General features: G+C 41.1%; 5 protein-coding genes, 1 long non-coding RNA gene and 1 other non-coding gene across 23 annotated transcripts in view; 3 read left to right on the top strand and 4 right to left on the bottom strand.

Annotated features, from left to right (window-relative positions):
* CLTRN (collectrin, amino acid transport regulator) overlaps nt 1–22,213 on the bottom strand; it is a 50,241-nt gene extending 28,028 nt beyond the window's left edge. For 3 of the 13 annotated variants that reach the window (XR_003430597.1, XM_027095782.1, XM_027095783.1), the window contains exons 1-3: nt 17,517–17,911; nt 9,180–9,238; nt 4,472–4,557 (exon numbers count right to left, since the gene is read on the bottom strand). Coding sequence is in view for 12 of the 13 variants with exons in the window: in XM_027095782.1 (XP_026951583.1) it covers nt 4,472–4,557; nt 9,180–9,238; nt 17,517–17,649 (278 nt within the window). In the remaining variant the exon portion in view is untranslated. The other 10 variants (XM_027095788.1, XM_027095784.1, XM_027095789.1 and 7 more) reach the window with 10 other exon arrangements.
* CA5B (carbonic anhydrase 5B) lies at nt 21,987–44,639 on the top strand. Its single transcript, XM_027095766.1, is given in 8 exon segments — nt 21,987–22,090; nt 23,475–23,661; nt 31,493–31,843; nt 34,830–34,954; nt 34,956–34,995; nt 37,421–37,485; nt 38,545–38,700; nt 43,813–44,639. Coding segments are annotated over 8 exon segments (1,149 nt in total). The 5' UTR covers nt 21,987–22,060; the 3' UTR covers nt 44,008–44,639.
* Nucleotides 44,640–50,715: 6,076 nt separating this feature from the next.
* On the top strand, nt 50,716–76,900 carry ZRSR2 (zinc finger CCCH-type, RNA binding motif and serine/arginine rich 2). 2 transcript variants are annotated; one of them, XM_027095777.1, is made up of 12 exons: nt 50,716–51,034; nt 51,436–51,515; nt 53,428–53,616; nt 54,999–55,089; nt 59,135–59,243; nt 59,437–59,523; nt 62,344–62,382; nt 62,990–63,108; nt 69,463–69,676; nt 73,385–73,440; nt 74,218–74,327; nt 76,404–76,900. In XM_027095777.1, the coding sequence occupies exons 1-12, from the start codon at nt 50,994–50,996 to the stop codon at nt 76,850–76,852; spliced, it is 1,584 nt and encodes a 527-aa protein (XP_026951578.1). In that variant the 5' UTR covers nt 50,716–50,993; the 3' UTR covers nt 76,853–76,900. The 2 variants fall into 2 exon arrangements, with proteins under 2 accessions (XP_026951578.1, XP_026951579.1); XM_027095778.1 differs by lacking the exon at nt 53,428–53,616 and having other exon boundaries at nt 50,720–51,034.
* LOC113614356 (uncharacterized) lies at nt 63,045–76,230 on the bottom strand. Of its 2 annotated transcripts, XR_003430596.1 has the most exons (4): nt 75,992–76,230; nt 66,929–66,987; nt 66,726–66,804; nt 63,045–63,396 (listed from the first exon to the last, which is right to left on the bottom strand). It is a non-coding gene; the product is annotated as an uncharacterized LOC113614356 (long non-coding RNA). The 2 variants fall into 2 exon arrangements; XR_003430595.1 differs by having other exon boundaries at nt 63,049–63,396; nt 66,726–66,987.
* A 2,718-nt stretch (nt 76,901–79,618) lies between the features above and the next one.
* On the bottom strand, nt 79,619–108,520 carry AP1S2 (adaptor related protein complex 1 subunit sigma 2). 2 transcript variants are annotated; one of them, XM_027095779.1, is made up of 5 exons: nt 108,397–108,517; nt 106,075–106,253; nt 99,219–99,327; nt 98,539–98,676; nt 79,619–81,237 (listed from the first exon to the last, which is right to left on the bottom strand). In XM_027095779.1, exons 2-5 carry the CDS (start codon nt 106,251–106,253, stop codon nt 81,190–81,192), a joined length of 474 nt encoding a protein of 157 aa, XP_026951580.1. In that variant the 5' UTR covers nt 108,397–108,517; the 3' UTR covers nt 79,619–81,189. The 2 variants fall into 2 exon arrangements, with proteins under 2 accessions (XP_026951580.1, XP_026951581.1); XM_027095780.1 differs by lacking the exon at nt 79,619–81,237 and adding an exon at nt 83,950–85,421 and having other exon boundaries at nt 108,397–108,520.
* Nucleotides 108,521–110,598: 2,078 nt separating this feature from the next.
* Nucleotides 110,599–144,179, top strand: part of GRPR (gastrin releasing peptide receptor) — a 273,527-nt gene continuing 239,946 nt past the window's right edge. The window contains exons 1-2 of one of the 2 annotated variants that reach the window (XR_003430586.1): nt 110,599–111,309; nt 111,877–112,542. The gene's annotated coding sequence lies outside the window, so the exon portion shown is untranslated. Of the gene's footprint in view, nt 111,310–111,876; nt 112,543–144,179 lie in introns of those variants that run through there. The other variant, XR_003430585.1, reaches the window with a different exon arrangement.
* Nucleotides 135,507–135,579, bottom strand: TRNASTOP-UCA (transfer RNA opal suppressor (anticodon UCA)). Its single transcript has one exon. It is a non-coding gene; the product is annotated as a tRNA-Sec (tRNA).

The raw sequence follows: 144,179 nt of genomic DNA, 5'->3' as shown, positions 1-144,179 counted from the left end.
TCTGCCGCCTTTCCTTTGCCCTGCACTTGGATCTCGGGCCCCACAGGCAGCGACTCGTGCAGCTCCCTCCGGAGGCCTCTGCTTGGCCCCGGGCGGGCAGCCGTCCGAGTGCAGGCTGTTGGCAAAGCCGCCCTCTCTCACCCAGCCATGGAGGCTCAAGCCAGCCTTTGCCTTCAGACTTCTCCAGTTAAGAGGCAGGCACCATTTCTGTTCCACCCACGGGACAGTGGCAGTGGCTGGGGACACCATCACGGTGGCTCGCGCTCCAGGTGCTGCTACTCTGGTGGCAGCTGGAAGTGGCCCTGGGAACGTCTGCAAGCTGGGGAGTGATGTGCCCTTCTCTCCTCTCGCAGACGACTCCTCTCTCTGCTAGCAGCTCTGCCTGACCTGAGGTGGGCAGGGGAACATGCAAGGGGCCACTAGTGTGGCCTGGGCGCTAGTGGACGCCCATCACATGGACCCAGCTGTCAGCTCCCAGCGGGCTGCGTGGTGCACCCGCACCGGGACCCATCCCCGCCCCTGTCCTGCGGGGAAGGCCGTGGACACGCCGCACCCGCTCTGCAGGGCCTCGCCCTCTGCCTCTCAGAACCTCGACCTTCTCTTCCACTGCCCGCTTGGGGTCATGGTGACTGGACCCGTTCAGCTCTCCTGCAAGTCCTTCATGGATGTGGCCAGGACCTCGCTTTAGGAAGAACACCCTCTGGCAGAGTCAATCCAGCTTATACTGGGTCAAGGGTAGGCTGGCGGTACGTTCCCAGATATGCAGAGGAGACACTGAGCCCTGTGTCACTGGAGGTGATCGCGCTTGATATGAGATACCGTAGTTAGGACTGAGTGAAAGGTGGGACGAAGAGTCTTCATTACTCTGTCCATTATTTGACTATCTGTAATGAGTTACTCTTTACATCTTCCACCCAGTGCATCTCAGTAGCTCTAAGTTTTCTGCAGTATCCATAGAATAAGCAGTGACAGGATAGGAAAAAAACGATTTAAAAAATCGGCCAATGTTCAAGATTTGAATCCCTAAAGCCATCCTAACAGGCATACTTCCCACCCTCTAGAATCCACTCTGCCTCACACTGGCACCAAAAGACCTTGGAAAAGCACATTTAAAATCGGATCCATTTGCCAAGCTAGTGGTGCCTTTCTATTACCCACCACACTCTGGAGAGGCAGCCTGTCTGGGAAGTTGTTTTCAATTCATCGTGCATTGTGTGGTGCCCTTTCCCATAGAGGAAACCTGCTCATGTAAAGAAGCAGCCACCGTTAGGGGGCAGCACTTGTACTGCATCTTAAGCCCATCCTGATTCATGAGGCAGCCCTCATCCCTCAGCCCCCTGAGAGCAGTACTGCTTGCTGGGACTCAAGCTGCCTGAGCATTTACAGGAAAACAATTTGTTAACCCCAATCTAGGTGTGCGCTTTTCAATTTTTCAACTGACATTGGCAACAAAAGCCTCTATAGAGCCTATGCACCCAGTTCCAATTAAAACACCTTTGCAAATAAACCAGATTACATATTCACAGACTCCTACAATGTCCGGGTTCCGAAAAATCAAATTCCCAAAGTGAATTCCTCAAAACTAATCTGAAATGTTACATATTTAAATTAACTTTTCCTAAGAATGGAAATGTGATATAACATAGTCACTTACAAGGTGAAATTTAGGTACTAAGAGGATGTAATAATACAATGAACACAGCGATGTATAAAATCTGTTGATCAAAAATGACAATAAGATAAAAAGAGACTAGTTGAGGGGCTAGCATTGTGAGACGACCAGCGGCTGTTTTCCTTATATTTTTCTCTTTTCTTTCGTTTTTGAAAATTGAGGTATAGTTTTATGTACAATATTATATGTTTCAGGTGTACAACACAGTGATTCACAATTTTAAAGGCTATAACTCCATTTATAGCTATTATAAAATACTGGCTATATTCTCTGTGCTGTATAATATATCCTTGTAGCTTATTTATTTTATATATAGTAGTTTGTACCTCTTAATCCCCTACCCCTATCTTGCCCCTCCCCCTTCCCTCTCCCCAGTGGGAACCACTAGCTTGTTCTCTATATCTGTGTGTTTCTTTTCATTATACTCACTACTTTATTTTTTAGATTCCACATATAAGTGATAACATACAGTACTCGTCTTATTATTTCACTAAGCATAATAGCCTCCCAAGTCCATCCGCGTTGTTGCAAATTTTCATTCATTTTTTCGGTTGAGTAGTATTCCATTGTATGTATATGTATATACATGGATGTGTCTGTGTGTGTGTGTGTGTCTGTGTGTGTGTGTGTGTACACCACATCTTCTTTATCCATCCTTCTGTTGATGGACACTTAGGTGGCTTCCATGTCTTGGCTATTGTAAATAACACTGCTGTGTACATTGGGGTGCATGTATCTTTTTGAGTTAGGGTTTTCCTTTTTCTCTGATATATACCCAGGAATGGAATTGTGGGGTCATATGGTAGTTCTATGTTTAGTTTTTTGAGAAACCTCCATACTGTTTTCCACAGTGGCTGTACAATTTACGTCCCCACCAATGGTGTACGTGGGTTCCCTCTTCTCCTTATATTTTTCCTTTTTTATTTTTTGGAAGGCAATCTTCTCATTTTAATTTTTTTTTTTTTTTTTTTGTGGTACGTGGGCCTCTAACTGTTGTGGCCTCTCCTGTTGCGGAGCACAGGCTCTGGACGCGCAGGCTCAGCAGCCATGGCTCATGGGCCCAGCCGCTCCGCGGCACGTGGGATCTTCCCAGACCGGGGCATGAACCCGTGTCCCCTGCATTGGCAGGCGGACTCTCAACCACTGCGCCACCAGGGAAGCCCTCATTTTAATTTTTAAAAGGTTATTATAAATTGTTTTGGAAAGAATGCTTCCATTTAAAGGCATAAGATAAAGGCAAATATATCTTTTCTAAAAATCTATAAAACAAGAGTAAAGTTCACGTAGGGCATCATTTTGTTTTACCTTACACCTCCTTCTTTTAATTTTTTGAATCATGTGAATATGTTACGTATCTTAAAGTACATATGTGTGAAAAAATACATATGTGTGTTGTGTATATATGTGTGTGTTTGTGTACACGCAAATCCACATATCATATGTTTATTTTGCTCCCCAAATTTTACTCTTCTGTTTTATCCCTTATATTCACAGCCCATGCATAATACATTGTGGGTCTGAGGAAGACAAAAATAGAAACCCTCTCTGCCAAGTTCTCAATAAAATTAAGACAAAAGAATGAAGCAGACAGGAGACCAAAATAAAAGGCAAATTTCCTTCCTAATTTTAAAAATATCCTGCGATGAGATAAATTCATCTATAGTGACCCAGGCAGAGCTGAACCGAGGCAGGTATCGCCATATTCTGGTGTACTATGCAAGATATTTAACACCTTAGGATCTGGCACCTACCAATCTAAACAGTCTACAGCTACAGACAGCACGGACAGCTGTGTGGGTGTGTAAGCTTGCCCAGGCAGGGCCTGATTCTGTACTTAGTGTGAGGGGCAGCACAGAAAAATGCATGCTGAGGGCAGGCCGGCTCCTCAAGAGAAGGGAACCCATGCCCAGTTTATCCCTCCAGCCCACCAATCAAATCAGTCATTTCACCTCTCAAGGGAAGAGTGAAGTAAGGGAGTAGAGAGAAACCAGGAGTGTTACCCTAATCACAAATGGAGATGGAAGGAAACATCACAAATAGGGAAGATTCCTTTGGAAGAACAGATTCAAATGTAAAACTATTAAAAGTTGTACTAAGGCTTTGAAGAAAATAAACAAGGTGCTATGATAGATACCAACAGTGCAATGAACCTATACATATGTAAGTTATTTTCAAAATGAGTGCTATGCACTTATCCCCTTGCCCCCCAAGTTCATATATTGAAGTCCTAACCCCAAATGTGAATGTATTAATATTTGGAGATAGGGCCTATAAGGAGATAATTACAGTTAAATGAGGTCATAATGGTGGAGCCCTGATAGAGAGGATTAGCACCCTCATCCAAAAAGGCACCAGAATGCTCACTCTCTCCCCTGCCACTTCCCCCTCAACAAAGAAGAGGTCGTGTGAGCATACAAAGATCTGGTGTTGCCTACAAGCTGAAAGAAGAGGCCTCAGAATGAAATCTACCTTGTCAGCATCTTAATCTTCAACTTATATAACTTCAACTTATATAATATATATATGCAGAGAGAGAGAGAAATGTAGAAAGCTTATGACATGTAACTACAAATTTTTATATTTATCTTCATAGTGCCTATTGAATGAAGAGCATTGTTAGAACATGATATAAACTGTAAGCTGAGCTAGATTATAAAGGTTCTTTTTAATGTTGAATTAAAATGTGGGTCCCTTAAAAATTAGATGTATACCTTATTTTCAAGATTGAGTTTTGAATTAATGTCCTGTCTCAAATAATACTTGCAAACAATCAATTTAGACTTTTCATTGCTTACTTACTCAGTTCCTTCTCTGTTGGGAACTCTTCTCATGGAGAAAGCCACCATCGCTTTGAAGAGATATTCTTCATTTGTATCCCAGGCGTACTGAAAGAGAAGTAAAACCGAAGGTAAAGTGAAGAGGCATGGGGTAAAAATTGGTCCACTGGGTTCTAACTGTGGCCACACTGGTGTTGGTGTGTGTCTGTCTGTGTCTCTCTCTCATCTTCCTCATACAATAAAGACTGGAGACCATGATAAATCATGTCACCATAATGTTCAGGATAGAGTTTCCCGGCTATTCTATCATTGTAAGTGTGGTGTGTTTCCCATTGCATTATCTTCTTCCAAATCTGCAGTATTAGTAGCCAGTCAACAAACAGGTCACTTGGACATCTCATCCTGGACATAAACAGTTGATTCCCTTCTTCCCTTTCACCTTTCCCTCATAAACTGACTCCCCTTCTCAGCTTCCTTCCCTTTATTAACACTGGTACAATTTTACTTTTTATACTCTTAGCTGAAAACTTGAGTGTATGTGTGTATTATGGGCTGAATTGTACCCCCCTACAAAGAAATTCATATGTTAAAATCCTAACTCCCCAGTACCTCAGAATAGAACCATATATGGAGATAGTGTCTTTACAGAGGTGATCAGGTTACAATTAGATCACTAGGGTGGGCCCTAATCCAATAGGACGGGTGTCCTTGGAAGAACAGGAGATTTGTCACAGACACATACAGAGGGAAGACGTGTAGACACAGGGAGAAGACAGCCATCTAGAAGCCAAGGGGAGAGCCCTGGAACACATCCCTCCCTCACAGAACTCAGAAGGAACCGACCCCGCTGACACCTTGATCTTGGACTTCCAGCCTCCAGAATGAGAGAAAAACAAATTTCTGTTGTTTAAGCCACTCAATCTGTGGTACTGTGTTACAGCAGCCCTAGCAAACTGAAGTGGCTGACCCCACATTTTAGGTGGTAATCAAGTGTAACTGGAGAAAATCACAAAACAGGTTCTGTGGCTTAACTCTAAACTCATGATGACCTACTCCCAAATTGCCCAGGATCCCCTTAGGATTCTCCATCAGTTTTCTCTCTCTCAAACTTCACAATGACTATTTCAAAGCTCCTTCAGGCCTCCCCAAATCTCAGTGCTTCCCTCAAACCTCACTCTCACTAGGAGCTCTTGTTTCCTAAGTTACTGATACATCTTGAGTCATCCACTCACACTCCCCCGCCCTCCTGACACCAAGTACAAAACTTCCTCCATAGGCACATGTCTTATCCACATCCTCCCCCGAAGGGCCAGATGTGGTGTTTCTCCTCCTGTCAACGGCTGTTCTGTCCACCTCTATTAGGAACGCTTCCATTCGGCCCTTCCCAGGATCTAAACAATACAGTTTTCCCCTCTCTTCTGTGCATTCAGTGCTGACTGGAGGCTGTCCATTGACTCTGAACCACGCTCAACTCTTTCCCATTAAAACAACAGCAAAACTAAATCACTTTATTCAGTCCTCCTTCTTCTACCCATTGCTGTCTCTCTCCTGCCCTTCAGAGCCAAAATTCCCAAAGGAGTTGTCCATCCTTCTGTCTTTACATGGTCACTGCCCACTTACTCTTTTTTTTTATATATAAATTTATTTATTTTATTTATTTTTGGCTGTGTTGGGTCTTCGTTGTTGTGCGTGGGCTTTTCTCTAGTTGCGGCGAGCAGGGGCTACTCTTCATTGCGGTGAGCGGGCCTCATTGTGGTGGCTTCTCTTGTTGCGGAGCACGGGCTCTAGGCACGCGGGCTCAGCAGTTGTGGCACATGGGCTTCAGCAATTGTGGCTTGCAGGCTCTAGAGCGGAGGCTCAGTAGTTGTGGCACACGGGCTTAGCTGCTCCGCAGCATGTGGGATCTTCCCGGACCTAGGGCTCAAACCCGTGTGCCCTGCATTGGCAGGCAGATTCTTAACCACTGCGCCACCAGGGAAGCCCCATTGCCCACTTATTCTTAACCTCCTCCACCATCTGCCTTCCAATCACTCCACTCCACAAAGCGGCTCTCTCACGTTACCAATGACCTTCACGTTGCTCAACACAATGAGCAGTTTTCAGTCACGCCTCGCTTGGCCTCTCAACAGCATTTGATGCTCTTGAACAGTCCCTTCATCTGAAGGCACTCTCTTCCCTTTCGTGATACAGCATCGTCCTGTTGTCCTCCTGCCCCTCTGCCTCCTTTGCAGGTTCACCCTCCTCTACAAGGGCTTTAAGCTTTCGAGAATCGCTAAACTCAAGGCTAGCCCCTCTCCTCTTGCCACCCTCCGCTTTCTCCCTCAGCACTGTCATTACCACCTCAGTGCAGGTGACGCAGGAATGTGTATCTCAAGCCAGCTCTGTCCTTGCCTGTTTGTCAATAATACCTCAAACTCAGTAAGTCCAAAATTAAAGCCATGGTTTTCTTGTTGGTTCTTGGTTCCCTGACTCATAAATGGGCCATCAGGCATCCAGTTGCATAATTAGAAACAAAAGCTTATGCTTCACCCGTCGTCCTCTCTTCCTTGTCATCCCATCCCCGTGACTCTCAAATCCCTTCACTGCCCCCCCCCTCCACCAACACACCATACTCCAAATAGCCATCATCTCCCACCTGCACTACTCCACCTGCCTCCCAACTGGCTCCTCCTCTCTACTCCAGGCGCCTGGACTCTGTCTTCCACACTGTAGCCAAAGTGTCTTGTAAACACAAATTTTGTCATGACGCCCCTTCCACGAAACTCCTCGTCGCTTTAAAGATAATATCAAGGACTTCCCTGATGGTGCAGTGGTTAGCAGTCTGCCTGGCAATGCAGGGGACACAGGTTCGAGCCCTGGTCCGGGAAGACCCCACATGCCATGGAGCAACTAAGCCCGTGCGCCACAACTACTGAGGCTGCGCTCTAGAGCCCGTGAGCCGCAACTACTGAGCTCGTGCGCCACAACTACTGAGGCTGCGCTCTAGAGCCTGTGAGCCACAACTACTGAGCCCGCATGCCACAACTACTGAGCCTGCGTTCTAGAGCCCATGTGCCACAACTACGGAAGCCAGCATGCCTAGAGCCCGTGTTCTGCAACAAGAGAAGCCACCGCAACGAGAAGCCCGTGCACGGCAACAGAGAGTAGCCCCCGTTCACTGCAACTAGAGAAAAGCCCGTGCACAGCAACAAAGACCCAACGCAGCCAAAAATAAATAAATAGATACATTAATTAAAAATATATATATATATACATATATATATATAACATCAAAACTCCTTAACACAGTCCACACATTCTTTGGCCTGACCCTTCCTTCCACCCGAAGTTCATCATGCGCCATGGTCCTCCCCACTGCTCCACTTCCAGGCACCTTGCCCTCCTTCCACCCTTCACTCTCCCCAAGTTCCTTCCTATAATAAGCCTTTGCATGTGCTGGTCCCTCCACCCTCTTTCCTTTCATCCCCTGGTTCACTTTTACTCCTGCCTTAGACCTCACAGCAAATGCCAGTCCCTGCGGCCCCTCATGAGGCCAAAGCCCCTACGTACTTCTCCTCCCTGTAACGCTTGCCAAGATTACACACTTGCATTTGGTTCATTAATATGCAACCAATTCCACTACTATAAGCTCCCCTAGGGCAAGGATAAGCCTGGTTTTAGCTGCACTGCATCCCCAGCATCCAGCACGGTGCCTGCCCTCAGAGGATCCTGGGATAAGCAACCCTACGCACTGGCAGAGATGGTGGATTCTGCAGTCAGACTGCCTGGGTTCAAACCTGACCCCTGCGCCTTGCTGACTTGACATCTTGAGTAGGCCACGTAATGTCTCTGCACCTCAGTTTTCTTATCCACCTAATGAGAATGGGAATACCCATGCCACCTTCCTCAAAGGGTTGTTGTGAGGGCTAAATGAGCTGATGTGAGCAAAGTGATTAGAAGGGTCCCAGCTAGAAAGTAAACTAAGTTCTCAAGGAATGGTGGCGGTTAGAATGATTATTACTCACGGAGTGAGCAAACAAAACGGTGGATTGCCCTGCCAACTGAATACTTCCAAGTATCTTTAGCACTCTTTTATCATCTCTAGCCTGAGGCGTCTTACTATCACCTTCTATTCGGGAAAATGGTCACAGACCATGCCGGAAAACCAAAACTAGAATGACACAACTCCATCTTATTAATTCAACAGTCTTTACTGTTCCTATAGCTACCGGAGCCCCATGAGTATTTTTTTAACTTTAATTTCATAAGCATATATTTCATGCTATTACTTTGACATCTGAGAAGAATTGAAGAAACCTCACCTGAGAATTGGAACGTTTTGTGCCATGAAAGATCTCATGCGGGTGAAATGTGCCCTCCTTTCAATGATGAGAAAAGTCACTGACAAAGTTCAAATGACCACAACGGTGAGGAGCAGAGCCCAGCCCACACCTGAGAGCCTGACTCAGGCCCCTCTGCTCTACTCTGCTAGGCTGAAACGTGCAGGCTTGCAAAATTGTTTGGGGCAGCACAGAACTTCACATATTTTCCAGCACACACTGCAGATTAAATACTTCAGGCAAAATCACTTTACTAACAATTTCTATTTCACTACAATCTTTTTTGCTTTAAGAAAATATCAGATTTCAGGTCTTTAGAAGCAATCTATACAAGTTTAAGATAACTATGAAGAGAAAGCAGTGTTATCAGCAAACAAAATTTTAAAGGAACATACAAGTTTCTTCACTTACTGCTTTATCTCCCAGAGCTGTTCTGAGACTAAGTCTCACTTTAAAAGCATTTTCTGCATCTGCCAGAGAGAGAAAAGACAGAGAGCACTATATGATGATAAAATCTGCCAAAATGGAACCTGATAGATGCTAATATTTAATGCAACTCGAATCAAAAGAATTGCAAGTAAACTGCCCCAGATACTTCCGGAAGTTTAACTGCAATCATCTTAAATGGCTGAAATTTTAATTTCAAACTCATAAAACATTCACAGGCTCAACTTTCAAGCCATGACACGACGGCAGATTTAGAAAAATAAAGAAGTCTTTCAGGCAGAGACTTGTCAATCATTTAGAAAACTGTTCATCTATTTTGAAGTTTCAAGGCTTACGTACCTGGCTGACAGAGTTCGGCATGAATAGCACTCACTAGAAAAAAGAGCAGCCACAACATTCTTTCAAAGTGGAAAACACAAGACAAACGGAGGGGAAAAAAATCCACCCTTCGCTTAAAGCTGCCTTAGCCATTCTGTGACCCGGATTAGAATATCAGACAAACAAGCAAGCCACCAACTAAAAGGTTTAATGATTAACCCCCATCATCTGGGTTAATACTTTTGAGAGAAGCAGCCCATCTCCTGTCAGTTATTTACGAAAATCTGTTTGGAAAACAGATTAGCTGTCCTTTCCAAATTCTACCTCTAAAGAATGTTTTCTCTGCTGACCCAAAAGTCGGAATCCTCCCCCCACCTTTCTTCTGTTGTTGTCTGGTTAAATGCACAGTGGAAAGCATTAGTCCTTTCTGGAGGTTTACCTTGGCATGAACGTCCCATCTTTTCAGGGCTGAAATATCTCTGGCGTATAGATAGACTCTCTTAATTTAGGAAACAAACATCACTCCTTTCTATCTCTGGTGAACAAAGGACACCCTTCCAAGACTGGCCTCATTAGACTCTCACCTCCACAGGTAAACATTCAGGAGAGTTTCCACCTCAAAGAGAATGGTTTTGCTCAGCGCTAAGCTCTGGTAGCTGTGTAAAATCAAAAGTTAATGATGTACAGCAGTGCGATCCAATGGAACATTCTGTGATGATGGAAATGTTCTATATCTGCACTATACACTATGTATACAATACGGACGCCACTAGGCATCGGTGGCTGTTGAGCACTTGAAATGGGGCCAGTGCTGCTGAGAAAATGAACTTTTACTAAGTTAATTTAATTTAAGTAGAAACATGTGGCTAAGCAACTACATTGCTCAGTGCAGCTACACGACAGTAATTAGGAGCTACCGACCATGAACTAGCTTTGCTGAATTATTCCTCTAATCCTCAAAACAGCAGCCCACAGTTGCTGTGGTATAATCATCTTACACATGAGGAAACCGAGGATCCAGTATTTAAGGCATTGCTGGCAACAGGGAGTGGAATGGGTGTCACTTTACCAGCCTGGATGACTTACACTTGAACCCTATCTCCACCACACTGAACCCGACTGTGTCTCAGGGTCATCACTGATCAAAACTGAAATAGTAACGAAACCTCAGAGATGCTCTGAGGACTACGGCAGTGAGTGGAGAAGAACCTTTCCCCTAGTGGGCATTCTACAGGTGCCGATCAAGCCCCCCAGCGGGTCAGTGTCAGGACTTTCCTCTCTACCATGCTGCCTCTGCATGTGTTCAGTCCCCACATTCCACCTCGTTGCTTGAAAACCATGAATGGAAAAATTAGATCGGGTGACCCGGCTGTTAAACGGACAATCTGGATTTTTAAAGCAGCAACAAGAAAAATATCAACAGCTACACTTCTCATTTCCCCTTCCTGGTTAGGGTGACAGCTTATCGTAGATGACCCACTGCTGTTGGCTAACTCCACTTAAGAGCTTTTCCTCATCTCCTTCACCTTGGTTGCCGGGGCACAGAGTCAGGAAAAGTTGTACTAGAGAGAGAAGTGGCCAAAAGTTAGCCTAGTAGTCATTCCAGAAATTTCACTATTAGATGAAATGGAAATTTCCTAGAAGGAAGGGCCCGCATAACTGACCCCTGAAAATAGTCAGACTAGATGAAGTTATCTTAGGAAATGTTAGACTAGATAAACGCATCCTGGGGGCGGGGAGGGAATAGACAGAGACATAACAAAGCTGATTATTTGCATCAAGGAACAAAGCTGTGTTAGCGAGATAGAAATCTGATTCAGCCTTCTTTTCGCCTTAAAACTTCATAAATATATCAAATGTCTCTCTTCTGCTTTTACTTAGTCACTTATGTGACGAGGCTTGAAGACAGTAAAATGCCGAGTTTTTGTCAGTGTAAGCCACTCATTTGAAAAAAGAAGAAAATCTCTTCTCTCCTGAATTATGATTTCTCAATGTTCGTTGTCTCATTTTTAAAAACAATAGAAAAAAGAATAGAAGTTCTGTACAGAAAATACAGAGAGGCAAAAAGAGAAAAGTACTAAATACCCATACTACTACCCGCATGGACGACCAATGTGAATATATTTTAATAGTTGAAACACACCTTCCGTAGCCTTGGATCTTCTTGTATGTTCTCGTGTGATGTTATTGTTGTTTTGTCTCACTGTAGTGGCCCTATGGGAACAGGGAAACATCACGGTGGCAATCACATGGGCCCTCCACGGGATCTGATGAGTCGCTTTATTTTCATTTATTTATTTATGCATACATGCATGCATGCATGCCGCGCTGTCTGGCTTGCGGAATCTTACTTCCCCGACCAGGGATCGAACCCGTGCCCTTGGCAATGAAAGCGCGGAGTCCTAACCACTGGATGGTCAGGGAATTCCCTGGTGAGTCACTTTAAAATTGATAGATCATGAGATATATCAAATTTATTTTATTCCTAGTTTACTGAAAATTCCCTTTATTGAATTGTATTCAATAACCTATATTGAATTGTATCACCTGCCTTTTCAGTATCTATTATGATCCAAGAATTTTTACCACTTGGTACATTATAGTTTAAAATTTCTTTACACTGATCCAACCCTTAGATAAGCTCAGTTTGATGATTTCTAACATGCTTCTGGACTTAGTTGCTGTGTTTTTCTTTCTTTAGGTTTTTAAATCCATTTTTGTAGAAGAATATTTAGGTTCCTTTTCAAGCGCTGATTCTTTTCTCCAGCCCTCGTATTATTACCATGTTGAAAATGGTACAGATAGATTTCTAACATTGTCTATGTTTACAAATACTTGAAAATGTAGAAGAAATAAAATATTCAGAGTTGAAGATTCTGGACCATACATATTTCGGAGGAAGAGTTCTTTTAAATTTTTCTTATATTGCCAGTAATTTCAGGTTTCGTATTTCTTTCTGAGTCCCTTTTCGCTGTTTACAGTATCCAAGAAATGCATTCATTTCATTAAGATGTTCCAGTTTTCTCATGGACTTTATACAATATTTCCCATAAAATACTCCATTCACTGTTACATTCCCTTTATATTTTCTAGTTATATATTAATTTTTTCTCATTCTCCCTTTGTTCTTTCCAGAAATTTACCTATTTTTGTTGTTGTTTAATCAAACAACAAGATCTTGCATTTAATTTTTAATTCCTTTCTTTCTGCTTTCTGATTCATCCATCTTTACATTTATTAAGTCTTTACTCTTTCTGTCATACTGGTTTTCTTGTTCTTTTTATAACTCTTGAGTTGGCTACTAGGCTTATTTATTTTTAATCTTTCTCAGTTAATGTGAAAATATCTGTGGCTATGAATTTTCCTTGGACTACTGTTCTGGCCACATGACATAAGAAGTACAGATGTACAGTGATCTCATTCTATTTTCTAAATAGTCTATAGTTACAGTTTTATTTTTCTATACCCCAGTATTTGCTTAGAAGAGTACTTGTCATTAGCTAAAGAAACAGCAGCCAAAAATGAAATGATTTAAAATATTGACTTTTATAGGTCCTGTCAGATGAATAGAGAGAGAAAATGTATAATGATAAAATAAGACACCGTCAATAACTTGACGTAAAATATGAAGACTCTTACAAGGTCTGGATCACTTGGAACATGCTAAAAATGATTTAACAACTAAAGAGCTTGAGAGTTCAATAAAAGACGTGGAACTAGATGCTATTGTTCTTGCCTCTCAACATATCGGGTTTTTTTCTTCCACTTTTCAAAATCCTGTACATACTTAGCCTTTATTTTCATGCACAATTTTAAGTATTAAACCTCCAGAGAATTCATATCAAACTTGCTTCATACAATGCTCATTTCAGCAATTTCACAAATAGGAGCTTAATAATTTATCAGTAACAGTGGTAATGATGGCAAATAAAGCATTTTCAATCATTCTGAATATGGTCCTATTTACTGCCAATATTTAGAGTTTAGAGAACGCAGATAAAAAATTGAGACTACTGTAGCCGTGAGCAATATGAAAGGCACTGAGTCTCCTGAGACAGGAAAGAGAAATTGATTTCTCTGTGCTTTTTTGTACTCCACAACACTACTGGAAAGCAGTTTCTTGGCACATAACTATTGATCTACTGCTCTGGAGGGTGAATTAAATATGAGACCACACGAAAAGAAAACACGTGAGTTGTTCTTTTGATTCACACAAGATGCCTTTTAAAGTACATCAGAGCTGTAAACGCATGTGGGGGATTATGTATGCTCCATTTACCTGCAATAAAACAAGATGTAGCAGGGAGAACCAATGTAGCTTTTAAATTTTGAAGCTGATTGTTCTGTTTCACTGTCACAAACAGGTATTTTGTAAACCTATACAACCTTGAACACTGTGAGCTTTCATTTTTTAATCTTTAAACATCTTAACCACTATTACAGGTCTATCTCAATGATCACCTCCTTCGAGGAATCTTTCTTTTCTTTTCTTTTTGTTATAGATTTTTAGCTGTTACTATTTGCTGTGGACTTGTCTAATCTACTAACTTTTTATTCTCTCTTTGTCCTATGTTCCCATAGCATTTTGTTCACATTTGTACATGGATCTATTGCCAACATGATTTGCTTTTGGGTCCTACAAATTTTAAGCTCCTGGAGGGCAGGGACTATATTTGGTTCCATTTGCATTTCTCACGGCCCATGAATATTGGGTAATTTAATAACACTGAATTGACTTATTTGAATCATAAATGGGCAGTTTAAGGAGCTCAAGACTGTGGAAATGAAGTATCACGAGGTACATTGCAATTTTTTTGACATTCCCAGCCAGAGAAAAACAACTCCCAGTATCTTTCATAAACAAGGAACCCTGGGCTTTGGAAAATTTTTGTCTCCACTCCCGTACCTTATGCCCTTTTCAAGATGAGAAAAAAAATCTGAAGCTACGATATTCGAAGGCTCATCAAATTTTGTAGGTTAATCAACAACTGTAACCATTATGAACCTTGCCTTTTTTTCACACAGGGTAACAATTTTCTAGTTCAGAGAAAGTTAATCACTAATGTTTGGAAATGAAGATTAATTCAGACAAACTGAGTGAGTGTAATTCTGCCAACTTTATATTCCTAAGGTAGCAATTTAAAGGACGGTTTCATAAACAGGATGCATATGCGCCTGTCTGAGTGTCTCATCTGCATGAAGACCAATACATTAAAATAAGTCCTATGTAGAATGTAAATTGCTGCAGCTACTATGGAAAACAGTACGCAGGCTCCTTAAAAAACTAAAAATAGAGCTACCATAGGATCCAGCAATCCTACTCCTGGGCATATATCCGGAAAAGATGAAAACTCTAATTTGAAAAGATACATGCACCCCAATGTTCACAGCAGCGCTATTTACAATAGCCAAGACATGGAAGCAACCCAAGTGCCCATCAACAGACGATAGGCTTAAGAAGATGTGGTATAGATACACAATGGAATATTACTCAGTGATAAAAAAGAATGAAATATTGCCATTTGCAGCAATGTGCACGGACCTAGAAAATATCATACAAAGTGAAGCAAGGCAGACAGAGGAAGAAAAATGTTATAGGATATCACTTATATGTGGAATCTAAAAAATAATACAAATGAATCTTTATACAAAACAGAGACTCACAGACATAGAAAAGAAACTTATGGTTACCAAAGGGGAAAGGTGGGGGATAAATGAGGAGTATGTGATTAACAGATACACACCACTATACATAAAATGGATAAGCAACAAGGATTTACTGTATACCACAGGGAACTATATCCAATATTTTATAATAAACTATAATGGAAAATAATCTGAAAAAATATATATAACTGAATCACTTTGCTGTACACCGGAAACTAACACAACATTATAAACCAACTATACTTCAATGAAAATAAATAAATAAAAATTTTAAAAATAAAAATGAAAAAAATAAGTCCCATGTAGTAAAAACAAGACTTTACTGACATTTCTTCCTGAATGTTTAACTCTTTCCAACTTTGCTTGGGTGTTGTATTAAGAGTTTTCTCAGGACTTCCCTGGTGGCGCAGTGGTTAAGAATCCACCTGCCAATGCAGGGGACACAGGTTTGAGCCCTGGTCCGGGAAGATCCCACATGCCACGGAGCAACTAAGCCCGTGCGCCACAACTACTGAGCCTGCTCTCTAGAGCCTGCGAGCCACAACTACTGAGCCTGCGTGCCACAACTACTGAAGCCCATGTGCAGAGAAGCCACCACAATGAGAAGCCCACGCACCATAACGAAGAGTAGCCCCAGCTCACCGCAACAAGAGAAAGCCCGTGCCCAGCAATGAAAACCCAATGCAGCCAAAATAAATTAATTTTTAAAAAAAAAAGAGTTTTCTCACAGTTTTGACAAGTCATGATATTCTTTCTAGGCTAAAGATTATTGTAACCATGCTCTATGGAGTAGTATTTTCCATTCTTAATCTTATATCTGGCTGCCAGTTAGTGTCACCCAGTCACATTTAGTCCTGCCAATAGGTACCACCTTTACCAACCTCTACAAAGAGGTAGAGGGGCCATGTATCTTTCAGGTTAGATGCTCTCATTTTCATAACAGAATTTTAAGCTACCCTCATTCTGCTTGATATACAAAGCATATGAAGTAATCAACACATCAAAGTTTCTGCCCTTAAGTTTTGCCCAGTGACGGTGACCTTGATCTTTCTACTGTCTGAAAACATCAAAAACTTACAGTACGAAATGTTTTTGAAGACCACCTAAAAGACGTGCATGCAAGACCTCTATTACTACAAATCAGAGATGCCAGATAGGTTGTTGCAACCACTCATCCATCCTGGACTCACAACAGACATTGTTAATCTATTACAGAACATTTTCCTTCGGAGCCTGGACTCAGCCACAAAACTTCCCAATGCAGTTATTCAGTCAGTCGACATGTGAGCTAAAACTTACTTGCCATCGTGGGGAATGATGATCTAAATGCTGCCCTAGCTAAGTCATATCACTGAGGGCCTGTGATCTCAAATAAACAGGAAAGTTTGGGTGGTTCATAAAATTGATTTAGTTGTGCTTTGTGATTGTGGCAACAGTTTACATTGAGGGGATCTGTATGAAACTCTTTATGACACTTACACTTTATGACACTTGTTTCCTGCTTAGTTCATAGCATCATTATGATGAGGAATCAGGATTTCCGTTGGGACTAAAAATCAAGAAAAACTGTACTTCTCAAAAACAAACAAATGGGGCTTCCCTGGTGGCGCAGTGGTTGAGAGCCCGCCTGCCGATGCAGGGGACACGGGTTCGTGCCCTGGTCTGGGAAGATCCCACATGCCGCGGAGCGGCTGGGTCCCTGAGCCGTGGCCGCTGGGCCTGCGCGTCCGAAGCCTGTGCTCCGCAACGGGAGAGGCCACAGCACTGAGAGGCCCGCGTACCGCAAAAAACAAAAAAACAAAAAAAACAAAAAAACCCAAATGAACATGCAGGGCATTATGCTAAGTGAAATAAGCCAGACAGAGAAAACAAATACCATATGATCTCACTTATATGTGGAATCTAAAAAACACACATACAAACAAAAAACAAAACACCTAACTCACAGATACAGAGGACAGGCTGGTGGTTGCCAGAGGCAGGGTGTGGGGGTGGGTAAAATGGGTGAAAGTGGCGAAAAGCTACAAACTTCCAGTTATATTGATACAATAAATAAGCCATGGGGATGCAATGTACAGAAAAGTGACTACAGTTAATAATACTGTGTTGCATATTTCAAAGTTGCAAAGAGAGTAAACCTTAAAAGGTCTCATCACAAGAAAAAAAGCTTGTAGCTATGTGTGGATGTTAACTAGACTTATTGTGGTGATCATTTCACAATTATATAAATATTGAATCATTATGTGTACCCCTGAAACCAATAAAATGTAACATGTCAATTATCCCTCAATTTAAAAGAAAGAGACCAGCACTTACCAAGTCCTTTTCCACCTATAACCGACCCCCTTACCACATCTTCCCTAACTTTCTCATCAATTCTTGTCCCATCCAAACCCAAGCTGGGGAACAGGCTATAAGCTCCTTGAAGTTTGTCTTGTAACTGGAACATAGTACTCCATAAATATGACTTCAATGAATGAATAACTGAATGGCTAATGGAAAGTGCCCTTCCCCTAGGAGCGCCCACTCAGAGGTTTCTGGACAAGAAAAAAATAAATAAATAAAGCTGGTAATAACCTCTTCACTTTTCTCCTGTGGACCCAGAATTGTAAATGGAGAGAGTAAAGAAAATTAATCTCAAAGTAGGGGGCCAGAAGCAGAAATCTAAGTGTGGTGTTGTCTCCACAGGTCCTAGACAGCAGGAGGGCACAAGGTACCTAAAAAAGTCGTCTGAAGGAGACATCCATCAGGAAGTAGAGGAGTGTGCTTACTCCATGCAGCCCGCTAGCATTTAAAGGCGGCTGGGAAGCTGGTAGGAACACAGTTCCAGTTGGTCCTCAGTTACGTTTCCTATCCGGTTTCTGCTCTTGGACTTCTGGTGTTTGGAACTGGGAGAAATATGAAGAAAATCCATTTTTAGGCGTGGAGCAGAGATCCGCAGGCTCGTCTCACCCTATACACGCCACTAACATCTAGCTCCGAGACCCGGGCGACTTTCTCCTAAAATTCGTGAGCCCCGCCCGCTTCTCTGCGGCTTCCCAGGACCAGGCTCGGCCAGCAGAGGGAGAGCAGGAGGCGTGGACCAGGCCAGAGTCCAACCAGAAGGGGATGGCCTGGGAACCCAGGGCGTGGCCATGGCGGAATGCGGAATGCAGGGAATCGCGCATGCGCGGAGTTACCGTGATCAATGGGGACCTCAGGGTTGTACAGTGCGGCATAGGCGGAGCGCCGGGATTGGCCAGGACAGAGGGGAGTGGAATATAACCCGGGCTTGAGGGGCGGGGTTTGGACAACCGTGGGAAGGAGCGGCAGCGACGGCCACTTCGGGAGGGGCGTGGCCTCGGCGTAGCACAGAGGCTTGACCTGAAAATGTGGGACTCAGTCGGTGCGTAGCCGCTCGTAAAGGCAAGACAGGATTGGTCGAGACTGCGGGAGAGGTGGGCAGAGGAATTACCAGAGTGGAAAGCAGAGAAATGGTCACAAGAGAGCGGCATGGGGTCAGCGAAACGAGCGTGGCCCAGAGGATAAGAGGAATGTGAAAGGACTCGGATCAGGGGCGTGGACGCCGATGAAGAGGCGGGGCCACGGAGTAGCGTATGGGACGCAAGTGACGTAACAGAAAGGAGGGCCCTGGTGTAGGCGCAGTGTAAGGATTTACCGTGAACGTGGGCGCGGCATGTCCGTGGGGGCGCGGCTTTACAGTTCTAAGGTGTGCAACAAAGATGGTCCGGCTCCAAGGAGGGGTGGGGCTACGGCGAGGCCAGAGGTGGGCCCAAGTTAGCGCGCCGGCGCGTCACCGCGGCCGGAGGCCCGGAGCGATGGCAGCAGGGGCAGTCAGGCAGTCAGGCAGTCAGGACAGAGAACAGGTGCAGAGCTGGGTGGAAAACAGGTTCGGGCTCCGACACGGGGAGCGTAGCCAGGGCGGGACTTTAAGCTTCTTCGGGACGTGGGCCGGGCGCGCGGGGAAGTGACGTGAATAGGCGAAATGACGTGTCCCGGCGTGAGGGGCGCGGCTAGGCACAAGGGGGCGTGGCCAATATGGCCGCGCGCCTGAGCCTCTCATCCCGGTAGCGAACAGAGTGGTTCCCGCTCTGGGGAACGTTCGGGTAAAGTCCGGCGGCGATGTGGAGCGTGGGCAGCAGGGGAGCGTAGGCTAGCAGAGAGAACAGGGATCCTCTCATACACACGATCCGGCGCTGCAGTGGGCCCCGGAGGCGGGACAGCTGTTGGCCCCGCTAGGATGGCCACAGTCCCGGCGGGGCTTCTCTGTACGATGGGGGTCGGGGAGACAGGGAGTCGCTCCATCTCTACTCTAGTCCTGTTCCTCCGCTCTGAGGGTCACCAGAAAACTACACCCCCTTACGGTTTTGTGCATTTAAAGGTAGAACAGCTGTCCCAGAGAGTCTGGGAAGTAAGGGGGTTGCAGTTTCAGAAACCGAGGCCCAGCAAACTGGATTCACTCATATCTGCGTTGTTGATTTTCTTCCTGACTATACCAAGGGCTACGGACGGATTCACAACCACCCCCGGGGCAGGGGATCAGCAGCTATATCATGTGGACAAGTCTGAGTCTTCTCTACTCCTCAATTCTTTCTTCTATCCTTTTTCTTTAGTGCCCCGTCCTGGAGCTAGAGGGGAAGAACCTACCAACTACAGACGCTGTTGGTGGCTGTAATTCTTTGTGGCGTGAGTTGAAAGCTACTGCTCAGAAGATGCTGGAAAGTCGTTGTTATTAGTGTAATTCCCTCTTGTTTATTTTTTGCTGAGAAAGCTTGAGAAATATGGGGAGATAATGAAGATGTGTACACCTTATGTTGAGTAGAGTTCATTCTCTGTCAACCACTGAAAACCACATTGCTTTCTGCTTCCCCTTTTTCCTTTGCTGACAGTCTGGTCATCTCCACTCTGCTGCTTAAAAGTCTTGCTGGAGTATGGAGAGAAGTTGGAAGTCTCTGGTGAAGGAAGCTTGTCCACACGCTACCCATAAGCTGCCCCTGCACATCCCTCAGAACGGTCTCTGTTCTCAGCCTGCACTGAAGTCCACAGTGAACCAATGTTCCCCAGCCCCATGCCCCCACTCTCCCTTCTGGGTCCTGATAAAGAGCTACACTGTTCTTGAGTATTTTGGAAATGAAAACCTTTCAACTTTCTAGGGCTTTCCTACTTCACTCAGAAATTGTAAACTCAGTGCCAGGTCTGAAATGCACCTAAAGGCTGAAAGCAGCAAGGGCACCATTTCTGTGCCTGTGCACGCCTGCCCCGTTGTCCCTGGAGCCAGGCAAAAGGCTGCCACCACTCGTAGTTGGAATACAATGAGTTGCGTTCCTTTTGACTGAATATGAATATTGAGGAAATCTGATGGAAGGAGGGAAATGCATTTCATATCATTCCACTGGAGCAATTAGTGCGCTGGAGCAATTGCAGTGCGCTAAGCAATTATAGAAATGTAACCTTTGGCAACCCTATATTGGGATCATAGAGAAGAAGTGGGTGAGAGGAGCAAGCTGAACTTTCTCAGTCAAGATAAGGAAACATAACTTCTAATTTAAATTTCAGAGAATTGCAAAAACGCTGTCTTCCTTTCTAAGTCAGAAGGCAAGAAAGTGAAGGGTCCATCTGATAAGAATCAAGGAATTTTTCTTCAACGCAACTGTAACCTTTAGTAGGTTTTTGTGCTTTGTTTTTTGGGGTTTTTTTGGTGTTTTGCATAAGTACAAATGGCTTAACCAGGCAGAGTTGAAGAGCCAAGGCATTTAATAAATACACAATCTACAAGTGATTCTAAAAGGCTGTTAGAATCTGTTCATTCACACATTTCTGTCTGCAAAACAGCAGATAAGGACGGTGTAAGTAAAACCCAAGAGCATATATAATCAGTGATAGCAAAGGGCATGTAGCATAGAAAGCTTACCTTCCCTAGGGCCCATCCAGCTCATGGTCACACCTTTCCTGTGCCTGTACAACAAAATATAACTTATTGAGAAAATGTGTTCTACATTTATACGTTCCAGGGTTCACCTGGGGCCTATTTAATAATGAGTATTAGTTTATTTGTAATGCTAAATTTTGCAGTTTATAGTCTAGGTGCAAATTCATAAACGTTTTTCTGATAAGCATCTTTCTTTCCGAAGCACATACCTGGACATTAATAATCTCACATATTGTTACACGTATTGTAGCCTAGCATTAGCTAAATTAAGTTTCTTTCTATTAGGATTTCCCTGGAACCCTCCTTGCCCCTGACCTTCCATGCATCCATTCCTTCCTTGGTTGCCTTTGACCATTCCTTCTCCATCTCTTGGCCTCCTTAATCACTCCATTTTGTTGGTCTCTATACACCTGTTACCCCTGGGGGGAGGGGATGTTCCTTCTCTCTCTAGCCTCACAACCTCTCTTGAGCACCAGAGCTGCACTGCCAACTCTCCCTAGACCTTTCCTCTCGCCTGCCCCCTTGGCACCTCAAACCCAATAGAATTAGTAGTAAGAGTGCCATCTTTCCCTCCCCGCCAGCTCCTGTGCCGGGTTCTGTTTCTTTGTTCAGGGGTTCATCCTCGTTCTACCATGAGGTAGAATATTCTACCATATTTCCTCACTTGAATTACTGGAATTTCATTTCAAACTCCACATGCCCAAATCTGAGCTGCTGATTTCCCACCCAAAACGTTTTCCATACACAGTCTTCCCATCTCAGTTCGTGGCAAGTCCATCCTTGCAGTTGTTTAGGCCAAGCATCTGCCAGTCATCTCTGACTGCTTTCTTTCACATCTTACGGGCTGCATCCCCAAGATACATCCAGTACCCAGCCACTTCTCACCACGTCCACTGTGACATCCTTAGTTCCAGCCCCTGGATTATCCTGAATGGGCTCCCTGCTTCTTTCTTTCATCCTGGTCAGTTTCCAGTAGGGCACTGTGAATGAGCTTTTTAAAATGTAAATCAATTCACATTCCCACCAGCAGTGCAAGAGTGTTCCCTTTTCTCCACACCCTCTCCAGCATTTATTGTTTCTAGATTTTTTGATGATACAGCCACTATGGAGAACAGTATGGAGGTTCCTTAAAAAACTACAAATAGAACTACCATATGACCCAGCAATCCCACTACTGGGCATATACCCCGAGAAAACCATAATTCAAAAGAGTCATGTACCAAAATGTTCATTGCAGCTCTATTTACAATAGCCCGGAGATGGAAACAACCTAAGTGTCCATCATCGGATGAATGGATAAAGAAGATGTGGCACATATATACAATGGAATATTACTCAGCCATAAAAAGAGACGAAATTGAGCTATTTGTCATGAGGTGGGTAGACCTAGAGTCTGTCATACAGAGTGAAGTAAGTCAGAAAGAGAGAGACAAATACCGTATGCTAACACATATATATGGAATTTAAGAGGAAAAAAAATGTCATGAAGAACCTAGGGATAAGACAGGAATAAAGACACAGACCTACTAGAGAACGGACTTGAGGATATGGGGAGGGGGAAGGGTAAGCTGTGACAAAGCGAGAGAGAGGCATGGACATATATACACTACCAAACGTAAGGTAGATAGCTAGTGGGAAGCAGCCGCATAGCACAGGGAGATCAGCTCGGTGCTTTGTGACCGCCTAGAGGGGTGGGATTGGGAGGGTGGGAGGGAGGGAGACGCAAGAGGGAAGAGATATGGGAACATATGTATATGTATAACTGATTCACTTTGTTATAAAGCAGAAACTAACACACCATTGTAAAGCAATTATACTCCAATAAAGATGTAAAAAAAAAAATGTAAATCAGAGTATGTCCTTCCTCTACTCCGAAAACTCCATTGTGTTCCCACTTCTCTTAGAACAGTGGTTCCCAATCAGAGGTGATTCCCGTTCTCCAAGGGACATCTGCAATGCCTGGAGACGTTTTTGGTTGTCACAAATGGAAGGAAGGTGCCACTGGTATCCAGTGGGTAGAGACCAAGGGCACCGCTAAACAAGCTACAGTGCAAAGACTAGTCCTTTACAACAGAGTTATCTGGTCAAAATGTCAACAATGCCGAAGCTGAGAAACCCTGAGTTAGAGAAAGAGCCTTTACAATGGCCTACATGTCTCCTTGATATGGCATCCAGTACCTCTGGACCTCACCTCCTACCACCCTCTGCCTGGTTCACTCCACTCCTGCTGTATTTACCTACCCCTCCCGCATACTAATAATCTGAATGATGTTTTCCACGTGATCGGCCACCTCTGTTGTTTGCGACTTTTCTTCCTCTGTCCTCCTTTTGCTCTGGGTTATTAGGTTCCTTCAAGTTACTTGGGAGCTGATCAAGACTTCAAGCTAAAGATGGTGATGATGAGTCGCCTGAGGGTCATTCTTCAAGCCTCTCCATGCAAGGCACAGTGGAGAAGGTTCCAGATTCCGAGGTCCATGCTAGCAAGGCCCTGCAGCCTCTACACCTGTACTTACAAAACCCGGAACCGAGCCTGTGAGTACATGGCTGCCTGGAGAGAGCAGAAGCCTGGTTGTTTCCTAACAGTCACATGTGTTGAGTGTCTGCAGCTCTGATGTCAGTGGCATTCCAGACTGGGATTAGATGCCTTGAGAACTGAGAGTAATAACCCATTATTTCTCTGTTTGTTCAAATATGGAAAGCCTTTTTCTCCCCTAGCTTTATTGAGATATAACTGACCTAAGTCTAAGGTATACATCATGATGATTTGATACACGTACATACTGTGAAATGATTACCACGGTGCCGTGTGGAAAGGTGTTTTCTTCACCAATTTTAACTTGTTAAAATGATGTCATGCAGAAATAAGTCAAAGAAGTCCTAAGTTTCAAATACTTTGAACCTGTTCTTTATTGTTTTTTGTTAGCAACCGTCTTTTTACTAAAATTGATCCACGGACTGCGAATTATTTCTGTGAGTCTGAACATTCTGGAATTTGCATATTCATGTTTGCAAGCAGTTCAGTAGCTTCATACTCTGGAATATTCCGTCCCTCGTTACAAATTGCAGAAGAGGTGCTTCTAGGTGACCAGCTCGCCAGTGTGAGCTCCGCTGTGAACCCAGCAGATCAAGTGAGGCAGCAGATGGTCCTCCCTGACACCACGGCGCTACTGCCATGGGCGTGGGTCATCCTGTGCTGTCGGGGTGGACTGTGCACTGCAGATGCTGCATGGCATCCCTAAGTGTCCCCTGGGGGGCCAAGTAACCCTGGTACAGAACCCCTGAGATGATCGGAGAGGATAATGTGTGTGTTAGTGGAGACATGAGTTTAATGAAATGGTTAAGCATATCTGCTAAGAAGTTATGTATTTTCCACCATTCACAGTGAATTCACACAGTTTTCCAGTGTTGGTTTGCTTCCAGATTCTAGCTTTCTCAACTTTTCCTCCTTGGGTTTACTCTCTTTGACCCTGTTTTGCACATTACAAGAGGGATTTATTAGTAATGCTAATCTAGCTAAATCTATTGCCTTGAAACTGCTTCATAAATATATTTTTACTGTAAGTTTATTTTGTTTCCTCCGATGTTGCCTGTGTTCTCATTAAACTGAGCTGGTCTGAGTCATAATAAATTTCTGGTTGCTGGGTGCGGCTTCCTACCATCAGGCCCCCATCCTACCCGGACTGGCTTATTCTCAACACTGGCACTTTGCGGTCTAAGGCTTAAAATGGAAAAAAGTAGTCATATTTATCTAGTTACTAAATTTTGTGTGAGTGCTTTCCTTATTTTCTTGTTTGTTTATATTTACAGAAAGTATTTGTTTTTATTTACAGAAAGATGGAAGTAAATCCAATATGCTCGTGTCTTTAGGATAGTTTGCTCCTTTTAGTGCTGACAGAACCCAGAAAGTATTGGCTTAGGGAGGTAGGGGCTTCTCTTGATTAATTTCCCACATCAGATGAAATGTTCTTGTTTGTAACTTACTAGAAGAGACAGGTCACAGTCACCGTTTGATTTTGGTTTTCGAATATTACTCTGTCCCTCCTTGTTTCCCCCAGGAGAATATTTGGTCTTTGCTGCCCTGGGCCACTGCGCATGTCCTATTTGTATATCCTGGTCCCTCATCTGTGTAGTTGTAAAGACGATACTCATTGATTCTGGAAGCTCAGTACCCCAGCGGAAGGCCCAATACACTTGGGACCCAGAGTGATGCAAGACCACTGAGGGTTAATTAATGTGGAAAGTCCTTAGCTAGCGCCTGCCACACACTGAGAACTCGGCCTTGGCAGCGACCTCTAGTACCACAGTCGTTATCATCATCACTACCTTCATCACTGTCATATGCTCAGCACCTCCCTCAGATGTCTGACCATTGTTAGGATCCGGGAGCCGAGTAGGGAGTGACTGAAGGAGGCTGCGGCGAATTTAGAAACAGCATTTCACTGGGGCCTGTGCCCTGTGCTCTGCCTTCACTCCGCACCATCCCTCTCCCCGAGGAATCACTGGCATCAACTCAAACTGCTGTTGGCTGTGATCTCAAGTGGCAGACAGTAAATGTTGACAGTCCTAACCCTGCAGACTGGTGATATGATAAAATAAAGATGAAAGCCTGCATCTATTACCCACGATGAAAATAAAATCACTTTCATTTCTTGTATCATCTAGTGAAATTTAGCCTAAATTTCTGTCACATAAAAAAGATTTAGGGTTTCCGGGCGGCGGGGACGGAGGTGGGCTTGGCGGGCCGCACGGCCTCGGGGCCGGAGCTCGGGTCCCCCGCCCGCCCCAGCGCCCGCCGCAGGCCGAGCCCCGCGCCCCGCGCCTCCATCCTGGGTCGCGGTGGTCGGAGGTGCGCCCGGGTCCGCGGGACAGGCGGGCGCAGAGGTCGTTTGTGTTTGGGGGGGGGGCGGGGCTGCGGCGAGGTTCCGGCGCCTCCGCGGAGCACCTCGGGTCTGGGGCTGGGGGCGCCTGCGGCTTGCTATGCTCTCCGCACCCTCCCGGCTCTGCAGCCTCGAGAACACGGCTAGGCAGCAGTAGTTTAATGGGGAGTTGGCCTGCTGGGAACTAGGGGCCTGCTGGGGTCTCAGTTCTTGGCTGGCCCCGGAACACGAGGTTGCCAGGCGTGTGACGGCAGCAGGTAGCAGTGAGCCGCTGGTGCGGTGATGAGCAGGAAAGGAAGGACACTGGCTCTTGGCCTGTGAACCTAGGCAAGAACGACCAGCCAACACAATCCAGACCAAGGTCCGTGGGCCCAGCTCGGTCCTGTGCGGCTGGTCGGTGGAACAGACCTGCAGGTGTGGCTCTTGTCACTCTAGGGCTGGCTTCGGGACAGATCCTGCTGATGAGCCCAGAGCACCGCCCTCAGCTCTCCAAGAGAGTGCGCCTGAGTGGAGCCAGGGCGGTGTGCACCACTCAGCACGGCCGCCCTGCGTGTCCAGTCTGCTGGCAAGGGCAGTGGGGAGCCGGGGGAAGTCATGGCCTTGCGAATGTCCTCTGATGAAAAAGAACCTGCAGGCTTATAGAGTAACATTTGTGTGGAACGTTGGTGTGCTGAAAAGCAGTTCTGTGTGCCTTTCCCCCTTGGTGTGGATCAGCAGTGCTGAGGCAGCAGGCGTGATGCAGAAGTGTGAGCAGAGACCGTCTAGAATCCCCAAACTCCAGGGAAACTAGAGGTGACAGCCAGCCTAGTGAAGAGGCAGGAGGCGGGGGCGGGGGCGGGGGCGGCAGCCCAGCAGGCGCCCCTCGTCTCAGGGCCCTAATCCTGGCTCCAGCTGGGTGGTCAGGGGAGCTGCAAGGTCTTCTGCACGAGCAGAGCCCACAGTCCTGAGCTGTTCTTCTCTGTGTTTGGGTCATCTCCCCCCATCCAAGGGGAGAAATCTAGATGAGGTTTAAGAACTAGTGCTTTAAGAATGTGGATCTCATAGTTGAAACCTCGGAACACGTGTCTTCAGCACAAGGTGTTAAAGTGAACGGAAGGATTCAACGCCTTTTCGAGGAGGGTGTCTCCATGTGGGCAGAACTAGAGAATAAATGGGTCTTGAATAAAAAAAAACAACAAAAAAAGATTTAGGCATGAGATCTTAGACCATAGGGAAATAAGTTTAATAATATTAATTTTTAATTTAATGAAATATAAAGAATGTCATCTAGAATGGAAATGGTACAGATTTGTTATTATTCTATTGATTCTTAACGTTCATGATCTCCCTAGTTTTAGAAGTAAGAGGAACATTTATTTTTAGGACAAATCTCAGTAGAATAGCACTGTATAAAATGTAGCTACTAGCCCCATGTGTGTATTTACATGTAAATATATTCAAATTGTATGGCCACCTGTGGCTAGCACTTACTATATTAGAAATTTCCATCATCAGAGAAACTTCTATTTGACAGGACAAGTCTATATTATAACTTACCTGTGTTAGAAAACTGTTCTATTATTTCTCCAATTCATTTTGAAGGACACTAATAAAGCCTGGAGAACGAGAGTATTCAAAAGCTTGTTTTGCAACGTCTTCACAGAGAATTCCGTTAATCCCCAGATAATATAGGCTGGGATACCCAGACTGTGTTGTCTTCCATTAATTTTCAAATAATCTTGAGAAACAGTGGACCTATTAGCCCTGTGGAATTACAGTAACGGCCTCAGGGGTATCTGCAGCTACAGTGAACTAACAAACAGCCCTGAACTGACCACCAGGAAACGTGGGCCTTAGTCTCCTGCACTGGTAACTGCATGTGACGCTGTGGTTACCTGGGCTCAGCATGAAAGTGCCTTTTACAACCCTGATGCTCTAACAAGGCACTCTGTGATTCTGTGACCATCCCCAGCAAAGTCACATGGAGGGTCCCTGTGTATCCCATCACTGCAATAAGCCCTAGGCCTGCTAGGATGGTGTTCAATTTGACGAGGAAATAGCCCATCTCAAGAAAAAGGACAGTACAGGGCAAGGCACTGGAGAGAAAGCCAGTGATGGTATAGAGCAATAATGTCCAAAAGATATATAATGCGAGCCACATAGACACTTCTAAATTTTCTAACAGTCACACTAAGAAAGGGATAAAGAAACAGGTGAAATTAAGTTTAGTTATATACTTTAACTCACTATATCCAAAATATTATCACTGTAACATGTAATCAATATAAAGATTATTAGTGAGGTAGTTTACAGGATTTTCTCCTAAGTCTTCAAAGCCCAGTGAGGTATCCTACAGTTTCAGCACATCTCACTGACTGACCAAGGGGAGTAGCCTGGCAAGGTTCTGGAATAGCGTGGCAAGAGCAGAGCTTGGGAAGAATGAGGAGAAATAAAATTAGATGGGCGAGATGGGTTCCTACTAGGAAAACCTCGATGCTTGGATGCAGAAGCTTGGACTTCACATAGTCTTTAACATGGGAACAACATGATGAAGGTGGTAATTTAGGAAAACTGATGGATGGCAAAACACAGTAGAGGGGAGTAAGAGAGGAGAAAAAGTGAGCAAGAGGACCTTTCCTTGAGGAAAAGTCTGTGGTACAGGGGCCTGAATGAGGCTGGTGGTCAAGGGCTGGACAAAGAAGAGATAAACCTCAAAGATCCTTAAGGAGAAAACAATGCGGCGCTCAGTAGAGTAAAAGGAAATAAAGATAAAACGGGAATGACCCCTTCCCAGTAATGCTCTTTATCTTATACATTCAATCCACAAGCAGGGACTGAAAGCCAGCTCAGTTCTTCATGGGGCTTGCAGAGGGTGCAGATAACTAAGCATATATGCATATACTTATCATCATACCCATGTAATAAACGATTTGAAGGAAAAGATCAGAATGCTATGATTAATAAAAAACAAGAGGGGATCGCATAAGAGGATAGGGAGGTGCGGAAGTGACACTTTTGCTGAAGAGGTGACAAGCCAAGAAGAGGAGCCAGCCCTGAGCTGAATGAGGGGAGATTGATTTCTGAGAAGGAGCAGGAACTGAGGGGCTGAGACAGGAATGATCCCGAAAGACGGACACCCCCGAGGCTGGAGCTGAAGGTGGTACAAGTACAAAGTAAATCGAAGACAGGACCAGTCATGTAAACAGGAACCAAAGCTGAGCACATCCTCACTGTGGAATCTAAAGGGACTGTGTTGCTCTCAGTGTTACATTAGTGACACCTTCCTAACGACAGTGTGACGTCGTGCCCTTAAACCATGGCTGACAGAATCACTCTCTCTGTTCATTTCATTCTCCCCACATGAGAAGAAGCTGGAAACGCAGGCTCCGTTAGTCAGAAGACGAAATCACCTTCTGACTTTGAGGGGAAGTCTGAGTAACCACCAAGAAATCATTTTAATCTGTATTTTGTTAAAATGCAGGAAGAGGAAGGGAAGAGAGAACAAAAATGTGAATTTATCATTAGCAAAACGAGCCCTGGGCAAAAGCTGGCTTCACGAAGGGGACAGTGACCAAGGGCTCCCTGGTTGGGGGGATGCTCTGGGTTCCTAAAGGAGGAGGTGGGTGGGGGAAAGAAAACCTGGAAGCTCAACTTGTGAATAGAGGGGCATACAAATTGACGGGAGCGTTATGACCATACAAGAGCAGCTGAAGGAACAGGCCCAGTTTCCTTGGGCTGGTGTTTGTGTGGGTGAGAGAGTAGACTCTAGGCCATTTCCTGAATGAAGTGGGGGACGATTTGGGTGGAAGAGGGCATCGTCTTAGGGATCTGCTCTGTATTCCCTTCTCCCCTAGTCTCCTTACGAGACCCACACGAGCTGGTTTTGAAGGGTGTGAATGCTCAAACCCTCAGCCTCAGTCTGAGCATCTCAGAGCGGACAGTGTTGTCAGGTTTCTTTGTGCCGGCGGGCAGCTTTAAGACTGAATCATGGCTGTTCTCGGGGTTTCTGGAAGTTTTAAAATATCAAATTAAAAATTAATCAGTATGGCTGATTCATTTTGTTGTGCAGTGGAGGCTAACACAACATTGTAAAGCAACCATACGCCAATAAAAATTAATAAAAAATAATTAAAAAATTAATCAAATACAGCTTTTTATCCCAACAATAGCATTTGGATAATCAATACTCAAAGGGCATATACCCAGTAGGGCGCTACAGGGCACGGAAGAAAGGGAGGGAGGTATGGCTCCTCCCTGCAAGGAACTTGCATTCTAATCTGATACCAATATGACTATTGTACCAATTCATATGCATTTTTCATTTTAGATTTCTGAAACAGAAAGTCCTCCTTCTCTAAAGTAAGTTCTTGTTGTTCAGAAGTTATTTTACACTAAGGGAGAAAACCCAAAACGTTGGGTTCAGACCTCTCTAGAGACGAGATTACCGCATTATATGAAAAAATTGAGCGGGGGGTGGGGAAAGGGAATGCCCTGAGTTTGCCTATTGCTTTCTGCTCTAGACCAAGATTTCTCAACCTTGGCATTAATGATATTTGGGGCCACGTAATTCTTTCCTGTGAAAGCCCAGCCTATATACGTAGGATGTTTAGCTGCATCCCCAGCCTCTACCCACTAGATGTCAGTAGCACCCTCCTCCAGTTTTGACCACCGAGAGTGTCTCCAGACATTGTCCAATGTCCCCCGGGGTCAGAATCGCTCCCTCCTTTGAGAACCACTGGTCCAGAAACTGCCTTGGAGCGCTCTGTGTCTATGCCGCTGGGGCACTTGTACCAAAAAATCGAAGGTTAAGATCCTGCTTTGGGCAGCTATCTCAGGAAGAGAACCGTCTCCTCTGTAAGAGGAAACCAGAGGCAAGCTTGTTTTTTACCACAAGTGGAGTGCCAGTGACCCTGCCATGCACAGGGGGGTTTGACTGGGCAGCAGCTGCCTTGTCACTTTCGTCAATCCTCAGACTCATTCTCAGTGGTGGGGTGAGGTGCAGAGGGTCGTTGGTAATGATTTATCTTGATTCGTATTTTGTCCAGCTTTCCTGTTGGTCTCGGTTCTGCCCATCCGTGCTGATTCTAAAGGGCAGAGAGCTGGACCACCCGAATTATACATGTGGGTTCTATCCATCATGTGTGGATAGCTCTTTCTTTGTTGTAAGAAGTTTCCTGAGATTTATCAGGGACTTGCCACAAAGACCTGGCGCTCGACTCTTTGGTAGAAAAATCACCGTCAGTGATGTCATCATCACCCGTGTGGGACAGAGTGTGCGTGTACACCTTAATATATACAGTGTCATAGCTATTCATGTGGCAGGACTCCAGGGACCTTAGCAATGCTAACATTCTACCCAGGCTTTGCAGGATGGCTGCCTAATCCTCACAGCTGGCTCACATAAGAGCTGAACCCAGCATACACGCTTACATGGGACCATATCATCCCCCCAGTGGGATTCCAGCTAGTGTCATCTCGAGGACAGCCCCCGATGTGCTTTCTCCTAGTGCACCCTCTCTGGGAGAGCGTGGACCTGGTCCCGGGGGGTGAGCGCCAGTCGCCCATCAACGTCCGGTGGAGGGACAGTGTCTACGATCCTGGCTTAGAACTGCTCACCGTCTCTTACGACCCGACCACCTGCCTCCGCGTCTGGAATAACGGGTACTCTTTCCTCGTGGAACTTGAAGACTCTGCAGATAACTCAGGTGAGAGCCAGACCTGTCTGTGGTCTCATCTGGAGTTAAAGGGACAGTTTCATGTCAGCACAGGCCACATCGCAAGGCCTCCATGGGAGTGGAGACCTCTTTTGTTAGCAGTGGCACGGGACTCACGGGACTCTTTTTTTCGTTGTGTGATACACATAACATGAAATGTACTCTCTAAGCCTTTTTTTAAGTATATGGTTCAGTAGTATTAACTACATTCACACTGTTGTGCAACTGTCACCACCATCCATCCTCAGAACTCTGTACCCATTAAATAATAACTCCTTATTTTTCCCCACCCTCCAGCCCCTGGCAATGAACATTTTCCTTTTGTTTCTATGAATTTGACTTTTGGGTGCCTCACTTAAGTGGAATTATACAGTATTTGTCTTTTTATGACTGGATAATTTCACTGAGCATAATGTTTCCAGGTTCATCCGTATTGTAACACGTGTCAGAATTTCCTTCTTTTTGAAGGCAGAATAATATTCCATTGTATGTACAGTTAATCCGTAGACAACACAGAGGTCAGGGGCACCAACCCTCCACAAAGTTGAGAATCTGAGTATACCTCATAGCCAGCCCTCCATATCTGCATTCCTCCATATTCTCGGATTCATCCAGCTGGGGATCATGTAGTACTGGAATATTTACTTTAGAAAAAAATCCACGTATTAGTGGACCCGCGCAGTTCAAACCCATGTCGTTCAAGGGTCAGCTGTATATACCACATTTTGTTTATCCCTTCATCTGTTCGTGGACACTCGAGTGGCAGCCGCCGTCTGGCTATTGTGAATAATGCTGCTGTGAACATGGGTGTACAAATATCTTTTCAAGATGCTGTTTTCAATTCTTTTGGGTATATACCCAGAAGTGGGATTGCTGGATCCTCCTTGGACTTTTTTGAGTGTATGAAAAATGTCTCTTTTCATTTTTATGTACATTTCCATCTACTAGTATAAACAGTATTTCCTGTTAATACATATATCTCTGTGTATAGATTCTATAACTGATGTAGAAGATAGGGCGTGAAGTTAAAACTTTGCTAGAAATTTATTTTCTGTGTGTGTTGAATATGTGGTAATGTTCCTCTACTTGCTGACTTTACAAATAACTTTTATATTAAATAGCAATACTGTTTAGTCAGATTTTAAATGATAAAATTGCAATACAGTTGAGCCTTGAACAACACAGGTTTGAACTGTTTAGGTCTATTTATACATGGGTTTTTAAAAAATAACTACATACTACAGTACTACACCATCCGCTGTTGCTTGAATCTACAGATGCGGAACCGAGGATAAGGAGAGCCAACTGTAAAGTTAAATATGCTGATTTTCAACTGCGAGGTGGTTGGCACCCCTAGCCCCTGCGTTGTTCAAGGGTCAACTGTACAGGGCAAAAGGCTAGTCGGGCAAGAAAAAGGCCTTTTATATTTGTGGTTACCCAATAACATGTATGTATTTTGTCATTCATTGATTTATGTATTCATTCAACATTTACTAAGTGCCAACCATGTGTCAGACATTGCATTGAGTGCTAGGAATAACAACTCGATTCTTGACCTCCCAGAGTTCAAAGTCTAGTGACAGAAGCACACATTAAATTAAAATGATAAAGCAAGTGTGATTTGAAGAAGGGTTTCTAAAAGTGCTGTGGGACCACAGAGGAGGGTGTGATGTAGACTGCTCAGAGGACTCTACGATGATTCCACTAAGGAGGGGACATTTGTGTTGGGTATTGAAAGATGAAAAGGAGTTTGCCAAGAGGATTAGAAGGGCATCCCAGACTGAAGGAAAACCATGTGCAGAAGCAGATGTTCAGAAAGTGGTCAAAACCCAAAGTGGCCAGAATGAGAATGTGTGTTGTGGGAAGAAGCGGGAAGATTGGTGATCATTGAAGATTAAGAGGGTAGGTGGAGGGCTTCCCTGGTGGCGCAGTGGTTAAGAATCCACCTGCCATTGCAGGGGACACGGGTTCGAGCCCTGGTCCGGGAAGATCCCACGTGCCATGAAGCAACTAAGCCCGTGCACCACAACTACGGAGCCTGCGCTCTAGAGCCGGTGAGCCACAACTACTGAGCCCGTGTGCCACAACTACCGAAGCCCACGCGCCTAGAGCCTGTGCTCCTCAACAAGAGAAGCCACCGCAGTGAGAAGCCTGCGCGCCACAATGAAGAGTGGCCCCCACTCACCTCAACTTGAGAAAGCCCGCGCGCAGCAACGAAGACCCAACACAGCCAAAAATAAATAAATAAATAAAATAAAATTTAAAAAAATATATAGTTTTTAAAAAAGAGGGTAGGTGGAAGGCAGGCTTATGAGACACTGGTTATTTTTAAACAGAGTGGCATAGCATGATATCATCTAAATAATTGATCAATTGCTTTATTTTTTTAGATTGACCCAGGCAACCGTGCAGGACAGCTTAATCCACATGGGAGACGGTGGGAGCCTAAATGAAGGCTGTGGCAGTCGAAAGAGAGAGAGCAAGTTTTAACAAGCATTTTTAAAATAAAAGCAACAGAACTTGGAGACGAGAAGGCTTCAAAGTGAGAAGGCAAAGTTAACCATGACCTTGAGGTGTCTCACTTGGGAGGCTCTGGGGATGGCAATGCCAGAAAGTTCATGAATGATGGACAAGGATAATTTGTAGGGAAGTATAGGGAGCATATAAGGAAATAAAATTTCTTCTTACAACTTTTCCCCTAATTTAATTTTAAATGTTACGTTAAAAATAGAAAGAAACACATTTTAAGTGGTTACCCCTCAAAAAAGAAATGTGTCTTCAACTCCTGTCCAATTCCCATAAGGAGAATCTATTTCTCTCAAGATAAGCATCTTCTCTCCTTTTGATGCAAATGGATTTTGGATTTTAGTATTTCCTGCAAATCAAGATGGGAATGAACAAATGTTGATCCCTCACTGAAATGTTACTTACTTTACTATATAATTAAAAAAATTTTTCTCCCCAAATAAATCCCTTTATTCCAAAGTAATATTAATCCACATGGAATTAATTGCTGCTCCAGCATAAGTTTCTTCCTGTTCTTTATTTCTATCTCATTTTGCATCAGATTGTCATGTCTTTCCCAGTGGCTTTATTTTAGGTAGGGAAACATGTTTAAATAGTGTATGCTGAATAAGGCTGCTGAATTATTTTGGAGCAATCCTATATGGTCAGGCAGTACTTCTTTTAGTGGTGTTTCAGCTGTACTTGGTACATCAGAATGCAATCCAATTTGAAAGCTTTGAGGATGCAGCAACTGGAGGAAGATGGTTTGGCTATGGTAGGAATATTTTTTAAACTATTTTTAAAAACCTTACCAAGTTTAAATGATGTGTTGTATTCTAGAATGAAAAGATAGAACATTAGAATATTGTTATTTACTTTAAGAATATGGGGATCAATACATTGGTAAGATAAACAATGCTTAAAATACAAGACTGTTAAGAATATATTTCAAATGGTATGAAACTGGGCTGTCCAATATGGTAGCCACAAGTCATGTGTGGCTGTTGAGCACCTGAAATGTGGCTACTGTACGTGAGGAAACGAATTTCAAATTTTGCTTCAGTTGATTGTCATTTAAATTTAGGAACTGACAATTCAGCTACTGGAAAACTTAAAAATGTTTGGGACAGCTTGGGTATGTTATCTACATTTTCAAGTGTAAAATATACAAATCAAGTATTTCTGATGAAAAGTTAGCATCCAAATTGATATGTGCTGTATGTATTAAATACACAACATATTTTCAAGACTTAGTAACTTTTCACATTGATTATATGTTGAAATGACAATATTTTGAATATATTTGGTAAAATAAAATGTTTTCAAAATTAAGTTCACCTGTGTGTTTTTTGTTTTTTAACTTCTTCAATGGAGCTCCTAGAAGCTTTAAAATTACCTCTGTGGTTTGCATTACATTTCTATTTTTAGGCATTGGTATAAAAGCAAATAATACTAAATATCAGTTAAAATGTGAGATTTGATAAGAATGTATTTTAAATGGAGTAAAAAGATAAAGGCAAACAACTAAGGGAAATTCAGGAAAGGAACTAAACATTTAAGAGTGTGATGTGACTATACATTTGCTGAGTGCTTCATTTATCTCCCATAGAAGTCTCTGTGGTGGACCCACATCTCCGTTTTTAGATGGAGAAAGTAAAGGTCAGTGAGGTTAAGTGCTTTCCTGCCAGGTCACTCAGCTAGCACCTGGAGAACTGGACTGGAGATCTGTGGACCATACTCTGCACAGCACCTCTGAGCTCCTGCAGGTTCCATAGGTACAGGCCTCCTGCAGGCTCCCTGCCTTAGTCCACTCTGGATGCTGAGTGTTTTAAGGATACCCAGGTTTTAGTCTAGTCAAGTATGGTAAGACACACACACATGGAAATGGCTATCATGAAGGAAGAATTTTATTATACTCACAAATACCTATAAAGAGGAGACGTGGCATGCCATGCATGGCCACATGGGGAAGGACCAGGGGTGGTCAGGAGGCAGAGAGGGCAGGGGAAGACATGGACAGAACCTTTGTTGTGGTTTCCATGGGAAGGAATGGGTGAGACAACATAAGCAGGCTTAGGATTGGCCACTTTGGATAATTTCAGCAGGCTCTGGGCATAGAGGCTTCCCCCAGTTGTCTGGTATGTGGCCCTGGGGTGACTAGGGCAGAGGAATAGTAGCTCAGAGTATTAAGAATCCCAAAAAGGAAGTCGTTGGGGTCTGAGCTCTGGATTGGTTGGTTTGTACATGAAAGGCATGCTCCCTGTTGTTTGTTCTCTCTAGCAATTGACTAACCCTGGGAGAGGTGATCCCTCTAGCATCAGCAAGGCCTCAGATATCAAAGCATCAAATATAGAAACTGGAAAACATAGCTATTGCACTGAAGCTCCTCAGGACTCAGGGGCCTGAACTGAAAGCTGGGCCTTACTACGCGCTGGCTTGCCCTGACAGCTTCAGCCTCCAGAGCCTCTGTGCGCCAAGCACCAGTGAGACCCAGAGGGGGAAGCTGATGGAGTAAGGGACACCTTTTCCTGCAGACTGTGGGTTCCAGCCTATCAGCAAACAGCCTGCTCATTTGTTTTGTATCTACTTTCACTCAGTGATGTTTATAACATTCTAAATTGTCAATTTAAGTGCAGTTCCAGTACTGTGGACTGTTTTTAGGTAATCACCAGGTATCTGACTTTATCTTATTTTTTAATAATATGTTTTATTTATTTATTTTCTAATTCATTTTTGGCTGAGTTGGGTCTTCGTCGCTGCGTGCAGGCTTTCTCTAGTTGCGGCGAGCGGGGGCTACTCTTCCTTGCAGTGCATGGGCTTCTCATTGTGGTGGCTTTGCTTGTTGCGGAGCACGGGCTCTAGGCGCGCAGGCTTCAGTAGTTGTGACACGTGGGCCCTAGAGCGTGTGGACTTCAATAGTTGTGGGGCATGGGCTCAGTAGTTGCGTGTGGGCTCTAGGGCGCGTGGGCTTCAATAGTTGTGGCTCGCGGGCTCTAGCGTGCAGGCTCAGTAGTCGTGGCGCACGGGCTTAGTTGCTTCATGGCATGTGGGATCTTCCCGGACCAGGGATCGAACCCGTGTCCCCTGCATTGGCAGGTGGATTCCTAACCACTGCACCACCAGGGAAGTCCAGGTGTCTGATTTTAATTCACATTCTATTACAATTCTAGAGTGAGATGTCAATTGTTTTTAATATTTTCTCATCTATTGTTCTTTAGCTAGGCAAATATCATAAAGAGCAACAGAAACTGGTGGATACTACGGCATCAATTACGCATTAGGTAATTTTTCCCCCTAAATCACTTGAAATATATTTTATGTTTTAATCTCAGAGTGGAGACGCTAACACGGCACTTTGAAAGGGAAAATGTTAATTCACCTCAGTGTAATTCAGGCTCTCTTTGAAAGCTGCCCCTTAAGACAACTTGCCATTTATGATGCTTGTGTTGAGAGAGCCCCTGGCCCTGGGACACTTTGCAGAGGAGACACATGATTCTGTTGGTGGGCACAGACGGCGGCTCTGGTTTGGCTGCCATGCCAATGAGCACTCAGAAACTCAGGAACATGAGTCCCCTCCTCTGCTCCCGACCGCTGCTCCTTCTCAGTCCTGTGCAAACACTCAGGGAAGCCTTCTGGGCTCTAGCTACCCTCCCAAAGGCAGGGGGCACAGAAAAGTCTGACAGAAACTTGGCTTGTCCAGCTTTACAGAACAATTACCCACATCCTTTGGGGTGGATACCTCTGTCCAGCCGTCAAGGTTAATTGTTCAATATTCAGAATCCCAGAGGGGCTGCTCTCTGCAAGTCTGTCTTCCCTCCCCTCCCTGCCTCTGTCTCCACCCTGCCCTCCCTCTCTATCTCCCTCCTTTTCCTCCTCCCTCCCCCACCCCCACTCCACCCCCATCTACTTTCCTCTCTCTCCCTCCCTGTTCCCCTCTGTCCCTCTCTCTGTCCAGGATCCTGTCTCCTCATAATTTGCACTGCATTTTAGAAAGGTGAATTCTATTAATCTCTCTTGAAAAGGAAAAGCCTCCTTGTTTATGCACCAGCCACCACCTAATGCCTCCCAAAGAGTTCAGAGGACAGCACCTACTATAAGCTCACTAGAACGAAGGGAGAAAATGGTTTTTGCTGTGTTCCCACTGAGGACTATCAGAAATACATGGTTAATTGCAGGAACAAAGCATGGGTATGATTCTGTCCTAAGGTGCCCAGAGGTACCTGGAGCTCATCTGGACCACTGCTGGTCCTCAGACTCCCCTAGAATCATCACCACATCATCTGATTCCTGAGTGGTTTTCAGCATAAAATGATAACTCGATGACCCCTTCTCTTGGCCAGGACATGCTTGTGGAATTTGGGTCATTCGACCCTTCCTGTCTGATGCCTACCTGCCCAGATTACTGGACCTACTCAGGGTCCCTGACTATCCCGCCACTCTCTGAGTCTGTCACTTGGATCATTAAGAAGCAGCCCATAGAGGTTGATCATGATCAGGTACGTTCTTTCCACATTTCTATGTAAGGAAATTCTAGTCTGCCCCTTTAAAACAAGGCTGGGCTCAAACTTTGGCATCAGTTTTTAACATCTTGTAATGCTCATACATTTTTATTAAAATGCGCTAACATCTTGTGTTAATTTGGATATGAATTAGGAAATGCTTCAAATTAACTAGAGAGAAGAGGTAAAACTTAGGAAACATAAGCTTTTTACTTCCATATTTGACAATGACATATGTTTTATGCATTGTATATTTTATATATAAATACGAATCTCTATATAAACAAGACCCTTTTAAAAGGAAGAATGAAGGCTGAGAATGGATGTGCTCAAATCCTGTAAAATCTTTAAGGGAATTTTGCTATGGAACCTCAGGATAAAAGCAGAACCCAACAATGTCTGTCCAGAAATTTTAAGTCAGTTGTTTTGACCCTGGAGTCTATTTTTTCCTTAGCAACTAAGTGGTGATTACTATGTTAATACACATATTCTATTTAATTCATAACATAACTGAACTGCAATAATATTTGCTTATGCTTGCTTTATGGGATTTTAATTAATCACAAAGCATTTTCACAAGAACAAAAGGTTCCAGAACCTTTTTTATGAAGCCAGGATAACTGACACCAACACCCACCAAAGATCAGACCAAAAAAAAAAAAAAAAAAAAATGTACAGACTGGTATGTCTGAAGGATATGTTTTTTAAAAAGCTAAAAAGCTAAAAAGCTAAAATAGGGACTTCCCTGGCAGTCCAGTGGTTAAGACTCCACGCTCCCAATGCAGGGGCCATGGATTCGATCCCTGGTTGGGGAACTAAGATCCCGAATGCTGCATGGCATGGCCAAAAAAAAAAAGCTAAAATAATATTTTATAAACAGAAGCCAGCAGTACCTTAAAAGAAATATATACTTTGTGAGAACCTATTGTATAGCATAGGGAACTCTACTTAGTGCTCTGTGGTGACCTAAATGGGAAGGAAATCCAAAAAAGAGGGGATATATGTACACATATGGCTGATTCACGTTGCTGTAAAGCAGAAACTGACACAGCAGTGTAAGGCAACTATACTCCAATTAAAAAAAAAAAAAAAAGGGACTTCCCTGGTGGTCCAGTGGTAAGAATCCACACTCCTAATGCAGGGGGCCCGGGTTCAATCCCTGGTCTGGGAACTAGATTCTGCATGCATGTGTTAACTAAGAGTTCAGATGCTACAACTAAGAGTCCACATTCCGCAATTGAAAAAAAAGATCCCGCATGCCACAACTAAGACCCAGCACAGCCAAAAATAAATAATAAATTTAAAAAAAAAAGAAATATATATTTTGTCCAAGTAGTAGTTATTCCAGTAATGCAAGGATGGTTCAATATTACGAATGATATTAATTCATATCAGTGAATCTAAATATATTTTAAAAATAATCATTTCCATAGATTCTTAAGAAGCAGTAGCAAAATTCAACATTCAGTTTTTTAAAAAATTTTCAATAAAATAGGAATGTATGGAGACTTCCCTAACTTGATAAAAGAGATTGATCTCAGTTCTAAAGTATATAGTATGCTTAATACGGAAAAGAGAATTACTATGTTAAATTTTAACTGAAGTTATATTTTGGAAGTAGTCAATATAATTAGACCAGAAAAGAAAAAATAAATTAGAAAAACAACAAAAAGAACTACTGCAAAGATAACTGAGTAATTAGTGGAGTACAATATTAATTTCTAGAAATCAGTACACTGGACATGTATACATCACAATCAGTTAAAAGATATAATGGAGGGCTTCCCTGGTGGCTCAGTGGTTAAGAATCTGCCTGCTAATGCAGGGGACACAGGTTCAAGCCCTGGTCCGGGAAGATCCCACATGCCGCGGAGCAACTAAGCCCGAGCGCCACAACTACTGAGCCTGCGCTCTAGAGCCTGCGAGCCACAGCTACTGAAGCCCGCACGCCTAGAGCCCGTGCTCCACAACAAGAGAAGCCACTGCAACGAGAAGCCTGCGCACTGCAACAAGGAGTAGCCCCCGCTCGCCGCAGCTAGAGAAAGCCCACGCGCAGCAACAAAGACCCAATGCAGCCAAAAATAATAAGTAAATAAAATAAATGAATTTTTAAAAAAGATATAATGGAAGAAAAAATGCTATTTATAATGGAAAAAAATACAAAATACCTTGGAATCAGCTTAACAAGAAAACTTAAAACATTTCTAAAGGACACAAAAGACTTGAGTTGATAAAATTCATTCCATGTTATTGAATAGGAAGACATCATAGACACCTTTGATGTCAATTCTCCTTAAGTTGTTATTGGCCATGAATTGTTTATTCTTCATAAATTTGATGTAATCCCGATAAATATACCAATAGGATTTTTTAATATAAATTTATTAAAAAAAATTTTTTTTATTTTTGGCTGCATTGGATCTTCGTTGCTGCATGCAGGCTTTCTCTAGTTGTGGCGAGCGGTGGCTACTCCTTGTTGCAGTGCGCAGGCTTCTCATTGCAGTGGCTTCTCTTGTTGCAGAGCATGGGCTCTAGGTACGTTGGCTTCAATAGTTGTGCCACGCGGGCTCAGTAGTTGTGGCTTGTGGGCTCTAGAGCACAGGCTCAGTAGTTGTGGCACACGGGCTTAGTTGCTCCGTGGCATGTGGGATCTTCCCAGACCAGGGCTTGAACCTGTGTCCCCTGCATTGGCAGGTGGATTCTAAACCACTGCACCACCAGGGAAGCCCATACCAATAGGATTTTAAAATAGGTATGCTACTTCTAACCTCATGTGGAAAAAGAAAAGTATAAATAAAGAGCCAGGGAAAATTGTGAAAGAGAAAATGAAAGATGATTAAATCAACCAAGTTATAAAGCCTCAATAGTTAAATAGTGCTGTACTGGTACACAAATAAAGAGATCAATCATAGGATGAAAACTGTAGATTCAGAAATATGTCCAAGTACATATGAGAATTTAGTTTATGATAAAGGTTGCATCTCAGCCCAGTGAAAGGGAAAGATGAGATTATTCAGTAAGAGCGATGGGGACAATCGAGCAGACATTTGGGGGTGAAAAGTTGGATTGACCATTCAAACCTTACACAAGAATATATTCCAGACATATTAAATGTTAAAAATACTGCCATAAAAGTACTAGGATAGGCATAGGAAAATCGTTTCATACATCCAAATGGAGGAAGCTTTTCTAACCATATATCAAAACCAGAAGTCACAGAGATAGCAACTGGTAAGGTAGACTACATAATTAAAAAAAAAAAATTCTGTGTCAGGCTTCCCTGGTGGCGCAGTGGTTGAGAGTCCGCCTGCCAATGCAGGGGACACGGGTTCGTGCCCCGGTCCGGGAAGATCCCACGTGCCGTGGAGCGGCTGGGCCCGTGAGCCATGGCCGCTGAGCGTGCGCATCCGGAGCCTGTGCTCTGCAACGGGAAAGGCCACAGCAGTAAGAGGCCCGCGTACCGCAAAAAAAAAAAAAAGAAAAAAAATCTGTGTCATGAAAACCACCATAAACAAATGACAGAATACAGAGTTTGCTCATAAGCCTGGGCTTGGTGGCCTATACATTTATTCCGCTACTATCCTTCATATTTAAAAATTGACATAACACTGAAAAATAAATAAATTAAATAAATAAATCAGAGGGTCAGTGGCCCATGTGAGGACTTTTCAAATGAAATTTCAACATAGAAAATTCAGTAAGAAAAAAATGTTAGCTGTCATCAATAATCCTAGTTGCCTACAATCTTACCACTAAGTGTTAATCATTGTTTGGATAAATCCTTCTGGTCTTTTACTTATACAGATACACATAAATCCTTCTGTTCTTTCATCTATATAAATATATACAATTTTTTGAACAAAATGGAATCATTCTGTACATGCCATTTTGTTGCTCTTTTCACTCGATGATGTGTGGAACATTTTATAGATAATAAACATTACCTTCAATATCATTTTTAATGGCTATATACTAGCCCATTTTATAGCTCTAATGAAATATATTATTGATACTTGGGCTATTTCTAATCTTTTGCAATTAGCCAAATAAAAATAAACCTGAACTACTCAGACACGTTCCTAATTAATGAGGGTATATGTGTGATTTGCAAGTACGGTCACTGTGTTGGGTGCTTGTCCCTGGCCTACTTGGCCTGAAGTCTTTAATCCAGACAAATCTTCCCATGCTTGCCTGCTGTGCCCTAGGCTGTCCTCTCTGTAGCTACAGTGTGCCTGATTGAGTGAGGAAAAATGCTACAAAGAGCTTTTCCAGCTGGCTTGAAGTCAAGTGTTCTATAACATGTTTGCTCAGAAAGCCAAGGGGCTACTGATTGATGCTACTGCCACACTGGAAAACAAGCCTTTGATTTGGGATCACTCCTTTTATACTGAGCTGCACTGTTCAGTACCTTAGCCACAAGACACGTGTGGGCATTTAAATTTAAGTATAAATACATTTAAATTGAAACTAAATTAAAAATTTAGTTCTTGGTCACAATGGCCACATTTCAAGTGCTCAGCAGCCAGCCATTTGTGGCCTGTGGCTGCTGTAATTAGGACCTTTCCTTCACCGCGGAGAGTTCTATTGGACAGTGCTGGCAGGAGGCACCCCACTGCCTGTTAAGACCTCCACCTGCATTGCCTTGTCCGCAATGCCCAGGTGCGGTAAGCAATCAAGACTACGTTATGTTAAGGATTCAGTTAAATTTTGAAAAAACAAAACATTTTTGGCACTGTTACTATATGCATCAAGCCTTTTATTTATTATCCTGTAGCCTGGCTATTTTTGCCCATTTAAAGATGAGGTTTCTGAGAACCAAAGATGAAGTAACTTGGACTTGGCACATGGCTAATACGTGGGGGACAGGGCCTTTGATCGCCAGTCTTTGAATCCCAAGTGCCCCACTGGCTTCACCACGTCCTGCTACTCTCCTCACACAACATTTTATTCCCTGTCCAGCAGTGAAGGGACTCCTGCCCAGAAGTAAATTCTCCTTCTGTATCCAATTTTAGACAAATGTTTCAGGGTAGTAAAAATGAAAGTAATTTATTCATGAAGTAAAGCTGTTTTTCTATTGAAATTATTTATGCTTCCTGTTTCTGTTTCTAGCTTGAGCAATTTCGGACCCTGCTCTTCACTTCTGAGGGGGAGAAAGAGAAAAGAATGGTGGACAACTTCCGCCCCCTTCAGCCCCTAATGAACTGCACTGTCCGCTCATCCTTCCCTCACGACTATGTGCTGAACATACAAGCAAAACCCAAGTCGTCTACCAGCCAAGTGACCCCCTTAGACGCCATTATCTAGGTGGTATCTTGCTTAAATATATACTAGTTCTTTAAAAATTGCTAACTAGACTCTTCTAAATGCCTGCATTTAATAATTATGGATGTGCCTTTCTTGGTATGGCAGCGCTCCTTAGTCTTTGAGGGAAGCTCTTTGGTAAACAAATTCTTACTTTTATTGATAATGATGTTTATCATTAAGTACCAGCAAGAGACACAGATTTCTCTTATAGCAACCTGCTGGTAATTGTAATGTCTTTCTATGTGTGACATTTTTGAGCTGTCTTTTTACTGATATGTTTATCAACTGGTGGTTCTACAGAGTTATAAGTAGGGATGATAATCAAAATATTTAACAACTGGTAAGGCACAGACACTGAGCATCCAGAATGCAGGCTTTTCAGAAACAGCCACAGGACCCAGATTGGTACTTCTTGGCTGAACATTGGCTATGGTTTTAGGTATATTTTATTTTAAAACATGAATGAGTATTCTTTTATAAGGCCTTCTCAATGGGTATATTTGCCTCGATTTTCACTTGTCATTACTAGTACAGGACATGATTACTTACTATCAATTTATAATATAGAAAAAATATTTTGTGAGCTTCCTTGGCGGCGGAGTGGTTAAGAATCTACCTGCCAAGTCAGGGGACACGGGTTCGAGCCCTGGTCTGGGAAGATCCCACATGCTGAGGAGCAACAAAGCCCGTGCGCCACAACTACTGAGCCTGCGCTCTAGAGCCCATGAGCCACAGCTACCGAGCCCGCATGCCACAACTACTGAAGCCCGCCCGCCTAGAACCCGTGCTCCGCAACAAGAGAAGACACCGCAATAAGAAGCCCGCGCACCGCAACAAAGAGTGGCCCCCGCTTGCCACAACTAGAGAAAACCCGTGCGCAGCAACAAAGACCCAACGCAGCCAAAACTAAATAAAAATAAAATAAATTTATTTGAAAAAAAAGAAAAAATATTTTGTAATCCTAAAAACACAAGGGTTTACTTATATCCGGAAATCCTTTTGCATTTCTGAAAGTCAGATGTTTTACTTAAAGGCTTGATCATATAGAAAGCATATGCAGAATATTTTAAAGAAAAAGCTTTAAGTGCCTAGAACTTAAAATTCTTTCATGATCCATTCACAGAAATACTTTTCAAAAGGCTAGTAATATAAAAGTCTATGGTTTATAATATTATTTTGAATTGTTTGTACATTGTTTCATAGAATACAATATTTTCCACAATGACAGAACTATCTTGACTTCCCTTTAAAACTATCTGAACTTTATTTCATTAGTTGAGGTTCTGTGCAAGGCAGGTGATCAACATAAATCTCCTAATTTATACAGTGGTTTAGAAGACTTTTGCAGGGACTTCCCTCGTGGCCCAGTGGGTAAGACTCCACACTCCCAATGCAGGGCACCCGGGTTTGATCCCTGCTCAGGGAACTAGAACCCACATGCATGCCGCAACTAAGAGTTCGCATGCCGCAACTAAGAAGCTGCATGCCACAACTAAGACCTGGTGCAGCCAAAATAAAATAAATAAATAATAAAATAAATAAACATTTAGAAGACTTTTGCTATAATAATAGGGAAAGAAACCTGTCAAATAGGCTAAAACCTAGATAATTCTACATATTCTGAGGAATCCATGCCACTGTTGCCCTTGCTTGTAAATATGTGGAATGTTTTTAATTGCCTATGTCTGTGTTCAAATTCAATACTGCATTTACTAGTATATTTCTTTCATTAGTATGCTAGTCATCCGATCTGCAAGATAAGGTTGGATGAATATACTTAACACTACTGAACTATACACTGAAAAAGGTTAAGATGGCAAATTTTATTTTAATGTGTATTTTACCACCATTAAAAATAACTAATAAATTCAGTAGGGAAAAAAATAGGGTTGGAGTTGTATGTGTAAGTTTGGGGGCATATCTCTGCTCTTAAAAAAGGAAGGGGGTAAAGGCATTGCTTCTAGAGTGCATGCCTTCTCTGGAAAAGGGAAGCATATATGCTCTAGGAAATGAATAAAATCCTTTAAAAGATTAATATGGGGAAAAAGTTATGTTAACTTTATATATTTTTTCTGTTTTAAACCATAGTTATCTTTAAAAGGTAAACACACAAGATATGCATTTTTCAGGGCACACAGGCTTCCCTCCTAGGTCTCTTGCAAATTCTTAATGCAAAATTCAATTGCAGTGAGTCTTCCAAATTGACTCACAGAATGCCTGACTTGCCCTTCTATCTCAGAGATACAAAGGATGTATTCATAGGGTGTGTCCCTGCTGGCCACCCCTGATCAACTTACATCTGGTGTTCTGGTATAGTTATTAACAGCACCCTCTTCCACTCTCAACCATGTCCTGCTTTGCATGACAAATTCTTGGTCACCTTCTCTGCAGAGGTTATGGAAACTGCCTTGGGGATGTGGTTTCTTCCATGCCTTAGTCAGATGACCCCCAAGGGGGTGATGTAAATTCCCTGGCTACTGATACACCCTCAGGGGAAACTTTTCAAGTCTTTTCTGCCTCCAAAAAGTGTTTTACTTGTGCCTTCCTAGACATGAAGGGGGAAAGTGGGCTTGAGGGCTGTCAAAGGGCTTGAGAAAGAATTCTGTACTAAAATTGCTGCTTATCTTCATTAAATAATATAATAAAACCCTTTCTTTACACTATTAATATTTGTTTAATGACTTTTTCTTCCTATTAGTTTTTTTGAGCATGTAAGGTATCTATACAATTAGCGAGACAACGTGAGATCAGAGAGTGACTGGAAAACTCATGAGGGATTTACTAGAGAGGCAGGAATGGAAAGATCCACCCGCTGCTCCTCAGCTCACTATGGAACCAGTGCACAATCTGCTGACATCAGGGCAAGCTTCTAGCCCCTTTCTCCTTTCCCAGGGCTACATGGGTTAGGGTGAGGTTGGCTATTCTAAAACCAGGCATCCACCTCAAAAAAGTTTAGGAAGATGTCTTTCCCTTGCTCACTTTGGGGACACATTCTTTTGGCACAGTATTAGCAAAACTACAGTATTGTAATCACTTTAGGTATTTTTCAGTTCACTAGAAGACTCAACTTTTGATACCTATTCTATGTAATGTTTTATTGTCTTTTTAATTCAACTTTAAGTTCTTTCATGCAAAATTTTATTGATCAAAATGGTTACAGTTCAATTAAGCAAATAAGCTCAATTTGACCATGTAATTAGTACATATTAACAATACTGGCTACTTTGCATGTAAATAGTAATGCATTCTTGTTGTTAGGAACTGAATGTTTGTATCCCCCCAAAGTTCCTGTGTTGAAATGTAACCCCCAATGTGATGCTATTAGAAGGTGGGGCCTTTGGGAGGTGACTAGGTCATGAGGTTGGAGCTCTCATGATGGGGTTAGTGCCTTTATAAAAGAGACCACACAGAGCTCTCTCAGCCCTTCCACCATGTGAGGATACAGAGAGATGGGCATCTATGAATCAGTACGGAAGTACTCACCAGACACTGAATCTGCCATCTGCCAGCACCTTGATCGTGGACTTCCCAGCCTCTAGAACTGTGAGAAATAAATTCCTGTTATTTATAAGCCATCCAGTCTTTGGTATATTGTTATGGCAGCCCGAACAGACTAAGACACTTGTCCCTGTGTACATTTTGATCCCTGCTTATCAAATTCAATCTACTCTTCGAAAATGGTACTTTGGTTTCAGTTCTAGGTGGGGATATCAACTCTGCCACCATTCCAGGAGTTGTGTTGCTTTGAGCTTATCACTGGACAAAAGAATCAATAAGAATATTAACTGAATGAAGAATAACTTTATTCACTAATAACTGAATAAGAATTGATTGAATAAAGAATAACTACCACTGGATAGTTCCCTGCTCCAAAGAAAACTTTTAATCAGTTGCACAAATATAGATTTGCATGCATTTTCATATTAATATGCATTTATAAGTATCTTATCTTGCTATTTTAAGTGATAACTGTAATCTAGAAAATATATAAAGCCTTTGGCATAGCAATGAGTGTTGGAGAGGACTTGAGACCCCACTGTATGTCCTTGAATAAATCTGGTGATTAATACTGAAATTAATGGTAGGTGAGAAATGAAATGTTCTTTCCTGAGAATTTCTGCATTGACCTTTCAGTGAGTCCTAGTACCATTGTCCTACTAGAGCAAGAAAAAAAACAAATTAATTTAAAGAGTTCCAACCTGGCATTCAGAAAGTAGACATTTCTTGCTCTCCCTTTATGCTTGCAATAAATGAAAAATACATTTATGGATCATTCTTTGGTCACTTTATAATAACTAAGACTCATATTTAGGGACTTCCCTGGTGGTCCAGTGGTTAAGACTCCGCACTCCCACTGCAGGGGACACGGGTTTGATCCCTGGTCCGAGAAAAAAACAAAACAAAACCCTCATATTTAGTAATAGCAGTATCTATTACATCATTTATATGAGTAAAATATTTTCTTTAACTTTTTAAGAACAATCAGCTATTTTCTACTGACAAAATAAGACAAAAGTTTAGGCCTTTTCCCATAGAGAGGGGATAAACCAAAACATATATATTTGAGAATAAGTAGATGTTGTATTTCAGCCACCAAGAAAAATAGAAAATACATGTTACATTGCAGAACAAAGATAAATTTGTTCTATTTATCAGAATATCATAGTAGAATGTATCTTTGCATTACATTTTTACATACCTTATTTTATCTTATGATTTATCGAATTCAAATGATGGTAACTGTAGTTTGGAAATGGAATTGGCTTTTAGAGTAACTTCTGTAATGAAATTAACTTGAGCAATTTAAGCTTATTCATGAAAATGAACGCAGCCGTTAACTGTTGAAGATAAACCTCTAACTCCTATAAAAGGAGATTTGCGTTCATTTCTAAATCATAATAGAATAAAATCGAAATCTGTATCCCTTTTTAATTAGAAGTATCTTCCTAGAAGACATTCTTAGTTATTCTGACATGAAAGTCTGGTCTGATTCATAAGAAATGTTACAGCAACCCAAACACTGATGCTTTCAGAATGGCAGCAATTCTCAGCATAAGCCCTGGTCACAGGAACCAGCAAAACTGGAGATTTGCACAGCTATATTTTGTGCCACCCAGGGCATTCTCTAGTTAGAGGCCGTAACTGCCAAGTCTTCACCTTCAAGAAGTTTAAGATTTAGTGCCAGATGCAGTCTTATGAAGGCAACAAAGTACAGTATAGTGTGATAGGTGTTATAAAAGGTGAAATACTTGTGCTGAGAGCACCCGCAGGACAAGTACCTAACCCACTCTTGAGGGGGTTGGGAAGTTTTCACGCTGCCGCTGCCGTTAATAACAGATAAAGTTTTGGGGACACTAACTATTGCCAGGCACTATGCCAACATATAGCATTCCCTTGATTTTTACTGATGAGAAAACTGAAGACTAAACATTAGGAACTGGGAGTTCCCTGGCAGTCCAGTGGTTAGGACGGCCAGAAAAAAAAAAATTAGGAATTTACTCAAGATCAGAGAGCCAAGCCTTGAGTTTCCCAGTCCATCCAACTCCAAAGTCTATGTCCCTAATTACCGATGCACTGAGCTGGACAAGCTCCACTTGGAGGCTTGTTACTGCAAGTGTGTTTCTAAGAGGGAGTAGGGCAGTTTATGAAGAGTTTGGGCTTCTGCTGAATGATTTCAAGGAGGGACTAGGGAAACAGGCAGCTTAGTAATTGGGTATCTCAGTAATTTTGATTTGGAGGAGAGAGGGGAAAAAGGTAAGCCAGGGAAGTTATCCAATTATCAAAAGATGGGGCTTGTTAATCCTTTTGCAGTCGCAACCTGTCCTTGGGAGAAACACTTTTTTTTGGTCTTGTCCCTGGCCTTGTATGTGTAAATCACGGTCTAATTATTAGCAGGGTTTATTTTGTTTTCTCAGTCCCTTACCCAATTGCCCCAGTTTAATTCCTTGTCACCTCTCACCTAGATTGCGTTATTCCGGCTGTACCCTTTATATTGCAAACCAGAGTAATTTACCTAAAACACAAATATGATCACAACAAGCCTCAACTTAAAATCTTGCAATGGTTCTCTGTTCCCTACAGAGCATAATTAAGGCTTCTTGGAATGGCCCTCCTCCACAACCTAGCCGCAGCGGTATTCAAGGAATACCGCTGTATTCCTTGAAACTTTCAAATTGCCCTTTATATTCGATGGCCAAAATTCTCGCGGTTCTGGCAGATCCCACCTTGCTTCACCTCTTAGTGCCTTTGCTTATGCTGGTTTACCTGCAATTCCATTACCACCCTCTCCACCTGAGTAAAGGTCGTCTGCCTTCAAAGCAACTCAGGCATCAGAAAGCTCTCCCTGAATCTCCAGGCGGACTATGTTAAGTAATCTTAGCTGCCTGTACCATATTATCTAATCTATGAATTGGTCCTTCTCTGCCTCTAGATTGTAAATTCCTTGGGAGTAGAGGTTGCACCTTTGCAGCCTCGGTAGTTAACTTCGCCTATAGAGCCGGCAGGTGTGAATGGAAGGGGGCGGCGTAAGGAGCTTTGTCTAAGGCGTTGATAGGTCGAACTATGGAAGGAGCCAGAGCCTCGGACTGGAAAGCAAGGCGAGCAGCGTGAGAGATGAGGCTTTGTGAATGGACGAGAAAGAGGGAGGTGTGGCTTTAACTTCTTGGCCACAAGACACCTCACAATGAGGTGGGGAGAGGGAGTGATAACGCACTGGGGAAGCGCTACGAGGGAAAAAGTACTTACAAGACGGGTTAGGAGCCCAGAGGATTTTTCGAGAAGGAGACATTTACTTGTGCAGGATTTTGGAAGACGAGCTACCTACCTCCCGTCGTCCGTCTTTGGTCAGCCAAGGGGGAGACAGGCTACCGCCCCTCTAGCCCGAGAGGCCGCGCAGCGACCGCGACTCCGCGACTGCGCGCGACCGCGGACGCCTTCAAGCCTGCCCCTTCCGGCCGACCGTTGCGGGGCGTGGCGGTGCTGGCAAGATGGCGGCGTCCGAGAAAATGATGTTTCCGGAGAAGCTAAGGTGAGCTGGGTTGGGGGAGGTGAGCTGACAAGAAAAGGGGACGGAGCGGACCGAGGCTGGGTTGAAGGATTTGCAGGCAGAAAGGGAGCTGGGCCAAGCAGATAAGCCACCGCGGCAGCTCGATCCCTTCCCTCGGCGCGCCCCGGACTGTCCGCGGGCGTCTGTGGGCTCAGGGAGGCGAGGAGGGGTACAGGTGGTGGGATGGAGAAGACCTGCCGTCTGCGCATGGGATGGCGAGGCGATGGTAAAAGCTTGCTCTGTAATTAAAACACGGGAAGCAAGGTTTCACTTTCGAGCGCCCAAACGAGTTCCTGTCATTGGGCGCGGAGGAGAGGGGAGCTCAGGCACCGTTGCAGGTGCGGCCACTGACGCTGGAGTGTGTTTGTGTCTTGTTTTTCCAGCCACAAAAAGTACAGGGCCGCCCTGAAGAAGGAGAAACGAAAGAAACGTCGGCAGGAACTCGCTCGACTGAGAGACTCAGGTAATGGATTCATCCTGTTTTCTGTGTATGCAACTGCTCCCCCGACTCCCGTCCTGAGGCCCCAGTGTCAGAAGGAAAGCAAGTACCGTATCCGAAAAAGAATTGCTGTGGCCACGGCCTCTCAAAAAGTTGTGTTAGACCCATGACAGAAACAATGTTAACGTACTCAAGGGGTGGGGGGGAAGTCACGGTGAATCATCACCCACTGATTACGTGTTAGGTATTTATGAAGTATCTAATATTACAGGTGCAGGCATTACGAATTACAGTAGCTGGCCCAGCCTTTGCACGTAGTAAGTATTCGGTGAATAGTTTTCTTTGTAAAACCAGCAGGAGTCGACAGTTTTAGACACTTTGCAAGTTTTTCTTAAATTTCACTAACATGAGAGACCCCTTGTTGACATTATTTAAACATATATGCATAAAATTAGTTGTGAAACTTACTTGACTTATAAAGCGATATACTTACAAATCACAAAACCAAGTGAAATTATACAATTATACATCCAGTCCCCTGCAGTGGAAGCTCAGAGTCTTAACCACTGGACCGCCAGGGAAGTCCCCATATCTACATTAATGTAGTGTTAGGGATGATGGGAAATAGATGCTCACAACGTGAATATGGTACTGAGTGGAGTTTGGAATGCCACTACTACTGTTGCCCTGTGGTTATTTATCACTTTTTTTTCCTATTAAAATACTGTGGAACCTTCATCTGTACTGATGGTGGTGTCATTTGGCCTTCATGGCAGAATCTAACATTTGTATATTAAACCTACCTGTTTAATGAACTTAGTTGTAAAGTTGTATAGTGTAGTTATAAATGCAGACGAAAGCACTGAAATCACGCAGGAGTACTGAGTTATAATGGTTACCATACACATTAGCCAGAATATGCCTGTTAAATTATCCTAGACAATTCTTGAAGTCCACAGATTCAAGGAACCAGGATTCTCCAGCCTTGAGAAAATAGCCATGGAGGTTTTACTTACCATTGGAGTTACCTTGTAACTGTTTCAGTAGCATTACTTGGGATACTTAGAATGGAAGGGGCAGTGCGTTGCCCTGCAGCCTGTATTAGCATCTCTGTTTTATTCGTTCAAAACTGGCCCACTAGAGGCAGGATAAAGCATCAGGGATAAAAGGAAAAACAGGTTAGGTTGACGTTATTGATGCCCTTAGTGATTTCCCAGCCTCCTTGAAGTTTTCAGCTTCCTTACTTTGTTAACCTGTTTTCTTGTAACATGCCCCCACTTTTAAAAACTCTTCTTTTTCTTTACATATTTTAAATCCAACATATTCCATTGATTTTTTATTCCCCTTTAACTTTGTAAAGTGCATTTGGAGTGAGCCTCTGTGAATAGGCAGGTGGATGTGTCCTTTGGCAGTTTAGTCAATTGAAGAATGCAGCTCACTGGTCTGCTCGTGATTATATATGGCTAATGGCAGATCCAAGACTAAGCGCTTGTCTCTGGATGGCTGCTCCTGCTTTGGCCTACTCCAACTCACAATTCTTTACTTAGTGGTGCTTCATGAATAGTGTGGTCTACCAAATGCTGCTGTGGGTTGTAGCACACGTTGCATGGGCAAACATTACAGAAGGCTAGAATATAGAAGTATTCTGTAAGGATTGCTATAAGAGTGAATTGGCAAGTGATTAGTAGAAATTTCTGGAGTATCAACCTCTCTATTACAGGTAGCCTCTTTAGCCCCCAGTTCTACTTTAAATAATCTGAAACGAGCTGCATTATCAGAAATTAAGGTAACATGAAGGATAAAAAGCAAGTTGTAAAATTGTAGCATGATTCCATATACAGTTACATGTATAATACAATTAGATATACATTTGACCCTTAAACAACATGGGTTTTGAACTGCTCAGGTCCACTTATATGTGGATTTTTTTCAATAGTAAACACTGTTGTACTACATGGTCTGCAGTTGGTTGAATCCAAGGATGCAGAACCACAGATACAGAGGAATCATGGATGTGGAGAGCCGACTCTAAGTTATACATGGATTTTCAACTGCGTGGAGGGCCAGTGCCCATTAACCACTGCATTGTTCAAGGGTCAGCTGTATGGTGATTATCTAGGACTGGGTGAGTCTTTGGTTAGACCTATACTTAATATATGTGACAGACAATATCTTTTTCCTTTTAGCCTGAGATCTTCTGTTATATTTCCTTAAGATCACTTCAGTTTTCCTCCTTTTTTTCCCTCACATTTAAATTCTGAGTAGAAGAGGATATAAATTTTTATTATATTAAAACTTATTTTCCCATGTTTTCATTTTATTTTTATTTTTTTGCGGTACGCGGGCCTCTCACTCTTGTGGTCTCTCCTGTTGCGGAGCACAGGCTCCGGACACGCAGGCTCAGCGGCCACAGCTCACGGGCCCAGCCGCTCCGCGGCATGTGGGATCTTCCCGGATCGGGGCACGAACCCGTGTCCCCTGCATCAGCAGGCGGACTCTCAACCACTGCGCCACCAGGGAAGCCCCCATGTTTTTATTTTGAAAATGTTCCAATGTACAGAAAGTTGAAAAAATGGTTCAATAAACATCCATGAACCCTTCGTCTAGATTTGTCAATTGTTAACATTTTGCTTTACTTTCTCTCTCTATATAGATAGATCCATATGTACAAATTTTTTCTGAACCTTTGCGTATCAGTTGCATATCCATACCCCTTACCCCTAAATACTTCAGCCTGCATCTCTTAAGAATAAGGACCATAATACTAAACAAAGGAACATTAATTCAGTAATATATATACAGGCCATATTTAAACTTTCCCAATTCAAGTTTGATTATTTTGAAAAGCTCAAGCCAGTTGTCTTGTGGAATGCTCTGCATTCTAGATTAGTCTGTCTTCTGATTGGCTTCAGGTTACACTCTGTAGCAAAATACTACAAAGCTGATGCTGTATAGCTCTCATTGCATACATCAGGGGGCCTCTCATGTCAAGTTGTTCCACTCCTAATGATGCAAGTGTGGTCTAAGTGTTGCCAATCAGATGGCTCCATTGAAAAAGATGTTCCTGCCTTTGTAATTAGTACTCGTCCGAGGGCTGATATTTTGAGATAGTGTAAATAAATATTCTCTTCCCAAATAAATATCCTCTTCCTACAGTGGGGTGCAGAAGTGAGGACTTTTCTACTTAAGTCTTTCTACATTTTTTAGTTGCCATTCTTCTATACAGGTGGATGTTCCCTCTCACACCTCACCATCTTTTGGGGTATCACTATGGAACCATCAATAAATTTTTTAAGTTTAATGTGTTATCTACTACCATTATTGTTCTTTTCAGTGTTCACATTGTTCCAATTTGGGCGATTGGGGCCCTTTATTATTAGAAAGTTTTAAAAACAGGTTTGTACCATAATTGTAAAGATGAAAAATTGTATGTAAGTTCTTCCCTGAATTATTGACCAAGGTTTTGTAATATACAGATAGTGTACTAAAACACTGACATTCCTTCAGGACTCTCACAGAAGGAGGAGGAGGAGACAGTGGCGGATGCCTTTATTGAAGAACAACGACGAGAAGAAGAGAGGCTGCTGGAGAGAGAGAGGTCAGCACTGATTGAAGCGCTTCCTGCGAACCCAGTTATTTTACTTGAATATCCTAAATCTTCGCTAACTAGGGCGGGTCTTCTTTATACAATCTTATACAAAATAGGTCTTATAAAATACCCTGGATAAACTGTTTAAACCGCTAGCTGATGGGCTGAAAAAAGATATTGTCTTTAAAAAAAAAAGTATTATTCACTCTTTTTGCTCATTGGTAAATGTTTTTGAAAAAAAATCCAAATAATTAAGAAGTGTAAACAGTGAAAGGGCTTCAGTAAACTCAACACACCAAAGATAGCCCCAATAAGAAGGTAAGAAAGAAACTGTAGATGTAGTATATATGTATATTTCTATTGTGGGATGATATTTATACCTATTTTTCTATAAATTGCTTTTTTCGCTATATAGGACATTTATTTCGGTGTTGGTGCAGAGATCTAATTCAAGCATTTCAATAGCAACACAGTATCCATTGTATGACTGGCATAATTTATTTTCTATTCATAATTTATAGTTCTCTACTGATGGACATTCAGGTTATTTACTATTAAATAACATTCACTTACCATGTACTATTAATGTACTCTTATTTACTATTAATTTATTATTATTTTACATTCAGGCTTTTTACTATTATAAAAAAGTTGCAGTGAGTATCCATGATTATAAATCCATGGTAATTGTCCTATTATTTCCTTAGGAAAATGCCTAGAGGAGAAGTACACGTAAAAGGTAGATGGGCAGGTAGAAAGGGCATCCAGATTGCAGTTTGCAGCCTTTCCAAGAGTGAAGCAAGGTGCCCATCTCTCCACACCTTCACTCACACTAGGCATTATCAGTTCTTAAAACTCCTTTAGTGAAAAGTCATATTTCATTGTTTCAAATGTACATTTAAAAAAATTTTTTTATTAGAGTATAGTTGATTTACAATGTTGTGTTAGTTTCTGCTGTATAGCAAAGTGTATCAGTTATACATATACATATATTCACTCTTTTTTAGATTATTTTTCCATATAGGCCATTACAGAGTATTGAGAAGAGTTCAAATGTACACTTCTTAATTAGTAGGGTTGAGTATCTTTTTATATATTATCTATTTGTAGCTTGCTTAGTTCTTGCACCTTTCTCTTTTGGGATTCATTTTTTTTTAAGTTTGTTGTGCAAGCAATGTTATTACTTGATTAAGGATATTAAGCCTTTATCTGTCCTGTGTGTGATGTATATTTTTCTCATTTGTCATCAGTCCTAACTTGGCTTATCGTGTTACTCACATAATTTGATCTCCATGTCGTCAATTTCATCATGATATCTAGCCTTGATGTCTGATTTCAAAAGGCCGCCCCCATCCCAAGTTGACAAAAATATTCTGCTCTTTTTCTCTTTTGGTATTTTTCAGGGGGTAGTTTGTTTTTTATTCCCCAAGTGGTACACAATAATATGAATCTGCTTAATGCTACTCGACTGTACACTTAAATGGTTAAAATGGTAAATTTTATGGTATGTATACTTTGCCACAATAAAAAATAAATAAATAATTTTTTAAAGGAGAAAAAACTTTATAGGTCCTGTCTAGCTATTTAGTGTGTTCACTGGAAATGTTGCTTCTTTTCTTGTAATTAGTTCCTGTTACCCAAATAAGCACATAAATAGGTGGAAATATGAAAATGCTGAAAAAATAAAAAAAAAGTAGTAATGATTGGGAACAGGGAGTTGGATTCAGCCAGATCTGCATTGCAGTCCTGGCCCTGCTACTTACTAGCTGTGTTCAAGTTGCTTAATCTCTCTAAGCTTCAATTTCCTCGCCTTAAATATGGACATAAACAGTGACTTTCCTGGTGGTCTAGTGGTTAGGACTCCACGCTTCCACTGCAGGGGGCACGGGTTCGATCCCTGGTTGGAGAACTAAGATCTCACATGATGCAGCCAAAAAAAAAAAACCATCAATCATAGTACCTACAGCATAGAATTGGGGAGATTAAATGAGATTAATGAGGTGGTAAGTGTATAGCACTTAACGTAGTGTGAGCAGATAGGAGGTGCTGTAATATCTCTGGTTGTTCTTACTACTAGAGATTTCTGTAATGATAAAGATGATATGTATAGCATGAAATAGGGAAGTCATTTTTCTTGCTTTCCCATTTACTTAGATGCTTCTTTTAAATCACATACACATGTCTTTGTGTTCCCTTGATTTTTGTTTATTCCTATATGAGTTGCATAATACTTTATTGTTGAAAAGCAGGAAACTTATTTGAAAATACTGAATGGCTTTATGTACTACTTAAAAGGAGGTGTATAGTGTCAAAGGTAAACAGAGCCGGACATTAAAGTGCAGGAACAGACTTTATTCAGTAACTCCCGACAGTAGGGGAAGACCTGAGCTCCATTCTGGTTTGTGTAGAGGCGATTTGGGCATTTAAAAGGGAGAATGAGGAAAGTGAACAGTACCAGGAGTTGATCCCTGTGAAGGTGACCAGGAAGCTGTGTTCGTTAGTGGGCAGTTAGGGAAGTTAGGGCTTTATCCTCCCACAGAGACTGGGAGCCAGAGGCCTCATCCTTCTTAATGACTGCATTTCCCAGGAATGGCTCTCAGGCCCTTGAGAGAGACCCTTATGAGCTGTAAGAGACACATATTCATAATTACGAGCCCTTTTGAGTAATGCTCTAGGAGAGGGAAGGCAGAGGCCTATTATCAGGTGTTGGCCAGAGCAAACAGTCCATTTTCTAGGCAGCATTGAGTTTTCTCAGGCAGGCATTTTAATGTCTTGGGGGGTGGGAGGTGATGGGGTCATCCTAGGGACACAGCCTTATGCTGCTAAAAGGCATGCTAGAGTTTGCTCAAGTCTCTTAGTGCAGGGGGTTGACAGAGTTATGTGCCCAGAGTTCTAGAGTTCTCAGTATTATATCCAAGTTACTAAGTTTTAAAGTTTGTAATATTTTACTCTTTTGTGGTCTTAAATATATATACACTTTGGTTCAGTTTATTTACAATGAATATCTTCCTCAAAAGGTTCATGAATCAGAGTTCTGCACACTGAAACATTTACATATACTCTATGACATACACAGGAACGTTGACACATGCAACATGCCAGTGTCTACTATGGCTAAAAGATGGGTTCCTGGAATCTGTAGTTGGAAATGGAATACTTTTTCCCATCAAGTATTTGAAATTGTGGTTGGGTCCCCAGACTAGACATAAAACCTTATTTAACTGCTAATGTCCCTGAAGTAATATAGAACAGTTTCTCATATTTCATTTTCCTTTTACAAATTCAGTGGGAAAATGCAGTCTAGGTTTTAAACACTTAATCGGCTAATAAACTTTTGAAATATAACCCATCTTTAAGTTGGAAACTTGTGGTATTGGATATCTGAGACACCATTTTAAGATAAGATCACTCTTTATAATTGGTCATTTCTAAAAATAAACTAGACACCCACTAATTTGTTTTTGTAACTCTTTGTCATCTTTTCTTACAACCTGTAGCTTTCTTTATTTTAAAGACATGATCACGATGTAGTTCTATTTTTCTTCTCTCAGCAGTTAGGTGCTTGGGGCAAACCACAGGAGTCTCTCAGCTGTAAAGAGTAGCAGTCCAAGGGTTTACAGCAGGAGATGTCAGGTTTTTATCATGCTGCAATCCTGCGACGGGCACTTTCAAAATGCATAGAACAGGAAGGGTAATACTTCCTGAATGTGAAAAGCTGGATGTTACTCACTTTATTGGCACCTACACATCACTGTGGTCAACCTAAAGGGAAAGCTAGAGTGTCATTGTTTTGTGTAAAGATATTACAGATAGGAAATGTAGAAGTAGTGATTTTATGCTGTCACCCTCTAGGAGGATATGCTAAAATGTAGTGCTTTTCCAATATCACTACTCATCTCTTGATCCTCTTACCTCCACTTAACTGCTTTCTAGAAAATATCTTTCATGATACTTTCGTCATTCCCAAAATCCCATTTGCTATCATATATGTGTGTGGATGTATTTGTAGATTAGTGCCCATTTCTTTTATCTGATCACATCGTTACATCAATAGGCAAAAATTACATGAGGAGTGGTTGCTGCGGGAACAGAAGGCGCAAGAAGAATTCAGAATAAAGAAGGAAAAGGAAGAGGCAGCTAGAAAACGGCAGGAAGAGCAAGAGGTATGGTATTAATCAGATAACCAGTTAACCAAAACGACTCTCATTGAGTTACATACCTTGAACTTTAAAAATCGGATATTATCCATTTTACCAGTGTTAAAGTTTTTCATTTATTTGCCCCATATGTGAAATGTTGTAAAAAAGTGAGTCTGAAAAATAATTACCTTTCTTCTTTCTTTTTTCCTCTGTAAAGAGAAAGTTAAAGGAAGAATGGGAAGAACAGCAGAGAAAAGAGAGAGAAGAAGAGCAGCAGAAGCTACAGGAGAAGAAGGAAAGAGAGGTGATTCCAGTCACAGGAGGATAGATGCACTGCGTATCCTCTTAGTGAGCGGATGGGGCGGGTGATAGGCTTGAAGGATAAGCTATAGGCATGTCAGGTTTGGACTTGATTTTTTCTTTAGAGTCATGTTTTTAGTTTGGATATACACTAGCGTTTCCTTATGATGCTCTTCTTTGGGTGGGTGCTGTGGCAGATGCCTTAAATGAAGGTTTTTCTTCATCTCTGCCGATTTTACTCTCTATACCAGGGATTGGCCAACTTTTTCTGTAAAGAGCCAGAGTAAACATTTTAGGCTTTATGATCTGTATGGTCTTTGTTGAAAATGTCCAACTCTGCCAGTGTCCCGTGAAAGCAGCCATAGGTAACACGAAAATGAAGGGTGTTGACATGTTCTAATAAAACCTTATTGTTGTATTGATTAAAAACCGGCAGCTGGCCCCTGCCTTACACTTTGTACCACTCTAGAGCAAATGGTGTTCTTCGGAGGTTTTGCTGTATATGGGTTGACTTACTTAGAGAATACTATTTTATATAGTTTCCACCTTTGTTTGATTCATAAGAGACTTCACTGCTTTGGACGTGTCAGCAAGAACTAATAGATTGAAAGAAATCAGACTCAAATATTGAGGGATGAGGAAATATTTTTTGTTATTAAATCTTGACTTCCTTTCTAACTTGTGCTATAAAGGCAATTGTAGCTAACCTATAGTTGCTCACACACAAAAAAAGAATCTATAAGGTATATGTATATATCCTCTATATCTTCCAGGATTGTTTTTAAAGATTGCTTTGGTCTATTTTGCTGCTGTTCCTTAACAGTGTATTTATTTCAAAGATATCACAGCTCATCTTTCCTTGACTGATTCATCAGGATGTATCTTTTCTGTGATAATGCTATGTATGAATAGCACATAAAATTGGGTAATCACCAGATTACGGGGGAAAATGCATTTGTTTACATCCTGGTCATGATGGGGTAGAAGCAACCTTTGTTTCTTTTGTCTCAGGCCATCAGTTAATTCCAGTGCAAATTTTAAACACCCTTATTTGAGTACTGCTTTCCAGATGAGGCGAGATCATGCTAAGTTTTTAGGGGGCAGGAAAGTTGTTTGGAGCTTGTTATTTTTTTAGTAGAGTGTAATAAATTCCCATTTTAACAGTGGAATGTTCTTCAACTGAGGTCTTTCTGGCACCAGATAAAAGCTAACGCTTTTGTTTCAAAGGAAGTCTGGTGAGACATTAAGGAGAAGTGGGTAAAATGAAGTCGATTCTAAGCATATATAAAGGGATCTGCATTCTTTGTTTCTCCTGTAAGCTAGATGCTTCTCTAGGGGTTGGAGATAGGGCAGCGAAAAAGATCTGTACTCATTGAGTTCGGTTTCTAGATGGCGGAACTGAATATAAGCAAGCAAAAAAGGTCATTTGAAGTGCTCTGAGGTAATGTTAAGCGGTATAAAGGAATAAAGCATTAGGAAAAAAAAGAAATAAGGCAGAATGTCATGTGACAGAGTGATTGGGGTAGGAAAGTACTTCTTTCGATTGCCTGTCAAGGAAGACTTCTCCAAGGAGAAGCCGACGTGTGAGCTGACGCCTGAATGCAGAGATCTCAGAGAGAAGGGCTCCAGGCAGAGGGGGGACGCCCTGAGCGTGGAGCTGAAAGGAGGTCAGGGTGCCTGAATCCTAGAGACCAAAGGAAAGAGCAGCAGGGGTGGGGAGAAAGTCAGGAGGGTAGGCAGGGTCATTCATGTAAGGCCTCCTGGGTGGGAAGGACGAGTTTGGATTTTACCTAAAGTGTCATGGGAAGCCATTAAAGGGTTTTTAATCAGGGATTGACTTCATCTAATTTATCGTTACTTTTAACAGATCGTTCTGACTTTTGTATAAAGAATGGGGGATGGGGGTGGGGAGTGGTGACCAAGGAGGCAAGAGTGGATATATGGTGACCAGTTAGAAGGCTGCTGTTCCAGACAGGACATGATGGTGGTTTGGATGACAGTAGTGCTTAATACAGAGAAGTACAGAGATTTGGGGTGAGTCGTGGCACAGTCAACGGAACTCTAGCTGGTAGGCTGAATGGACCGGGAAGGGAATTCAAGTCATACTTTTAGCTTTTTAGTTTGAGCAGGTGGTCAGATGGCAACACCGTTTACTGAGATGGGCATTTAGATGGGCGAGGGGTAGGCAAGAGTGAGGTTCGTTTTGAGCACGTTAAGTTACTGAGGACCCTTACATGGCCAGGCAGAGTTAATCAAGTAAGCAGCTAGCCATATGAGTCTTCTATGTAATGCTTTAAGGAGCTAGGGAAGAGAAGTCTGTCGAACATAATTTAAAACTTATTTAAATGCCAAGGAGGTCAAAATTTACTGGCATATTTCAGGACTGACTTTGCTTTATCGGAAAGTTTGAGATTTTTTATCAATCCCAGTTGCTGCTGTTCATGTCATAATGTAGCGTCTGTTAAATGTCTGTGATGTTTCAGCTAGCATTGTCTTTTATGATATTCACTAATACTTCATCTTAAAAACTAGAATGTGGAATATATGTTCAAATCTACTAAATACTACTCTTACTGAAATTATTAGAAGACTGTTTTGCAATGTGTGCTGTTAAATGTCCTAGTTGAAGGAAGATTCTCAGCTATGTGTCTTTTGAAAGCTTTTCAGAAGATCTGTGCTGTAGAAAGCAAATTAGAACCTGAAGCCTTTTGTGTGCATAAGTTTTTTTTAAAATTGTGACAAATGAGATTCTTAACCAGAGAAACCAGATGTGACTTACCTGACTTTGAGGTTTTCATTAGTCCTATGTTTGCACCATTTGTAGGAAGCTGTGCAGAAGATGCTGGAGCAGGCTGAAAATGAGGTATTTTCAAAACCTTTCATTAAGAACTTGAGACCGATGAACATTTCTTTAAAAACAATATTTCCAATAATGTTAATTTCGTGGTAAGCTACTTAGATCCTGTCTGAATGTGGGAATCACCTGCGTGGCTCTGTGCTTTGTACCGCAGCAACAACAAAATTGAACTGATGAACAAAAGCAAAGATCACCCTGGTGGACTGGACTTGTTTATAGTCCTTAAAGTGTGTGTAACCAGCATCACACACACTTACGCCCAGATGGATGGTTTAACTTGATTCACAGTAACTTAGATTGGTCTCAGGGGGTGGTTCTCTAAGAAGTCCTTCAACCCTTTTAGGAATAGATGGACCGAAGGGAAACTTTGGTGACTGCTCCTGGTAGCCATATCAATGCCTGATGATGGGCAGTGACTGGGAGCCAGGAGAGACATATAGACCCTGTCTCACGACAGTTGTTTGTAGAGTCTAGATTGTGTGATACAACTTGAATGTGTATATTCTTACATGAATCTGTTTTTATTTTTGACCCAAATATTTCGAATACCTTTTAAACATTTACTTCTTCATGGATTTTTAACACCAAGTAAAGTCATGGTTATTTTTAACAGTTGGAAAATGGCACCACATGGCAAAACCCAGAACCACCCATGGAATTGAGGATAATGGAAAAAGATCGAGCTAATTGTCCATTCTACAGTAAAACAGGAGCTTGCAGATTCGGAGATAGGTAACCAATTTTGCTTTATTGTGTCAGAGTTAAGTGACTCAAAATGTTGAGGTTTTTGAGTTGGCACGGGCTGGAGTTTGAAATGTTCATAGGCATCTGCTGCATTCTTGCTGCTGCTCCGGTTCCCCCAGCTGAGCATCCCCTGCTTCCTCCACACCCCCATACCTCTTCTCTGGGTGGGCTTCGTCCAGTTCTCTGGCAGGGCTTCCTTTGCGTTCCTCCCACAGCTATCTGAAGACCTTTTGCTTTTATTTCCTTTCTGCACTTGTATTAGTCCACATGGGACACCTGGGATGGGGAAATAATCTGTTTCAAAAGACTGGAGCAGTCTGGCTTTACTTTTTGAATGGCAAACACTGTACACAAAAGAGGCTTTAAAAACTGGCATGCCGGGCTTCCCTGATGGTGCAGTGGTTAAGAATCTGCTTGCCAATGCAGGGGGCGCGGGTTCGTGCCCCAGTCCGGGAAGATCCCACATGCTGCGGAGCTGCTGGGCCCGTGAGCCATGGCCGCTGGGCCTGCGCGTCCAGAGCCTGTGCTCCGCAACGGGAGAGGCCACAACAGCGAGAGGCCCGCGTACCGCAAAAAAAAAAAAAAAAAAAACTGGCATGCCCAAAGGGATATCTGTGAAAGACAGGATCCGAGTTGAGTAGAGGAAAATTCTAATATGTGTTCTCAGTCTGCTCTGAGTCAGGAACAGACACCAGGTTCAACATCTGGCTTTAGCGGCTGTCAAGGTGGGAAAGTTACTTAAGCCCTCTGTGCCTTAGTTCCCTCACCTGTAAAATGGGGATTAAAAACAGTACCCCTCGGGCTTCCCTGGTGGCGCAGTGGTTGAGAATCTGCCTGCCAATGCAGGGGGCACGGGTTCGAGCCCTGGTCTGGGAAGATCCCACATGCCACGGAGCAACTAGGCCCGTGAGCCACAACTACTGAGCCTGCGCGTCTGGAGCTTGTGCTCTGGAACAAGAGAGGCCGCAACAGTGAGAGGCCCGCGCACCACGATGAGGGGTGGCCCCTGCTCTCCGCAACTGGAGAAAGCCCTCACACAGAAACGAAGACCCAACACAGCCAAAAATAACTAAATTAAATAAATAAATAAATAAAATTTTAAAAAAAAAGCAGTACCCCTCTTCTAAGGCAGTTGTGAGTGAATGCAGGGAAAGCAGGGAGAACGTGGCAGGCCCATGGCAAATTCTGAGTGTTTGCTCGTATTTTCATTTCGTTACTGTTGCCCTTATTCTCTGAGACACTCTGCTTCCCTCCCTCTTTTGGATCAATGATTTTAAAACAAGACATTCATGTGGAAAACTAAGTGTTGATGTTTTCATTCATTTAGCAAATATTTAAATACCAACTGTATGCCAGGCAATGGTGAGTTTTATAATTTGGCTTGTTTATGAATGAACAGCTTAAAGTAGATAAATAATTCATAATGGTGAGTAAATCCATCTGAGGGAAAATCTAATTATTTTCATTCTGCAGAAGAAAAGATCTAATTATATCTTAGTGTCCTATTCATCATAAAAAGGGATATGAATAGGAAAATTCATATGTATTTAATGAGAAACTGTATGTTGTCTCTCATGTTTATTTTATTCATAAAATTATCCATGCTGTTTTATTTCCTTCTTTGAAAATATGAACCTTCTCTAGCTTTCTCTTTTTTAATTTAAGCCTTCACGTCATTTTACATTTTTTAAGAACAGTGGTTCTCAACCCTGGATGCACACTAGAATCATTTAGAAAGCTTGAAAAAAATTATGTCCTACCTCAAATTGATTAAATCAGAGTTTCTGAGACTTGGGCACCCTAATTTTTGAAATGTGCTCAGGTGTTTCTGATGGGCCCAGGATTGAGAGTCACTAATGTAGTATTTGTGACTCCTCTTATATTTTATAGCTGGGATTGTATATGCCCAGAATATCTGTGAAAGGATTCACAGGATCCGGTCAATAGTGAAAGTCTCCTCTTGAGGAACTGGGAACTAAGGAGGGGAGAAAGACTTTACCCCCCTTCGTATCCTTAGAAGTGTTTCCCAAATGTATGTTTAATTTCATCAAAATAGTAATAATTGGGGCTTCCCTGGTAGTGCAGTGGTTGAGAGTCTGCCTGCCAATGCAGGGGACACGGGTTCGTGCCCCGGTCCGGGAAGATCCCACATGCCGTGGAGCGGCTGGGCCCGTGAGCCATGGCCGCTGAGCCTGCGCGTCCGGAGCCTGTGCTCCGCGGCGGGAGAGGCCACAACAGTGAGAGGCCCGCGTACCGAAAAAAAAAAAAAAAAAAAGTAATGATTGATGTAAAACATCCCCCACCAAAGAAAAAGTGTACAGTGAATTAGCTTTGAAAGACAGTTGAGACTCAATGTGAGTCACCTTTGCATTGGCGGGGGTGGGGTAGGGGTGGGGGATTGAACCAAATTGTATGTAAGGTTTCCCAGCTGCAGGAGTCCTCAATTATGATATGTTTCTAACATTTCCCTAAATGTGAAGACTTGTGGTCATCGGATTCTGGAGTCTTCTGCTGGGCATAAGTGAGAGAAGGGGAGATGTCCTAAGTGGTTTCAGGAAATCAGTTGACAGTACTTATTTGTGAAAAGGGGAATGGACTGTCAGCCTCTCAAAACCCATCCCTGAGGGCCGTTTCAAGGAAATATTGACGGTGGTCAGCTTAGTTTGTGAACCTTTCTTAATATATTCACAGGCATGTGAAATTTCACCATCACAACTATCAGAAAAAAGTATGAGAGCGATTTGGGTATTTGCATGATTCAAGTGATCAGTTGTGAAATAAGATTCCATGAAACCAGCAATTACAAAATCCAGCACCATCCCTTCAAACAAAGATACTGCCCCCCTTTCACAGAGAGCCCCAGTGACTTGCTCCAGATCATACAACTGTTCTTTTCTGTTAAGGTCTGTCACAACATCAAGCACTCCCGTAAGCTAAGCATTTCTTTGGTTGCTTTGTTTTTGTAATTAGTACGAGTTTGATTCTAGAACCTTTTTGCACTTGGAGTCACAGCTTTGAGGGGAGTTCAATTTTTATTTATTTTTTGGTCCTTAAAGAACATAATCACTGATGAAAAGTAAAATTTATTAATCAGAGTAGTTATTTATACCTCACTTGTTTCCAGAAGTGATTTAAAGAAGGCTCACAGGGCTTCCCTGGTGGCACAGTGGTTAAGAATCCGCCTGCCAATGCAGGGGACACGGGTTCGATCCCTGGCCTGGGAGGGTCCCACATTCCGCAGAGCAACTAAGCCCGTGTGCCACAACTACTGAGCCTGAGCTCTAGAACCCACAAGCCACAACTACTGAGCCCACGTGCCACAACTGCTGAAGCCTGTGCGCCTAGAGCCCGTGGTCCGCAACAAAAGAAGCCACCGCAATGAGAAGCCAGCGCACCGCAACAAAGACCCAGCACAGCCATAAATAAATAAATAAATTTATGAAAAATAAAATAAAGAAGGCTCACAATCTACTACACTAAGTTTAATAAAATAAAAGAAATTGAAAGCAAGGAAAGGAGAAGAAAGTGAGTTATTGTGAACGTACAATACATTTGGCTTTGGAGTTGTATCCATCCCAGGCAGAAATGAGCTATGTAGTTCTTACCAAAAAGGAAATGAGTGGGATCTCTGGAAAGACAAAGATTTTCCAGGCATCAGAGTCTAAATATTTCTCCCGTGGAATACTGTATAAAGACATTGAGTAGGAAGGTGGACAGTAACTTTGATAGGTGTTTTATTAACAGTTGCATATGTAATTTTCATGAGAATATTTCTCACAAAGACCTTCAGTAAATAATCACAGCCTACCTTTAGCATGTAGCTTGATTCTATAAAGGACAAAGGTAGTAGGTGCCTGGAGTGCTCCCCTGAAAAAAGAAAAAGAGGCATAGTCAGTTAGCTCTACCTGAGGGGGCATTTGGAGACCCATGCCATTTATTGGCTGTCCTTTGGTTAAGGTAATGTCCAGCTACATGATTTTGTGGCAGTCTTACTTGATTCAAGGATCTGAGTAAATAGCATGGCCTAAACCAGGAGTCCCCAGACATGGCTAACCTTCAGGAACAGGTGGGGAGTTACTCTGAAAACATGGGTTCCCCACTCTTGGAGGTCTGAACAGATGGTCTAGGGCAGGACCTGAGAAATCTCAGTTCTTCCCAGGTGATTCTGAGAATCACATGGGTTTGATACCACAACTTTAGACTGCCTTCCCAAATATCTCTTGTCTTAGCTGACTTTTCAGTAGAACCTATAGGGCTGGCCTTAAATACACTCAGATTATATGGACTATCTCTAGGCCAAGTGGGATTTTTCCCTAGATGGGGACTTTGGCGCTGTTCCAAAACTCACAAATGTTCATTTGACATCCTGGGTACTATAGAGCCAAGTTCATTCAGTTATGATAATCCCATGAGAATTTTAACCTTGTTAAATTGGTTTCTCATTTAATTCTGTATGTGTTCCATACTTGTAAAATTCTGGTTCTGCTAACACTGCCAACCAGGTTGAATCCTCGTTCTTTTTTCTGTGGGTATTTGTCCTTGGGAAGATGGATCTCATTACAAGGTCTCTGACTGAATAATCTAGGAGGGTCCTTTGAAAAATAGAAAATTTCACTTTAATGAACACAGATTGCCCATTTCTGAGCTGGGCATGGTGTATGCGGGGCATTCTGTGTGCATTGTCTCACTAGGTGTACAGAGATGTATGTTACAGACACTGGAAAGTAAGCATGAGTTAAACATTTATTCATTTCAGGGCCATTTTTTTTTTCTAACACCTGCCTTGTTTTTCAACTTTTTTTCTTCCAAAGTTCTGGGGATTTTTTTCCTAAAGTTCTTGTTTTAACTAATTTTTAAACTAGAAATTTAATCAGGAAAATTTTGATGATTTGGAATCCTAAACTGCATTTTTTTCCTTCATTTTACTTGAGGAGAAGGAAGTAAATAAGAAAGTAAACTCATATAAAAGATTTTTTAAAAAAATTACTCAGTTACAACCCGGTCCAGTTTAAGCTATGAAGAGAAAATTGTTCTTCACAATGGTTAACCTTCATTAAAGAGAAATTCCTTACATTTAGCACATCATATAACACACAGGCAGTAGACTGTCGATAAGCTCGGATCTCTGGGATCTTCTCTCCCCAGCCATGTGACCTGGGTACGTGTGCTTCTCTAGGCCTCACTTTCTTTCTTTCAAAGTGGAGAAAATACTAGCCCTGGCTGTCCTAACAGTTCGCAAGGATCAGAAAAAGAATATAAAAATGCCATGAAAACTATGAAATGCGATCCATTTAGTTGAAACTCTCAGAATACCCTTTTCTCTAAGTGTCGGGTTTGTTGGCGATTGTATGGAACCAGGATTGCACTGTTCTCACCTTGTCCGGAGTCCCATGCTCGGTGTCTGTGTGCCTTTCATCACGCTCCGTCATGCCCATGCATCTCTTTCCTGGTGCTTCCACATGTGTAAGGCTTCCTGAACTTCAGTAAAAGGCAGCTGAATGGCATCTGAACTTGGAAATAATTCCCAACCTTACATTTTTTTTTTTTTTTCCAACCTTACATTTTAATGAGACCCAATATATTGGTCAGTTTTAGAACAGTTTTTTTTTTTAATGCTGGATACAATTTTTTTAAATAAATTTATTTATTTTTGGCTGCATTGGGTCTTTGTTGCTGCGCGCGGGCCTTCTCTAGTAGCGGCGAGCGGGGGCTACTCTTCGTTGCGGTGCACGGGCTTCTCATTGCGGTGGCTTCTCTTGTTGCAGAACTCGGGCTCTTGACGTGCGAGCTTCAGTAGTTGTGGCTCGTGGGCTCTAGAGCGCAGGCTCAGTAGTTGTGGTGCACGGGCTCAGTTGCTCCACGGCATGTGGGATCTTCCCGGACCAGGGCTCGAACCCATGTCCCCTGCATTGGCAGGTGGATTCTTAACCACTGCACCACCAGGGAAGCCCTTAGAACAGTTTGGTTTTTTTTTGTTGTTTTTTTTTTTGCGGTACGTGGGCCTCTCACTGTCGTGGCCTCTCCCATTGCGGAGCACAGGCTCCGGACGCGCAGGCTCAGTGGCCACGGCTCACGGGCCCAGCCGCTCCGCGGCATGTGGGATCTTCCCGGACCAGGGCACGAACCCGTGTCCCCTGCATCGGCAGGCGGACTCTCAACCACTGTGCCACCAGGGAAGCCCTAGAACAGTTTTAAGTGTTGAAATTTAAAGTCTGAATGGGGTTTATCATCTTACAGTTCAGTTGAAACAGCTAAGTTGCTTGAGTATCTCACAGTTTAAAGCAAGCCTTTTATGTGTAATTTCTCACCATTGGAATGCTGAAGTTTTTCCTTCATACGCAGGTGTTCACGTAAACACAATTTCCCGGCATCAAGTCCCACCCTTCTTATTAAAAGCATGTTTACGACATTTGGGATGGAGCAGTGCAGAAGGGACGACTATGACCCCGACGCAAGTCTGGAGTACAGCGAAGAGGAAACCTACCAGCAGTTCCTGGACTTCTATGACGACGTGCTCCCCGAGTTCAAGAACGTGGGGAAAGTGATACAGTTCAAGGTGGGCACATGCAGTGCGCGTGGAGGACGGGACTGGTTCGCCTCCTTCTGAAGCACCAGATGGCATGGGAAAGCGAGGGCACAGGCTCTCTGCCTGGGTGGGACGTGCGCTATGGTGGAGGGCCTGGCGCCATGTTGGAAGGAAATGTTAATTCTTTCTCTCTCTCTCTCCATCCACCTCATTGCCAGTACGGTTGAGGTACTACTTGAAATCTTAAACAGGTACTAGCATGACATTTCCTGGGTTCTGAGGTTTTGATGGGAAAAGATATTTCATCCATTCAGTACCTTTATGGTCCCATTCTTTTGCAGCCTGTGAATTCTCTGCATAAGGTCCTCTGCAAATAGGTATCCAAGCGTTCGCTTAGGGGCTGCATATGATGCGGAATGCCCTCCCTCCCGTGGTCGGTCTCCCCTAGAGCCGAGGAGAGCAGAGTGTGACAATCGTCTACTTACTCCACCTACCGAGGTGGTTGATTTGTTGTTACTGTATTGTGTTGATGGTGCCTGCCTGCAGCTTCCACCCAAGGTGCATGTTCTTTCTTTTGGAGCTCCCCAAGAACATAAACCTTGATTCCTTTTCCTTTTTTATTTTTACTTTGTTTTTATTCACTGAATACTCTCAATACTGAAAATAGTGTTCCCAGAGTCATGGTTTGTGATGCAGCATAGGGGGTAAAAGAAGTGTTCAGATTACAGAGTTATTTTAAAACATTCCTTAAAGCAAGCATGAAGTCAGGTGTAATGGCTGCTGCTCCTGGGCCCAGTGGTCAAATCCTAGCACAGTGAAGTCTCCTGCTGTCTGCAATTTGATCAGATCCGAACCTGAATGATTTTGTTATGTTAGGATGGGGGAAATGGCCCATAATTTGGAAAGAGATAGGAATAAAGCTGTGAATTTTTTCTGCTAGTTGGAAATGACAGTGGAAATTTGGAACAGCTAAGAAACAGAGCAACTGCGGCCCTCGTGAAATTCAAGGCTATCCTTCTTACTACTGATTTCAAGATTTTAAAAAATTCTTTCAAAATTTCTCTTTCCCCTTTACCTTTTCTTTCTGTTGCATGCACTTTCCCGTCTTCACAGTACTTCTAAGTGCCTGGCCACACACGACTCGGTGCCACGTGAGAAGCACCGCTGAGGAGCTGGTGTGCTGACTAGCCGTGGGCTCTTTGCCTCTTTGTGCCTTTTCCTCATCCCTGAAGGGCGAGGACTGGACTACATCAGTGTTTTCCCGCATGGGGTCCCTACATCATACCGCTTCTGGGAAGTTAGTGCTGGAGCTTTCAACACCTCAGGCTGCTTAATGGAAATCACCCCCATTATCTGCAACAGGCCGTACCTACTAACCGTGGAGTTTTTTTTTTCTTTTGTTGAGAATTCTGTCAGCCAGGCTCATGCTAATCACGTTGGCAGTTATAAATGGAAAGCTGTTTAATAAACTTTTAGTAGAAAAATTTCCAAAACATCAAATTCATCATGGAAAATTAATAACGGGTCTTTGGAAACCACTGGCTTAAATGATCTCTAAGGGCCCTGGTGCGGCTCGCGTGGCCTCCTGGGGCCTTTCAGTCTTCCTTCTCTCTCTCTCTCTCTTTTTTTTTTTTTTTAAAGATTTCGAGAAGCATGTGGGATCTTAGCTCCCCGACTCCCTGACTAGGGATCAAACCCGCACCCCCTGCATTGGAAGGCGGAAGGTGAAGTCTTAACCACTGGCCCACCAGGAAAGTCCCCAGTCTTCCTTTTTTTTCTTTTTTTTAAATAAATTTATCTATTTATTTATTTTATTTTTGGCTGCACTGGCCTTTGTTGCTGCATACAGGCTTTCTCTAGTTGCAGTGAGCGGGGGCTACTCTTCGTTGCGGCGCGTGGGCTTCTGTTGCAGTGCCTTCTCTTGTTGTGGAGCACGGGCTCTAGGTGCGCGGGCTCAGTAGTTGTGGCTCATGGGCTCTAGAGCTCAGGCTCAGTAGTTGTGGCGCATGGGCTTAGTTGCTCCACGGCATGTGGGGTCTTCCTGGACCAGGGCTCGAACCCGTGTCCCCTGCCTTGGCAGGCGGATTCTTAACCACTGCGCCACTAGGTAAACCCCCCCAGTCTTTCGTCTAAGGATGGTGTCAGTCAGTAGTGTCAGTCAGTACGCATCCTGCCTCTCTTGGGATGCTCTAATAAAAATACTCTGCAACTAAGTTGTAAAATTATATCGATAGATTCATTTTGAAAAGAAATGCTAAACATTAGTATGAGTATTTGAGGACTTTTTTTTTTTTTTTTGCGGTACGCGGGCCTCTCACTGTTGTGGCTTCTCCCGTTGCAGAGCACAGGCTCCGACGCGCAGGCTCAGCGGCCATGGCTCACAGGCCCAGCCGCTCCACGGCATGTGGGATCTTCCCGGACCGGGGCACGAGCCCGTGTCCCCTGCATCGGCAGGCGGACTCTCAACCACTGCGCCACCAGGGAAGCCCTAAGGACCTTTTTATACCGTTATGTAAAACGAAATCAGATTTGTCATTTTTTAAGACAAATGGTCAATGTTCACCCTCACAAGTAATGGGAACAGTGCATATTAAAATGAGATGTTATTCATACCCATCGGGAAAAAAATTATGAATTCTAATATCAAGCATGGGCGACGTTGTGTAAATTAGTAAAACCACTTTAGAGAGCAGTTTGTCAGTACCTAGTGAGGTTGAAAGTACATGGAACCTACAAATCAGCATACTACTTACGGTCATGCACACTAGACAAAGTCCTACCGCCCAGAGAGGCGTTCAGGCATGCTGACTGCATCACTGTTTGTTGATGAAAAATTGGAAGCACCTTGGATATGCATCATTAGAGGAGTGGATAAATATATTTGATAATTTGATATAGCCAGTATTTAGTAGTTTAAAATGAGTCATTAAGTTTACATGATTACATCTTGAAAAAAGGATGTGAAATAAATATTATTTATATAAAATTTTAAAATGTACAAAGCCATACTGTATATTGTTTATCAATATATATACGTGCTTCTTAGCATATATGTACATAAATATGTGTATACCCATACGTACATAACAGACACACACTTCTTTGTATGTCTGTACATAATATATGTATATATTTTATGGCACACATATGATATATGTGTATATGCCTGTCTGTGTATATGTATGGCTGTGGGTATTGTGTCTGTGTAGATAGGGGTGTGTGTGTGTGTGTGTTTGGAATGTGAAGGTTATACCCAACCTCAGGATAGTGTTCCACCTATGTGATGGAGGAGGGAGAAGAATAGGATGAAAGGGCTTCAACTGGGTCTTTCACGTTTTATGTATTTAAACATTCTCAGTCAAAAATGGAAAATGTTAGTGTTAAATCTGGGTGGTGTATATAGGGGCTGATTTCTAGTCTCTGTATTTTTTTTCTTTTTTTAAAATAGTCTCTGTATTTTTATGCATGTGTGAAGCATTTCATATCTTTGGACAAAAAAGAATCAGGATCAACAGGGATCAGGTAATTGGGGCCTGCAACACTACCGTCTGCTGAAGTATGCCTTAAATAGACGTAAGAGTGGGGTAGTATCTTAATTTTGGAATCTTTGATTGATAACAACTTTTGGTAATGTTGGCCTGGACAAAAAATGCGTTTGATGACTGGAGGGCTTCTTTTCCTTAGGTTTTTGCCTTTTTTGTTTGTTTTCTAATGATGGAATTCTTCATTGCTCCTTAGGTCAGCTGCAACTTGGAACCTCATCTGAGGGGCAATGTGTATGTTCAATATCAATCGTAAGTATTCTAAACATAAACATCTTCACATTTGTCACAATATAGTGTTGTGATTACATTGACATCTGGGATTTTTCCACTGAATATATACCTTTCATATGCATGGTATTTTTAAAAATGTAAATATTAAGAGCTGACCTAGAAATATGGAAAGGATTAGAAAACTATATATTTGTATTTCATTTTTCGTATACTTAGAGAGTTTTTAATTTTTTGCATTATAGTTAATTTTTTACTTATATAATTTTAAAATTAAAACACAAACTGAAAAGGGATAACTAGAATAGAGAACCCCAAATAAAAGCCCCAAATAATTTCAGTGTGCATTTGGCCCGCTAAGAGAGCAAGCAGTTAGTGTGTTGTTTCTGCTCGTTTTGCTGTTTGCCTGTGCTGCCATGGCTAATGGGATAAATTAACCATTGTATTGAATAATAGGAAGGACAGCGATCTGAGCTGAGAAGGAACAGGCAGTGACAATGGAAAACACTTCTGCATTTTTAATGGTCCAATCTTTTGGTTTAAGAAGCTTTGACTCAAGTAGATTTCCTTGCATCAAAACCTCTGGGAGGGTTAGTAAAAAAAACTAAAAAACAAAACGGTTCCTGAATAAAGTGAGCTTCAGGACCTTGAATGCTGTAATAAGGACTCCCTAGGTAGCACAAAGGCAGTGAACTAGGTGATCCTACGGTAAACAAATACAAGGGTTAATTAACAGTAGGGTTAATCTGCATATTAGAAAGTTACTCTAAAGTGCATCCTTTAATTTGTGGTTTCAAGGGAAGAAGAATGCCAAGCAGCCTTTTCTCTGTTTAATGGACGGTGGTACGCGGGAAGACAGCTTCAGTGCGAATTCTGCCCAGTGACCCGATGGAAAATGGCAATTTGTGGTAAAATACAACGTGACTTTTTTCCCCACTGTTCCACTGTCATATAAAGAATAGTTTTAGGGAAAAAACCAACCTTTTAAAGGTGTGAAGCATAGCTTTTGCCTCACCTGGTAGATGAGCAGAGATCATTATGTAAAGTACATCACAGTTTAGACCTGTAACCGACCTTGTGGGTCACTTTATGGATGAGGTGACTGGGGTCACAATGTATAGGTGACAGAGTCGGTGCTCGAAGTCCTGGGCTCTGCAGGAAGCCTGAGAAGTTGTGTCTATCAGGGACGCCGTCTCCTGATTGCAGTCTCAGAAGTGTTTTCTATTCATTGGCTCCTCACTTGAGCTGGGTTTTTTCCCATCTTTATCCCTAATGAACCTTCTGTCATCTTTGCCACCTAAAACATTACCTATGACACTTCGTGCCTTATTGAAATACAAGCTTTTGTGTCATAAAGATTGATTATAGCTGTAGAACCTGGTCAGGGCACATTCAGTCAGGCTGACTCATCAGACAGTGGCTGCCAAGTCAGGAAATGAGTCAGTCCTTTGAGTAGCTGGCAATTTTGAAGGGCTCATTCTGTTTTGATTTCTATCAGATGGGCTTCGCCGAACCATTTCTTGTTGAAGTGCTCCGGGAGCTACGAGAGGAGCTGCCCATGCCTTACGGGACCACTTCCCTTACCCTTTGCGTTGCTTTGCTTTATACTCGCCTGCTTAAAACCTCTTGTTTCAAAATCTATAATTTATAAAGTCTGAATCTTTGGCAACCCGGTCTTAATGGATGCTCTCACTTAAAAACCATTTATCTGAAGGGAGAAAAAAAAGGAATTTCGAATTCCTTGCTTTGGCAAACCAGAAGAACCATTATGCCTGATTTAAAGACGGGTGCTGAAAGAGATGGGTCTGTTTTCTCCATTTCAGTGAGGTGCTTCTGAGTGTGACTTTGACTCCCCCAAAGCAGGAAACTATTTATTTCACTTGTTATTTTTTAAATAACAGCTTTATTTTTTCCTAGTAACTAATGAGCATTTTGTCGTGTCCTTATTATTGGATTATTGGCCACTGTATATCATCTTTGGACAGATGTCTGTTCAGATGCTTTGCCCATTTTTCATTAGGTTATATGTCTTATTGAGTTGTAAGAGTTCTTGATATATTCTACAGACAGGTCCCTTATCGCAGATATGATTTGCAACTATTTTCTCCCATCATGTGGGTTGTCTTTTCACGCTGATGTTGTCCTCTGAAGCACAAAAATTTTTAATTTTGAGGAAGTCCAATTTTTCTATTTTTTTTCTTTTTTTGCTTGTGCTTTTGGTGTCATATCTAAGAATCCATTGCTTAGCCCGTGTCACGAAGATTTACTTGTATGTTTTCCTCAAAGAGTTTTATAGTTTCATAGCTCACGTTTAGGACTCTGATCCATTTTGACTGACTTTTTGTATATAGTGTGTGGTATGGAGGTATTTCACTTTTAACTCTTTTACATATTTAGGGAATTCACCGCTTTTAAAAAAGTTTGAAAATCCCCAAAAGATCTCTAAATTGTTCAAGTAGATTTCACCTTTGACAAAAATCTTCCATGTTAAAAGCACCTGGTAAATTTAAAGCATTAGGCCAGTGTTTATCATCTTCTTGAAGTATAAGAAAATACAGGATCTTCTACTTACGATAGGCTCTTTCTTTTGGTCAGTGGTTTGGTCCTCCCACCACCGTGCCCTCAAAGCATGTTGCCAGGGGGACTCCCAGGGCTGGTTCTTCACTGTTAATTAGGGATCTACATTGTCAGCAGGATGGTAAAAGCCTAGAAAAAATAATGTGGTCGCCATTGGTTCGGTTGCACTCCACACCATAATCCAGTAGGGGAACAGGGCATTCTGGTTAATTAAAAGTTCTTATCTGTTACTTTTCACAGTGCCCTTTGTTAGAGCATTGAATATTTTTGAAATTCGGGGAGCCAAACTATGACATCAATGTACGTAAGGAGAAAATAGTCCTATCACAAGCGAACATCAGAAATGTACCTTCTGAAAAGGATGAAGTGCGAGCAGTAAATGCCGTTTCTTCACTGTGCCCCTCCAGGTTTATTTGAAATACAGCAGTGTCCAAGAGGGAAACACTGCAACTTTCTTCACGTGTTCAGAAATCCCAACAATGAATTTTGGGAAGCGAATCGAGACATGTACCTGTCTCCGGATCGGACTGGCTCCTGCTTCAGTAAGAACTCAGAGAGGAGAGAGCGGCCGGGCCGCCACGACGACTACTACAGTAGGCCGCGGAGGAGGAGGAGCCCCGGGCCGGCCCACTCCTACAAGAGGAACGGGATGGCCGAGAGGAGGAGGAGGAGGAGCCACGGGGGCAAGAAATCCCACAAGCACGCGTCCAAAAGCCGGGAGAGGCACAGTTCCCGAAGCAGAGGAAGAAAAAGGGGCCGCAGCCGTGGCCGGGGCAGCCGCAGCCGCCGCAGCCACAGCCGGAGCTCCTCCAGGTCCAGGAGCCGCGGCAGGAGGACGTCGGGGAGCCGAGACTGAACTCTGCATAGCCCCAAATCCAAATAAACTTACCATGTCCTTCAGTGATTGTACACCCTTTATTATGGCGGCTGCGTAGTTGGATAGAGGGCTCTCAGCTCACGTGGGTTAGCAAGTCTGGCAAAAGCCTATGTAGCCTGGAACCCTATTTTAAAATACTTCTATTCTCCGGTAATCTGTGTGCTTACTATAGAAAACCTAGAAAACATAAAATGTATACAACACAAAAATTATTTATACTCCTGACCCGTAAATATAACCGGTTGGGCTTTCCTGGTGGCGCAGTGGTTGAGAGCCCGCCTGCCGATGCAGGGGACGCGGGTTCGTGCCCCGGTCCGGGAAGATCCCACATGCCGTGGAGCGGCTGGGCCCGTAAGCCATGGCCGCTGAGCCTGCGCGTCGGAGCCTGTGCTCCGCAACGGGAGAGGCCACAGCAGTGAGAGGCCCGCGTACCGCAAAAAAAACAAAACAAAACATAAAACCAATTAACACTGGAGCATTGCTTTAAGTCTTTTTTTTCTCTTATGGGTGTACGGGTGTGTACACATTTTTTTTACACAAAGATAACATATATGTCTGCAGTTGAATATGCTTTTTTTCACACCAAACATTGTCCTATTTCATCAAGCCCTAGTGTTACTGTTATTTTCACTCGCTGCATAGTTTGGATCTAACAATTTAACAGTATCCCTATTGTTGGATTTTTAAGTTATTTTAAGTTTTGAACTATTAAAGAATCCTGTGCTATAAACAATCCTGTGGTGGATTTCCTTAAATACTTTCATACATTACTGGTCATTTCCCTAGGATAAATTACATCAAGAAATATGAATACAGAAGTCTTTCCAGATTGCCCTCCATAAAGACTACAAAACACTTTACCGTCAACAGTAAATTTTGCTGTTCCTGCACCAAATTACTGTAACCTTTGCCGGTTTGGTAAATTTTATGTGTTTATTCATCTCTGCACATATTGGCTAAGCCAAACACATTTTTCCGTATTTAATGGGTATTAAGTTTGGTTGTTTGCCCCAAATTATTAATAATTGTTAGATTTTTTACATGTTAATAGCCGAATAGCTTTTTTACTTTAAAATTCACTTTCTTAAAGTACTAAAGGGTGGAGTCAATTTTTTCCCCTCCCTCCTACCCCATAGTTTTCCATTAGGATGTTCGTCTCTTTTACAGTGTTACAGAGTTCGTTGCTACTGAATATGCCTGGTGTTAAAGCAATTCTGGTAAAAAAGAGTGGTCAGAGAAACTTGCTTGAAAAAAAAATTAGGGACTTCCCTGGTGGTCCAGTGCTTAGGACTCCACGCTCTCACTGCCAGGGGCCTAGGTTCGATCCCTGGTTGGAGAATTAAGATACCCTGCATGGCCAAAAAAATAAATAAAAAGCTTAAGACAAAATATCATTCTTAGGTTTCAGATCATAAAAAAGAAAAGATGCTCTCATACTTCCTTATAAGATTTTTATTTTCTTGGTAACCTCCTCTCCATTGATGTACTGGAGATCTCGAGTTTCCGAGTATGTGGCATTTGGCAACTTGAGATTTGGAAATAAGGACTTAAGGATTCACAAAATACTGAGTTTAACAGAAACAGGAAAAGAAATTTCTTCAGGATTGGGATTTCTGAGTGGTATCTGTGGAAAATGAAAGTTCTTTAATCTGTAGTCTAAAGGAAAGGAATTATGTGGTCCAGAATACATTTTACTTTAAAAATTGATATGTGGAAAAAATAAATTGATATGTGGGAATTCTCTGGTGGTCCATTGGTTAGGACTCAGTGCTTTCACTGCCGTGGGCCGGGGTTCAATCCCTGGTCGGGGAATTAAGATCCCACAGGCCATGTGGTGCGGCCAAAAAAAAGAAAAAGAAAATTTGATTTGTTCCAGAATTTAAATGCCTCTACCCTAAAAATGAGTGAAAAATTTCTGTAAGTATCTAATGGATTTACAAATGCTGAATAATTCTCACTAAATTCAAAATTTTTCAATCCTTTTCTAAATACAGCCAAGACATACACAATTAAATGTGGGCATTCAAAGCTGAATATTCATCTTAATAGCTCATGGAGGAAAAAACGAGATGAACACCAGCTTGTCCTCAAGGTAGAGATGTTGGTGACTTTTCCCTCAAGTGTTAATGGGTAGTATGAGAGGGATGGAAGGAAGTAGTTTTTAAACCACTGACTGGGTCATTATCCTGATAAATGTCCATCTTGAACTTAGACTTATTAATGCCTTTTTTAAACCTACAATTTGATTACTATTTATGATTCAAAAATTCCAACTCTACATTGCCAGCAGAAGGCCATATGCCTGTTTTCAGTGAAGAGATAGCTGCATGTTGGAGCCTCTTTAAATCTACACATATCCTTTTCTTTTAATTGCACACATCTATTTTTAGCAGACTAGCAAATTCGTTTGATGGTAGTTGTTTCCTTGATCTTAAATATCCTCATTTCATTGTTTTCCTATTTTTTCTAGAAATCAACGAGTATACTTAAAAAAAATCCACAATTTTGTATGTAACATTTCCTATCTGTAGTTAATAGGCAGTCCCTTAACTATCATGATAACCAAAATTTTGATTTGCTACTCATACTAGGCAGTACTTGGCACATACCCGTCCATTTCAGCAAGTGTGCTCGCACCTCCGGTTAGTGTGTGTGTGTGTGTGTGGACTCCAGTTGATTTGGAATACCTCTGATTACCTGGAGTGATCTGAGTTGCTCATTCAGAAAGAGAAAGTCAACTGCATCAAGGTTTTAAAAGCAGTATTTATTGATTGAAAATAAATGTGTAGATAAGCTCTCAGTAGCATGGACTCCACATTATTTTTTAATGAGCTTGAAGTACATGAAGACTCCTTAAGTCTTCCGCCATTTATCTTGTGTGTGCTTTTAACCACCACCACATTCAAATGTGGGTGAATTTTCAACATTTTACTCAAAAAATTTTTTCTTTAAATTCTTCCTTCAGCAGCTCTTCATAATTTGACAAACTTTTGGAAAGAGACAGATAAAAACACACGACAGTGGTGTACATTGAACATTTATTACAACTAATTGGCGATGTGATAAGACGTGCTCACGTGGCCTGAATACTGGTCACAATCACAACAAAGCTTAATCCAGCCCAGCAGATACAAATGAAAGTGTAAACTGTGAAGACATGTTTACATACATAGAAGTATGTATAAAAGTGACATTGAAACAACTGTATATCCTTAAAAAATATAGAGCCCACTAGTGCCATTTTACCTCATTCAACTCACACTTTCATATGAGAGGTGGTATCTGTTTTTATATTTATGACTTCCAATAACTAGGCAGTGCCATAGAAGGGAAGGAAGCTGCCCTAAAGTTTGCTGCACTTCTAAGTGGAGGGAAGCAATAGGGGAGTAAAATAAATTTGGCTGTAACAAGCACCCTGGAAGGAATATTCCTGCGTTAAACAATGACTTATGCAACACTTTGTGAAGGGAGTAAAACATTTTCTGTAACATACTGTTATTAAGAATCCCTGGTAAGTCAACATTTCCATTTTATTTTGGGGGCATCAAAAAGAATACAACTAAGTGACTAAATGATTATGACAACAAGAAACTTATCTCAGGAGTCAAATGTTCCTTGGCCTTAAAAATAACGTGCTTACTATTATGAAACAGCTGATCTCTGTTCCTCGTCCCAGGTCTGGAATGCCTAAGAAATAATTTTTAGTGTAAAACAGCATCATTCCATTAGTCTTTTGTGTATTCCCTTTGTTTTAAGGTGTTTAGTTTCTAATAAGGGTCTTTGGTATACATTTGTTTTTTTTCTAAAGTTTCAACATAGAGTGAAATTTTTATTCATTTGATATGTGACATGTCAATTCCCTTTATTCGCATATATAATAAAATGAACTAGTCTTTGGCTTCATAAAACCAGGTTTCATATAATTTAACTTTTTTGCCAAAGACAGTAATTAATAAATGTATATTGCCTGACTGTGTCATATTCATAGATACGCATAATCAAGGTAATGATAATAATCTATTCAAGAGAAACAGACCTATAAACTTTAAAATAGCCAGAAAAAGTACCTTTCTTTTCCTGCATTCATTCTAATTCATATTTAAGTCCCTTGTTATCACTTGATTAACCAAAGTTCCCTTTAAAAAAAGATTGTGAAAAAAAAAAAAAAAAGATTGTGTAGGCCTGAATGAAGCAGCTTAGCAGAACAGTAATACTGACAAGACGTCATCTTACACCATTAGCTAACACGGACATGAAGGCAGTGACCATCTACAGTGTGTGAAATGCCACAGGAAGTCATCAACAGGGGAGGAGAGTTATGTCAGTCCAATTTCTTCAAGAACGCTACGTGGGGTTTCAGCTTCCTGTGGAGGGAAAATGTGAGACTCTGGTAAGCAGATCCGGGGAGGCTTGAGAATGTGAAATTGACACGGAAGGGCGTGCAAGTTTCAGAGAACGCTGAACGCAAGCAGTTCAGCAGTATGGGCACTTCTATGGAGAGCCAGTGCTTATTTAGCGACTTTTGCCCCAAACATCAGAGACCACAGGAGGATATTTTCAGCATGCATTAAATACCTACTGACTACCTACCAATTGTGCTGGGCTCCATTGCTGTAACACAAAAAGCAGTCAAGCCCACTGCAAACGCAGTGCAAACCCACAGCTACCCGACATTTCTACAGGAAAGGTAAGTTACCTTAGTGTTAAAATTCAAAACCTCCCCTAAATAAAGACCAGGGAACCCCCGCTGAGTTCTCCCCATTCTTCACATATTTTGTTTTCCCTGCTCTTTTTTCAAGTCATATGTATTTATTCTTCTCTGAGTTTTTACTCAGTTTTGGACTTAAATGTCCCCAGCAGCAAGGCTGCAGAAACTCACCTTCCCAGACCTCCCCAGAGCAACCAATGGTTTCAGTGGAAGTAACATACAGAAAGAGTGCTCTGGGATCTGGGACAAAAGTGCCTTTTGTTCTATGGAACAACCAATACTCATTTTTAAATGTCAAAAGAAGACTAAACAAAGTAGGCATACTAGAAAAAAATTAAAAGTTTTTCCCAAGTGTCTAATTTTGCACGGCACAAAATAAAAAAGGATCAAGTAGGTCAAATTTCAGGTATTACTAACAACAAGTTTGTAATTAAAAGGCATACTAGATTTTAACAGAGGAAAACAATTTTTGTACCCAAATAACTTACTTTTGCATCCTAATTGTGGTACAGCACAAAACAAGGAAAAGAAAAATTAATTAAACCATAAATCCATACATTAGATTTAATTGTATGTAAAGCACTACATGAAATTATCTTAAGTTAATTATTTAAACTCTTTGGTCTGTTTCCTTATTCCTTATACTATGAAAACAAGGATCATAGTACTTACCTTCATATGTAGAGATTAAGGGAGATAAGGCTTAGTGCCTGATTCACAGAAAGTGCTCAAAAAATGTTAGCTGATACATTACTCAACTGAAATCTAAATGAAGGTATTTAGCCTTACTATAAACCAGCTCTCTATATAAAGTTCATATGATGACCTTTTAGTATGTTTGTGTATTAATGAAAAATGGGTAAAAGTCAGCTTTGGTGAAAAAAGGCTATTTTTTATGAAGTATTCTTGCCCCCCTCCCCACCTCCAAATTGAACCTCAACCTAACCAGGCTACAGACCTAAATATACATGGAGGATAAGAAAACAAGTTAAACATCACCATTATAATCTGCCAGATACAGAATGGAGGAAATTCTACAGCATAGGGGACTCAGTTTAACAAAAATAGGCAAAGGCGGGTAAAAGCAGAGGAGTTGTTAAAGATTAAGAGAGACTTAAAGAGACCAGATAAAGTGTGAGCCTTGTTTGGAATCTGGCTCTTACAAACCGATTATAAAAATGCATTTTTCAGACAATTAGGAAAAAAAACCCAACCAGGAATAAGACAGGAATTACTATTAATTTTGGGGGGTGTGGTACTCATCTCTTAGGGATACATACTTAAGTAGTAAAGATGAAATGGTAGGATGTCTAGGGCTTGCTGTAAAATAGGCAAAAAAGGTGGGGTGGAAAAAAAAGGCAGGGTGGGGTGGTGATTTATGAAACTAGCATTGAGTTGATGGTTGTTGGAGCTGAGTGATGCGTACATGACAGTTCCTTATACTATTCTATTTGTATGTCTCAGAGTTTTCATGATATAGCTTTAAAAGAAAGTTTAATGGAAGTGATGCAACACTCCCAAGAATGATGTAAGCCAATCTCTTTCATTTATAATAATGTTTAGCCTTAAACATTAAATACACTGCAAGACTGACATCTGAATCACATACGTATTAAATAAAGGGGACAATTTAAAAAGAATCATTTCCATTTAATGTTAAATAATTTTTAAAACATCATATAACCTTTAATGTATTTATTAAAGGGTGCCTACATTGAATTCTATAGTTAACATTCTTAGCTTATCCATGTAAAAATGTCCCCCTATCCTATTCCCTGGAGCTGGTCAGACTTCCCCTATGTGTTCACTGCTTGCAATCTTATACAGCATTTCTTGAAGAGAACCACGTTACTTCTCAAATATGCATTATTTAAAGTATCTGTCCTTTCTGAAAGGCCTAACTTCAAAGAATCATTTACACATTTTCTTCCTTTGAGACTTATACAAAGAGTACGTTAGAGTTTTTTAATCAGTTGTATTTATAATATAAAATTAATTTTCACATGTTCACACTGAAATTGTAGCTCAAAATTACCTAGAAAAACTATTATCTGAATTAGTAATATCCATAGAAACAGAAAGTAGAAAGGTGGTTGGTTACCAAGGGCTGAGGGGAGGGGAAGTGGGGAATAGTTGTCTATAATGGGTAGAGTTTCAGTTTTGCAAGATAAAAAACTTCTGGAGATCTGTTGCACAACAATGTGAACATACTGAACACTGCTGAACTGTACACTTAAAAATGGTTAAACTAGTAAATTTTGTTATTTTTAAAAGACAATTAAAAAAAATTACCTGGAAAAATTAAAATATGAAATATATTATTTATCAAAAGGATGGAGAAGAAAAAAGTCATTCACATGAGACAAAGTACATGCAATACTTTTATTTTAGACATGCAAGGAAAGGTATTTCAGAATCTACTAGTTTAAAGCAAGCAGCTGTATACAAATAACAAAAGAAGCAACATCTTGTTACAGCTGGGCACACAGCATCCAAAGCAAACAGGCATGAGACAATGCATATTTATGCAGCATTAAAACCACATGAATGACATGTTGCAGGGCTGGGGGAGGGATAGAGGAAAAAAATGGAAACGAAAAGACCAATGTTTCCCAATGCTATCAATGTATATAATGCTAAATTTCTCATTTGACCGCCCACCCAGGTTGCTTCAAATGTCATGTGGTACAGTGAGAATGGTAAGAATGGAAACAACTGATCTGCATACCTGCCTTATACACATTTTCACAGGTCTTCTTTCAATGGTAAATCAGTTTGAGCATCTTTTGAATGTATTGTTTAATGATAGGTTACTTAACTCGGGCTTTAAACTCTCTAGACATAAACAATGAATTATTTGGTAATTTCCCCTTTATAATAATATATGTTGCATGTTTTATTAAAAATATACACAAAAATTATCAATATTAAAGGTTTTCATATTCAGAAATATAAAACCATATTTAACAAATCATTAAGTAAATGCAGACAATTATAAAACCATAACTAGTAAAATATTAGTATTTAAGCAATATTAGAATCTTAACTATATAAAATAAAGCAGGTATTAATACTTTGAAAGGATTACTTACTATTGAACAACAGATATTGCAGAAGAGACTTTTCTGATATAGCTTTCTAATAGTTCTTAAAGGGACTGTTTGATACCGTATAGCACAAATGTGATTCAATAAATGTGGCATAAATTTCTTAGAAACTGAATGTTTTACCTTAAATATTATATAAGAGTAGATTTTACTTTCTTGTATTATTTCCAAATACACTTTTATGTGATACATTAGAAAACGTTTGCTCATATAGACTATAATATAATCACCCTAAATATAGCTCCCCCCGCCCCCCACCAACATTTGAAGATGAAACCACACTATATTATGCATTGCTTATTCTGCCCTAGCATTTCAGCTATATTTTCTTTGGTAAACATTTTAACAATTGCTAGGTATTCCTCTTACACGATTAATCACAGATGGTTCATAAATGATGACACGTATGTGTTTAAGATGAAGCATTACTCAAAATGGTCATAGGTCATATTTTTTCAAGAATTAAACCAGCTGCAAGCAGGAAAAGCTATATCAAGATCACATATCGAATGAAAATAAAACAGAAAAGAGGATGAAAACAGGAAAATTATTACAATTATAAAGGTAATGGTTCTGAAATGTTCTATTATTATTATACAAGATAATCAGTCACCAAGCTGAGGGTATTTTCTTTCATGAGCATATCAGCTCTCTATTTCCTCTGTGAAATTCTGCATACACGATGATGAGTAGTCATTTAGTACACAGGGACATTAAAATATTCATGACGTGGCTACAAAAGAAATGCATATATTCTTACACACAGTATACAAACTGACATAGACACAATCAGATTTCTAGAATGTTTAGTGCACAGTAAAGAAATTTTAATTGAAACTTAGAATTTGTTTGTTTTTAGAATTTTGGTTCATGGATGAATATTTAACTTCTAAACAAAGCCCAGGAGTTCAGATTCATCTTTTATAATTTTACTGTATATAATGATAATCTATATGATGACCTATATGTCCTACAAAATCCAAAAGCACTGTATTTACTAAAAATACTCTGAAAAGATTTTTCAGTATAAGTCATCTGGTAAATACTGAGTTAACTCAAAATCCAGTTAGAATACTCCCTCCCACCAGTGTTCAAGTTCATCAGGATTTTACCACACGAAGCAAAGGAATTTAATCCCTTAATGAAAATCATTACATCCTAGAATGACCATGAACTTTTACAGATCCTAAAGGAAAATCTTTCCCAAGAAAAAAGGAGAAAAGTAGTCACCCATTTGGTAGCAATAGAGGTTTTCAATGGTTTGCTTAGCTTAAAAAAAAAATTCCCAAGACTATACCCTTGCGACTAAGGATATTACTTTTAAAATAATCCTCGAGAAAGATTTTAAAGGACTCTCCAAATAGATGTGTTAAATGTCTATGCCTTCTCTCTATAAATGTACCTAAAAGGATGTTTCTCACATCAACAAGGTAACCTGAGGTGAGGTTTTAAACTGACCCTAGAGTGCAGAGAAGAGATGAATGTCTAGGGACTCCAAAACCTCCCTGAAACTAGAGACAAAATTAGGTACAGATTTTCCTGAGAAGAGGGCCCATGGCCCATCAGACTCTCAAAGCGATTATACCCCTCCAAAAGGCTTGTGACTCAAAAAAGTTTAAAACTGCTTATTTGAGTGCTTTTAAGATATCCTCAATTTAATATTTATTCAACTTGGCACTTTGAAATATTAGGCTACAAACTCATGTAAACTGTTTCAATAAAATATGTAACAGATACCTTATACTTAAATAATAACCATTAAATACAAAAGTGTTTGAGGAAAAAAGCCAGTTAAATTTTAATCCTCAGATAATTCCTAAACAGTTTAAAGATATAATTGCTTTTTTTCTCCCACTCAGAATATTGTGGAATGAAGCAGCAAGCTAAAATAATACTAATAATAAATTGAACCCCTAAATGCTTCATTTTCATGAGGGAATTCGATTTCGGTATCAATGGTATTAATAATAGTATTTTGGTCAATGAACTCTGAACCTATTTCAATATTCTCTGTGTAAAAAATATAAATTATAAGCCCCAATGATAGATCATTATCAGAGCAAAATTTCCTATGAAAATATCAGTTAAATGAAATAATTGGGACTATCCCTTGGGATTTAATGTAATTAAACTTTTCAGGTAATGCTAAACTATAAACAACGAACTTGACAAAATTATAATTACAAACGGAATTTATATATCCTACTACATTTTGATACATGTAAGTACTCCAGCACATATTCTACTATGCTTTCTTACACCCAATGAAACTCTTGCTGTGATACATGTTCCGTTTTCTGGACAGAGAACAAGAAAAATTTGTCTATCAAATAACTTTTCACCTAAATAATACCAGTACTTTGAGCCTTTATATTACAGCTTTTCATCTTTTTGTTTTCTCTCTTAATTTTATTTATTTATTTTTTTGCAGTACGCGGGCCTCTCACTGCTGTGGCCTCTCCCGTTTTGGAGCACAGGCTCCGGACGCACAGGCTCAGCGGCCATGGCTCACGGGCCCAGCCGCTCTGTGGCATGTGGGACTGGGACACGAACCCGTGTCCCCTGCATCGGCAGGCAGACTCTCGACCACTGCGCCACCAGGGAAGCCCTCTCTCTTAATTTTATATCACACCATGTAAAAACCAACAATTAAAAGAAAAGAAAAAGGTAGTTTCTCAAATAGGGCTGAGTACACAGCGGTTCCTCCCCAGAGGAGACTTAACTATGAAAGAGAACAATTCTATAGAAGCAATTCTCAACCCTGACTGCCCCCCCCCGACTGCCCCCCCTCCCCGTATGCGGGCCTCCCACTGTTGTGGCCTCTCCCATCGCAGAGCACAGGCTCCAAACGTGCAGGCTCAGCGGCCATGGCTCACGGGCCCAGCCGCTCTGCGGCATGTGGGATCTTCCCGGACCAGGGCACGAACCCGTGTCTCCTGCTTCAGCAAGCGGACTCTCAACCACTGCGCCACCAGGGAAGCCCCCCAGGCATTTCTGACAGACCTTTACTACCCTTTAGGAAAGAAAAGGGTTGATAAAGCCAAACTATTCTTTATAACAGTGATCCATATTACTGTACTTAAGAAATTATCATTCAGTCAATTGAGAAGAATACTCTTCAAAGGGCAAAAACCTCCTCACCGGAAAAACATTCTTCAAGAAGAAAACAAACTCTAAAACCCACAAAAATAAGTGTATTGGGCTTCCCTGGTAGCGCAGTGGTTAAGAATCCGCCTGCCAATGCAGGGGACACAGGTTCAAGCCCTGGTCCGGGAAGATTCCACATGCCGCAGAGCAACTAAGCCCGTGCGCCACAACTACTGAGCCTGAGCTCTAGAGCCCGTGAGCCACAACTACTGAGCCCGCGAGCCACAACTACTGAAGCCCACGCACCTAGAGCCCGTGCTCCGCAACGAGAGAAGCCACCGCAATGAGAAGCCCGCACACCACAACAAAGAGAGCCCCCGCTCGTCGCATCTAGAGAAAGCCCGTGTGCAGCAAAGACCCAACACAGCCAAAAGTAAAAAATAAATTTTTTTTTAAATTAAAAAAAATAAATGTATTCTTTTAACCACTTTTAAGTTGCTATAACACGTTTTAAGTACTTGCCCAGTTTAAACTGCTAGGGGCTGAGAAAGTTGTGCTATAAATAAATGCCTTAATGAGCATTTAAGGCTGATTTTTAGCTAAATGACAGATATGCCCATAATTAACCAACTTATTTTTTCTCTTATATACGAGGAAAACATTATAGTGGATTAAATATAACTCCAGTATTCTGGGCCTTCTTACCACCAGTACATTTTATGAGTCATGTAATAATTATATTAATTAAGAATTGGGGAGGGTGAGAATGAAGTCTGTTACAATACACAGACTTTATAGTCCTGTGCAGAATTAGACCTACTGTCTTCTATTACCTAGCAAACTGAGTTTAATACACTGAAATGTCAGTGATTTAGATTGTGTGGGAATAAAGACCAGAATGAAAATAGTGAGAAAAAAAATTTAAACAAGTTGTATTACACAAACATAAACCACAAGTGCCCTTAGTACAGATTCTTTGGTGACCTATTTTTTTAAATAAAGATTAGATATTTACTATTTTCAGTCTGAAATGGGCCTTTAATCCTGGGCAAACCTATTCCAAACCCTCAACATTTTCCTCAAGTTATCTACCTCTTCTTTCTCCTCAGTCCCTGCAGCTCTCCTCTAGATGTAGTTTCTCAACTCATCCAACTCATGAGGAAAAAAAAAAAAATTTACATCTTTAACCCGTTCATCTCCTCAAAACAGAGGAGGGAGAAGACTCACCTTACTCAAGACCAATGCTTTTGATTCCATTCCTATTCACCCTCCGCATATACTTTTCCCATTATTCCATTCCTGTTTTTCATCGCTCTCTCCATTAGCTCCTCTTCTCAGTATACATGCATGTTCAACTTTCCTCCATACTAAGAATAATCTTTTTCTTAATCCCCTACAAAAAGGACCAGATGTAGTGGGAAGTGTAGGACAACAAACACAGCAGAAAGGAATTAAGTTACACCTGTTCTCAAAACCACCTACGTTCCTAAGACAAACCTCATTACCTTAAAAATTCCCAGATATTCACTATACTAGGCCAATGACTCAAAAGTAAAATGATCTGATAAACTATAATGAAAACTGGTAAGCAAGTAATTATCTGAAGGCTTAAGTCTTGTTGAAATGAGAAGTGCTTAAATAAACTAGTGGTATTGGATCCAAAACTGAAAACCTAGTGTCCTGATTTTTCTTTCTGGTACACTATGTAGTCAAAGAGAAATAATGTACATTTAATTAAAAATATATATAAGAAAGTGTAATTTGTAGTTACTGCTCTACTTCAGTTTTTCTTGAAGGGGCTTCACTTATTCCTTGAACTGTATCCTTTGTCCTTCATGTTCTAGAATACAATGGTCCTTTTTATTGCCCCTCACTGAATACTGTGGCAAAGTCCTTATTCTCAACTCTGGAACTCTAATCCTTGAGCTAAAGACCAAAGGGCTGCAGAGTATCCAAATGCACTAAGATCTCTTTTTAGCAATGAATAAAAAGAGAAGAAATGAGAGCACTTTACAAGGTACCTTTTAGATGAAAGGGCTCACGGTGTCTTATTACAAAAGCACTTGTGAGGCACTAGGAAAATCGAGCGATTTTTTTACATTAAGTTAGCAATGTGGCAAGAGCAATATGGTTGTTCCAGATGGTTAGTGTTAAAATGGCCAAAAGAACATAAGTGCTTCACTTTACCTGCTGAAACTTCCTTTTTAGCAAATTCTACTCTAGTTTCAACTAAAGGAACAACACAATGTAGTCTTCCATTCACAGAGCAGCATTTTGTCTTTTTAAAAAATTTATAAATTAAAAAAAATTATACTTAAAGTACATGTTTTACACTTCTAGAAAACAGGAGGGAGGGACCTCAAATATCTTCAGAGGTAATACTGTTAATGTCCTACTCCTAGATCTTTTCTTACTTGATGCGTATCTTTCCATATCATTACATAGAAATTGATCTCATTTCTTTCAAAGCCAGGCTAACAGTTTCATGTATGGTTGAACTGTAATTTTCTTAACCTATTTCCCATTGATGGACATTTGGTTAGGTTCCAATGGCTCAATATTATACTGAGCATGTGTCTTGCTGCATTTGTATATTTCTGTTGGATAAAATTCCTTCCAGTATAACTAATGGGGCAAAGGTGTACACATTTAACTGTTAATAGATATCACTAAACTAATCCTTCAAAATGGAATACAAATTTATGCGTTCATAAGAAGCAAACAATTATTCTTTGCCAATCCAAGAAACCAAAAAAAAAAAGCTAACTGATATTTTAATTTACATTCCCTTAGTCAAAGGACCATGTGTTTTTTCTTTCATCTGTGGATTACTTATTCATATCTCCTGCTGTCTTATTCTGTTGTGCTGTTGGTCTACTTCTATTACATTTGTCTTAAAAATAATAATGAGGAAAACTTAACTACATTTCCTAAAACCCTGCTCTAAAACCCGTTAGTGATAAAATAGTAAAGAGAAATTACTTTCTCTGGCAGTTAATTGTACTTTTTTAATAAAGAAGCAGAATAATTAACCTAGCTAATATAACTTTAAACTATAAAGAAATAGTTTTAAGCACATTTTAGGGTAGTTGTATTGTATTTGCCCTGTTCTTCCATTAGGATCATAACTTGAAATGCCCTAAACTTAATCAGGATTTTCAAAATAGAAAAGATTTCTTGGAATCACTGAATTTCAAATATTCAAACTCTAAATATCTTTACTAAGTAAATTCTTTAACGCTAATAGGGTATAAAAGAAAAACAACAAAAATGTCTACAGGTACAACATAAGTCTATATATGTAAATTCTGGTCATTTAAACTATTTCTCTCTTAAGGAATTATCAAATCCCTAAGGTGGATAGGGAAATCAGCAGAAAATTCAAGTGTTCTAACTGCCTGCAGGGTATGCTCAATTCTGTTTTCAGGCAAAAACTCAATTACCTTAATAGATGTTAACAGATTTGGTTGTTGTTGAGGAAATTAAATTATATAGTGACATCCCATAAGTTTTGCTACGGGCTATCTCTGGTTATCAAGTAAAAGTAATTTTGGTGGATCACAGAGGTGATTTTTATAGCCATTTACTTGAGCACATTTCTCCTTCTTTCACAATTTTTAGGGTTTTTTTTCCCCTTCTACTTTTGATTCAGCCAGTCATTTATAATCTGGACTATACATTATATTGAAAAGATGTAGCAGTCCATAAATGTAAATGGAATCTATAAATGAAAATTTTATATATTACATGATGTTAAATTAAACCAGGGTTTCTGGACCTTGGCACTGTTGACACTTGAGGCCGGATAATTTCTTATTCTGAGAGGGCCGTTATGGGCACTGCTGGTTCTTTAACAGTGCGTCCTTGATCTTTACCTACTAGATGCCAGTAGCACCTCACGGCTAGCAGTGACAATCAAAAATGTGTTCAGACATTGCCCAATGTCCCCTGAGGAGGCACAACTTCCCCACCCCCAACCCTAGTTGAGAACCAGAATAAATTGTCTCTGGCTGGTGGGTAAAATTATGTTCTCGTGTGCTTGCCTGTATTTGTTAATTTTCCTATAATGGGAATTTTTATTAAAAAAAAAAAAGACAGCAGAGGAAACAATAAAAGAAAAAAGAATGTCTCAATCGGGGAAAAAAGAACTCAAACCCTGCAATTTTTCAGAAAGTACTTTTTAAAGAAAAAAATCACGTCAACTTACTTCAATAAATAAATAAATAAACACATAAAACCACCACCAGCAGCTAGGAATATGATCTTTGCAGGTCCCTGTGCAGGTCCCAATCCTAGGGCTCATGCAATCAACTTAGTGGATCAGGACCAGCATTGAAAAAAAGAATAGAATAGAAAACATGAGACTATAAAATAAGAAATATAAGTAAGTATATATTATTTAACCAAAAATTTTTTTGGTTTATGTAACTATTGTGATATAAAATTGCATTTATTACTGTGGCTTCTTGTCAAATACTTTTGAAAATCACATTTACAGTTACTGAATATTTTAAGTTATTCCAACTTTTCATTATTACAAACAGACCAGAGTAGCAACAGTGGACTCAAAATGAATTAAAATGAAACAGCAAGGGGGAAATCCTCAAAATTCTGAAAAGCAAACAAAGAAAAAGAGTTCAAAAAACAAACATACAGCAAAATGATTACAACCTAAAAACCAGTGACCAAGGGCATTGGCCAAACTGTTTCTTATTAAATGCAAAGTGAAAGGCAAGATTTGTTCCACCTTCTGTTTTCTCTGTATCTACCCTTCTGTATTTTCTATTTCAAGCATTAATGTAACTAAACCTCACTTATCCAGAATTTGTTCTAGCAGACCCCAATCAAGTTTACTCATAAAAAGATAAAATAGGGCTTCCCTGGTGGCACAGTGGTTGAGAGTCTGCCTGCCGATGCAGGGGACACGGGTTCGTGCCCCGGTCCGGGAAGATCCCACAAGCCGCGGAGCGGCTGGGCCCGTGAGCCATGGCCGCTGAGCCTGTGAGTCTGGAGCCTGTGCTCCGCAACGGGAGAGGCTACAGCAGTGAGAGGCCCGCGTACCGAAAAAAAAAAAAAAAAAAATTTAAAATATGCTGGCGTAAAAGATTATATATATAGCCTTGTTAACTTTTACCCAATTGAAAAGAAGAAGGTTTAGGCTTAAAGGTTTTAATACAAACAGTGGTAATTACAAAGGAATTACAGGAGCTTGTCTTATTAAAGCCAATCTTAAGAGGATTTTTATCAAAATGCTTTTTGCTGTTATATTACTGTATATATTTTAAAGCATCTGTTTTAAAACAATGTTAAGATATTCTTTATTCTTGAGTTTGACTACCTTGCCCAAAGCCCAAATATTCTTAATTAGCAAGATTTTAATTAAAAAAAAACCCCAAACTTATTAAAAGGCATGTTATTAAATACTTCAATAAGTACTTACTTACTTAAAATACTTTTAAGTTACAAAAGATTCATTTTTAAAGAAATCACTTTTTCTCTTAAGATTCTTACCTTTCCATTTTTATGCAGTCCAAGAGATTTATTAATTACTACTTCCACAAAGATGTATAGTACTAAGATGTATCATGCAGGCCCAGCACTAAAACAAATCAATTTTAGCAGCACTAATTCTCCATAGAGCACCACTTTCTAGATGAGGCAAATTAACAACTGTAAATCCAATAAATCTATTCATAAAGTGGACCACCTTGAAGTAGAAGCAAATTCATGAGTGTAATGCTTGCTTTTGGTACCTCACTTATTTTTCATTTCTCAGATTACTTTAGTGAGAAACAATACCAACAGCAAACAAAGCTCAAAAGGAAAACCCCCACGAATTTGAAAATGATGCTGTTAGTATAAAAAAAAAGGTTGACACATCTCAAAGCGCTGATCAACACCATCATGCATCTACCGCTGAGGGTTTAAAGCCCAACACCCAGTATTTAACTATTTGATCTTCACAGATCAAGCAAGGACTTGAAATCATCTCACGTGCAACAGTTTTGGCATAACACCCCATTTTATCCATGCCACGAAAATGGTAAATTTAGTAGTTACCAATAAATAAGGTGGGGGTCAAAGGGACTAAAGCCTTAGACTGCTCTTTATCATAAGATATCCTCAGACAAACCTCCCCATTCTTCATTCTGGCTCTATAAAATTAAGGAGCAGAGAAAAACTGGTAAGTGCCTGACTTCACAAAGAAAATGCACTCTATATTTCCTTTGTCATTATATGTAATGTTTATAAAATAAATCCAACTGTACTGCTACCCCATGCCCTCCCTCCAAAAAAATCTAGCTTAAAATAGGTATTTAATTGGTGCTGGGGAAAATGTTCCAAGTATTGCAAATAAAAAATGTCAATTTAGTAATCTCAGCATGTTGCACTTTAATAATTTAAGAATCAAGTTAAGTACGAGTGGCATGTTAAGAAAATATGTTTTAAATTCCAACGGTCAAATGTTAAAAATTGGATAACAGACCAATTATTCTGGGCTTTACCCCCAAATCTAATTATGTATTCATACAACAGAATACCAAAAGGAATTAACATAGAGTTTGGTCTAGAAATATCAAAATTGTAACCCTTCCTTACCAAGTAATTAAGTAAAACAAGACATCTTTATTATTTAATCATAATATCTGATATTTTAGTAATTATTATTCAGATACACATTTATGTTATGTTCTCATTACTGACTATAAAATGCTAATAGAAAATCTACTTTATGCACTGACTTTCTAACCCTGTTTGCCTATAAAATGAAGGACTATCTAAACAAACTATATGACATTTACACAAATTGAGTAAAAAGGACATTTTAAAGAAATTTTTCTAAAGAAAATAAACATTCTTAAGGATAGAAATGTGTATTTCACAGATTAAAAAAGGATTAAAACCAAAATTATTTTGTGCTTTGCATATATCTTTAAGCCAACAGATATTTTCAATATAAATTCAAAGTCATCTTTGGTGTTTAGAAAAAATCAATTCAAGTAAAAGACCTGACACTAAATAGAAAAAGAAAAAAAAAATCACAATATATGAAAAACTAGATTAAGATCAATTAATTAGGACTTCTACAAATTTAAGACTGCATTTAGATAAGTGTCTTTACAGCTATATTTACAATTTTGGAAGCAAAATCATTTCATGAAATAGACTAAGTGAATATTATACCCTAAATTATAAGACCAAAAAAGCTACTATAGATCTAGGCATTTTGATAAATCCAACAAGAAATGATTTGAAAAATACTATTTATATCTATATATCCAATTAATAAATTCCAACTATTGATAACTTGGACAATGAAAATTTCCAGTCTAAAAAGTAAAGGATAGCATCAGTCTTAGGAAACCTACTTTGTTCAACATAGAGAAACCTCCAGGAGAATTATGGATTTCTTTATTACTGAGACATACAGAAGTTGGTGTCTAAAACAGAATGTTTAAAACATACCAAGAAAATACACAAATGGGGGTTGGGGCGGACAGAGCACAGTGGTTAAGATTTCATACAGCTCTGGAGTCTAGCAGATCTGGGTTTACAATCCTGGTTTTGCCAACTGCTACCTAGGACCAGTCATTGGAACTTCACCGAGCCTCTAGAGCCTCTGTTTCTTCTTTGGTTAAAAAGGCTCTCGTGGGGGCTTCCCTGGTGGCGCAGTGGTTGAGAGTCTGCCTGCCGATGCAGGGGACACGGGTTCGTGTTCCAGTCCCACATGCCGCGGAGCGGCTGGGCCCGTGAGCCATGGCCGCTGAGCCCGCGCGTCCGGAGCCTGTGCTCCGCAACGGGAGAGGCCACAACAGTGAGAGGCCCGCGTACCACAAAAAAACAAAAACAAAAGGCTCTTGTGACCTTCTCAGGAAATCCTGATGATTAGCATAGGATGCCTCACATCTAACTGCTCAATAAGCATTAGCTATCATCATAGTTCTTTTTTGCTATCATTGTGCCCAGACAAATCTTTTTCAGCAGTTTGTAGAACGCTTTTTCTCATCTTATTCTATCACCTATTTTATGAACATAATATTCAAATACTCTCCCAGAGATGTAAACTTGTATCATGTATCAACATATAAATGACTCTATTGTAGGAAACAAACATCTTATCATCCTGGATTTCTTATGACAGTATTGGTGAATAACCTGAATAAACAAGTTAACCTGAACAGAATAACCTGAATGAAGCTTAACTGCCCCATACAGACTCTAGCTTGGTTTCATAAAGGCCTTAACCTCACTCTAAATTCAGAATGGACCAGCCACGTTCTGCCTCCTCAAGACCTGAATGGCTAAATTAAGAAAGATGGTTCACCTGGACCATTGAATAGAAAATGTCTTAATATAGTATCAATTTGGTTTATGTACAAAACAATGTAGTCACAGATGAGAAATAGGGCCAAAGCTCTCTTCTAAAGACAAGGAACTGTAATTAACAGTAGTCAGGTTTTTTTTTTTTTAAACTAGGGTGAGATGGGGTAAGGAGAATTTTACATGGAACTAAGGACATCCTATGCTTCTCTCTCCATTCCTACTTTTCCCAATTAGAGATATAAAAATACTACTTCAAAAAAAGAGACAGTACTTCTTATTAAAATACTTTTATAGGGGAGATACACACACATGTACACATTTACAAACAAACGTGTACCTGTAATAACTTCTGGATCCTCTAGTATATTACTCAATACATGCTATAAAGTAAACTTAGCATATTTGTCATATTGTAAAGTGTATAGCGATTTCCCAGTAGGGTTTAAAAAACAATCCAGACACAAGAGACGTCAATGCCCTAAACATTACTCTCCAGAAAAAAATATTAAAATTAAAAGCTGAACTTCAACAACTTTAGAAATGTTTCAAGGCATACGTAATTAATCAGGAAATGACAAAGAACTTGGACCAGGATCTGATAGAACCGAATATAGTTCCATAATAATGAAATATAAAAGTGATCAAGGGAAGGAACAAATATGAAAAACTCCCAGACTGCACTGGCAATCCAGGGGTTAAGACCCTGCGCTTTCAATGCAGGGGACATGGGTTTGATCCCTGGTAAGGGAACTAAGATCCCACATGCTGCAAGGCACGGCCAAAAAAAAAAAGAAAGAAAAATTCCCAATTTCTGACCCTGGTCTTGACCTAATTTTTAGAAAAGTCTGGTTAGTGAACAGCAAAATAAGGAGGTGCTAACTTTAAAGCAATTTTACAACAGTAGAATATGAACTTGTAGTCGGCACATCTGACATTTAAAAAGAAAATCTTCGAATGACATGTATACAATCAATTAATAAACAACTGTGGCAAACCATACACACATGGAAAAAGGGCTGTGCTCATTTCACTACTGAACAGCAGATGCCATTAGGGCTGTCAACAAAATACTTCACTTGTGCAGGCACCTTAACCCCTGTTTTGGTAACTCAAGATAATTAAATGTACAAAGCATTGTCTCATATTTAACTTATGAATGTTCCAGATGATGTCATCCCAACTTCAAACAATCCCCACAACTGACCTAGTCAGTGACTGATGCAGAGGGATTACCGAGAGCTCCCCACTCTCCTGACTGAGGCCAACAGTTAAGAAGTTATAATGGGGGCTTCCCTGGTGGCGCAGTGGTTGAGAGTCCGCCTGCCGATGCAGGGGACACGGGTTCGTGCCCCGGTCTGGGAAGATCCCACATGCCGCGGAGCGGCTGGGCCCGTGAGCCATGGCCGCTGAGCCTGCGCGTCCGGAGCCTGTGCTCCGCGACGGGTGAGGCCACAACAGTGAGAGGCCCGCGTACCGCAAAAAAAAAAAAAAAAAAAAAAAGAAGTTATAATGAAGAAAAAGATTTACTCTGATTTAAAACTTCCTTTAATAATAAAAAAGACAATTACCATAATGAAAAAACTAATTTTTTTATATTGACTAGCTCCTTCTCCTCATGCTATAAACTTTCTATTTGAATAAAACCACAATTATGACTAAAGCATAATTCAACTAGGTACCTGAATTAATGTATCATTAAGTTTTTAGGAAAAGGTAGCCTTATCTACGAAATTTTTAACTTCAGAAATTGAAGGTACAGAAGTATCAAATATACAATTAACCCAAGACAACTGTGGAAGTTAGAAAGGGAAAGGGGTTTTATCAATGGTTCTTGTGATATCAAGGCAAGACAAGAATGTAGCTGTTTAACAGAACATGGTTTGTTATTTAAGAAAATCATAGAGTAGTAGAAATACTTTTTAGTTAGTTTTGCTAACACAAAACTAGAGGATTCTACAAAAAGTATAATTATAACACTATCATTTGCTTGGCTACATTTGCACTTAATGGACATAAGGTGAAAATATGAACCAACTTGGAATGAAAATGCCATAATCTCACAGTCAACTCCTCATTGTACACACTAGTGAGAAAAGGGGTTATCTTAAGTAATTCAGAACAATGGACAGAGAGTTCTCAAATTACTGTTACTTTTCCCATCTTAAAGTAGTCCATCCTCTAAATGTTTGGACTCTGGTGTTTTGGGGTCCCAAAATGGGCCATCTCCAGATCATCTCCAAAGTAAACAATCCATCCACAGATAACTGAGTCGATGTGGCTGACACATATTCCAATCAATAAACTGCACATGGACACTACATGCCAAGCATGCTTCAGAGTAATTTCTGAAACTGTAAGAATGAGGGAAGATGACTGAGACTTCCCTAGCAAGAGCAAAACATGCTAGTGTCCAGTCAAGAGAACTCTGAGTAGCTTACCTCCTGTAGTAGATCAGCCTGCTCAATTGCTTTAAGGACATTTTTCTTGGATGTTTCCTGAACTTCTCCTCCCAAAAGAAACTCATCCAAAATAAAATAAGCCTTCTCAAAATTAAAGATGATATCAAGTTCACACACCTGAAAAGCAAAAATAAATAAATAAATAAATAAAACCGAAGAAAGTAAAAGATACTTACCTACTTACCTACTATCAGGTAGTCAGTAAAATCTGACCAGAGGGAATCAATCTTAATGCCTACAAGCTAAGGAAGACCAGACTCTGCAAGCTCCTAACATGGGCAACTTAATAATTTTCTACTCATAAAGACTGATCTTTTGAAATACATATTTCTGGGTAATATGATTGTAACTGCTAACCAAATCTAAATTCTATACTAAGCACTTCCAGTATATTAATCTTTGCAGTTGGACCCCTTTCTATTTCACTATTTTAAACCTTGTTCTCAGCAGCATAATTAAATGAGTAGGTCTGTGGGGTCAAGCAATTCTGGCAGTTAACTCACTAGGCACACTGACAAGAAATAGCCATTCCTTCCCTCTCCCACAGTTACTATCAAATAGTCAGAATCCCCAAGATAATTAAATAATAAACTTGTTACAGAAAAGGTTAAAAAAAAAGCACTATGGCATTCAATTTCCTAAAACAAAATACTACTCACACTGCCAAAATACTTGTCAAGTAATTCCACATAACGATGAATTATTTCCAGGGTAATTAGTTCATTGTCCTGATCCTCAATAGCACAGCAAAAATACAGACTGGCATATCTGTAACAAAAAACAGATGTAGAAAAAAATTTACCCTATAATCATGTTTTCTAAAATACATTTTCATATCCTATTGTAAAATATGTCATGCTTATACAGTTTATTTCCTCTTTACAACAGTAGATTATTTTTCTCCTAGACTATAAAAGTAATAAATGTACAAAAAGAAATTTTGAAAAGTACAGGCAAGCAAAAAAAAAAAAAGAAAGAGTTACTTATTTTGCTCTTCTTCCATTCAGGCTCCTTTCTAGAATATTCTAAAACACAATTGACCCAGGTTGTTCTCAAGTTTACTTAAAACAAAGTGCACTGTTGACTATTTCAAACCACAAGTAAACAGGGAAGAAAATAAACTCTCCAACTGAAGGACTTATTGAAGATGCCGTCAACGTTAAGTCAATGTTCTGGAACATTTTACTGAAGTGTAATATACACACAGAGCAGAACACAAGTCATAAATGTACAGCCTGATGAGTTTCGAAGTGAACATACTTGTGTACCAGCACCTGCACCAAGAAACAGAATTATTACTGAACCCCTGAAGCCCCTCTAATCTCTCCTGGTCACAGCCTCCCACCCCCAAAGGTAACTACTATCTTGACTTCTAACAGCACAGAATTATTTTTAAAGGAGTTTTATAGGATTATGGAATAAACCTCAAGAAAAAAACAACAGTTCCAAGTAATCATAGAAGTCAGAAAAAGAGAACAGGGGAAACTGAGACATGTCCTCAAAATTTCCAAGTTCTACCCTGTTAAATTAAAGCTCGGGTTATTTACCCTTGAAGAAAGTATAATAAGGTTGGAAAAGTCATATTCTCCAAACTAGGATTCTAGCACATGGGACTAGGTTATACTTGATCCAAGGAAGCCAAAAGTTATTAACACAACCTTGAGGCATACATAAGGAAGGATGACCTAACCAAGTCCTTTGAGGAGGGTTAAAAGAGTATTTTCAAATGGTTTAAATGTATTTAAGGCTTTTGAAAAGAAACAAAATGAAAACCTAAGACATTCTAAACAAGTCTCAGTTGCCATTGTAATTTTCACAGAGGAGCATTTAAGTGATTTTTAGAAAACACAATGGGAAATTACTGCTCATAGCATTAATGTAAAATAACATACAAACATACACACACAATCTCAGTTTTGAAATTCAAGGAATTCCTGCTCTTCAGTATGAGAATAACTTCAGTATGAGTATTTTCATAACACTATTAATTTCAATATTATTAAAAACATTTCCTCTTATTTGATTTTTCCAACAGTAAACAGCAGCATCCTTGATTACGGAAGGAAAAAAAAGAGGCCCAAGAGTACAAGGGCCTGCCAAGTGGTTGTACTGTGACAAGAAATCTGATCTTCATACCTTAACTCCAGGCCTTTTCCACTCTACCACACTGACTCCCTTGTCATACACATACACTTTTTGCCACGTCCATTCTACCTGATTTCTACATTCACTAAGTTATTTTATTTATTTTTAAAAATAAATTTATTTCTTTATTAATTTATTTTGGCTGTGTTGGGTCTTCGTTGCTGTGCGTGGGCTTTCTTTAGTTGGGGTGAAAGGGGAGGGGGCTACTCTTCGTTGCGGTGCGCGGGCTTCTCATTGCAGTGGCTTCTCTTATTGCGGAGCACGGGCTCTAGGCGCACGGGCTTCAGTAGTTGCAGCACGCGGGCTCAGTAGTTGTGGCTCACAGGCTCTAGAGCGCAGGCTCTGTAGTTGTGGCACACGGGCTTAGTTGCTCCGTGGCATATGGGATCTTCCCAGACCAGGGCTCGAACCCGTGTCTCCTCCATTGGCAGGCGGATTCTTAACCACTGCGCCACCAGGGAAGTCCTTCACTAAGTTATTTTAAATGGTGGTTCAGGGCTTCCCTGGTGGCGCAGTGGTTGAGAGTCCGCCTGCCGATGCAGGGGACACGCTGCTGAGCGTGCGCGTCCGGAGCCTGTGCTCTGCAACGGGAGAGGCCACAACAGTGAGAGGCCCGCGTACCGGAAAAAAAAAAAAGGGTCCCCTGCAGTCTTAGAGAGAAGGCATTCACACACGTTCATTTATTATCATGAAGGACATAACAGGCACCACCTCCAACCTTACTAACAAAGCGCTTCCTATCTTTCCCAGCACTATCCTATGTTTTGTTTATTGCTTTAAAAGGCAATGGGATATTCCAACCTTCCATCCTCCCTAACCCATGCTCCTCAAATAGTCTTAAATTTGGGAAAACTGATACAATTGACACATAAGATTCTCTGAATTAAGAAAACTAAAGATTAAAGGGGCTGACATGAAAAATGGTAGATAAAAACCAGACATAACTAGCTGCTATGAACAGAGTGCTAAATAATTCCATTAGAAAGAATTTACTAATAGGCAACGTCAGGTAAATTTAATTTGTTTTTTAAATTTCAAGATTTCTTCAATGCTACTGTTAAGCAATCTAATGCTTACACCATCCTTGCTCCTTATCCACAGTACCGCTTTTTACTTATAAGTAAACAGCATTTAAACACTAGTCAAAGGTCCTAGATTATACGAGTCATTCGGAAATATTACTTTAATATCAAATTAAATGAATTCTTCACTGTAGGTGAGCATCCAGTTATCAGGATTATAAGAAGGCACCTCTTTCCAGAAGGCTTAAGGAAGAAAGAAACAGAAGCATAATAACAGGTAACATTTACTGAGTCCTCACTGAGTAAGGCACTAAATGTTACCTAAGGCCTTGGCATAATTTACCATTTTAATCCTCAAAAAAACCCTTCCAGAGAGATACCGTTATTATTTGCATTTACAGGAGACTCAGGCTTAATTGAGTAATCTTCCCAGAACAGTGATTTGACTCCAGAGCCTGAGTTGTATATTAAAAACTATGGCCCAGAACTGTGCTAAATAAAGTAATCCTGCAACTGGCAAAAATTAAAACATATTCAAAGCAATATTTTACATGCTTTGAAGAGAGAAATAAAAATTGTTATCTTGATTTAGTAAAAGATTACCAGGAGAACCTGAGGTATACTCCCTATTTTCAGAAGCAAGTGGTTTTAAAAAATTCAATAATGAGCTCATTTTGTTCTCTTAGTATATATTTGTACGTCTAAATCTGAAGTAAAATTAATAATAGACTAGTAAGAAGAAAGGTATGTTTGGTTATTTTTAGCAGAGTAGATTACGGCTTACTCTAATTACTGGCACTCAGAGAACATCTGAAGGTGCCTATTCTTATATTCACAACACATGACTTCTCCCCAGTCAGCTAAATATCAGCTGACTGTGGGTGACTGTAACCAAACCGTTCTCAATATTCTACTGCTATGTCATTAAAAATTCTTTTGTTAGTAAAGAAAATCAATACAGTACTCTTCAACAAATTCTGAAGCTCGTAATTGGTAGGTGTGTATTTTTTAATTAATATTAAGACTTTAATCCATAACATGCTGCACAAAATAGGAATAAAAAATGCATACAGTGTCTTCTGTGTTCACGGGATCTTCAAGAGCGTTTATTTTAGAGATGAGGAAACAAAGGCAAAATGACTTGTTCAAAGTCACAAAACTAGCTAATGGCCAAAGGAAAAGAACTCAAGTCCCCAGACTTTCAGTCTAATTTTTCAGCTATATTAACCTTACTCCCCTCTCACTTCTCCCTCCCCAAGAGGGGCAACTGTAAAGAAAGGCTCAGGGATGAAGAATGTGGATGAGGCAACTTGAGGAAGGCAGACATAAAGATCACTTGGTGGTATGAACAGCGAAAGTGCTAGTTCAGAATTTCTCAGCAGCTAAGTGGTAATTCCTTTGCTTAAAAGGTCTCCTCTTCCAGCTGGTCTAGGGAAAAAAAAATCACCTGGGGCTTCCCTGGTGGCGCAGTGGTTGGGAGTCTGCCTGCTAATGCAGGGGACGGGGGTTCGAGCCCTGGTCTGGGAGAATCCCACATGCCGCGGAGCAGCTGGGCCCGTGGGCCACAACTACTGAGCCTGCGCATCTGGAGCCTGTGCTCCGCAATGAGAGGCCGCAATAGTGAGAGGCCCGCGCACCGCGATGAAGAGTGGCCCCCGCTCGCCACAACTAGAGAAAGCCCTCGCACAGAAACGAGGACCCAACACAGCAAAAATAAATAAAGTAAAAATTAATAAACTCCTACCCCCAACATCTTCTTAAAAAAAAAATCACCTGTTCATAGCTACAAAAAAATGTCCTTAAGTACTCTAGATGAGTTTTCAGTATGAAATGGGGAAATGCAGAGGAAAACTGATAATAAATTCTAACTTTTATATGTGAATTTCATCTCAGGAAAGCTGGGGTTTTTTTTAGTGCACCTTTATTTATAGGCGCTTGATGTAAATATCAGAGTCAGGTGAGATTACCCTTTACAGCCTTTAACGGAAAAAGCGGTGGCCCAACATGGATGGGCTGAATGCTGTGCACAAAGCACCAAGTAGTGCCTTCTTTTCTTTTGACAGGCCATCTCCTTCAGCTACAGGAATCTTGATTCCTGGGACTGATTCCCTTGCTTGTATTTTCCTCCTCCACACGGGGGACTCCTTCCCCTATCTAGAAATAAGCTTAAGTCTCTTATGCCATTTTTTAACCCTGTCCCCCAATCCTGTCTACAGGTGGTTATCACCTCTTCTGTCCTTCATAGCAAAGCTCCCCCAAATACTCTACACCTGCTGTTTTATTGTCTCCACCTCTTCACACTTTGCCCCATTTCTTCGAGAGTTCTGTCTCTACTATTCCACTGAAAATGTTCTGATGAAGGGCATTTTGTGAAATGCTCACTGTAAAATCTAATATTCTTCACTTTAGTTGACCTTTATGCGACCTTTGGCACTGGTGGCCTTATTTTTGAAACTCTCTCCCCTTCCCCAATGTGACTGACCTTATACTTATCCTTTGCCTGCTGTTTGAATGCTGGTGATCTAACGCTTTATGCCTAATTTTCCCCCAGACTTCCATGCCTATGCCCACCCTGAGAAAACTAGGCATCTCCAAATGGAAGTCACACAGGCCCCTCAAAGCCAACCTTCTACTTCACCATTTACCCCATCAACTGAATCAGAAATGTGGAATAACACCACTCCTCCTCTTCTTTCACTGCCCTCCCTGCTTCTAGCGGTGACCAAGTCTTACCAAACTTACCTCGGAACAGCTCTTCCACCTGCTGAGCCCACAGCAGAGGTCTTCCTTCAGGACTGCCGGATGAGGCAGTCTCCTAACAGATCCCTCAGGTGCCAGTCTCAGCCCTCCCCCCACCCATTCTCCAACTACAGGATCTTTAAAGAAATGCAAATTTTCTATTCATCCCAGTTTAAAACCTTTGCCTCCAGGCTTAAGATTTGAGTTCTGGCCACTATGGCAGTCACTAGCAACTGACCTTGGACAAGTCACTTCTCCCAAATTCTCATTTTTTATAAAGCTGAAGTTTGATCAACAGTAGTGGTTTTCAAACTCAGGAACCATCTACAGAGAGGGTGGAAGCCAAATGAGTTGAGACACAGTCCTGATTTCACACGAGCACCTCCACTTCCACTTGTTTCATTTAAAGTTCTATCCTTGGGGCAAAAAGCTTTTTAAAAAAAAAAAAAATCACTTGACTAGATTACTCTAAAATATCTCCCAGCTCTAAAATGCTATGATTTTTCTCAACAAATACTAAACCAAACACTGGATACAAAATCACCCAAAGATGACTAATATTCATTCTATTCTAAAGAGAAGTCTATGGTATTTTTAAAGTTCTAGATGTCCTATAACCTTCATGACTTTCTCTACCATCTCCCCTACAAACCCCACTCATATTGTAGTGGAATAAAGGAAAACTGAGAGAAAACCCAGGCTTCTCTTTGACCCTCCTCGAAGCCCATACAGTCAGTTCCCTGCACATCCCCCTCAGGAAAGAATTTTTATATGCATGAATGTTCTTATCTTAAATTCAGTAAATTATTTGTAAGGGAACAGAAATGGGGAAGAAACAAAGTAATTATATTTCTTTTAACCTTATGAGAACAATCTTGAGAAGTTTATTTTAAGGTATAAAAAGTTTCAGATATTAATAAAGATGTATAGCATTTTTTAAAAAGCTTAATGTTCAAGGCCAACCTATGAGTCATTTTGCAACATCAAAATTTTAAAAGTCTGTTCTTGGCAAAATTATCTATCTACCAGATATAATCACACCTCCACCACAGCAACAAGTGTACTTCAAATTAATAAGCCCTAAAGAACAAATCCTGTATATATCCAGTTTTTACATCTGTGACTAAAATGGTCTATGTATCCAAGGTGTTTATAAGTGAGTAAGAGATCCTAAAAGTCAGATTAAAAGGCATGTCAAATATCAGTCATTACTTTACAGATTTGTGGGGAGAAGGTGGTGGTGGAGGGTAAATGCTTATCTAAATTCAGAGAATTACTCACACAATTTAAAATACTGATCTTATTTTCCCCTGCAAAGAAATGAATTCTTTCAAATTTCCTAAAAAGATGATTAAGCATGAAGTATCATTTATGCCTTCAGTCACATAATTTCGTGTAAAAAGATTTCCATAATTTTAACATTTTAGCCTGGGTAATAAATCAAAACAGCAGTTATCTTAAAAATACAAAGCTTTACCTTAAGACTATTTCATCTATACCTTTATTAATCATTATTTATAAATGTCATCCCTCAAAAGTCTGCAGTTTCCACATTATAAATGATCTGACATTTGATTCTATTTCACCTTCCTGATAAATCAAAATATACCTTTTGTAAACAATCTTCAGATCTCGCCACTCAAGAAAGCTGCACATTTTAGGTTTCCGTGCTAAAACGGTTTGAACAAGTTCTCTTGTGATCTTTTTCTTCTCTTTGTCTGATAATGGGACGTACCATTTCTGCAGTCGAAGCTTTCCCTGACGACTAAAAAGCAACATAAACTGCATCTGTTAAGATAAACAGAACCAAGATTACAGACAATACTTTGATTCAATAAAGTTAAGGTTAAGATGACATGCTGCACAGAGAAGCTTTGGGGGACAGGGCGTTTAGCTAACAAATGATGAGTAGCCATCAATATTTCTATGCCAGTTAAAATAGCAGGAAATTCTTATAGAAAGATCTTCCCACCAGATGCAAATCCTCCCACCCCACCCGGTTCCACGTAAGTTTGGGGGGGCGGGACGGGAGGACAAAAACAGGCGAAGTGAAAATTCTGATGAAAAAGATAATTCTTGCAATTTAAGAAACTATTGTGTACCTGTGCTATAGGAATGCATGTATATGCATCAAAAGAGAATTGTTGACATCAACTGGTTTAGATGCATTTGAAAGAAACAGATCTACTATTTTTCACCCTAAACAGAACAAGCCGTCCTGGTTCCAGACCGAATTACTTGTAGACAGACTGCTATAACTTAGAATGCTCTCTTCAGTTTATGCTTACATATTTTAAGCAAAACAAAAAATCTAAAATATAAACCAAAAAAATCCCATAAATGCATTTTTCTTAATAAAAGCCTGATTTAAGTATCTTATCTCATTTTAAAAATCCCACCATAAATATACACACAATAAAGTGAGTTAATATAATTTTACCTAAGACAATAAAACCTTTAAAAAGCCAAAATAAGAGCTACACACATTACATGAAATACTTCATTTAAAACGATAAAAAACACAGCATCTACAGATGGAGTGGATGCTGAATTCTAGTGTATTTTACACAAACTGTTTTGTATATATTTATTTGGAATCTGCAAATGATGATTAGTCTACATGTTTAGTTTTTAAGGAAACCTTCTTGTATAATTCAACTGGTCTTCTCAACTGCAAACAGATAAGCACTGTTTCTACAAAGGTAATTTAAAGGTAGAATTCAGATATATATATATTTTTTCTTTTAACTATTGTATGTTCCAGTACTAGTTACTGCAAGTAAGATTCAGCCTGACTCTTAATATTCACCACACCATGAACATGGGGTGGGGGAATTTATACAATCAATTTGAATAAAATGGGCCCTAAATTTCGCTAAGAAATCATTGCCGCTTTTTGTAATAATCCAAACGGGCATCAAGATATTTAGAAATTTACGATGCAACAATTTAACTTTATTAAAGTTAAAATTGGCTGAAAACACCTCACTTAAAAAGGATGCCTGGCACGAAGTAAACGAACAATATTTGTTTATTGATGTCAAAGTGCCTCACATAGAAGTCCTGTTAAGATAGCGGCATTAGAAGGGGACAGCAAGTAAAGCATCAACTGGACAACGTTTCATGCAAACCCGTTAGCAGAACTTGGAAAAGAACAGACCCGTATTCCAGGATCTCGATGACCAGGAGGGCTGGGGGTTTGCTTTCGGAACTCAAGGACTCAAGGGAGTCTATAGCAGGCTCCCCCATCTCCCCCACCACCACTTTTTATGACGAATAGATAATTCACTCTCTTGAAAATAAATTATATGTTAACATGGGACGGTGCCCGGTCGCAAGGCACAAGTATTCCTTTCCTCTAGTTAAAAACCAACGCTCTGATTTTGCCACAAATCACAGAGCACCTCAATTCCTGGAGATTGGTATTAAAAACAATGGGCTCGGCCGCGGAACGGGCTCGGGGCCAGCGTTCCTCGGTCCGGCCGTCTCCGATGCCTGCCCGCCGCCCCACGGGGGGCCGCACTCCATCACTGAACGATCGAGCCCGGGCGAGGTGACAGGCAAGGAGCGGGGCAGACAATGGCAACCGCCGCCGCGCAGGGGGCGCCAAGGGTCCTTGGTCGCCGCCGCCCCCGGCCGCCGACCCCGCCCGCAAATGCCCCGCAAAACTTGAGGCGATTTCCGAACCACAGGTGCCGCGGGGCCGCCGCAGCGTCCGAGACTGGCCCCCGCATCCTGGGGCGCGGCGCCGAGTGGAGAGGGGCGCGCACGCGAAGAGAAGTGAGTTTCGAGGCGCGGTGCCCCAGTGGCGGGCCGGGCGGGCGGACGCAGGGTGGGGTCGTCAGGGCGCTCGTGGGGCAGCGGGGGGCTCGCCCGACCCTCCCTCCCCGCTCCCCGTCCCCAGCGCCCCCGATCGCCTCCCGGGACTTACGGCGGCCGCGGGCCGCAGGCGCGGCGGGGCTCGGCCGGCGGCGGCGGCGGCTGAGGGGAAGCCCCTGTCGCTGAGCTGAGGAAGAGAAGCCGTGTTACTGTGGGGAGAGGACCCGGTTCGCGGAGTGAAGGCTTAAGCGGCTAGGGGAGGGCGAGCCGACAGACCCCGCCCCGGGGGCCGGACGAGGGAGGAGCCAGGGCTGCGGCGAGCAGAGGGGCGGGCTGGGCGGTGCGCGGGACGCAGCTCGGCTGTTGCCAACGGCACCGGAGACAGCTCAGGTGACCGCCCAGTCCGAGGAAGCCGATTGGCCGCGTCTTTACCAAGAGGGGTGGTCCGAACCGGAAGCCAGGCCACGTGACCCGGAAGCGGCCGCTGCCGGGGCCGGCGCGCCTGCGCACTCCTGAGTGTGCCACCGGGACGCGCGCGCAGCTGTCTCGGCTGTTTTGTGGTGAGAAGGTAGTGTTTCGCGGTGCCCTTTGTTGACCCTGCTATGCGGGGCAGGGAAGATCTGGACTGCCAAGAACCACATTCGAGCTCGGATAACTTTCCGTGCCCCAAGAAGGTGGGACGGGGCGGTGTAATGCCTGGTGATGTTGGTGAGGGGAGAGAGGGGGTGCTGCAACTCTGAGGAAAATAAGTCAGCTCTTTCTTGGAGCTCGTGCACGCGTTTAGAGTGCTCTTTACAATTACTTTGCCTCAAAACCGTCCGGAATCCGACCCCTGCTTCCCATCGCACTGCTACAGCCCTAGACACCTTTTCGCCCCAAGCTGTGCAAGTGTCTCTTCCCGGGGCTTGCCTCGTACGTCCTCAGTGCTGCGGACCTGAGGAGTTACTGTCCGTTCTCAGCTGAAAAGCCTAGACAGCACCTCATTTCAAGATCCCGCTTCTTTCACACGGAGTCTCCCCTCTCCTCCCCCACATCCGCCTGGGTTCCAGTTAGTCTTGTCGACGACTTGCTCTGCCTGGCTTGCCCTTGCTCTCAAATGTCACAGCTCCTATGAAGCCTCACCCTCAAACCCTGTAAGAAGGAATCCCTCTTTCATCCATATGCCCATTAGCACATCTTGAATTTTCTTCATTTTGTACCCCAACCTAGTTCACTGCCTAGTATATAACACCACTAGTAAATGTGAGCTGACTGATAAGGATTATAAAATTGTAGATTTGTTTAGAACCATAGTGCTGAGCATTGTGTCTGGCACATAATGGATGTACATATTTTTTTGAATGAAAGAATGGATGAATCATCCAGTCCGACTCATCTTTTACAGATGAGGAAAGGGGAGCCCCACGGGATTAAGTGACCTTGCTTGAACAGCCACGGGTTTCTCATGTCGACTGCTATTCATTACCCCAGTCACCTCGGTTCTTACAAAGAAAGCTAGAAAATTGCTTTTGTTAAGCTATGCCCTTTTTGCAGAGGTTCCCAAACATAGTCGCCCGAATTTTTTAACGGCCCAAAGGGAAAAAGAGATGCTAAGTTTTACAGGAAGCTAAATTTAATCAATCTAAAGGAATCCTTTATTAGAGATTGTGTTCTTTTTGTGTGTGTTAAAATGTCTATAAAACTAAGATAGTATATAATAGGAATTTGGGGGCATTTTTTTAATGCCCTTCTTTGGCAAAATAAAAATATACAATACCTTCCTTTTTTTTTTTTTTCTGGAATACCTTCCCTTTTAAACGCTGCTATGCTGCTTGGAAAATTTCCTACCAACGTGTATGCTAAACGTATATACTGTAGTATTAAAGAAGTGGTCGACACAAAGCACAGAGCTGGCTTTCTGTAGGTCTTTAGGCCCCCTGCCCAAATTTCAGCAACGGGACCAATCCTGCCCCAGAGGCACATGTTAATGCCCCATTTCTCCCTTACTACACAAAACAGATGCCATTAGCCAGTCAAAGATATATCTAATACGATGTAATGAAAACTCGCCCTCTGAATCCAAATGCTGCTTTTCTCTTTTTCTGTACAAAACTCATGTCCTCAAGTTTCCTGAGATAACTACCTCCAAGTTTAAGCTCATTGGTTATGCTCCTGATGTTGGTCTGTGGTTCTGAAAACGAGGACGGGAGACTTGCTGATGACATATTGGCAGTCTCTGGTATTCCTAGCCAAGAAAAGGTGGAGGTGGGGGGAGGGAGGGTAGGGAATTATGGGAAAAATAATTAGCAGCTGAAAGCAGCTATTACATAATCTTGGCTGCTTATTAATTTAGCAGAAGGAATGGCTTATTAAATTCTAATAGCAACAGCACAACTGCAAACAACCTAGCAATTAACAGTGCAGGGCCCATTATTTTGTTAATATGTTCTCTTCTTTTGGCAAGTGTATAAGAACAAAATTTATAGAAGCAGATGGTCTTTTTCAGTAGATTATAGATGGTTTATTTCCCAGTCTTAGTATTAAGAGCTTATTGTGCGTTCACCGTGAAAGACAAAAGAAGCACTGTTATTGTCTTTGTTGGTAATTAACTGTTTGACTTTGATTCCCACAATTTCCAAATTGTGGGCTTTGTTATATAGCTGATTCTTCTCACCTGGTATCTTCTTCATCTGTCATGTTAATAGGGTCTCTTTTTTTAGTCCTTTGCTTTTGTTATCTGGGTGGTCCTGATTTCTTGGTTGTTATTGATTGATGGTACAAAAATTATTTTTTATGAAAAACTAAAAATCAGATTTTATACTTTTTTTTTTTGATACAGGAAACATTTATTACAGTACCGTTTCTCATGGAACAAGAACACGTAGTTTCATGGTGCACGGCTGCCAGATGTTTCCCAGGTTTCAATGTCCCAGGTAGATAAAGGAAAATTCGGCAAGGTCAGAAGAGAGAAGAACAGATTTATCATGAAATAGGAATGGTAACTGTGTCCCAAGTGTACAGAAGGGGAAGAATTGAAGTCTTTCTGGTAACCTGCCTTTGCTTTTATTTATGTTTTTATAGAGATATAGTTGACATATAACACTAGTTTCAGGTGTACAACATAATGGTTCGATATTTATATATATATTACAAAATGATCAGAGTAAGTCTATTTAACATCACTTGTTTCTTAAACAACAACAAAAAAAGTGCCTAGCTTTTATTTGTGCTAAATGCAAGAGGTGAGGGTAAAGTAGAGATTCTACCTTTTAACAGTAAAATTTTGAGACTTTATATGTAGTCTTTTATAAGTTTTCAAAAATAATTTTAGTTTCCTGTTAAATGTGTGATGGCTATATGCTTTTATCTCCTCTCCCTCTCAAAATGCCATTAAATGAAAAAAAAGAAGAGGAATGTTTAAAGTATAGACCCACATGGACAATAAGGGAGGGGACAGTAGCGTGAGGATGTCAACGAGGATGTCAGGGTACACTATTGGCTCATGATTAAACACTGACGATTTAAGAAAAAATTGTAGTATATTTATCTTGAGAATATGGAGGACAGACGTGAGGGGATGTTGAAATAATGCTAAATCCTCATTCGGTAACAGGAAGAAAATAGATACGATCCAACGTGAATCAAGAAATAGAATTATTAGCATATTCTTTCAATACCAAGAAGTAAATTCCAGATGCAATGAAGACTTTCTTTCCAGAGACAGAATCTTGAGGTAGGATGTAATAAAGGTTATTATTACATTTTATTTTACTGTAGGTTTTACTTAGATAATTTTTAAAAATATTGTAATGAAGTAGATAAAAATTCTTCTGTTAGTGCTAACACTGTATTAAGGATTTGTACAGTGTTCCTTTAGCCAGTCTATATATTATATAAAATTTATTAAATAAAAATGTTTTGTAATGAAATTAAGTGCTGAATCATTGTAGAAGATCACAGTAAGTGTAAAAAGATGCTCAGAGTTTGTGAATTTGCATCTTCTAAGATAAAGTTGTTCCGAGGAGAAAACTGGCCTAAAATAATGAGGATTTGTGAACCAAATCATTTCAAATAGATAGAGCTGTCACTGCTGAAGTCCTCAACAATGAGCTAAAGGGAAATGTGGAACATAAGTTCTTTCTTGACGCCTGTTTCCATAGCTTTGAATAAAATGCAGGAGAATGACTCTTCTCCTTTTAATATTGGGTTAAAGCATTGATTCTCAAGCTGGGCAATTTTATCCCCCACCAGGGAACACTTGGCAGTGTCTGGAGACATTTGGGTTGTCACAGTGGGGCAGGGGGGCGGGGGTGGGGGAAGAGTTGGTGATGGGGCTGCAATGTACAGAATAGCTTCCATGACAGAGAATTATCCAGCCCAAAATGTCAATAGTGCCGAGGTTGAGAAACCCTGAGTTAGTCACTGAAAAGGTTAACATGCAGCAATGGAGATATTTTATAGACATTTCAAGAAATGGAACAAGCACTTATCTTCATATGTTTGTTTTTCTCTCGGAGGGGTTGGAGTTGGAGGCATTCTTAATGTTTGATAGGTAAAATCCTTAACTGCTGAAAAGACTGGCCACATACATGAGGCAGTCAGTATTCATCAAAGTAACTAGAATAAACTATCCAAACGGGATTTTTTTTCAAAGTGATTCTGGAATATTAGTGGAAGTTATTTAAAACTGGGATCCATGAGATGACTATTCCATCCATTCATTCATTCACTTTTTTTTGGCTGTTTTGGGTCTTCGTTGCTGCGCGTGGGCTTTCTCTAGTTTGGGCGAGCGGGGGCGAGTGGGGGCTCCTCTTTGTTGCGGTGTGTGGGCTTCTCATTGCGGTGGCTTCTCTCATTGTGGAGCACGGGCTCTGGGCACATGGGCTTCAGTAGTTGTGGCCTCAGGGTCTAGAGCGCAGGCTCAGTAGTTGTGGCGCACGGGCTTAGTTGCTCTGCGGCATGTGGGATCTTCCTGGACCAGGACTCAAATCCGTGTCCCCTGCATTGGCAGGCGGATTCTTAACCACTGCGCCACCAGGGAAGTCCCAATTCATTCATTTATTAACATAAATGTTTATTATGTGTTTGCTCTCTGCTGGGCACTGTGGTAGATAATGGTGATACAAAGATGAGTAAGATGTTGACTCTGTCCTAAAGCTCCAAAACTATTTCTCCTGACACAAAATTCCATGTCTTTTGGCAACAAACTCTGGATGGTCAGGGGAGCAGTCACCAAACATATGAATACATTTTCTTTTAGGAAACCCCTAGAGATGCTTCATAGAACCTTAGATGTCTGTGACTGACCCCTTTGGAAACTATTCGCCCTAATGACCTCCCAGGGCTCTTAGCAGTCTTTTCATTCTGTCAGTTTTCCACAATACTCTTAATTCACAGCAGTATTACAGAGAGATTTGCTATGTTTTCAACAAAACAGTTTCAAATAATTATCTTTTGACCTGGTCCTTAAAATGAGATGTTTCAGCAGTAATCTAACTCAACTAGACTAGTGGTTCTAGGATATTCTTTAGGGGACTTGTGAAAACACAAGATGGCTGGGCCCCACCACCAGAGTTTCTGATTTAGCACGTCTGACATGAGGCCTGATAATTGCATTTCTTTTTTCTTCTTTTTTTTAATTGAGATATAGTTGTTTTACAATGTTGTGTTAGTTTCTGGTATACAACAAAGTGATTCAGAATATATGCATTCTTTTTCAGATTCTTTTTCATTGTAGGTATTGTTTATCTGTTTTATACATAGTAGTGCCTATCTGTTAATCCCGAGTTCCTAATTTATCCCTTCCCCCACTTTTCCCCTTTGGTAACCATAGTTTGTTTTCTATACCTGTGAGCCTGTTTCTGTTTTGTAAATAAGTTCATTTGTATCATTTTTCTAGATTCCACATATATATGATATATGATATTTGTGTTTCTCTGTCCGACTTACTTCACTTAGCATGATAATCTCTAGGTCCATCCATGTTGCTGCAAATGGCATTATTTCATTCTTTCTTATGGCTGAGTAATATTCTAGTGTGTGTGTGTGTGTGTGTGTGTGTGTGTGTGTGTGTATGTGTGTGTATGTGCATGTGTATTTATATACATATACACCACATCTTCTTTATCCATTTGTCTATCAACGGACACAGGTTATTTCCGTGTCTTGGCTATTGTTAATAGTGCTGCTATGAACATAAGGGTGCATGTATCTTTTCAAATTAGAGTTTTTGTCTTTTCTGGATATATGCCCAGGAGTGGGATTGCTGATCATATGGTAGCTCTATTTTTAGTTTTTTAAGGAACCTCCATACTGTTCTCCATAGTGGCTGCACCAACTTACATTCCCACTAACAGTGTAAGAGGGTTCCCTTTTCTGCACACCTTCTCCAGCATTTGTCATTTGTAGACTTTTTAATGATGGCCATTCTGACCAGTGTGAGGTGGTAGCTCATTGTAGTTTTGATTTGCATTTCTCTAATAATTAGCGATGTTGAGCATCTTTTCATGTGCCTGTTGTCCATCTGTATGGCTTCTTTGGAGAAATGTTTATTTACGTCTTCTGCCCATTTTTTTATTGGGTTGTTTGTTTTTTTTGATATTGAGCTATATGAGCTGTTTGTATATTTTGGAAATTAATCTCTTGTTTGTCACATCTTTTGCAAATATTTTCTCCATTTCCATAGGTTTTCTTTTCATTTTGTTGATGGTTTCCTTTACTGTGCAAAAGCTTCTAAGTTTAATTAGGCCCCATTTGTTTATTTTTGCTCTTATTTCTTTTCCATCGGGAGACTGACCTAAAAAAACATTGCTATGGTTTATGTCAGAGAATGTTTTGCCTATGTTTTCTTCTAGGAGTTTTGTGGTGAGAGTTGTATTTCTAAGAAGTTCCCAGGTGGTGCTGATGTTGCTGGTCTTGAGACCACACTTTGAGAACCACTGCTCTATACCAAAAAAAAGCTATGACATATAACAGGAAAGTTCTCAAAGCCAGTAATTGTGATATATAACTTTCCCAGACAAATGATCTAGAGGAAACTTGAGATCTGAATTTTTTTATTGCTGACCTCATTAAGTCTGATACCATTGGGAGAGTAATAGTCTCAGTTATATGAACCTGAAGTTCAGTCTATATGCACAACCCATAGTGGCTTCTGATCATGGTGTGCCCTGTACAAACTAATGTACTGTAGTAGTCTAAGTTAGAGATTAGAGTACTTAGAGAAACTTGAAGTTTGCACCATAAAAGTCAGATGCTTACGTGATGAATATCACTACTCTAAAATTTTTTCCAACTACTTATGCCAAGTAGGAATCACCTCTGAATACTTTGTTAGCGATTATAGACATGAGGTGGAAAGGAGAGAGTTGAGAGGGACCAGGTAGACAGAATCCATATCCCTGGATAAAGCAGAAACGACTACGTAGTAATCAAAATCTGCCCTTTCTCTTCCATGACATGCGGATAGACCCTGTTCCTCAGCCACCCGTGCAGTTAGGTGTGCCCATGGAGCTGAGATCAGGCTATGAAGTGTGGATGGAAGTGCTGTCAGTCTGGGCCCAGAAAACCCTCCACAGGAAAGCCTCTTCCCTCCCTCCCTCCTCAACACTGCTTTTGCTCTCTGGATGTTGACACTTCGAGGTGTCCTTGGAAGTAGGGTTTTGAGGATGGCTGAGTCTGTCAGCCTGGGTTCCTGAATGACTGCGTGGAGCAGACGCACATACCACTACCACCATCATCATTCCTACCACCAATTTTACTTTAAGTGAATGAGAAATAACTTTGTATTAAGCCAGTCATTTTTCCGGGTTCATCTGTTAAAACTGCTAGTATTACTGGCCATCCTTGCAAGCTGTTACACACTTCCTTATGAAGAGAAGGAGCCATAGTGATGGGTAGAGCAGTGCATTTTCAAGTGGCTAGCTCTTTGTCTCGATTCTAAACCTGCTTTTTGTGCTCCTCCATGTGTCTCCTTTCTGTTGAAATTTAAAGAGAATCCTCATACGGTCTGAGTCCAGAATTTAAAACTACTCATCTATCAAAGGGGCAGGAAAGACTGATTTGAGATTTTTCATTAGCTTTACATTCCTGTGGCAAAACATAGCATTTGTACCAGGCAGTAGATAATGCAAAATTTTAAAAATCATGTGGATGAAAGAGCCAAGGAAATGGGGATAACGGGGGGAGCATATTCTGGCTAACTATCCCTAATTGTCAAAAGTGCATGATGTTGTCAGTTTCTTAGAACCAAGAAACCAAAGATGACAGTTGATTTATGATCAGATTATATCCTTGTCTTCTAAATAATATAGGACAAAGTTAAAACATTTATCCTAAAGCACTATTTAGAATACACAGACATTTTAATTGAATGATTTGAAAAACTTTTAGAAATAATGCACACCTTTTAAATATAACAAATACGTAAAATAATAGATGTTTAAAAGTGATTTCACTCAAAAACTTCATTTTACAAATAAGGAAATTAAGCCCCAGAGAAGTAAACAAATTGCTCAATATCATACTACTTCATTAGTGGTAGATGAGGAACTAAGAGCCCTGTGTTCTGTCTCCAGCCAGTGTTTTCCCACCATAGTCCACTGTCTGTTGCCCATAAACTACTAGCCCATTATCTTTAGACAAAAACAAACAAATAAACTGAAAAACCACACACCCACAGCCCCTCAAAACATAAATTCTTCATTTCTTTCTCTTATCTCTCAGCCTGGTACTAAAGTATTTGTGTCTCCACTAGTGGACTGAAACCCTTGTGATCTCCAGGATTGGGATAGTATTTTACTAATCTTTCTATCACAGAATCTAATCCAATACTTGGCATAGAGTAGACGCTCAGAAAATGTTACTTTGGAATGTTAATTACTTTGACGCCAAAAGAAAAATTAATAAGCCCCTGTCTCATTGCTTCTTGAGTGTTAGCAGATTTTCTGCTCCCCTCCCCCTACCATAGCATACGAAGTAATCTCCTCCTTTCCATCCCCACTAATGTTGCCCTAGGTCAGACCAGCAAACTGGACTTTCCGTCTCAGCCCCTCCCCTCCATCTGATCCCATTACTACAATTCCTTCTGCATGTGGCCACCTGAGTGTTTTTTCTGAAACATAAATCCAATAGAGATTAGACCCTCTGCTTAGAATGTTTCAGTTTCTTTATTACTTCAATTTGTATGCCTATGTCTGGGCCAGGTACTCATTGGGTACTGGGGATAACATAGAGAACAACTTAGACATGGAACCTTCTGCCAGGTGCATATGGTATTAGGGCAGGAGGGCACAGTTTACAACTGGCAGTCCCAATACAGTAACGTAAGTGTTTCAAAAGGGGGAAGGCCAGGGTGCTAAGGGACCATATAGGAGAGGGCCTAATCCAGAGTTTCGGTGATCGTGATAGGTGGTAGAATCTGAGAAGGGTTCCTGGAGGACACAGACTTTAGGCCAAAATTGAAAAACAAAACAAAACAAGTGAGTTGGGCAAGAGTGTTCCGCACAGGGAGAGTAGCATGTACAAAGATAAAGAGATGGGTGTGTGACTCTCTTAAGGACCTGAATAGAAGGTCATTGTGGTCAGAGAGTACCTGGGTAAAGATAAGTCTGCAGAGAATAAGAGGACCAGGTTATACAGGACCTTTTAACAAGATTAAAACATTTGGGCTTTATATAAAGATATTGGGAGACACTGAAGGATTTTAAGCAAAGGCAGCGCCATTATTGGATTTGAGTTTTAGAGTTTCAGAAAAATCACTCAGGGTGAAATGTGGTTAACTGCAGGATATACTGTAGTCCGAGTTTAGTTGAAGATAAAATAAACCGTTCTAACTAATATGAACAAAAGCAGTCTAAATATGATTGGAAGAGCAAAATCTAGGCTGAGTTTCCAGGAAAACCTTCCAGAATAACACTGCAGAACTTGACTGCCAGGGAGCCACTGTGTCTGCCATGATCAGTGAGCTGGAATGCTAAGAAGCTGTCTTCATAACTGCTGGCTTCAAGCCTATACATCCTCTGCTGTGATCAAGAAATCAGGAATCTGCTGCCAGCAAAGTGGATGCCATGGGTGCTCCTTCTTTTCACTCATGTGGCTAGAGACTGGACATTGGACTCCCTCTACAACTGCCACTGAAAGCCAGATGCTTCCATAACCATGCTCATCAGCAGAAATAGGAGAGGTGAGGCCCCCTCTTCATGATCTATCACTTCCCCCTTCCAAATCTCGCATAGGTACACCTGATTGTTGGAATCTACATCACAACCAGAAGCCTGGCTATGGAATGTAGTTTTTTGTTTTCTGGGAGGAACACTGCAGCAGGTTGGAATGTATTTATATATTTTTACTAAATTTACTTATTTATTTATTTATTTATTTTTGGCTGCATTGGGTCTTTGTTGCTGCATGTGGGCTTTCTCTCGTTGCAGCGAGCGGGGGCTACTTTTTGTCGTGGTGCGCGGGCTTCTCATTGCGGTGGCTTCTCTTGCTGCGGAGCATGGGCTCTAGGCGCGCGGGCTTCAGTAGTTGTGGCTTGCGAGCTCAGTAGTTGTGGCTCACGGGCTCTAGAGCGCAGGCTCAGTAGTTGTGGCGCACGGGCTTAGTTGCTCCGCCGCACGTGGGATCTTCCCAGACCAGGGCTCGAACCCGTGTCCCCTGCATTGGCAGGTGGATTCTTAACCACTCTGCCACCAGGGGAGTCCCGAGGTTTGTATTTAAAGAGGCGGAAAGAGAGAGAGCTGGAGAGGGGGGTGTGGCATCAAGTTGGAGGTGCTGCTGTTGCTTAAGGAGGGAGAGACAAGCTAGGAGCCAATAGAGAGGAAGAGGTTGAAGATATGGGGGAAAGGAGTTAAATACTCAGTCCTACAAGGACACTGAGTAGTGAGGAGGTGATGTAAGCCAGACACACTAGAGGCTAAATAAGAAAAGGGGCATTTCTTCCATTTTGCTCAGACCAGTGAATGGTGGGGGAGGAAGAAAGGATGTAGGCAAGCACATAGTTTGGTGCTAGGGAAGCAGCTTCTTCCTCTCTGACATAGAGGCAGAGGGAAGATTATCTGCTGGGCATGAAGAGGGAGGTGGAGATGGGTTGAGAAACATGAAGCAGGTTTCTCCTAGAAACCTTGGAGAACTGGAGAGAGGCTTCTGGCGCAATATGAACGGATCACTGAGGGCACTGAGTGTACAGTGGAGACTAGAAATGTGGCTGGGTCGTTCTGGAATTAGGTGCATTGGTGGAGGGTTGAGATTTGCCAGACGGCTGAGATAGAAGGATGAGACACCAAAGTAGTGGAATTCAAGCCAGACAAGGAGAGCTGTGGTGGTGAAAGCGGGGAGTTTCAGGGCAGGAGGGAGGTGGTGGATGCTGATATGATGGAGCAGAAGGAGGCAAAGTGATGAGGTCGAGGAAGAGGAGAACCCTACGCCCACCAGGGCCAGATTAGAATTAGAGCCAGCTGGAAGTGTTGGGAGTCGTGTTCTGAGAGGGACCTGTGACATTGTTTCAGAGGTGGGGAAGTGGGAGGTTGGATGGGGAATGCAACAAATAAGGGCGGAGTGATGGCCTAGTAGAAAGGAGGGGAAGGTCACTGGAGCAGAGAAGACCCAGGAAGGGACTTGCTTGGGTGTTGAGTAGTAGGTCATCTATGTGGATGTCAGAGTCATTTGGGATGGTAGCAGGACCTGATGGAAAAGGTGACAGTGACTCAGTTGCTAAAGACTCCAAAGAAAGAGGGAGTGGTATATAATGGCAGCAGGAGGAGTAGGGTGTGATTTAAAAAAAAAAAAAGGTTTATTGAGATGTAATTCACATGCCACACAGTTCACCCATTTATAGTTCAATGGCTTTTAGTGTATTCACAGAGTTTGCAACCATCACCACAGTCAATTTCAGAACATTTTCCTCACTCCAAAAAGAAACCCCACACACCTTAGTCATCACTTCCAATCTCCCGAACACTCCCCCCATCCCCCAGCCCCTGGCAGCCACTGATACGCTTTCTTTTTTGTTTGGTTTTTGGGGGGGTTTTCTTTGGCCGCAGGGTAAAGCTTGAGGGATCTTAGTTCCCAGACCAGGGACTGAACCTGGGCCACGGCAGGGAAAGCGCCGAGTCCTAACCACTGGACCACCAGGGAATTCCCCTACTGATCTGCTTTCTGTCTATAGATTTACCTATTCTGGCCATTCTGTATAAATGGAAGCATATCATAGGTGGTCCTTTGTATATGGCTTCCTTCACTTAGCATAGTGCTTTCAAGGTTCATCATCCATGTTGTAGCAGGCATCGGAATTTCATTTCAGAGCACTATTTTAATGGCTGGAAAGAACCTCAGAAGAGTTTAGGGGAGGATGCAAGGCAAACACTTCCCTTGTACACCAAGTCAGCTCTGGTCATTGACATTCAGTGCCAAAATTGTTGTAAAGTACGTCTTGTCCTTTTCTTGGGAGTATCTAAAATAAGTCAATATTAAATGCTCATGCTTGCTTCTTCCCTCCCCACCCCCAGCACTAAACATAACTGAAAGCCTTGCTTAATGACAAAAACTGAGTCAGTCATTGTTGCTTCATGTTAACTACTTGCCTAAGAAACATATTCATCTTATAGAGGAGATAATGAGCAAAACTGGCAATGCCCTAATAAGCTCTAAATTAAGCCTACATAATGTTGAACAAAATATAAGAATCAGCAAAAAAATTTTTTTCTACTTATTGATCATTAGTGTTAATGAGAACAGCAGCAAGTGGCTTTGTTCCTGTTCACTTAGAAAGTATGAAAACAAGGTAAGCCAGCAATTAGGAAGGTTAATGTGAGGATTCAGTTTTCATCCTGATAATGGAATAATTTATTTTCTAGCCTATTAACCTCAGAAGCCCTCGACGGCTTTATCTTCTCTGGTCTTTGGCTAATTTTTTTTCAACCATGTTAGTAACAGAAACTGCGAAAATGGGATCAGGGCCTACTAAAAGCAATAAAACCGAATAAATGCATCAACTTCCAGGAAATGTCAATTACAAATAAGCAGAAGGGACTGTTGTCTGTATGAAGGGACTAGAGCCTCTTATTAATAATAGTGGAGGAAGTAATCCAAGAGACTAAATGTGCTGGTGAGAGAGGCTAAGTCTCTTTAAGGAGCTCAGAATGTAAAGGACACATAAAAACCTGGGAAGAGGGAGGTAGCAATCAAAGACTCAAACCACAAGAACAGCACAGAGCTGTAACACTAATGCAAGAAAGACCAGCTAGAGAGAACCAAGGCTTGCTGAAGTATATTTGAATTTGAAGGTTCACTGCTGCAGTGGAATCTCTTTTGTTTGCCCAGCATCCCTCACTCCTTCTAAAAACAGTACCCCCATTCTTCAGGGAAACTGTTCTCTCCCCCTACCACCATCACTCCCATTCCAAGGATGTAAGCTAAAAGAATGCAAGTCTTCAGGTTGGGACAAATCATATCTGAGAATATGAAAACAATTTTTTAAAGAGATCCTTAAAATATCATTTGTAATCTATTTTTCCCATAGATTAGAAATAGAAGTGCTTCCTGAAGACAGGAGATGGGCAAATGTCTTGGTTTTCAAAAATGGGGAGAAGGTAGATGATGCAAATGTTAACGGGGATTTCAATATTGATTCTCTATTAAGAATATCAAATGGGTGGTGTGTGAACTCCCAGAGAGAGGGGAGGTGATCCTTAAAGAAGCCAGCACGAATTCACTGAGAAGAGACAGCCTGACAGACAGGCTTTGGTTTCTTTTGTTATATGTTTATTAGGCTAGTAGGTCAAAGGAATCCTGCAGACATAGCGTTTCTGTGCTTCTGCAAGGCATTTTTCAAACACTTTCATGACATCCTTGCTGAGAAGATGGAGAAACTGGATGGGTGATAGGATAATTTAGCAGCATAATCATTCTATCCTAAGAATGCTGATTAATGGATCTCTGTCAAATCTGGCAAATTTTGTTGAAGATCTGTTTCAACCAGGGTTCCTTTCCTAGCATGGTCCTTTTTAAGTAACCTGGATATGGGCTAAGTGGACCTGGGTATCAGTGTATAGAGAACAAGAGTCTGGGAGGGAGTGTGAATAAATCAGATGACAAAGCAGATTCCAAACTGGCATTGGCCCAGGGATGATGTATCAGCTAGTATCTTTTGCAAAAAGGCAGGATAAATATGTAAATAAATGCAGAAGTGGTCATCTCTGTTAAAATGAAATTTAAATAGGACAAGTTTTAGTGTTCTATCCTTGGAACCAAAGTTAAGGATATAAGGAGAACTTGCTGAATAGCAGCATGTAGAAAAGAAGACTTGGGGATGTTAGTAGCCTGAAGGCAATAAGAGCCAAGAGCATGATAAGGCTATAAAACAAAAGAAGAAAAAAGAACCCAAAGGAATCTTGGGCTGTTTAATTAGAAATATATCCATAGTATTCTGACTGTTCTTTGCTTTTGATAATCAATCTTACTATACTTTGATTTATTATGTTCAATTCTGGGAAATATATTTCATGAGGGACATAGACCAACTTCAACTCCTTCATAGGAGTCATATCATAGAGTGCTATAAATCATGGCATATGAGCAACAGCTGAAATGAGTGAGGATGGTTAGCTTGGGAGTAAAATATTTAGGGGCAAAAGGATGGCTCTCTTACAGCATCGAAAGAGATGGGACATAAGACAGAATTCTGTTTCGTTCCAAGAGGAAAATGAGCATCAACGGATGAAAGTTACTGGGGTGGTAGATTTCAGATAAAATATAAACAAGTAACTACTAATAATTAGGAGTCGAATCAAAGTAGGTGAGCGCCCAGTTGTTGGAGATGTTCAAACAAATGACATGGCAGTGGGGACTCCTTTGCTATGTGAAGGGCTGGACACTCAGAACCTTAAGGCTTTTTTCAATTTGGGGATCCAGAAAACCCCACTTCAAGGGCAGCTGTTGTTCTGGGATTTGTGGGTATGCGTATTGGTGTTGTTTCTCTCCATCTTAAACAGAAAGGAAATGTTTCCTGATTTATATGTCAGAAGTCTAGAATAGTCAGGCACAAATGGGCTAGAAGGCCAGTGTCTGGAATTTGCTTTGGATCTACCCCATAATGCCCAACACACAGGGACTCAACGAAGAGGGTCTTTTCTTGAAGCTTCTCTGTGTTTCTCATGAAGATGCTTTCTTATTTTATATCTCATTTATATTCATGATTTAGCCTTGAATTGAGGCGATTTCTCTCCTTCAAGTGCTTTCTTTTTGCTTTTGGATATCTCCTAAGTTAAGAGTGAAGAATCATGTGTTTTTACTGCTAAGGAAACTGCACCTCCCTACTATGATTTCCATCATTGCAAATTCACATTAAGTAAAAATACTTTCCTAATTCTTATCCTAGTCTCTCTCCAATAGGACTTTGATTTGGAAGGTACTTGATGTTTGCCACAAAAGCTGGAAGAGCTTTTCAGGGCAACATACAAACCATAAAACTTGCCCTTCCAAGCCAGACAGACTCAGGCTTTAAATTCTGGCTTTTCTGGGTACCATAGTCAGCTTGCTTAATCTTTCAGAACGGTAGTTTCCTCATCTCTTAAATGAGGTTATTAATATATGTATATTTCAGGTAGTTATTTTGAAGATGAAATAAAGTATGCTAATAACCTATCATAATGCTTAGTTCATAGTAGGTATACCATGGAATGTGAATATTATTATTAATTCATCACACAGTAATTTTCCGATAATCCTCAGCTTCCCTTAAAGTAATGATCAAATTTAATTTCTTAACACTATAATGTTTCTATTTTAAAAAATTTAGTGCCAGTTGTCTGTTTCTTTCCCTAACATAATCATTTAACTATAGCTAAAATGTCCTAACTTCCTAATTATTTATAGTTTGTGAAAAAAAAATTTGTGTGATGGTAACCAAGTCCAAGGCATGTCTTTATTATTAGCCTCAACTTTTTCCACAACCCATTCTGTAGGAAGAAGCTATAGTTTTCCCAAAATGCCTTGCCCAGAGCAAAGCAGTTGCAGGGTTCCTGCCTCTGTAGCCTGTCCTAACCAAGCCCAGGGCACTGATTGTTTCCTTCCTGTACTTTGCAGAAAAATTGGCCTCCTCTGTTTGATTTGAAGTCATGAGTCTGGATCACAGTGAGCAGTACACTCTGCTTAATGAATCATTAGTAGAACAGAGAAAAGAACAGACTCAATTACCTGCTGGGTTGGTTACCCAGCCTTTCCCTGAACACTGCCCTGCTCCAGCCTACACTGAAACACGGAGGCTTTTGTATAGCAATGACTCCCTCACCAGTAGTGCTGTCTGTTGAACCTAAGACCCGTATTCTACATTCTTGATTGAGTTTAATCTGACTTGGCAGCTTTCTTAAGTACTACAGCCGTCTGCAAGCAGGAATAATGAGGGCTTTGTACAAACAGCATAGCTGCTGGGCTCCAGGCCTCCTTTCCCCTTTCTGTCTTCTTGACCACATGCTCCATCACCTGCAGGTGTCAAACTGTGTGCAGTGGCCTTTCAGGGTCAGGCCCTTGGGGCTTGCTCAGGAGGTGATAAGCCCAAGAACTAAGGGGAAGAGAGTGGGGGCAGATGAACAATAAACAAATAATCAGGTGATGATAAGTGCTACCCTTGTCTCCCCTGCCTCTGGGGCTCCAGCCTCAGAATATTCAAGTTCTTTGAATGAGCTGTGTTCTCTCCCACCTCAATGATGACTTCGAACACCTGTAGAAACCTTCCTTGGCCTTCAGAAAACCTCAGCCTTTTTCACCTCTTCAGTGAGGACTCCTTGACATTCCCTAGATCGTGGCCTCTCCTATGACCTACTCTGACTAGTCCGGAGGCCACTTACAAGCAGGAACCATGTCTTTTCATTTTACGTAGCTCAGAGACTTAACACGGTGCCTGGCTTATAAAGATTGCTCAATAACTCCTGGTTGATGGACTGAACAGGTCAGGGGAGAGTTGAAGGCCAATCTTGATTTATTAAATAAATAATACTGAGCCCCCATGATATCGCAGGAGAGGCAGACAACCCAAATATAAACACATAAATCTGTCAGGTGGCGAGGTGGGGGAAGAGAGTGACAGTGGGAGACACACAATAAGCAGATAAACAAATAGGTCAGAAGGTGGTAAACAGTGAGAGAGAAAAATGAGAGAGGGGTCTTGGGGGTCGCTATTTCAGATAGACTGGTCAGGGGAGGCCTCTCTGACAAAGTGATATTTGAGCACAGAGTTGAAGAAAGTGAGGGAATGAACCAGTGGAACCTGGGGCATAAGCTTTCCAGGCAGAGAGGGCAGAGAGTGCCAAATCTTAGAGCTTGGCATGAGGACGCGTGCCATATCTGATGTAAGGAATTGGAAGGAGACTAGTGTGACTGGAGTAAAGTGAGTGAAGAGGAGAGTAGTGAGAGGTGAGATAAAAACAAGAAGAAGACCACCACCACCACCACCACCACACAAGGTACAGCGTGGATTGGCTGTAAGTGCTAGAATTTGGGCCCAGGTGAATGTGATAAACCATCAGAGAAAACTTACAAATGAGACCCTGAATGCCTGTGGTTGGGAAGGAGGAGAAAAACCAGAGGAATGGAGGGGCGTGGGGGGGGGTGTCCTAATTCTGAAAAAGGAGACAGTGCCAAAAATAACAGCCTAGTGTACTTGATGTTACTCCCGGGTGATTACAGTACTCAAAGAATGATTTGTAAGCACCCACACAGGAACTTAGTGAGCTGTAGGAGCTAGGATAGTGGGGGTCACAAAGAATATCACATAAGTTATCAGATTTCCTTTTACTCGTACCTTCACGAATGATATTAGGCCGGTTGATCAAAGTAATGTGGTACAAATAGTGTACAGAGATTTCTGCGAAGTATTTGGCAAGGTCTCCTAGATAAGATGGATGGACATGCTCTGAATGGTCACCCTGTTAGATGGCTTTGTTTTTTATTATTATTATTTTTTATTGTGGTGGTAAAATACACTTTGTTCTTTTTTATTATTATTTTTTTGTGGTAAAATACACATCATATAAAATTTACTATTTTAATCATTTTGAAGTATACAGTTCAGGGGTATTAAGTACATTGACAATCTTGTGCAACTATCACCACTATCTAGTTCCAGAACTTTTTCATCACCCCAAAAGGAAACCCCCATTCTCATTCTCCATTTTACCCTACCCCCATTCCTGGGCAATCACTAATCTGCTTTCTGTGTCTGTGGATTTGCTTATTCTGGTTGTTTTGTATAAATGGAATCATATAATATGCAGCCTTTTTTGTCTGCCTTCTTTTACCTAGCATAATGTTTTCAAAGTTCATCCATGTTGTGGCCTGTATCAGTACTTCATTCCTTTTTTTTTCTTTTTTTCTTTTTTTCCTACTTTTTGGCTGCACCATGCGGCATGCAGGATCTTAGTTCCCCAACCAGGGCTCGAACCTGTGCCCCCTGCAGTGGAAGTGTGGAGTGTTAACCACTGGACCACCAGTAACGTTCTTCATTCCTTTTTATAGCTGCCTAATGTTTCATTTTATGGATATACCAGATTTTGTTCACCCATTCATCAGTTGATGGAAATTAGGGTTGTTTCCACCATTGGGCTATTGTGAATAGTACTACTCTGAACATTTGTGAACAATTTTTGTTTGAAGACCTGTTCTTAATTCTTTTGGGTATATACCTAGGAGAGGAATTGCTGGGCCATATGGTAATTCTGTCCTTACCCTTTTGAGGAACTACTGAACTGTTTTCCACAGCAGCTGCTCTTTCCATGGGAAGTGTTGGGGGCAGGGTACAGTTGGAAGCACCAATTGGCTCCAGGAGGACTCTGCTCCACTGTGCCTCTAGAGAAGTTGAGAAGGGCAAGAGGCACTGGATCGGGAGCACATCATCAGGAATTAGGAGAACTTGGATTAATGGTCAGTGGAATGGCCTTGCTGAAGCGAGGCTCATCCTTATCTAGGACGTGAGGCACCTGGAATTTGCACACCATAAATCTTTCTCAGCTGAATACCTTGAGGTTCTTCCTGTGAGACAGCCTGTCGCTAGGCTCCCTGAGGGAAGGCCCAGGCCCGTCCAGCAGACCATCCGTCTCTCTTGAGATGGCAAACTGATCAAATTTTCAGATGACACCCAAGTGGAAGGGATACCAAATTTAGAACCAGGGTTTTAAAAGATTGAAGCAAACCAGAAAGATGAGTTAAAACCTAACCAGATAATATTTGTGATTTTTTTTGTGTGTGTGTGAGTAACATCAGTGAGTCAGATGGGTCACCTGTGGAAAAAAACCAGAGATTTTCTAGGCCGGTTAACACATTAATATATATATATTTTTTTAACCCAGGATTAATTTTAAGGATTTAGTTTTTCCTTCAAAGAGTAACAAAAGCTAGAAAGAATAAATGCCTGCTTAAGGAAAATCAACATGAAAATAGCTACTAGTGCTCTTAACAAGAAACCAGAGGCTACCCAGGTAGCCTACTAAGGAATGCACTAAAATTGCCTGGATGTATTTCCAACATCCCATAACAGATCAATGTTAAAATTTCAATAATACATCTCCTTCTATTTAAATCGGCAAACTCAAAAACCACTGGTTACCAAATATTTTGCTTGATGTACTGATCTCTCTCCTCCTCTGTTAGGAGCAGCTTTCACTGAGCACCTTCCCCTCCAGGTGCCACACATAATGCAGTTAAGGAACGGAGTGAGGCAGATAGCTAGTGGGAAGCAGCCGCATAGCACAGGGAGATCAGCTTTGTGACCGCCTGGAGGGGTGGGAGGGAGGGAGACGCAAGAGGGAAGAGATATGGGAACATATGTATATGTATAACTGATTCACTTTGTTATAAAGCAGAAACTAACACACCACTGTAAAGCAATTATACCCCAAAAATTAAAAAAATTAAAAAAAAAGGAACGGAGTGAGTACATGAGGGTGGGAGTGGGGGTAGAAAAAGTACAATTTAGACACCAAATCAGAAACCGTATTATTCCAGAGTCAACTTCCACACCATTAATTTTTTAAAACCTCAAAATCCATCAAAATGCTTATATAATATTTTTCATCTTCAATATCATGAGAGAACCAAAGAACAAGCCAATTACTTTCTAAAAAATTTATGAAAAAGTAAATCATAGAATTCCATTCAATTTTCAACTGTGTATAATATTTATGAGTCCACAAATTGCAGATGAAAAATAAGAAAAAGGTAATAAAAGTGATTTGTTTCCAGCTGGGAAACATGCATTAGAAAATTCGAATCTACTCTTGCAAAGTCTTGTTCACCAGATTTTCTCCTGGGGGCCTGGGCATAATACTTACAGATTTTCAGATAAAGAATGCCTCCTAAGGCTTGACTTTTCACAACTGACTTAATTTTGACAGTTTTAGCTGATATTGAAGGACCTAACTCTTAGCCAGACGCAGAAAAAACTACATGAAGTGACATAGGAATATCCGTGCCCCGGTCCAGTTCCAGTCACCACCATTTATAACATTCACCAGATTTAAACTTAAATCTTTTGTCTTGCACTGTTCCTTCAACATGCAAACAGCAGTAGGAGAAAGGGAGCTGATAAATAAAACATCCGAGAATATTATAGTTTCCAAGTGTTGAAAGAAAACTCATCTGAACGTTACAGCAGACATGATTTTAAAGTAATATTTGCTGTTTGAAAACACAAACAAGTATTCTGTGTTATGTGGTAGTGTTTAAACTTAAGTTAACTGATTACTCAAAACTTTTCAGACTCACAAATTCATGTATCAAAAATATGTCTACCCTAGCAAAGAGAAAAGCAGGAATTGTTCCAAAACCCAGAGTAAAATGTAAATGCCTCATCTGGATAAGATGACATCCTCATGAGCAACAATCATAAAATGCAAGTTAGTGTGGGGCCGTTGGATGATTCTAAAACAACTAAACTGAGTCTCAGACAGTCCTCAGATAGGAAACACCAAAATTGCAGTCTCTATTAATTTCAGTACAATCCATTTCAAACACTTTTTTTTTTCTCTTGAAGTCACTTGCAGACTAGCATGTTAGTGTTTGGTAAGTTATAAAAATAAGTGCATATGAGGGCAGTCATTCCCAATAGATAGCATTTTTGGAATGCTGCTAATAAATAATCACCTCTGAGATAAAAATCTGCCTCAAAGAAGATGTGAATGCATTTCGAGTTTTTCCAGAAAACTGATTTCCATTTACAATCCAAAAGCCAATGGTAAAGAGGAAAAGTCCCCCCCCAAAAATGTTGAAAAGATCATTACAGGCACTTCCCTGGTAGTCCAGTGGTTAAGACTCCGCACTTCCAAGACAGGGGGCGCGGGTTCAATCCCTGGTCGGGGGACTAAGATCCCACATGCTTCACAGCACAGCCAAAAAAAAAAAACAAAAACAAAAGAGCGTTACATCTTCCCACTTCCCCAAGATAAATGTCATATTAATTTAGCACAGGAAAACGGATGAATATATGTACTTTTTACATTTTACTATTTTGCAGTCTATCCTAAGCATGCAGTAATAATTAGCGTCATGATCAGGAACACTACTACTGTCTTAATTAATATGTGAACATGTCCCTACTATTATTATCAAAAATAAAAATGTTAGACTACAGACTGAGCCCAACCCACTGGTCTCCCCATTTTGACACGGAATGTTCCAGTAGGGATTGGTGGCTAAAACAGGAATTGTTATGTATTTGGGGAACTATGACTATACTGAGGAGGTCAAATATGCAGTCACTAGCAAATCCAGCTTCTCTTTGGAGTCCAATGGATTAAGAAAAAAAAACTCTGTAAGTTCAAGGCTTCAGTTGTGGATGTTAGAGCTTAGACATTTTAAGCAATCTTCTAGATTTTCTTGAAAAGTAAATATAAACCTAAAAGTAAAGGTAAGTATAAAACTAAAAGAACCTTACCTACATGGTTTATGTGGTACCTCTCATATAAACTTAAAACCTCTAATCTTGTTTTTAAGGAAATGCTTTAAAATTCCTTAAAATACTAATAATAGAAATCCAACCAGCAGTAAAAAGGTCCAAATTGTAGAGAAATAGATTGCAGTTCTACTGAAAAGGAGACCTACTTTCTGTGAAGAAAAGTACAAGGTAGCCAGCCCTGACTCAGCACAGATGGGACAATAATAGCTTAAATTGAATTCTTCTACTGCAGGATTATCCATTTCATTAAGGATTTAGACTCAGAGAGAGAGCTGTGCATTTTTGCTCATTCTTATTCTCAAAATAATAATATCCTTTCCTTGAGCCAGTCAATTTTATTTAAAGTTTTCTATAGCTAAGACTGCTGTAAGCTCTAATACCCAGCAGAATCTATTGTATGTTGCAAAGAAATGGCAAAGGTGTATTACATTTTGTGGTGCAATCCCAATGATCTCCCCCTTTCTGTCTCATTTTTATTTCACTTACAGGAAGACAGAAAAAATGTTGAACTTCTCCATTATCCCTAGTCTGTGACCCATGTTAAATTGTATTTATCTCAGTGAAAAATGTTTCCACAACACACATTTTTAACATATAATTTTACATGATGGAGCATGAATGACTATTCACAATAGAAGTTAAAAAAACACACTAACATTGTTGCACTAATTGCTTGAGCATCCGCTGTATAAAACAATAGAATTATTTCTAATATTTGCTTGAATTGGCCATTTTTCTTATGAAGAACCCACTAGCAGACTCAGAATCAGCAGAGTGCATGCATACAGGGAAAAATTAATCTATGCCTGTCTTTATTATGATAATGGCGTACTTTTCTCTTAAGAAATGAAAGAGAATTGTATCTATCTCCAACCCCCCTTGTGATGGTGTTAGGAAATATTCTCCTTTAGTGATCAAAATGAGAGTGTTTGTGAAAGCTCTTTGTAAGCTATAAAGTAATATTCAAATATAAGTTAGTATCATTGTCGGCCTAATGCTTATTTATATCTGAGGCTAAAATGAAGCGCCTAGAGGTTATTCTAGTCTGATTCTCCCAAAGCAGATCCTGAGACTAGGATTCAGGTACAGGGAGTAAACTAGGGGGGTGATCCCAGGATCACCAGGAAGCATAAAGTGAGGGAGTGGGGGACCTTTAGGCAGACGAGGGAGAAGTCAGCAAAAAGGGTGAGTTGTGAGTAATTATAACTGTGTGCACATGAAGCTCAAGTGAACTGAGCATCCTCTGAATCATCCCACTGAGGATGGGAAGCAGAGGTGTTTAGCCACAGGCTTCTGTCCCTCATTGGTTAAGGGCTGCTCCCTGGGGATGATAAATCCGTGACACTTCCTAGACGCCCTGCACAGCTGAGCCAGCTCTGAAGGTGCTAGTGAAGCCTTGGGTCAGAGGTGGAGAGAGATGGGTGGCTGCTGGAGGTACGGAGCTGTCAGCAGGTACAAGGCTGTCTTTCCCAGCAGCTGCAGGTGAACCCAGGCCCAGCCAAGGGCACATGGGGCAGGGCATTTGCAGTGTGTACTGAGAACACAACCATCATACAGAGTCTCAGAAGCAAAGTCAAGAGCAGGCTTCCGGGATCTGATTTGTGCTGTCTATCTTGGTCCCAGGCCTATCATAAGCACTTTGCATGGGTGAAGCATGCTAGGTGAGATTACCCTGAGTTTCCTTTAATACTGTGTATTGGTGCCACTATTAGCTATTTTTAGTTGTTGAGATTGAAGTGCTGTCCAGCCTCTGCTAGGTTTCATGAAATTTATTGATATGGTTTGTGAGGCAGTACGTTCTAGTACAATTTGTTCTGAGCTTGGGTTTTCATTAGAATCATCCAAGAAACTTTGAAGGAAAATACTGAGCCCCCCCCCATTTAAAATAAGAATCTCTAGGAGTGGGTCCAAGGTCTTGGGGTGCACGTGTGTGTGTGTGTGTGAGCGCGCGTGTGTGTGTTAACTCTCCAGATGATTTTTCTTGCAGCCAAAATTGAAATCACTGGGTAATGAAGAGAACGTAGCTTTGGAAAAACTTTGGAATCAGATAGCCTTGAGCAGAGATTTCGGCCACTCCACTAAGCAGCTGTATAACATTCTATGAGTAACATATCTTCTCTGGGCCTCGGTTTCCTCATTTGTAAAACAGGGATACTATATCTGTCTCACAGACTTCTTTGAGAATTAAATGGGTGTAAAAAAGCCTACTCTTGTTTCTGGCACATAGTTGGTGCTTAATAAATGTCAGTTCTCACCTTCCCAGTATTGTCAGACTTGCTCTGAAAAGTACTTCTGTGTCTCCATACATTGGAAAATGAAAATTAAGTTTTCACATGTAGGTGGAGAGGGTGGAGAGCTGTTAGAACAAATGGAGGAGGGCAGGATAGGATTGTTACACTGTCAGAAGTTAAAGAAAGAGATTATAAGAAGAGAACAAACAACTGGCTGAAAATGGAAACAAGAAAACCACTAACCAGTTAAAATACAATTATGCAAAGGCTTCTTCTGGAACAGATTTAGGATGGCATGAGAGCTAGTCCCTGCCAGGATAAGTGGATACTGTGGGGTCAGGCCTTACCCTCATGGAATGTCTGCATGGAGTTAAAGTCCCAAGTGGAAATACCTTCAAAGTGCAGGTAAGATATTTACTAGGGAGCCTTTACAGCACTCTAGGTTAGGCTAAGTACCCTCTTCTGGGTTTCCTGGGTTACCTTTAAATTAGCATTCAATATTATATTCAGAGTAACTGTTTGTGTGTTGACTAGAAGACTGAGTTTCTTTGGGGCAGGGCTCCAAAGAAGCCCTGTTCATTCATTGACAATACTTGGTACATTTGAAGTTCAACCATTATCTAAGTCAAAACAGAGCGCAGATCAACATGGCAGACTTTGAGATTGTTTCTCACAAGTGGCAGCCTTAATCCCTTCCCCTTTTTGCTGAGTTTGTCCAAGTAGAGAAGAGTTTAATGTCAGGAGAGACAAAGTGTGCACCCATTTTGCTTCCATAAAGAATGCCAGTCTTAAAATGGTGACAGTATTGTGTAGGAAGGCAGAGGAAAGAGTCACAAATAAATGGAGCTGGGACTCTTACTAGTGGACTTTATCAGTTCTGTGAACCAATTCTATTTGAGTTGGGGTGTCTATACCTTGCAAGCCAGTTTCCAAGTGACATGGTTGTTGTTGGGAAAGACAGGGTCAAGAGGCAATCTTTTGACCCTCTGCTCAGCCAGATAAGAAACGGCCTTGGGCCTGGAACACTTCCTTACCAAGAGGTAAAGAGCGCACACAGCCTGTGTTGGGCTTTCTGCATTGTGTGGAATATCTTTCCCCGTTTCATGCTCACTGAGTGTTCCTTCATTCTGCTTACGTGTGCATGTCAACGGCCCACAGGCATGCACCCAGCTTTCAATATTTCAGGCTCCACAGGGAAGGGTCAGGGTCCTTCTCTTGCAGCATAAGAGGGGTGTGCATAGGCCAGTTGCACCGTGTTGGCCGCCCTGGGGACCTGCTGGCCACGAGGGACCAACACCCACATCGAAGCTGATCTTGCTCTGTCCCCTCTCTACGTAGGTAAAGCACCATTCCATCTGGGGCTTGACTGTGTTGTGTTTCACTTGGCGACCCCAACCCCAACACGCAACAGGCAGAAGTGTTTGGAGTCCTCCTCTGGGGTTGGTAGCTGGTACCTGGTGTTCAGCTTGACAGTTACATACAGTCACGTTTTACACAAAAGTATAATGAATGCCTTATCTTTAGATAAGCAGGGTGATGACTAAATTTCTTAGCATCAGTAGTTGTATAGTTGGAACTTTTCAAAACAGGTGGTAAAGCAAACAAAAAGGACTTTAGATTAAAAGGGATTTATTGGAAGGATCTTGGGATAATTCATTGCACAGTGAGTCTCAGTGAGACAGTGATGTGATTGGTGGAAAGATGCCCATAGACACAGTTAAGGGAATATGTTTCCTCTGATGTCAAAAGATACAGAAACTGAGCTGCACCCAACAGCCTCACAAAGCAGGAGACGACGCAGCTCGCATCCTGATTCCTCCAAGATCCCTTTAAGGACAGTGAGCACAGGGTGAGAACTTTGCTCTTCTCTTCTCTTGGGGTCTTTTTACTCTCTTAGTCCCTTTCAATCATACTGGAGAGAGCCTGGGTACCTGCTTGCCTGCTCACCAGATATAAGAAGTAGACACAGAGATATAAGAGGATAGAAGATATAAGAAGTAGGTACATCCCTCATTTGCCATGAGACTGGTGACATTAAAGGTGAATTTACCACGAGTTTCTAGGTCTGAGCCTTCAGGCCTGACTGGGGTCCATTCCATACTTCTAGAATAGAGGCTGAACGAACAAACCAAGTCTTAGGGAAGCAAGAAGAACCACGGTGGCCCTGGGAACCTCTGGGACAAGATTGGATCCCCCTCTCCTCAAGATTCTGACTCCCTCCCCATCTCAGCCAGGATGTTGAAACTGGTTGTTGGCAGCCCAAGGGCTCATACCCTCCCAGCACAGTTCCCTTCCCTTAGGATTGATTTGAAAATGTCCAGGGAAGGCCTCTGACAGAGCAAGCTTGGGTCATGTACCCTCTCCTATGAATTGGGTTGTCTTAGCTCAAGCAGCTATAACAATATTATATACTGGGTGGCTCAAGCAACATTTCTTTCTCACAGTTCTAAAGGCTGGGAGGTCTGAGATTGGGGTGCCGTCATGGTCGGGTTCTGGTGAGAGCCTTCTTTCTGCTTTACAGATGGCCACCTTCTTGCTGTGTCCTTACGTAGTGCAGAGCAGAGAGAGGAAGCAAGCTCTCTCGTCTACTATGAGAGCACTAATCCCATTCATGAGGGCTCCACCTCATGGCTTAATCACCTCTGAAAGCCCCTGCGTCCTAATGCCCTCACATTGGGGGTTAGTGTTTCAACATATGAATTTTGGGCAGACACAAACATTCAATTCAGTCCATAACATGGGTTAAGGAGGCGGGGTGATGGGAGCTGGGAGGAGGGTATTATGACTAGCAGTGGCATTAAAACCACACAGTTGGAGCAGTGAAGATGAATCCTCCAAGAGAAAGAATGAGTCGTTCTCACAAGGTGGGGTGGTGGCCACGTAAGATAAGTAGATCCCACCACAGCAGTAAACCTTCAAAATCCAAATAACCGTTCAGGAAGAAGGGCCTGAACGCAAGGGCCTCATCTCTCTCTCTTTTTTAAAAAAATATTTATTTATTTATTTGGCTGTGCCGGGTCTTAGTTGTGGCATGTGGGATCTTAGTTGTGGCATGCGTGCGGGATCTAGTTCCCTGACCAGGGATCGAACCCGGGCCCCCTGCATTGAAAGCACGGAGTCTTAACCACTGGACCACCAGGGAAGTCCCCAGGGCCTCATCTCTTAAAGAATAGTGCCCGACGGAGTTGTTTTTCTAATCATGTTTAGTCGTGACAAATATTGCTGTGTTGCTGACAAGAAAACACTTAAGTACAGAGGGTGACTGTATGGTTCTGTTTCTGTGGCATGGCTAGAATGGGCACATTCATAGAGACATTAGGTAGATTAGTGGTTGCCATGGGCTGGGGGGAGTTGGAGATGAGAGTTAAAGAATATGGAGTTTCTTTTGGAGGTGATGCAGATATTCTAAAATTATGATGATGGTTGCATAACTTTGTGGATATACTAAAAACCGTTGGATTGTACACTTTAAGTGGATGAATTATATGGTATGTGAATTATATCTCAATGAAGCTGTTAAAAAAAAATAGAGGACTGAATGGTTTCCTTGGAAAGAAGCTTAGAAACTGGCAAAATAAGAAAAGCAGACGGACACCCCTGCAGCAAACCAGACCCCCAGCTGAAGACAGTGGGTGGGGACAAGGTCATGATTTAACTCAGAGCTATTCCAAGTGTGGGCCCCTCACCAGCAGCTGCATCTCCTGGGAACTCATTAGAAATGTGAATTCTTGGGTCCTACCCCAAATTACCAAATCAGAATCCTTGGGCATCACTAAAGTTGAGGAAGTATTAATTTAACTCATTGTTGCTTTTAATAAATAAGAACTCCTCCCCTAACAGTGTGCAAGGTGCTTTCCAAACTGCAAGCCAAACAAGATATAAAAGCAGCATTAACGAATTTTTAAAAAATGTTACTTGGACAAAGGAACCTTAATTCTGTATTTTGCAGGTAACGTTACCAACATAGCAGGGCTTATTAGCAGCCAGTGGTTATTTGCAGAGAAGGTAGTTATTTGCTGAAAGTTACTGAAGCAGTTAACCAGACTGATGTGCCTTGAAGCTGCAAGTATTTTCTCCATGACCTGACGGAGAGATACCTCCATCATTTTTCTCCAGTGAAGATGCTGAAATTGGTGTGAATTCAATGAAAGCTGAGATGCAGGTGGAGATTCAGAGATAGTTTTGTCATCTTGAAAGCCAATTATTTGCTCCAATGCCACATTTCCACGTCCAAGGTTTGAGGACAAATTTATCTCCTGTGAGCATGTGAAGCATTGTAAGTGCTGTACACATATTAGGAATAAAAAACCAGAGCAAGAAAAACAATCTTAAGGCTGCTCCTGAAAATATTCAGAACTTATCTTATTTAAACTGTGCACAAAGCTCGGTTGGTGACCCTGCTTCAGTGAAATTGCACTATCACCATCGACCTAACGTTGGACTTAAAGAGGTAAATTTTTACCTTGGTCAGTTACTATTAGGAAAGAAACTTAATTAAATCGGTGACAGCATCACCACGGGCAGAACTCCATGCTGGCGGTGCTGGCCAAAAACACGGTGTGCCCGTTCTGACTTCACTTGAAAGTGAATATCCATTTGGTACAAAATTACAGACGGTGGTGCAGTGGTTGAAAGAGCAGGCCAGCAGCTGTCTGAGCCCAGATATTTCTGTAGCTACAGTAAACCCTCACACTTTAAAAAATGACTATAATAGCTTTTAATAATAAAATTGTAATTTTTTTTTTTTTTTTTTTTTTTTTTTGCGGTACGCGAGCCTCTCACTGTTGTGGCCTCTCCCGTTGCGGAGCACAGGCTCTGGACGCGCAGGCTCAGCGGCCATGGCTCACGGGCCCAGCCGCTCCACGGCATGTGGGATCTTCCCGGACCGGGGCACGAACCCGTGTCCCCTGCATCGGCAGGTGGACTCTCAACCACTGCGCCACCAGGGAAGCCCTGTAATATTTTAAAATAAAATTTTATGTATGGAAGTTCATTCTAGGATAGAATATTTGTTTCTGGCCTTGCTCGGGCCATTAGGCATGTGGCTGAAATGTGTATTTTGTGCATCCCTGCTTTACAGTGGACACAACTTAAAATTAACATTCGATATCCTATTAAAACAATTCCTTGGCCCCCTCTGCAGCTCTGTATCAGCTTGTGTCCTTGTTAAGCTCTCCTCTTCTTCCCCTTCTCTGCTTTGTTCCTCTCAGGAGACAAATATTGGAAGTTCCTTTCATTTTCTTAGGGGAACAGTTTGGCCCTCTCCCACCTCTGCCTTCAAATTCAGCTAGGGCCTTTCCTCTCATAGCTAAGGTCTTATAGTAAGTACTGAAACATAGAGCAACACCTTGCCCAGACCCTTATAGAGACAAAAATACATATAAGCAAATATATAATATAATATATGTATAATATACATGATATGCAAGCAATACAAGATACTAGATATTAAACTAAATAAAAATTTCCAATGAGTGGAAATCAGGGGTGCATGGGAACTCTCTATGCTATCTTTATAATTTTTCTGCAAATCTAAATTTATTCCAAAAATTTTTTAATTATTTTAATAATGGATGGAAGAATAATATGTTGGAGAAACAAAACAATCCTGCCAGCAAGATCACCTCCGTACCAGTATAGAAGAGAGAAAACACATGACACAGGTGGTCCAGGCAAGAGACGACAAGTTAGGACAAAATCTCATGTAATTTAAAGAGCACATCAGAAGAAAGAACAATGACTTCTCTTATCTCCGAGAGAGACAAAGGACTGTGCCTTCTGAAAGTCTCCTACCCACCCCTCAAGAGAGCCCTTAGCTAATTCCGGAGGTACACCTATTTACACATCTAGAGACTGTTTGGTCCTGGCCTTGGAGATAACTCTGTTGTAAAAACTGGAGACTCGGGGCTTCCCTGGTGGCGCAGTGGTTGAGAGTCCACCTGCCGATGCAGGGGACACGAGTTCGTGCCCTGGTCCGGGAGGATCCCACATGCCGCAGAGCGGCTGGGCCCGTGAGCCATGGCCGCTGAGCCTGTGCGTCCAGAGCCTGTGCTCCGCAACGGGAGAGGCCACAACAGTGAGAGGCCCACGTACCGCAAAAAAAAACAAAAAAAACATAAAAAACCTGGAGACTCGGATTAATCCCTAGAGAGATTTATCTCTGTTCGAAAGGTTAGAGTAAGCGCTCAGATTCACTCTGTCCCTAAGTTTTCCGAAGTACTCTAAGAAAAGGGGTGGGTGGGAGAATGGTCTCTTTGCCCACTGTAAGCAGAGAAAATAATTTTTTTGCTCTCACAATACCCAGTGTGGAAGACATGCAGCAAGGAGAACTGATAGGCTGCTGGTGAGGATGTGACTTGGTAAACCCCTTTGGAAAACAGTTTGGCATCATCTAGAAAAGACAAGATACACCTACCCCATGGCCTTATTGCTATACTCTAAAGAAACCCTGGTCTGTGTGCACCAAGAAACATGAAAAAAATGGCCACCACAGCATTATTCAAAACAGCAGCAAACTGAAAACAACCCAATAGTCCACTGACAGAATAATGAATAAGTAAATGGTAATATATTCACAGAATAGAATATGGTAGAGCAGTGATCATGGTTGAACTACAATTTCACCCATCAACATGGCTGTCTCACAAATATACTAGTGAGTAAAAGAAGTCACAGAATATAGAATATAAAGTATGAAAACACAGATATAACATTCAGAAGCAAGCAACTCTAAACAAATATTCTTTAGGGATAGATATATATGTTGTAATATTATTAAGAAAAGCAAGGGAGTAGTAAAAAGGGGATACGTAATTAACAAAATTCAAGGTAGTGGTTACTGCTGGGAGTGAAAGGGATGCAGATGGGGCCTTGAAAACATTGGTAACATTATTTCTTAGATTGAGCAGTGGATACATAGATATTTGTTTTATTATTCTGTGTACATTATATAGATAATATAATCTTTTAAAATATGAAGTAGCTTGTGATAGATTGTTTGCTTTAATGAATGGTAGAGACAGTAAAAGCTAAGGGAGAGAGGTTAGTGCTGGCAGGATTTTCAGAGCAGAACCCTTCAGGAGGAGCCGAGACTTCAGCTGGGCCTTTGGAGGGAGGAATCACATAATTTTTCAAACTTGGAATGAATGTTAGAGTTCACTTGCCCCACCCCTTCCTTTTGCAGATGAAGAAATAGAGATATAGGGAAGTATCTTTAAAAAAAAAAAAAAAAGCTCAATATATTTTCTACATTGTCAGACCAATTGCAAGGGGGAAAATTTGAGTGAAACGCTCTTTTGAGAAGAGCATTTTAGGAGTTGAACACCATAGCCCATAGCCCTACAAATGTCAGGCTGTGGTTCTCTTTTTCTCGGTTTTGCACACCTGTCTGCTCAGTGTTGCTCCCAGCCCTATTCACGGGACCCCGCTCCAGTGGGTCGTTGAGCTATTATGGGTCAGGTGTGATGGGTGGCTATGCGGGGCAACCTCGGCTTCCTCTTTTGCCCTGGGCAGGTGCTGCCTGGAGCCTGTGCGGTTACATCTGGGGTAGGTGCAGCGCCAGAAGAACATCCGGTCCACAGCCTCCTAGAGTCCTAGGTCATCAGCCCCACACATCCAGGGAGTGCCCAGTGCCAGCAACATTATGTATATTCACTTCATCTTTAAAAAGCTACCTCACTTCATCATACACTCACACAACTACTCAGTAACAGAATTATAATCCCCTCACCCACCCCGGACTTTTTTTTCCGTAAAAGAGGAAGTGAAGACTCAGGAGTTAACTTGTCGAAGGTCACACCTTCAAAAATGACATTGTCAAGTTCCAACTCAAAGCTGCCTGGTTCCAAAGTATGTGCTGTTTTCACTGTCACTCGCTGACTGTGAGGTATGTTATCCTTTTTTTTTAAAGGACAACAACAACAAAAACAACGGCTAAACGACTTATTTGCAACACAACCTAGTTCCCATCACTTTAATACAGCATTGGAGTAGAAAAGAGTCACAGTAACTATTTAATACTGTTTTTCCCCTGTCAGGAACTAGCAATTTATTTATATTAGTACTTCACTGGGAATAAGGTTGCCAGATTAAACACTATGCAATATTTGGGACATATGTATACTAAAAACTTATTCGTTGTTATCCAAATTCAAATTTAACTGGGCATCTTCTATTTTTAATTGCTAAATCCGGCAACCCTAACCCAAAACCTTTGAGGAAAAACCTTATTATTTCTAGCGAGGCTCTCCTCTTCATTAGGTAAGGAGAAACACATGGGGTAGGTTGGCTACTGAGTAAAAACCTTAAGGAAATCTTCTGAAGTCCTAACTGCGGGTGATTTTGCCCCCTCCCAACATTTAGCAGTAAGTGGAGATATATTCTGTTGTCCTAACTGGAGGAGGGCTTACCACTGGCATTTCATGGGTAGAGGCCAGGGATGCTGTTAGATACCCTACAGTGCACAGGACAGCCCCACCACAAACAAGTATCTGGTCCAAAATGCCAGTAGTACCAAGCTTGAGAAAACTTGCCTTAAAGAATCACTCATCTAAGGTAGTGTAAATCCAGGAAAATTATATATATATATGTATTTTAAATTCTTTTAAGGCTACCAGTGTATTTCCAAATAGGGCTTGGCCTTCTTCTATTTCTCAGAAAAACAATATCACAGCCGTTTATTTATCTGAACCAGCTAACTGATAATTATGGATGCTGGTGGCAGCAGGAATAGACTCAAATTTTTACATACTTTACTGTGTATTGCAATCGACTTTTGATATCAGATTTGCACTCTTAATTATGTTTTTCTGAATAATGATTTTTTATATATTTTTATTGTTATTTTTACAAATAAAATAATTCCTGTGAACAATAAGCAAGTCCAAATGTAAACTATAGAAATGTAGAAGTATGTGTTGGTAGATGAATTTTCACTAGAAAACTCAATTTTTTAATAATTTTAAGGAGCAATGATACATGTTACTTGTTAACAAAAAACCTTAATTAACCTGTAAGATTAAACCCTTGTGCTAGAAACTAAGGGGAGATACAAGAGGCATAAAAGAACTATGCCTCTTGGAAGTTTCTATCTGATCTGTAAGAGAAGACATTTATTTTTCAAACCAGCAAGTAGCATGTGAGCCAATTTATGTTTAAGTACATTAAGTCTTTCAGAACTGCTTCCAGAGTGAGATCAACATAAGCTAGAGTTTTCAGGGACAAGGCAGGATTTTTGAGCAGCTACCTAACAATTTTGACCGACTCACTTCTCTTAAAGCTGGTAAATATTGTGGACTCACTTCTCTTGCCCAATCCCGACTCCAAAATGCACACGCAATTACGTATACGATATCTAAGTTTTCACTGACACCCTGAAGCCTATGCACAAACTCCAAAGGTGTCCACAGCCTTGGTGAAAAAGCTCTGTTGTGTTAGAGAATTAGATATGATTAGACCAGTGAGGAAAAGAATTGGTTTCTAAGGGCAAGGAAGCAGCCAAAAATGGCCAAGCACCTCCTATACGACTTGGTACATATTGAATAATGTTCTTGATTTGTACTATGGGTAGGGTTAGAAATGAAGTGGTCTTTGGAAGCAGTCTCCATATTAGGTTGAAATATATGTTGGTCAAAACTGGTTGACTATTGGCAGTTTCACGCGGTTCGACCTGATATGTGCTGTGCAGTAAGACTGTACATAATGAAATGCACTCTAATCCAATCTATGCTTCGAATCAGTGAGAGCTTTGGTTGGTCCCCAGAGTTGCTGTGCCTATTGGTCCTGGGGTAGAACTTTCACTGAGCCGTTGGAGGGACTGTTTTAATTTTTTGTTTTAATAACTAATGGAAGTTGGGAAAGTCGTCTTTCAGCTGTTAGCTGTGCCAGTCCTTTTCTCCTTTATCTGTTTCCTTTCATTTCACTGACATTGGTCGTGTAGAGCTTGGACCCCCAGCTGCACAAAATGTGCCCAAGTCTTGAATAGCAAGTAAATCAACCAGTAAAGAGAATTCTAACTTCAATTTGTAGCCTTTAAAATTTTATCCAGATTTATCTCCAGGCAGTGAAGTGAAGAAGGAACAGTATATTCTAAGTTTATTTCTTGTCAAGAGCCCCTAGAGATGGGGACATAAGAGACCCTTGTTCAAGATCCTTGAAAATGAATATGAGCTATATTTTGGTGTGATCAATTTAGAAAAAGAAACTTCTTTGTTTAAAAAAAAGACTAAAGACAACACATACTAAAAGGATTTGAATTTTACAGATGATACCCTACTAATATTTTTAGTTTAGCACCATCTGTTTATCTGAAATTAAATTTCTGACAAATGGTCATGCCAGGAGATGCTGTTTTTATTTTTATGTGCAGCTGAAACACAGAATAATAAAAATCTGCTTGAGTTGAAGAAATATGTTCATAAAATATTTCTTTTTTAATCTGAGTTGGCTGAGAAAATGACTTTTTAATCTAGTGGCAGCTGCTTTCATTTGGCTGGTGTTCAGTCTAAATAGTTTATGTTGGAGACAGATCATTTGTTTTATATTTGGATGCAGTATAACAAACAGTGCCTTTTGAGCTATGAGGAGGACCCAGATATCACAAACATCTTATTTTCCCTATTAGTCTACCTTTCTAATTATTTCTTGTTTCTTTGACGACACAAGTGGCATGCAATAGGTTTGTAAATAAAAAGCACAAGTGGCACATTGCAGACCACCTGGTTGCTGTGTTACTTTTATTCGACTCTAAGAAAGTCGCATCCTACACATTAATTGGCATTTGTTTACAGGAGGGGAAAACGATGGCTTTTGAAAATATGACTCAGTGGAAACACTTCTCGTCACACTGGCTTGCAAATAGGATCACTGCACTCCCTTTGGGTACTATGGGTGATTCCACTGGGAGCCTGATTCTTCCCAACAGAGTGTTAATTAAAGAGAGCCACCTCTTGGCACCTCTCTTGCTCCAGCTACACTTCAGAGTCCTCCAGCCACCTCTTTAATCAACAACATGTGTTGGATGTCTACTTTTAGTGTGAGGCACTGCAGCTACCACCCTGATTTCAAAGGTGGTGGCAAGGACAGGGTTTTATTACATTACTTCAAAGTCAGGGCACCTAAACCTATGTCAGCGATGCCATTAATATCTGCCGTTGGCTTGGAATGATTGAATTTCCCAAGTGAAGTGTGAATTTCCTAGACGAGAGAGATCTTGCCTTTTTGTCTTTGCACCCCAGCACTTAGCGTATAGATCTCCTTATGTTTATCTAATAAATCCTTGTTTTCTTACTGGGCAGTAGCAATTTAATTTTGTGTGCCAACTTCTCTTAAAACTAAAAAAAAAAAAAAAAAATGCATTAATTTGAAATGTAGAGGCTGGTCTTCAATGATAAACTTACTAAAAAAAGTGAAATACATTTTTAGGAAAATGGATGTATTAGGTCAGACTGCCATAACAAAACATCACAGACTGGGTGGCTTAAACAATAATAATTAATTTCTCACAGTTCTGGAGGGTGGGAAGTCCAAGATCAAGGTGCCAGGTGATTCGGAGCCTTGTGAGCCCTCTCTTCCTGGCTTGTTGATGGTAGCCTTTTGTAGTTTTCTTGCTGTATTCTAACAGGGGAAAGGGAAAGAGATCTTCCCCTTCTTATAAGGCCACAGTCCTATACAGAGCTCTACCCTTATGACCTCATTTAACCGTAATTATCTTCTAAAAGCCCTATCTATAAATACAGTCAGTTT

This window comes from Aethalodelphis obliquidens, unplaced genomic scaffold (genome assembly GCF_003676395.1).
Source record: "Aethalodelphis obliquidens isolate GAN/ISIS:26980383/991018 unplaced genomic scaffold, ASM367639v1 scaffold94, whole genome shotgun sequence".
Lineage (NCBI taxonomy): Eukaryota > Metazoa > Chordata > Mammalia > Artiodactyla > Delphinidae > Aethalodelphis > Aethalodelphis obliquidens.
Note: the sequence above shows the minus strand (reverse complement) of the source record. Positions and strands in the feature narration are given on the sequence as shown.

Excerpts from the sequence above, each read along its gene's own strand:
- AP1S2 (XM_027095779.1), bottom strand. The coding sequence starts at position 106,253 with ATGCAGTTTATGTTGCTTTTTAGTCGTCAGGGAAAGCTTCGACTGCAG. Across the intron at positions 99,328-106,074 it reads CTGAAGATTGTTTACAAAAG|ATATGCCAGTCTGTATTTTT; the intron begins GTATATTTTGAT and ends TTTTTGTTACAG. Across the intron at positions 81,238-98,538 it reads AGGCTGATCTACTACAGGAG|GAAGCTGAAACCCCACGTAG; the intron begins GTAAGCTACTCA and ends TTCCCTCCACAG.
- ZRSR2 (XM_027095777.1), top strand. The coding sequence starts at position 50,994 with ATGGCGGCGTCCGAGAAAATGATGTTTCCGGAGAAGCTAAG. Across the intron at positions 59,244-59,436 it reads AACGGCAGGAAGAGCAAGAG|AGAAAGTTAAAGGAAGAATG; the intron begins GTATGGTATTAA and ends TCCTCTGTAAAG. Across the intron at positions 74,328-76,403 it reads ATGGAAAATGGCAATTTGTG|GTTTATTTGAAATACAGCAG; the intron begins GTAAAATACAAC and ends GTGCCCCTCCAG.